We start from the raw sequence: 144179 nt of genomic DNA, 5'->3' as shown, positions 1-144179 counted from the left end.
GCTACTAAATTTCACTTTGTATTACTCTGTTAAGCTAGTTTTACTACTGATTTATTTTTCTTGTTGCTGCACATTGGCTCACATTAGTTGTAATGTTGCATTGCTTGGTAATTTAGATTTACTGTAGCTTGCTTTGCAATTTTCCATTTTTTTTGTCATTGCTGTTTGTGTTAATTGTTTTGTGCTGCTGCATTGCCTCGTCCCTTAGTTTAGAATCCAAGCTCAGTAGATTTAAGTTAGCTTAAGAGGTGGTAGCCTATAAGAGAATGAGTTGCGAAAATTTGAAGAAATGCACTGAGAGGCTATACGAGAAAAGTACAGAAAGCAGGTATAGATAGGACTTTTTGGAAATAATGAAGAACGAAGGAAGATCTCCGAGAAGTAAAGAAAGTTTTGTTTGCAAAATACTGCAGTAAAACAAACCCTGTCCTTTCCTTGTGTTATCCCACTATGTGTTTGTGTACCCTTGTGTATTTACGTTCTTCCTGTCATTAAATGTTTATCTGATAAGACTTATGTTGTAGAATTTTTCTAATACTCAGCTACATGAACTATGATGAGGAATACTGTTATCCTCAAATATAATTTGCATTAATAACATGTTATTTACTTTGTAAAGATGTTAGACATTATTAATTCTGTTCTGTTTTAATGCTCATGTGTGAAGTTGATGTTTCAATAATTATTCTGATCTTTTATGTATTTACTTATGTCATAATTCCTGTAACACTGATGTATATGTTTATTTCTATTCTTTTGTAAAGCCCCTATTACTACAAATGTTATCTGTATTATTATGTTTTTAATGATGTATTTTGTACCGTTGTTATTGTATTCTTATGTTATAAAACTGTAATTGATACCAGTTTATCACATTATTAACTTGTAAGTTCCATTTCACTGCACACGTTTCTGTTGGTCATAGTATATGGACAATATGTGAGAAGTAGGGACTGTTAGTGTTTGCACGTGTGTTAACAATTCAGCAAGGGACTGGTTAACAGCATTGCTGGTTCTAAGAACAATTCCAAAAACTTCGTGAGTGCGCAAGTGGTGGTTATGGACTTGCTATATTACCCACAAGACTCTTCAATGGTGATTGTGCACCTGCACAGTCACAACAGATGGCTGCTGGCCATCTCTACAAGGACTACAGTGGGTCTGCATCTTTGATGACCCACCAGTACCATTATTTCTACAAGGAATGCAGCGGGTCTGCACCTCTGGTGGCCCACCAATACTGTAATCTCTACCAGGACTACAGTGGGTCTACTCTGTGATTACCTACCTACCAATGTTCTTCAAAACTTCGAATGACTCTGCTGTGGGTTTGCTCTGTTGTGGCCCATTACCTGTCTGCATGTCGAGAGTCAGCACTGTCTTTCCGTTGGAAGGACAACACTGCTTCCTCAAGACTGCATGGAAATCCACTACTTCCGTGTGCATTTTCTTTTACTGCTCAGACTTTGAGAAAAACACTGCAATTCTACTGTGATGAATGATCAGGACTGTCTTTATGGACTGTGAGAAAATTTTAGCATTTGACCAACATTGTATCGATAAGTGTGTGCATTTGATTTCTTTGTTATTGTAATTATGAAAAATTTTTTCAGATCTGTATTGGCCACTGCCCAAAACAATTTGTAAAATTTTTTGTGGGGAGCATGGGAGCTATGTAAGTAGGCTGTATATATTTTATTATTGGTAACGCCACGTAGCGCCCTGTATGAAAATCACTGGCTGTGCTGTGTGCAGTCTGTGGCTAGTTTGCATTGTTGTCTGCCATTGTAGTGTTGGGCAGCTGGATGTTAACAGTGCGTAGCGTTGCGCAGTTGGAGGTGATCCGCCAGCAGTGGTGGATGTGGGGAGAGAGATGGCGGAGTTTTGAAATTTGTAAGACTGGATGTCATGAACTGCTATGTATATTATGATTTTTCAACACTATTAAGGTAAATACATTGTTTGTTCTCTATTAAAATCTTTCATTTGCTAACTATGCCTATCAGCGCTCGCTGTATTGCAGTAGTTCGAGTAACGAAGATTTTTGTGAGGTAAGTGATTTGTGAAAGGTATAGGTTAATGTTAGGCAGGGCCATTCTTTTGTAGGGGTTATTGAAAGTCAGATTGCGTTGCTCTAAAAATATTGTGTGTCAGTTTAAACACAGTCATGTATAATGCTTCTAAGGGGACGTTTCAAGGTCTGGTGACCTGGTTGGCCGGTAAAGGGCCATCTCGGCTAATTCATTGTTTTCCGAAGGTGGCTGTCAGAGGACACTTCACAGCAATTCTGAAATGGGATGACACTCCATCGTTCTGGAAGTACATTCTTTGTCTGACTTTCAGAGACACATTCTCCAGCAATTCTGGCAATGCACGTTCCGCGAAGGTGCGATATCTCCATCTGATGAGGCAGAATGGAAGAATGTATTGTCCAGTGAACTTACCTCCACTGTTATTACAAGGCCTTGCCACGTTGGTAACACTGGTTCCCTTCCTGTCACCGAAGTTAAGCAACGCTGGGCTCAGTTGATACTCGGATCGGTAACCGTTCGGCGAAAACCGAGGTGCTGTCGGTTTTAAAGGACACACAAGTCCCCAAAGTGGCGTCCAATTGGAAGGCTTGCACCAGGTCGCGGTGCTACACATTTTTTAAAAAATGCACAATGCAGCGGTCATCTGGTGCCGTAGTTGACAGTGGTCGACCACTTCCCCTCCTTCGGGCAGCAGTGTCTGTGGTTCGGAACGCTTCCCGTGCACGTGAAACAACGCTGTGAGCGGTACCGAACTCCTGGCCTAAAGTCACCACACATCGTTCTTCTTCCTGTTTCGCAACGATTTCTCCATACGTAAAGTCATCCAGATGTTGTCTGCGGCCTCTACAGTAATGAAGAACACCATCAAAGTGCACCATCATGTGCTCGCTGACTGACGCACACTGTCTTTTCCCGTTTATTCAACTGCCTCGTGTCGTGTGGCCAGTCTCATTTGGCGCCTTAATCTCGCTGACCCCCACGGCATGTGACATCTAGCTTTCTGTCCACAACTAGGACATCTCTAGCAACATGGTCTCGCACTTTCATTTATTTTCACTGAGTAATTAATATGTTACGATACTTTATGTACCTCGTCCTTAAGATTTGCAGTGCAGTGTGTTAACACAATCCATAGGTGCTGCAGGGAGAAACTACACATCACACAGCAAAATATTTATATTTGAACAAATAATTATGCCTTTAATATTTGGTAAATGCTAAAAATGAAAGGTGTTTAGCAAACACAAATATAAAAACTAATTTACAAGAGACGACAAATGTTTATTCTTATCTGTGAGATAAACATCTCTGAAATACACTACTTAACAAAAACAATGATGCATCCCAAAGAAAGGAGGAAACTAAATGAGAATGTACGGGTTGAGAGTTTATGTAACGTCGTTTCAGTAATTACAAAAACGAGTCAAGTTTACAAAAAACTTGCCTTTGTGAGGCCACTTATTAGTATCACGTAGTACCACCCTGTCCGGCCTGGAAGCATGCATTGGTTCGGTGGGAAATGCTGTCAGAAAGCAGCGTACTGCAGCTGTACCTTAAAAACTGGCACAGAAAAAAAAACTGAAAAAATAAATCAGTTCACTTTCTAGAAGCCACTTTGATCACAGACAACAATGTGTGGCTTATGCATTATCTAACAAAAAAAGAAGAGATAAAAGTTAAATTCTTTGAAAGGAAAATTTCGGGAAGTTATTTAGAAACATCCAAGATAAAACCACAGCAGTATGGAGAAAAATAACAAACACAGAGGACTCTGATTTACACAAAAAACGGTCAACATATCCAAAATTAAAGCTGGCGCTCTTCCTTAGATTGGACCATACACAAAATAATGAGAATGTATCGAAAAGTTAGTGCCAGTACCATGTAAGTACTGAGGGAAACGTCAACAACAATTGTTTATTGAACAAGTAAACACAATAAGTACACAACTCCTATTAGTTTCTGATCTCACTGACTCAATTATTAACACATGTAGTGAAGGCTGAGAACCAGTTATGGTCGTCCAAATCGTTGTAGGTCATACAGAGGTAAGTTTTTCTTAAAAACTGACTAAGATGAACGTGATGTGATGGTTCTTCAGGAAAGGACGCTTTGCTTTTCTTTCTCATGTTGCAATTAGTGTACCGAATTTGAAGAAATTTTTCGTCTGAAATGATAAAAAAGGGTAATATTTTTTCGTCTTCACAACAACACTATCGTCGCTGACCTGAAACGTATGTACTCGCCAATCTTCTGACCAAGTTACGGGAATATTTCTGACTGACAGACTGTACAGTGATTCGGTGAGAGCACGTAATTTCATTCCTCTTAAGTATTAAGTCAAATATTTATAAACTTTCTGTTTTTCACACACACATTACCGTCCTTCGTAGTTCAATAGTTTAAGATTTGTTTACCTAATTTATATTTCTTTAAAAATTAATCATGTGACTTGTGATCGATAAATTTCAACAGAACGTTTTATTTGTCTTGTTACTTCTTAACAGCTCAAGCAAAGTGTCATAAAGCCTAAGTGTTAGCTGTAGCGTAGAAAAATTTACTTTCATTGGTTGGCCCTGGTTTCCACATTATTTGTAAAGAACCAAAAGATGGAGGTGTTCGACTTGCTGTAGAAATGTTATTTATGTGGTTCAGTGCAGCTGTTTTTATACTCTGTGTTGTGGTTGGCAGGAGAGCCAACACTAGAGGAAGCCGAAAGGCACGCGTTTTAGCTCACGCAGGCTGGCGTGAGGTCTGGAACAGGACAAGGAAATTAGAATTTAGAAAAAACGGACGTAGCTGGTGGAATACTTAACTTTAATCCATTAATGGTCAACGTCGCTCTTGACGGTACATGATTCAGTTCAAAAAATGGTTCAAATGGCTCTGAGCACTATGGGACTCAACATCTTAGGTCATAAGTCCCCTAGAACTTAGAACTACTTAAACCTAACTAACCTAAGGACATCACACACACCCATGCCCGTGGCAGGATTCGAACCTGCGACCGTAGCAGTCCCGCGGTTCCGGACTGCAGCGCCAGAACCGCACGGCCACCGCGGCCGGCATGATTCAGTATCAATAGTAACTGGTAATGGCACCTTGCTAGGTCGTAGCAAATGACGTAGCTGAAGGCTCTGAGCACTATGGGACTCAACTGCTGAGGTCATTAGTCCCCTAGAACTTACAACTACTGAAACCTAACTAACCTAAGGACATCACAAACATCCATGCCCGAGGCAGGATTCGAACCTGCGACCGTAGCGGTCTTGCGGTTCCAGACTGCAGCGCCTTTAACCGCACGGCCACTTCGGCCGGCGCTAGCTGAAGGCTATGCTAACTATCGTCTCGGCAAATGAGAGCGTATTTTGTCAGTGAACCATCGCTAGCAAAGTCGGTTGCACAACTGGGGCGAGTGCTAGGAAGTCTCTCTAGACCTGCCGTGTGGCGGCGCTCGGTCTGCAATCACTGATAGTGGCGACACGCGGGTCCGACGTATACTACCGGACCGCGGCCGATTTAAAGTCTACCACCTAGCAAGTGTGGTGTCTGGTGGTGACACCACACTCTGCCTGGAAAAAAAAAAAAAAACATGGCACACCCGGAAAGCGAGCCGTATGCGAAATGAAATTCCACGGGTTCACACGATGGACAGTGAGGTGAGAAAAGTCATGGGATTCCTCCTAATATCGGGTCGGGCCTCCTTTTGCCCAGAGTAGTGCAACGGCTCGAAGCAGCATGGACTCAACAAGTCGTTAGAGGTCCCCTGCAGAGATATCGAGCCATGCTGCCTCTATAGCCGGCCATAATTGCGAAAGTGTTGCCTGTGCAGGATTTTGTGCACGAACTAACCTCACGACTATGTCCCATAAACGCTCGATGGGATTCATGTCGGGCTAAGTGTGTGGCCAAATCATTCGCTCAAACTGTCCAAAATGTTCTTCAAAACAATTGCGACCAAATGTGACCCTGTGACATGGTGCAGTGTCATCCACAAGAATTCCATCGGTGTTTCGGGGCCATGAAGTTCATTAAGGGTTGCAAACAGTCTCCAGGTATCCAAAGGTAACAATATCCAGTGAATGAACGGCTCATTTGGACCAGAGGACTTACTTCATTCCATGTGAACACAGCCCTCAACATGCACCACCAGTTCGCACAGTGTCTTGAGGACAACTTGAGTCCATGGCTTCGACGGGTCTGCGCCACAGTTGAACCCTACTATCAGCTCTCACCAACTGAAATCGGGATTTATCTGACCAGGCCTTGATTTTCCAGTCGTCTAGCGTCCAACGATATGGTGACGAACCCAGGAGAGGCGGTGCAGGCGCTGTCGTGCTGTCAGCAAAGGAACTCGCATCGGTCGACTGTTGCCATAACCAATTAACGGCAAATATCGCCGCACTGTCCTAATAGATACGTTCGTCGTACGTCCCACATTGACTTCTGCGGTTGTTTCACACAGTGTTGCTTGTTTGTTAGCACTGACAACGTTACGCAAGCGCCGCTGCTCTCGGTCGTTAGATGAAGGCTGTCGGCCACTGCGTTGCCCGTGGTGAGAGGCAATGCCTGACATTTGGTATTCTCGGCACACTCTTGACACTGTGGAATACTTAGTTTCCTAATAATTTCCGGAACGAATTTCTCTCTTGTCTAGCTCCAACTATCATTCCGCATGAAAGTCTGTTAATTACCGTCTTGCGTCCAGAGTCACTTCGGAAACATTTTCACATGAATCACTGGAGTACAAATGACAGCTTCGCCAACGCACTGCCCTTTTATATATCATGTACGTGATGCTACCGCCATTTGTGTATGTGCATATCGCTAGTCAATGACTTTTGTCACCTCATTATACGACGTTATTTCAGTGACTCCAAAATCCAGACAAATTTACAAAGAACTTATCAGCACGACGTTACACTCCTCTGGCCTGTATGTATGCACTGATTCGGTTAGAAATGGTGTCACAAATCAGTGGTGTCATCTCCTGAGGCAAGATGGCCCACAACTGTTATAACTGGTCCTAGACATTCCGGATGCTGGCACTGCTGTGGAGTTGACGTCCGAGGTGGTGCCAAACATGTTCCATTGGGCACAGATATGGGGACCTTCAGGGTCCTTCACGTTTTTGTCAGGCAGCGTAGATGGCTTCAGTGATGGCGATTATAGTGCCAACGGAATAGCTGAATTAAGGAAGAATCTCTCGTCACGAGACAGAAAAACAACTGAGCAAGAGGGAAAAATTAGGGCACTTAAGCTGGAGGTGGGCAGTGCTGTTATAGAACTGAAATGGTTAAGGTGGATAAGGTTATGAGAAACGGGATGTGGTAGCAGGAAACAGGGGCCGCAGGAGAAGCACAGCATGGGGTACTTTTGGCACTGGCAGAAAGAAGTACCTATGTTTCGCAACCTCAGTTACATAAGGAAGAGTCTACGCTAGATGTAGATGTAGCCAAAGCGCTACAGGCTTTCGATGCAAATCCATAAACTTTCAAAGAGTGTAGGAAAGTGGAGGAAAGTCCTGCTGTGAGGTAGTAGTCACGGAATAGTGCGGGCCAGTTGCTGCAGGAAAAACTAAGAAACAAGTACCCGATCAGAAACTTAGACTGGCCAGTGCGTTTCTGAGTCATGTAATAGACAATATGGGTATTTTGTGCAAGGAATAATGCAAGGGATCTTTCAACGATAATGGACGGAGTCGGAAACATTATTGAGATGCATCAGGACTATTTCATTGAAAGTGACTGGTAAAGATAGTTTCAACATCGAACCTTATACACACATCAAAAAAAGTTTTGCTCACCCCGGTTCCCTAAACTCCTGAAGATAGACGTTCACTGTGGATATCGTATCACAGACAGTCCCTTTGACTGTTCAGAGATGTCACTAAACCCGCCCAAATATGTAGTCAACCATGCATGAGCAGCGCCTATTAGACGGAGGAGGTCCGACAGCCGATCAGTTGCAGTCATTCCACCAGGAAGGAGGTACACGACTCGTGTTGTCTGTAGTTCAACCATGCGTAGACGGTCAATACCGCGTTTCGATCGCGTCCGCATTGTTACTTTGTGCCAGGAAGGGCTCTTAACAAGGGAAGTTTCCAGGCGTCCCGGAGTGAACCAAAGCGATGTTGTTCGGACATGGAGGAGATACAGACAGACAGGAACCGTCGATGACACGCCTCGCTCAGGTCACCCAAGGGCTACTACTGCAGTGGATGACCGCTACTCTGCTCGGAGGAACCCTGACAGCAACACAACCAGGTTGAATAATGCTTTTCGTGCAGCCACAGGACGTCGTGTTACGACTCAAATAGCGCGCAATAGGCTGCATGGTGCGCAACTTCACTCCCGACGTCCATGGCGAAGTCCATCTTTGCAACCACGACACCATACAGCGCGGTACAGTTGGGCCCAACAACATGCCGAGGTGAGGCCGACGTACGCCGCTGGTAGTCATAGAAGTTGCCGTAACGACTGTACGATACGTTAATGCCATCCTCCGACCGATAGTGCAACCATATCGGCAGCAAATTGGCGAGGCATTTGTTTTCATGGACGACAATTCGTGCGCCCGTCGTGCACATCTTGTGAATGACTTCCTTCACGATAACGTCATCGCTCTACTAGGGTGGGCAGCATGTTCTCCAGACATGAACCTATCGAACATGCCTGGGATAGAGTGAAAAGGGCTGTTTATGGAGGAGGTGACCCACCATACACTCTGAGAGATCTACGCCGAATGGCCGTTGAGGGGTGGGACAATTTGGACAGTGCCTTGATGAACATGTGGATCGTATGCCACGACGAATACAGGCATGCATCAATGCAAGAGGACGTGCTACTTCGTATTAGAGGTACCGGTATGTACAGCAATCTGAACCACCACCTCTGCTGTATAATGGTACACCATGCAATGTGTGGTTTTCATTAGCAATAAAGAGGCCGGAAATGCTGTTTATGTTGATTTCTATTCCAATTTTCTGTACAGGTGTGTGTACATCTCGATTTTGTAAGCCGTTCTGATAGACCGCTGTTGAACAGCTCTGTAAGTCAGGTCGACTGCTTCTGTTAGTTAAGAGTTGCACATAGATTTGCTTTGTGTTGATGTTTTTGCCAGGCAAGGTTCACGACACAGGGCATATATCACAATAAGAAAGAGAAATGGTATTAGGCTAAGTTGATAGCGGAACCTCTAACACAATGCAGCCCTGCTGTTGACAACATTGTTATGAGTGCTTCGACTCTAAAAAGTTGAAGTATTGTTCCTAAATATAATGGTCGCTCAGATGTCGTTTAGGTACTACACTAAATGAAAAATGAATTGACTAATTCAAAAAGCATTTGTGAAATGCCGACTGGAAAGGCGTCCACAATACAGTTAGTGTAATTGAAAAATTTATTTTATAACATAGTCATAAAGTACTTTGAAAGCTGTTGTCATAATAAATTAACATCTGTAGGCAGGTTACCTAAATCCTGGGTTACGAATGGAATTAAAATAGGCCGGCCGCGGTGGCCGAGCAGTTCTAGGCGCTTGAGTCCGGAACCGCGCGACTGCTACGGTCGCAGGTTCGAATCCTGCCTAGGGCATGGATGTGTGTGATGTCCTTAGGTTAGTTAGGTTTAAGTAGTTCTAAGTTCTAGGGGACTGATGACCTCAAATGCTAACTCCCATAGTGCTCAGAGCCATTTGAATTAAAATATCATACAGAAGTAAGAGATGCCTCTAGTGAATATGAAGGGACACAAATGACAGGAATTAATCCATTATGAGCTGAAGTGTAAAATTTTAAGCAAAGTCATCAGAATACAAAAATGTATATATTGTCAATAAAAAATAACTTTCCCCCAACAACATGAAAAGAACTATTTGGAACATAATAAAAAAGACAGGAAAAATGAATCACTGTAATTGCAGACACGTTTAATATCGTTTTTCATCAGTACCATGCAATAGAGGTCTGAACATTTCCTTAGTAGATCCTACAGTTTCTAAGAAAATCTTTACAAAACAAATTTGGCGGAATTCAATTACATCCTACATCTACAAAAGAAGTATTCAACGTTATCAATATTTTTAGAAAATAAATGTGGAACCGGTTAGCATTAAATCAGGCGTGAGTACAGAGAAATACAGGGTGAACATTAACAAAATCGACAAACTGCCGGTATGGATTCCTGACAATAAATGGAGGAAAAAAGGTTCTAAGAACAACATGTGTCCAGAAATGGACGGTATGCTTGCAACGACAAAAAATCGTCCCGGAATACGGTACGGAGCTGCATCGCATCCGCGTCACAACAGATGTTCAAAGTGGCCTCCCTGGAATGCAATGCACGCGTTCACACTTCGCATCATCGACTGCCGCACTCTTTCACACGTTCCGGTCTCTTTCCGAATATCATCGCAGACGTCGTAAACATGCTATTGAAGGGTCTGCGCATCAGGAAGTCGTTCAGCACACACAACGTCTTCAGGTGCGCTCAGAGGTAAAAAATTTAGCGTGTTTAAGACTGGTGGTCTAGCAGGCCATGCTACAGAGCCTCCGTGTCCCATCCAACGTCCGAGGAAGATGTTGTTGAGGTATCGGCGAAGTGCTATGGCGAAGTGGGGTGATGCTCCGTCATACAGATACCACATAACCTGTCGTATTGCCAAATGCACATTATCAAGCAGCTCAGGCAGAGTATTCCGCAGGAAGTCCACGTACGCTCTTACCTTGAGACTTTGGAGTATAACAACCGGTCCAAGTATTGGTCGCCAAGAAACCCTGTCCACACACCGATGCTGGACCGATGCTGATGAGCCGCCCCAACCATTCCCCATGGATTGTCTGTAGCCCACAGATGACGAACATGCAGATTGATGATGCCAGTTCTGGTAAACGTTGCTTCGTCAGTAAAGAGGACTGATGACAGAAATCCCATAATTGTGATGGTCTGATGCGACAACCATCGACAAATCCCTTCCCGTAGAGGGAAATCCGCTGCTGATAATCCTTGCACTCAATGCAGGTGATAGGGATAGTAGCGGTTGTCATACAGGATACACATAATCGCACTTTGCCTTAGGCAATGTTGGCGGGATACTTGCCTGGAGCTTGTACTAAGGTTCATCTCAATATCCTGTAGAATCCGGTCCTTCATATCTGGCGCACACACAATCCGCCGTCTCATTGCACGTTCGTCTGTCTGACCCATGATAACACAAATGCCCAAAAAGGGCTTGAAATGTTGTGTGATGTGGTTGGTGTCTATGAGGGTACTTGTCCGTCTGCTTCTCGACCATCTGTTTGGCCGTGCACAAACACCATCTCGGCTTCTTCCAGACATGAATACCGGAATATCACACAGACTGCAACACACAAGGAACACACGGTACGTGGTCAGAGGAAATTTTATTCATCAACGCCATCTACTGGGGCAACAATGTATTTCCGGACACGTGTTTATAGGATCTTTTTTCATCCATTTTCAGTCAAGAATCAGTCCCCGTATTTTGTCAGTTTTATTAATGTTCAGTCTGTATAATTATGGAGCAAGTTGTAAGAAACTACCATAAAATTTTCATTTCCGTTGGGAGTAAAGAGACCTAGAATTGCAGAAATCGTATAATTGTGACGGTCTGATGCGACAACCACCGACAAAATCCTTCCCATATAGGGAAATTCGCTGCTGATAATCCTTTCATTCATTGCAGGTTATATGAGATGATGAAGCTGTGAGTTCCAAACGTACTCTGCCTACAACACGAGTTCACTGCAGACGCACTGTACGTGAGGTTGGTAGACAACAGGCCATGTACCAGAGTCATGTAAGGAACATGCGGCACCGCAGAGTTTGTGTTGGAAAGTGGTTTAATGTGGCTATGACTTAAGTTGCATTAAGGCTAAGACTAGTCCAGGTTTTTAATTTACCTACTGAGATCAATTAGAAAAATTTAACGTAATCATTTACCCAGTATGACAATGTGTTATAAATACGAAGAGCAAAACGACAAATTTTAGAATTTTTTGGTTTATAACGGCTCCAAAATAATCAAAACAGATCTGAAACAACATACGATATACGTCGTTAGGGCACTGAAACTTTATAACAGGCAGCCGATGATCTGCACTAACTGCGGTTCGAAGGGAGACCTAAGGCCTGCGTAAACGTTGTTTAGCTCGCAGTAAAACATATTCGTGAAGTGTTCGTAACAGATCCGACAAGCCTGCAGACAACACACTGACATGTGCAGAGATAGTAACTACAGGACCCTCAAAAGTGACGGAGAAAGATAAACGCATGACAGCCACACAATTAATTCTTAATCAAGTAGGAGCAAAGCGGGACGAGAAATATCTGTGCCGTCGGAAGTACCCGACAGAGGGCCACAACTCAGTTCAAACTGACTACAATAAGAGTCCCACTCAGACATCACGCAGTTTAACGTCATCCACGTGGAAGAGATTACACACAAAGGCCATACTGAAAAAACATCAGAAACGACTGATGATTTTCACTGTTTTGTCTCCTTAAGCGTTCAGTCAGCTGAACCATCAGAAACAAGCAATTTGAGCGTACATTTCGGGACAGAGAAAAATGAATTAGAACACCTTGAAGGGCCAAAGGTACTGGGACACCTGCCTAATATCGAGTAGGGTCCCCGCGACTACGCAGAAGTGCCGTAACACGACGTGGCATGAACTTGACTAATGTCTGAAGCAGTGCTGGAGGGAACTGACACCATGAATCCTTCAGGGCTGTCCATAAATCCGCTAGACAACGTGGGGGTGGACATATCTTCTGAACAGAACGTTGCAAGGCGTCCCAGATATGCTCAATAATGTTCATCTATGGGAAATTTGGTGGTCAAAGGAAGTGTTTAAACTCAGAAGAGTGTTTCTGAAGCCACTCTGTAGCAATTCTGGATGTGTAGGGTGTCGCATCGTCTTGCTGGAATTGAGCAAGTCTGTCGGAATGCACAACGGACACGACAGGATGCAGGTGATCAAATTGGGTGCTTACGCACGTGTCAGCTCTCTGGATCGTATCTGGACGTATCAGGGGCCCATATCACTCCAACTGCACTCGCCCGATACCATTACAGAGCCTCCACCAGCTTGAACAGTCTCTTGCAGACATGCAGGGTTCATGGATTCGTGAGATTGCCTCGCTACCCTTACACGTCCATCTGCTCGATACAATTTCAAACTAGACTAACTCGACCAGGCAACATGTTTCCAGTCATCAACAGTCCAATGCCTGTGTTCACTAGTCCAGGCGAGGTGTAAAGCTTTGTGTTGTGCAGTCATCGCACACTGACACTTGTTGATGGCCCAGCACTCAAATCTGCAGCAGTCTGCGGAAGGATTGCACTTCTGTCACTTTGAACGATTCTCTTCAGTCGTCATTGGCCCCGTTCTTGCAGGATCTTATTCCAGCCGCAGCGATGTAGGAGATTTGATGTTTTACCGGATTCCTGATATTGACGGTACACTCGTGAAATGGTTGTATGGGAAAATCCCCACACATTGCTACCTCGGACATGCTATGTCCCGTCGCTCGTGCGCCAACTATAACACCGCATTCAGACTCACTTAAATCTTGAAAACCTGCCATTGTAGTAACAATAACCGATCCAGCAACAGCACCAGACACTTGTGTTATGTAGGCGTTGCTGACCGTAGCGCCATATTCTACCTGTTTACATATCCCTGGATACGCGTGCCTATGCCAGAAGAAAGAATTTTTGGGGGAAGAGATTTTCAGTTTATTAGCATTTTCGTCTCCATTTAGATTTATAGATGGGGACTTCTACTGCGTGCTTACGCACGTGTCAGCTCTCTGGATCGTATCTGGACGTATCAGGGGCCCATATCACTCCAACTGCACTCGCCCGATACCATTACAGAGCCTCCACCAGCTTGAACAGTCTCTTGCAGACATGCAGGGTTCATGGATTCGTGAGTCTGTGAAAAATTGAACTTAGTCATGGACTGGATATGACAGACCCTAACACCGTAAGTAATACTCAATGGGAGTGAACACACTAGACAGATTTTATGGACGGTAACGTTTTCTACCGAACATTACCGAAACGAAATCTGGCCCTTAAGCTTTTTCTGTCATACTGCACATCGAATTTGGACATAATGAGCAGCACGGAACACTGTTAAAGGACGTGGGGTATGGCAGGCGAATGCCTTGCTCTTGCACGACTCCGCGTTAAAATGCGAAATAAGCGAGACAAGTAGGGCTTATCTGATGAATAACATAGTTACAGAAATAATTTAGAGTGGTGGCTGGTAAATGTCTAACCACTTATGAAAAGAACCACAATACTGTATGCCAAAATAAGGCAATGGACAACAAGTAAATCACAAAATATTTTTTCAGACCCACGCAAAAGACAAACAGATTTGTCACAAAACATATGTAACGTATATGCAACCAATACGTAACGTAGCTACAGCCAATATACCTACGTTCGTCAGTGAAAATTGACTCGATAAGCACCCTGAGCAATCAGTAAACGGAATCTAATCTGCTTAACACGGTGTGCGTGTTGTATGAGTGTCAGTTTCGTTGTCATTTAAGCCCTCAACAGACCGTTACATGAAAAACTTAAAACTAACATTTGGACAAGCTATCTGACTACGTATTTGAATATGAAGAACTACAGGAACAAATGAGCCTGTAACAATGAATACCTTACCTAAGCTATCTGTCTGCGTTTTTGAACAAGAATTTACAAGTGATATAGAATCTGGCTTGTTCAACGGAATTTGCTGGATTAGAGTACATGACTTGTTGTGGTGTATCAGTGTCTCTGTTTTGGCCCTTAGTTTTGCACTCACCTCTTTAGATGACCGCCTTTTTCCATGTGGTTTACAGCAATGCGCAGCAGCATGCAGCAGCAACGGCTAAAGCTTATTGTTAATAAGAATGAATTTAATAAAAAGGAGTTTGTTTGGGTCCTGTTAACTACTAAATAACTTGTAAGTACGGATTTCATAAATTAAGTCTATTTAAAACTTCAGAAATCCTAATGACCAATAATGGACAACGACAATTACCTAAGTATCAATAATGGCAGTGTGCCAGATTAACAAATTATTTCAATTTCAAAGTTACATTATCATTTAATAACCGCAGCATATTATTTAGATGTGGAGAATAATTATTAATATTTGGAGGATAAGGAGGCTTCCTTCACTGACAAGCCCAGGTTCCCGGGTTCGATTCCCGGCGGGGTCAGGGATTTTCTCTGCTTCGTGATGACTGGGTGTTGTGTGATGCCCTTAGGTTAGGTAGGTTTAAGTAGTTCTACGTTCTAGGGGACTGATGACCATAGTTAAGTCCCATAGTGCTCAGAGCCAAATTCACTGACAAGCAAAACATGGGATTATTGCAAACTCGGATTAACAATCACGAACCTAACCCTGCAATTGCTTTTGCGCTGTGCTTGCGAATTTTACCTTGAATTCCATCTTCAAGCGTAGTTAAGCCATCTAAATCTCTCCTGGCTGTATAGATGAAATCAGGTCTTGAATATGATAAGATCTGCCATAACCGACGTGAGGGTAGCGTGACACGTCTTCTGTCTCCGAGCTCTCGACTGACACTACTACTTCCACTCCCGCAGACAGACCTCGTCTCACAACAATGCTTAGAATCGCCCTCCCATGTTTCGCACTCAGATTGTTACTATCGATATCTGAGTGCTTACACAATGCAAAGAATAGCGTTAAGTAGGCTAGATTGTTTTCAATGTAATAGAGAGTTCTGACACACTCCTCACACAAACTTAAAACAAAACACGGAAAAGCGAAAATAACTGAAGTAATACGACAAAATCTGAGAGGGAAGAAAGGTGGAGAGCGAAGTCTGTGACTTATAAAATGAAAAAACTCTTTTATTCCATGTGATAGGAAGAGAAAAGTCAGATAATCTTAAAATCATAACCCTCATAACAGGCGATAAAGGACTTCGACAGGACCCACAAACCACAGCTAAAAAAATTGTTCAAATGGTTCTGAGCACTATGCGACTTAACTTCTGAGGTTATCAGTCGCCTAGAACTTAGAACTAATTAAACCTAACTAACCTAAGGACATCACACACATCCATGCCCGAGGCAGGATTCGAACCTGCGACCGTAGCGGTCACGCGGTTCCAGACTAAAGCGTCTAAACCGCACGGCCACATCGGCCGGCACCACAGCTAAGAAATACGTCACAAAATAGTAGGCAAATTTGTACCCCACGCCTCAGATTAACCTGCAACAAGAAGATGAATTTATTATGGATCCTTTCGTTGTTGTTGTTGTTGATGTTGTTGAAGTCTTCTTCCGAAGACTGGTTTGATGCAGCTCTCCATGCTACTCTATCCTGCACAAGCCGCCTCATTTCGGAATAACTATTGCAACTTACATCCTTCTGAATCTGCTTACTGCATTCATCTCTTGGTTTCCCTCTATGATTTTTACCATCCACGCTTCCCTATAATACTAAATTGTTGATCCCTTGGTGCCTCAGAACGTATCCTATCAACCGGTCCCTTCATTTAGTCAAGTTGCCCGGAAAGATGTTTACTTCCCAATTCCATTGAGTATCTCCTTATTAGTTGCGCGATATACCCATCTAATCGTCAGTATTCTTCTGTAGCAGCACGTTCCAAACCTTCCATTCTCTTCTTCTCTAAACTATTTATAGTTCATGTTCCACTTCTATACATGGCTACACTCCATACAAACACCCCCAGAAAAGAATACCTAACACTTAAATCTATATTTGATGTTAAAATATTTCTTTTTTTCAGAAACGCTTTTCTTGCCATTGCCAACATTTTATATCCTCTCATACTTCGGCCATCATCAGTATTTTTCAGCCCAAATAGCAAAATCCATCTAGTACTTTAAGCGTCTCGTTTCCTAATCAAATTCTCTCAGTATTACCTGATTTAATTTGACTACATTCCGTTGTCTTTATTTTGCTTTTGTTGATGTTCATCGTATATCGTCCTTTCAGAATGTCTATTCCGTTCAACTGCTCATCCAAGACCTTTGCCGTCTCTGACAGAATTACAATGTCATCGGCGAACCTCAAAGTTTTTATTTCTTCTCCATGGATTTTAATACCCACTCCGAATTTTTCTTTTGTTTCCTTTACTGCTTAATACACAGATTGAATAACACCGGGGAGAGGCTACAACCCTGTTTTTATTTTGTCCATCTGATTCCTAACTCTTACTCCAATTTTTTCTTTTTTTTTCCTTTATGCTTTCTCAATGTACATGATGAACAACATCTGGGATAGACTACAATCCTGTTGCACACTCTTCTCAATCGCTGCTTCCCTTTCGTGCCCCTGGACTCTTATGAACACCGTCTGATTTCTGTACAAGAAGTAAATAGCTTTCCCCTATTACCTCCAGAATTTCAAAGAGATTTCGCGAGAGAATATTGTCAAAAGCTTTCTCTAAGTCTAGAAATGCCATAAACGTAGGTTTGCATTTCCTTAACCAACTTCTAAGATTAGTAGTGTGGTCACTACTGCCTCGCGTGTTCATACAATTCTCCGGAACCCAAACTGATCTCTCCCGAGGTCAGCTTCTAGTAGTTCTTCTATTCTTCTGTAAAAAATTTGTGTTAGTACTTTGCAACCATGATTTATTAAACTGGTGGTAGGCAATATTCACACCTGTCAGCACCTGCTTTCTTTGGAACTGGAATTATCACATTTATCCCGATATCTGAGTGTATTTCACGTGTTTAATGTATCTTCCACATCAGATGGTGTGGTGTTGTTACGCTGGCTCTTGCAAGACTTTCAGTAGTTCTGATGGGATGCAATCTACTCCAGGGGCTTTGTTTCGACTTAGATATTTTAGTACTCTGTCAAATTCTTATCGCACTATCAAATCTCCCATTTCATCTTCATCTACGTCCTCTACCATTTCTATAACATTGCCTTCATGTTCATCTCCCTTGTGTAAACATTCTGTATACTCCTTCCATCTTTCAGCTTTCCCTTCTTTGCCTAGTACTGGTTCTCCATCTCGGCTCTTCATATTCACACAGCTGTCTCTCTTTGCTCCAAATGCCTCTTTCATTTACCTGTAGGCGGTATCTGTCTTACCACTAGCGATATATGCTTCTAAATCCATACATTTGTCCTCTAGCCATTGCACATCAGCCATTTTGCACTTCTTATGAATCTCATTTTTTAGGCGTTTATATTTTCGTTCACCTGCTTCATTTGCTGCATTTTTGTATCTTCTCCTTTCATCAACTTGTATAGAAACAGACGGAGGGCGTAATGTGGCGCTGGTAGAGCATATACAAAGCCGGAAGTTTTTGACATATAAAAAAAATCCAAACATAATAAATCGTCAGCGGTAGCCGGCCTTCCTTCAGAGTCGTCAGGGATAGGCGACCGTCCCTTAGAATTTTAGTAGATTACCTGTTCAGTACCGCGTCAGTCAGGCTAACATCTGCTCAAAACATGGACTGTGGCCCTACACGGGCCGGTGGGTTCAGTATTATGTTACGCTGAACATTCACCTGAGCTGTCATGAGATCTGTAGTAATCGAAGGAGCCACGACTGCTACGGACCACGTGAACGTTATTGCGGACCACCTGATTTCTTCCCGACGGCGATGGCATCTTCCAGCGGCGTAGCTATTCATGTCACAAGTCTAGAACCGTGCTACAGTCGCTTCATGGGCAGGATAGGAAACTTAGTTGAGGTCACAGCCATAAAATTCGCCTACAAACCATCGGCTCCTTTGGAACTGCGTGACCTTTGGGTACACATCTGGTGCCACGTACCTTCGCAAACCAACCAAGGACTCGTTCAATACATGATTTGTAGAAGCGCTACTGTATTGTGTATTTTCGGCTCATCAGTGTGTGTGGACAGCTACGTGTTCTGGAGTAGTAACGTTCGGAATCAGAAAGCAAATATACCGTCTTGGAGCTTTTAAGTATTCTTATAATACAAAAATCCCATGTGTGATTCTTATACGAGGGTTGGAACTTTAATAGTGACGACTATTTATTTACAGCTCGTACAAAATAGATATGTGTTTCAAACATTTACTGACCTTCAGAGTAGTCACCAGCATTGTGTATAAGCCGTTGACAGCCATGTAGAAGTCGTAGGATACTCTTAGCAGTGCCAGTTGTGTTGACACTTCGAGCGGCGCGGTCTGTTTCGCGACGAATTTGTGGCAGTTAAAATAATAATAATAATAATAATAATGATGTGTGTGAAATCTTATGGGACTTAACTGCTAAGGTCATCAGTCCCTAAGCTTACACACTACTTAACCTAAATTATCCTAAGGAAAAACACACACACCCATGCCCGAGGGAGGACTCGAACTTCCGCCGGGACCAGCCACACAGTCCATGACTGCAGCGCCTTAGACCGAGCGGCTTATCCCGCGCAGCTGTGGCAGTTCTGAAGCTAATGCCGTGAAGTGTTTCCTTCAGTTTAGGAATCGAGTTGAGCTCACGGGGGCTTAAGTCAGGGGAGTGCTGTAGGTGACCCTCATTTTGCAGGACAATGCTCAAGCAGATACAGTGCAGGCTGTTACTGATTTGTTTGAGTGATGGGGCTGCTAAGTGCTATACCACCTACTGCACTCCCCTGACTTATGCCCTCGTAAGTTCAACTCGATTTCTAAACTGAAGGTTACATTTCACGGCATTCGCTTCAGAACTGCTACAAATTCGTCGGGCAATAGACCTCGTCGCTCGAACTGTCAAGGCCGGAGTGGATGAGCGGTTCTAGGCGCTACAGTCTGGAACCGCGCGACCGCTACGGTCGCAGGTTCGAATCCTGCCTCGGGCATGGATGTGTGTGATGTCCTTAGGTAAGTTAGGTTTAAGTAGTTCTAAGTTCTAGAGGACTGATGACCTCAGCAGTTAAGTCCCATAGTGCTCAGAGCCTCGAACTGTCAACACAACTGCCACTGTTAAGAGTATCCTACATCTTCTGCTTTCCAGTCGGGAAGGTGTGCCATTCCCCGGCAGGAATGCACCCGGCGGATTAGTGTCGAAGTCCGGTGTGCCAGCCAGTCTGTGGATGGTTTTTAAGACGGTTTTCCACCTGCCTCGGATAATACGGGCTCGTTCCCCTTATCGTGCCTCAGTTACACTTTGTCGCCGATTGCTGCGCAAACACTGTCTCCTCATACGCGTACACGGTAATTACTCTACCGCGCAAACATTTGGTGTTACACTCGTCTGGTATGACACGTTCCTGGGGGGGGGGGGGGGGGGGGGCGTCCACTGGGGCCGAACTGCACATTTGGGGCGGCGGTGGTGTGTGACTGGACTGCTGTAGCCTGTTGTGGGGTTGTGAACCACTGAGGGCTACAGCGGGGACGAAGCCTCTCCGTCATTTGTACGCCCGCAGTTCAATACAATACAATACAAATCCTACGACTTTCACATCGCACGGAACGGGTTATTCACAATGCTGGTGACTACTTTGAAGGTTAATAAAACTTTCAAACACGTATCTATTTTGTACGAGCTGTAAATAAATACTTGTCACCCTTGTACTTTGGAGGTTACACACACACTTAGTTTGCTGAATTTTCAACCCTTTCATAAATTAGAAACAATTTAAGCAATAACACTACAACATATGAGTAGTCTATTAAGGAGCGCCTAATTTGACTACACCACTGTACTACGTTAAAAAGAATAGGGATTTTATTTATAAAATCAATCTTGATTCAGATACAATTGTTTGCCGCTAGTCACCTTGAAACGTCGCCTTAGAAAAATTATACATGACTGTGCTTAAACTGACACACAATATTTTTTAGCGCAATGCAATCTGACTCAATAATCCCTACAAAAGAATGGCCCTGACTAACATTAACCTATACCTTTCACAAATCACTTACCTCGCAAAAATCTTCGTTACTCAAGCTACTGCAATACAGCGAGCGCCACTACTGCCAGCTAAATAAAAGATTCAAACTACTGAAGGCACTAACTACTGACAGGAATAGTTAGCAAATGAAAGATTTTGATAGAGAACAAACAATGTATTTACCTTAATATTGTTCAAAAGTCATATTATATGTATCAGTTCATGACATCCAGTCTTACAAATTTACTGTCTCTGTCCAAAACTCCGCCATCTCACTCCCCACATCCACCACTGTTGGCGGCTCACCTCCAACTGCGCAACGCTACGCGCTGTTAACAGCCAACTGCCCAGCACTACAATAGCCAACAACAATGCAAACCAGCCACAGACTGCACACAGCACAGCCAGTGATTTTCATACAGAGCGCTACGTGGCGTTACCAATATAAAAACCTAAACAGCCTACTTACATAGCCCCCATGCTCCCCACAAAAAATTTTACTAATTGTTTTGGGCAGTGGCCAATATAGATTTGAAAAAATTTTTCATAATTACAATAACAAAGAAATCAAATGCACACACATATCGATACAATGTTGGTCAAAAGCTAAAATTTTCTCACAGTCCATAAAGACAGTCCTGATCGTTCATCACAGTAAAATTGCAGTGTTTTTCTCAAAGTCTGAGCAGTAAAAGAAAATGCACATGGAAGTAGTGGATTTCCATGCAGTCTTGAAGAAGTAGTGTTGTCCTTCCAACGGAAAGACATTGCTGACTCTTGACATGCAGACAGGTAATAGGCCACAACAGAGCAAACCCACAGCAGAGTCAGTCGAAGTTTTGAAGAATATTGATAGGTAGGTCATCACAGAGCAGACACACTGTAGTCCTGGTAGAGATTACGGTATTGGTGGGCCACCAGAGGTGCAGACCCAGTGCAATCCTTGTAGAAATAATGGTATTGGTGGGCCATCAAAGATGCAAACCCACTGTAGTCCTTGTAGAGACGGCCAGCAGCCATCTCTTGCGACTGTGAAGGTGCACAATCACCATCGAAGAGTCTTGCAGAGAATATAGCACGTCCATGAACCACCACTTGTGTGCTCACAAAAATTTTTTTTTGAAATGTCCTTAGAACCAGCAATGCTGTTATCCAGTCCCTTTCTGAATTATTAACACACGTGCAAACACTAGCAGTCCCAACTTCTCACATATTGTGCATTACTATGACCAACAGAAACGTGTGCAGTGAAATGTAACTTAATTTGAAGAACTGGTGTCTATACAATTATAAATTTACAACATAAGAATACAATTACAAAGGTACAAGATATGTCATTAAAGAATATAACAATACAGATAACATTTGTAGTAATAGGGGCTTTACAAAAGTGTTACAGGAATTATGACATAAGTAAATACATAAAAGATTAGAATAACTTTTGAAACATCAACTTCACACATGAGCATTAAAACAAAGCAGAATAAATATTGTCTAAACATCTTTAAAAAGTAAATAACATATTATCAGAAAAATTCTACAACGTAAACCTTATTAGCTAAACACATAAAGACAGGAAGAACACAAATACCCAAGGGTACACAAACACATAGTGGGATAACACAAGGAAAGGACAGGGTTTGTTTCACTGCAGTATTTTGCAAACAAAACTTTCTTTACTTCTCGGAGATCTCCCTTCATTCTTCATTATTTCTAAAAAGTCCTATCTATACCTGCTTTCTGTACTTTTCTCGTATAACTTCTCAATGCATTTCTTCCAATTCATCGCAACTCATTCTCTTATATAGTCTACCCTCTCTTAAGCTAACTTAAATCTACTGAGCTCAGATATATATACTAAGGGACGAGGCAATGCAGCAGTACATAACAAATTAACACAAACAGCAGTGACAAAAAAATGGAAACTGGCAAAGCAAGCAGGAGTATATATAAATTAGCAAAGCAATTGCAATATTACAACTAATATAAGGCAATGTGCAGCAAACAAGAAAAATAAATCTGTAGTAAAACTGACTTAACAGAGTAATACAAAGTCAAATTCAGTAACACTATGCCTAGCACACAGCACCTAAACATGACAAAGCTCAAGCAGAAAAAATAGTTCACTAAAGACAACAATGCATATAAGGGAAATGTCTATTCACATCTTAATGTCTATGTCATTAAAGTGGTGCACCACAACTTATTCTACAAAAGAAATTACCAAGTACTTGAAAAGAAAATTATTTATGCAATTCCTGTGAAGGGAAATGTCTTTTTGTGCCCCTTCGTTTTTTTGAAGTAGATCATAAAGTTATTATTTACTGGATCTGTAGGCATAAAATATTTATATTAGTAAATCTATAAAATTTTATTTTAACCAATGCTGCAGTGGAGCTAGATACTAGATATTAAACAAAATGAGCAATCTCTCAACTACAAAGACAATAGATGTAAAAATGTTTCTCATCATTTCATTAAGCATTTTAGTAAATATCATAAATTAAGAGCTCCACAGTGTAATCATAAGTTTTCAAGTTTGAGCGTGTCGTATTTGTGATGCTTTCTACAAAGAAATGTCAATAGCAAGGATAATGGCCTCCTTTTTTCTCCACCTGTGCCTCTGAAAGGCACACACTAATGGCTTTTTTTCCAGGTGACTGTCCCACAGCTGGGTACTTATGGTGCATTACGTCAAAGTGACCTACCTTCCTTACCGAAATATTTACATCAGTTTCCACTACAGTGACAGATTGATGCAAATAAGATTTCACAGGTGGAAATATTTGAGTAACAAATCTGTAGAAACAAAATCTTATAAATATAAGTGTCCAAAAGTTTTTGCCGACATTGTGATACATTCACGCTTTTACACACATTTCATAGCTCTTAAAGTACGATTCTTGGTTTCCAACATCCTTTTTCTCAAATCAGAGTGCCTAACCACTACTCATATTTCCTTACATTATTACCTATATACATATTCGTCGACACTTCAATATTTCGTCAAAATAAATACATAGCATACTCAAACTCCTCATATAGCATCAGTTTATTGATCATAAACATACCTCAACAGCATAATACACATAGTCATCGTAATAATAACATCATTAAACCTCAGCCAAATCTCAAAAACGTCGTAGTTTTCTGCAATAATTTCAAAACCTAAAGAAAATTCTCTGCTCATTTCAATAGTGTCATCTACCTCAAACGTACTTTGAAACTCATGATCCCATACCAAATACATCATTCAAAGCTCTCATAGTATCACAATGGTTCCGAAAAAATATGAACAGTTCACAAAGTACAGACAAAATACAATTTCATAAGTGTGAAGTTATCCAACGGTATAATTACGTAAACATCTGTCACTGATGTAGTAAAATAAATGTTTGTTTCTCTCTGTTAAATGATCAGATAGTTGTGTAATTTATGTGTTAGAGAAATATGGTACCGATGTGTAAAGTTGTATAAGCAAATACCATGCTAGGGCTCCTTGTGCTTGCCACACACATGGTACACAAAGTAAGCGTGTACCCCCTGAGGATTAATGCAATTATACGCTCAGGTGTTTCAGATTACAGAAATGGAATGAAATGTATCACAGAAAACTTTCTTTGTAATTCAAAAATCTTTAAAAATAAATGTTTTATGTACAAAATTAATCACTCAAATACGTGTACTGCGGCGCTAAATTGTGCGTCTTGTTGTAACATAATCTCTGTCATTACTTGAGGGTAAAAAATGTGCCAAGCGTCGTAATTATCGTCGTCCGTAAGCAAAGTTCTGTAGAAGTCAATGTACTTACCCCATAATAAACGAAGTGAATAGCTATGCGTATAGATATCGTAGTTATTACGCTTATTGCCGTGATGAAGTAAGTACTGTACTGTAACGTATTGTTGTGCTACAGAAAAGGCTGTCTCATTGTAGCTATACCACAAAAGTTACTACTAAAACATGTTTTCCTTTCCAGAAGAATTCAGGAAAACTGTGCATATATAAAACAGATACAGCGCAAAAGCAATAATATACATTGTGTCACTCATTAGTAGCGTCGTGATATAGTCGTGTAGCTGTCAAATAAACTAACCACTGTGTCATCTGGTATCTCTCAGAAAGCACTTTAAATTCAAAATGTATTTTCAAGTAAACCAAAATGTTGCAGTAATATTTCATTAGCAGTACTGGTATATGTTCGAAGTATGTAAGCCTTATAGTCGTTACAAAATCGTGCAACTAACAAGCAAGAATGTACACACACAATAACACTGTGTCGTCTGTTCACTATAACAATGCATTCGTAATTTATGTTTAAATATTTTCCCTAGGTTCTAGACTGGATAGTTTATTTTAAAACACAGTTGCATGTTAACAGTTTCTAAGTGTGACAAAGCATACTAGTAACGTGAAGTGAAAAGTTTTATGGCAAAGACAAAGTTAAAAATCAGATAATCTTTCAATAAACGGTTTTACATGTGAAATGTGGTGCAATCCTCATCTCTTCCTAGTATGCAGAGTTTCAATTTCAACGCAATTATCATGTGGTGTATGGTACATCGGTAAAGAATGCTCAAATACGTCTACGTTATTTTTCTCTGAGCCAGCCGGCGCACGTGGCTGCCTGCGGTGCGAGTCATTGTCTGCTATCTCTTTGTTGGCGTGCGTCGTTATTGGGATTAGGAGACCTAACTTCTACAAATTCACCTTGCCGAGAGGGCCCAGCCCTGCTTGAATACCGCCAGTTCTGATGAAATTCAGGTCTGTCGTTATGATTATATCGTCTGCCGTCATGTGGGTAGTTCCTGTAGTTTCTTTCTTGTCGGTTAAGTGGTGGAGAATTTCTCCCTGAATTATCACTGCATGGTGGACCGTTCCGTCAAGTTATTCTGTCTCCCGTGATAATAATTATTTTGGTTCGCATATTGTCTGTTTCTCTGATTGTCTCTGTGATAGTCATTACTGTGGAGAGGTGATCTTTCCCTGTAATTATTACTACTCTGCCAACGGTTGTCATACGAGTGGTGTCTGTTTTGGTCACGATTTACGTTGTGAGAATAGCCTTGTCGTGTCCATTTATTATTTCTGTCATCGCGGAATTGTGACAGATGTAATCTGTAATTGTTGTGCTCCTGTTTTCGCGTTCCACGATTATCTGTGTCAATTTCCAATTCTTGTAACAGTCCCTGAAAAGCTTCAATGTCGTCTTTGCAGCGTCCTGCCAAAATAATATGTCGTAAATGTTCAGGTAATTTGATTAAGCAAATGCGGATGAGTTCTGAGGGGTTGTATGGGTTTGACAGGTACTGATTCTTGTGCAACATTTCTTCAAAATATTTCACAAGACGAAAATTCAGATTTTTCGAAATGTTTCATCATTATGATGCTATGTTTTAGTCGATCTTGTGTAGCTTGAGACCAATATGCTGAGAGGAAGGCATGATAAAATTCTCCTTCACTGTGGCAATCGTGAATGACCGATCGCATTCTTACAGCTGGTTCATTCTCTAAATAGCCACACACAAATTCTAATCTGTGCTCTAATGACCAGTTGGGAGGAAAGCAATGAGAGAATTGATGAAGCCACGCTTGTGGATGAATGTCGTTGCCAGATTTCTTAAATGTTTTGAATTTACGTGTAGTAATAAACAGCTTATAGTCAAAATCATCATGTCGACGAGTCGCATGTCGGTCATTGTTACGTCGTTTCGGCGGTTCCATCTCAAAATTCGGTGTACCTTGCCAATTTCTTTCATAATTTCCGAAGTGCCCTGTGTTATTATTTAGTGGCTGTTCCGTATTTCTATGTCCCTCTTCCCGTATTGGAGCGCGAGTGTCCTCTGAAATATGTAATTCTTGTATTACCTGTGTCAACCGATATTGTAATTCCCGGATTTCTCTTTGGTGTTGCGTATTAATTTGATTCTGATTTTGTTTGAATTTCTTAATTTGTTCATACTCTTCTGTGTCAGTGAAGGCTACAGGTCTTGTGTCACCCAGATCATCATCCACCTTTGTAGATAAGTTAGTGAACTGATCTGAAAGTTCGGCTACTTTATCCGATAGTGTGTTTTTCTGAACCAAGTTTCAGAGTGTCCATTTGTGTTGAAATCGTATCTACTGTGTCCTTTTTCCTGAGTTTTTGCAAGTTGCGTAACCGAATCGGTAGATGCAACTAAGTCAATCTTAACTTGCAAGGTCTCATGATTTTCATGAACAATAGTTTGCAGTTATTTTATGGCTGCTTCGTGATTCTGTAATGTATTTTCATGCCGCGAAAAAATAGGATGGATATGCTCACAAATTTGTGTTTTTACGTCATTAACGACTTTTTGACATTTCGATCCGATTTTATGTAACTCAGTAGTTAAATCTTCACGTGTTTGTTCAAGTGTGGCGTCTAACTTTTGAAGATTTTGTTCCATTGCGTCTAACTGTTACTGTGTTTGTCTCTGATTTTGTTTCATTTGTTGCATTAATTACAATAATAATGTATTAGTGTCTGGAATCTGTTCCTCTATGCTTTTCGACAGTGCATTTGCACCGGCAACATTCACATCTTGACTTATTTGAGAAAACGGTGAAGACGCAAAACCTGAATCTACAGTATTTACAAGATTGTGTGCTGTCATTTCGAATTCCTGAGGCGAATTGTTGCCGACCGATCGATCGATAATGCTTCCCTGTTCACTAATTATTTCACTGTCTACACCATTTTTTGCAGCCCGCTCCATTTCCCTATGCACAATTACCAAATTACTAGTTTGAACATTCGTTAATTCATTACACGGTGGCGCTAACACACTGTTTTCGTCTTCCACTGTCATTTCTCAGTTTACTTTGGAGCCTAGTATTACGTTTTCCACAAGCCATAATTGTCACAATATTTCACACAACAACACAGAAAAGCACAATTTGAAGAGCAAAATAAGAAAACACATTAACATAGCACTGAAAATAATATCTAGTTAATTGCAAGCGCAGCAGCGAAATACTTGGTGCAAATCTACATGCATGCCACAACTGCTTTACTGTACAATGAAAAACTACAACTACAAAGGAAATTCTCTCTATAATTACGCGCTAGCAATAAACAATAGTTACACTAATTAAACAAACTACAAGAAAAAAAATCAGAAGATTCCAGTGAGGTATCCTCGGCTACGGGTCGACATATGAAACGTTCCCTTAGAAAAATTATACATGACTGTGCTTAAACTGACACACAATATTTTTTAGTGCAACGCAATCTGACTTTCAATAATTCCTACAAAAGAATGGCCCTGACTAACATTAAGCTATACCTTTCATAAATCACTTACCTCACAAAAATCTTCGTTACTCAAGCTACTGCAATACAGCGAGCGCCACTATTGCCAGCTAAATAAAAGACTCAAAACTACTGAAGGCACTAACTACTGATAGGCATAGTTAGCAAATGAAAGATTTTGATAGAGAACAAACAATGTATTTACTTTAATAGTGTTCAAAAGTCATTATATATGTATCAGTTCATGACATCCAGTCTTACAAATTTACTGTCTCTGTCCAAAACTCCGCCATCTCATTCCCCCCCACATCCTCCAACTGCGCAACGCTACGCGCTGTTAACAGCCAACTGCCCAAGACAACAATAGCCAACAACAATGCAAACCAGCCACAGACTGCACACAGCACAGCCAGTGATTTTCATACAGAGCGTTACGTGGTGTTACCAATATAAAAACCTAAACAGCCTACTTACAACCTTCAAAATAGTCCCCTTCAGCTCATACACACTTGTCCGAAGGCTGTTCCCAATGCTGGAAGCATCGCTCGGAAGCCTTGTTTGGTATGGTGCGCAGCTGCTCCGCCGAATTCTGCATAATGTCCTCTCTGTTCTGAAACCTGATCCCTTCAGAGTTTTTTACAGTTTAGGAACAAGCTAGAAGTCAGTCTGTGCTAGGTCTGGGGAATATGGGGGCTGAAAAATCACAGGCATGTTGCGTTTGACCAAAAAACTCCGAAGTAACTGAGGACCATGAACGGGTGCGTTATGGTGGTGAAGGTGGCAACTACCCCTTGCGGACACGTCCGGCCATTTGCGTCTCACTGCTTCATGAAGGCGACGCATAACCTCGTGATGGAACTCCTTAGTAATATTAGTAACTTCTGATGTGTGCTCATCATGGAGTATGCCATTGGAATAAAAAAAATACGGTCAGCATGACTACCACATTTCTGCGAACCAGCCTCGCTTTTTTTTATCTCGGGGATGACTAGAACTGTGTTTCTGGGCCGTATGCATTAACACGTTTGGTATTGTTTGTACCACGAGGTAGCAAAATAATAGCCAAGTGGGCGAAATTAACTATTACCTAAATCAGGAAACCAAGTGATTATTTCAAAGCAAAACCGTGGAAGTGGGAAAAAGACTTCCTTCAAGAAATGTACAGCAGCTAAGGACTCATATATCCGAATGAATATTGATAATGACAAGTGATAGCGAGAAGCAAAATATGTTTGTCTGATACGTCGGGTCAGATAGCGCTTGTTATTCGGGAGTATAAAATGACAGTTTCGCCTTGTTATGGGGATAAGATATTTAATACGTAATGCATAGTAAACAACCGTCTTCCTTGGACTTTACCCACATGTTGACCTCACCCAGATCTTAAATATAGAACATTTAGAGCTGAGAACTCACTCAAAATACTAGCAGAAGACGCAGATTTTCATGATTTTTAGTTCATACGAGTAGCGAAGAGCAAAGCATTTCTTTCATGCATTAATTAGCCGTGACTCAGTTTGAATGAAGAAGAGTTTCTTATTTTCAGTTTCCTGTATAAATGTGAATTTATGTTGGAGGAGCCGATCGCATATGCAAGTGAAGGCGAAATAAATGACACAGATGTAAGGAGAAGAGCAGGCCTAAGGAAATATAAGAAACGTGACCATGGCCTAGCAGCTGCTGGGTGATGCGTACGGTTCGCTGGTGGATTTCCACTCCCTTTCATGTTTTATCACTTTAACATTTGTTATTTATCGAAGAACGTGGCCCTTACTCATTAATGGAATATTGCAATTTGCTGCAACATTGTATTTGCATAAATACAATGATGTCCTAAATAAAAGCAAAAAACTGTTATTTCCCCGTCCTGTGTCTAATTCACGATATGATTATTCAAACAAATGTCCGTACAAATGAGTAGTGAAGAGCCAAGCGTTTGTTTCATGCATTAATTTGCCATGATGGCATTTCTATCAACGGAAAACCACGCCAGCAGTGACGTCACGTCACCTATCAAGCGGAGTAGTGTTTGCGGAGTAATCCCACATCCACAATCGTCATGTAAATTATCACAGACGTGCAGTATGGCACAGAGAAGAGACCTACAGGCTCTCTGCTGTGGAGGACCAAAGGAAGAATGGAAGGAGGAGAGTGACAAACTGATGTGGCCCGATGGCTTAATGTGAAACGTCCTATTGTTTCTCGGATGAGGCGACAGTTTATGGAGACCGATACTGTACCCGGAGACCAGGACAGAGCCGACCACGTGTGACGTCAGAATGAGTGGACCGTTATTTGGCCGTGAGGGCACGACGGTACTGCCTTACTACCGCACTGCAACTGCCATGTGAGCTAGCAGCATCCCCTGGAAGTGTTGTATCGAGGCAGACGGTGTACAGGACGCTTCAGCAAAGCGGTCTTTATTGTTGGAGACCTGCTGTCTGTTTACGTCTGGCGTGTCTTCACAGAAGGAAATGTCTAGAGTGGAGCCGTCAATATGCCACCTGGACGGTCGAACGGTGGGCCAATGTTCTTTTCACAGATGAGTCCCGATTTGGTCTGGAGAGTGATTCTCGACGGATTCGCATGTGAAGGGCACGTGGAACACGATTTCGGGACCCAAACAGTGTGGAAACAGACCGATATCGAGGAGGATCTCTAATGGTGATTATGTTGACCGCTCGAACATCTCTTCATGAAATTGTACGGCTGAATCAGCAGTCAGGTACCGTGAGGAAATCTTGGGATCTCATACGTGGTTGTTGCGAGGTGTTGTGTTCCCAGGATTCGTATGGATGGACGATAATGCGCGACCTCACAGAACACGGGTGACTCACATTTTTTTGCAAACGGAAGATATTGCACGCATGGCGTGGCCTGCTCGCTGTTCCGATTTGAATCCGGTAGAGCATATCTGGGATGTACTAGGGAGACGGACTGCATCACGTCAGCATCCACCAAACACTATCCAAAGCCTGCCGCTGTGACCGAGCGGTTCTAGACACTTCAGTCCGGAACCGCGAGACTGCTTCGGTCGCAGGTTCGAATGCTGCCTCGGGCATGGATTTGTGTGATGTCCTTAAGTTAGTTATGTTTAATTAGTTCTAAGTTCTAGGGGACTGATGTCCTCAGATGTTAAGTCCCATAGTGGTCAGAGCCATTTGAACCACTATCCAAGACTTGTAAGCAGCTCTGCAGGAAGAATGGGCGTTATTACCTCAACATGAGTTTGATGGTATTATTCACAGAATTTCCCGTCGTTTTCAGGCCTGTATTAGTGCCAGAGATCGTCACAACCAGCACTGAGCATATTAACCAGTTGCCAGAATGTGTGTCCGAATCTAATAAGTTGGAAAACATTCTTGTATACCGTTATGCATGTTGCAGTTGATTACGTTTTGTGTTCCTTACATAGTTTCTACTTTACTATCATCTATTCATACCCTTTTGTGGCAAAATTAACGTAACCTTGCAAAATTTACCGCTGCTGAGGCAGAAAATGGTTCAAATGCCTCTCAGTACTATGGGTCTTAACTTCTGAGGTCATCAGTCCCCTGGAACTTAGAACTACTTAAACCTAACTAACCTAAGGACATCACACACATCCATGCCCGAGGCAGGATTCGAACCTGCGACCGTAGCGGTCGCAGGTTGCTGAGGCAGTCACTTCAGCTTCGTCTGTATTGTCGGGTGTTCCCAGCAAACGTGGTTTCAATGTGATGCGTCAGTCCTTGTTCACTACTCTCGTAGCTGGTGCTTGATTCCGGATTCTACGTGACGTAGTTTGATGGAGACGCCTGGTGTCGGAGTCATCGACATTGCCATGGCTCCAACAAGGCTACGCAGAAGCCGTCGCCATTATGGGTAGAAACACGAGTACCAAAAGCACATTCCTCAAACGGTCCGCATGGGCATGGTACCATTGGATGCAAAAACATCAGTAAGTCTGACGCATATCGTGCATCCAGCAGCGGATTAGTGCCTCGACCACGTGACTGCTAAGGATCTGGATCAAACTTCGGACGGTGTCAAACAGCAGCGGGTTCGCATAGCCAAAGATCAACGGGATGACGGAGACAAGCGGCAGGAGCAGAAGACCAAGTCGTAAATGCAGTGCGCTCAGGCGCTGTGTCACGCCGTGAACCTGAATATGGCGGAAGCTGACAAGTTTCATACCTAATGAAGCGTGTGGCACAGGACGTGTGTAATGCCCTTCTTTTGAAAAATGTTACCACAACAGAGGACTTCATGAAGTGGTGTCAAGACATCGTGGCAGTAAACATGAAAAGAGTGAGCAGAAAGACGTTCGATGGACTTCCGATGATGATGATGATGATGTTTGGTTTGTGTAGCGCACAACTGCGCGGTCATCAGCACCCGTCCAGATTCCAAATTTGTACACAGTCCAATCTAGCCACTTTCACGAATGACGATGGAATGATGAGGACAACGCAAACATCCAGTCCCGGGGTGGACTTCCGAATGTCGCATCGTTGGCAGTTATGTTCAAAATTGTTCAAATGTGTGTGAAATCTTATGGGTCTTAACTGCTAAGGTCATCAGTCCCTAAGCTTACACACTACTTAACCTAAATTATCCTAAGGACAAACACACACACAACCATGCCCGAGGGAGGACTCGAACCTCCGCCGGGACCAGCCGCACAGTTCATGACTCCAGCGCCTCAGACCGCTCGGCTAATCCCGCGCGACTGGCAGCTATGGAAGACCATCAAAACCTCGCATCGTTACTAGCGCGAACAGGGAAGGACTTCGAGTGTTTGTTATATATGTCATCGTCGAACCCAGACGGCTGGAAGTAGCGGCGTTGAATGTAGAATCCACGCAGGACAAGATAGCATTGTTAATTGATGCAGATTCTACTAGGCAGACCAGCATTGAGTAATGTCGTCAGACAACATTCAAGGTTTTAGGCGACACGGCTACTATCAGTTTGTTCATCAGTTTTACTGCTGCACAGAAAAACGCACATTCGGAGAACAGAAGACAGCACGCCGGAGTGTTTCTGTTATGGATACCCTCCACATGTCGTACGGTAGGTTCATCCCAAGGAAAGAACAAGAATGATCTATGACTGTTACGCCGTGAGACACCAGACAACTGGGCAGTTCTACACGCGCCAGGAAAAGCGCACCGTGTCTTCTGCATGACACTTTTTTTTTTACTAATCTTGTCATTTGTACCATTAACTGCATATGGATTATGTAACAGTTCAATTATATCCGCTTGTTTATTGCCACCTAAAATATTAATCCCAAATAAAAAATTTGGGTAAATTAACTTTGAACATTTTCTGAGTAATGAGGGAAGTGCTCCGAGAGGGAAACAATACCTTTATTAATCATCTTTTGAAAATCTGTCGCAAGCAAACAGTTTCCGAGGTGCCAGGCAGCATCAAATCCCTAGGGATGTAGTTCACACAAGACCAAGGAGATGCAGTGGAGGGGCGGGACTACGGTAATGGAGGAAGAGACAGGGTGACCTCAACCGGCTGTCATTTACAGGAGAATGAAGACTGAAACTCAACTTATAGAGTCAGTCGTCCATTTACATCCATTATCGACTACCGTGGTAGTCATGATTTCTCCTCACGCTGAATACGGACTCAGATAACAGGAAAGAGTGTCAGGGGCTGGTTAACTGAGTCAGTTAAAAAACTGACATGGGATGTAAACTTTTAGGCCCATGTTTGTGGAGTCCACTTGGATTGATGATTCTAATAGGCGCATCCAAGTTGGTGCAGGCTGAGAGTGAATTTAAATCTAACCACTTAGGATAAATCAAAGACCATCGATAAGCTGGTACGTTATGCACACTTATGTATGTTGAATGTCAAACACACTTGCTTGGTATCTTGTATCTGTTATAGTCTAGATCATGCACATCTATGTAGAAATAGTTTTGTATTTTATTTTTTGCACGTCTAGTGTGCAAATGTTCCAATCCGTGTGCGCTAGATAATGGTACAAATGTAGTACCCGGTGTGTGTGTAACAAAATAAAAACATTTAATTTAACTAAATAGCCTTTAAGATGGTTCAAATGGCTCTAAGCACTATAGGACTTAGCTTCTAAGATCATCAGTCCCCTAGAACTTAGAACTACTTAAACCTAACTAACCTAAGGACATCACACACACCCATGCCTGAGGCGGGATTCGAACCTGCGACTGTAGCAGCAGCGCGGTTCCGGACTGAAGCGCCTAGAACCGCTCGGCCACAACAACCGGCCAGCCTTTAAGAGAATGAGGTTTTTCTTGTTGCATTTAAAATGTCAGAAGGAGCTCATTTCCTAATGTTGTTCTCTGTTAACCTGTGAAACCTCACAGCCAATAGCAGTGGACACTTTTCTCGCAGTTTCACTGGAACTTAATTGTTTGCTTAAGTTTAGGTAAATCTTTGGTGAACAATACTAGGTGTCACAAAAAGATTCATACGACTTCGCAAGACTATATCTTGTACATCAGTGAAAATCGGAACTTTGGTTACATTTTTTTCACGTTATGCATGCAACTAAAAAGTACAATTTTAAAAAAATCCGATTTTTCAAGGATATATTTTTTGCACGCAAGCACATACAACTTTGAGGCACATTTTACATTTACCTTCAGGAGAAAAGTTTTCATTTAATTAGCACCTACGTTCAATGGATCCTCCACCGAACGAACAAGAGCAACAAGACGTTAGTCAGACGCGGTCCCTGTTTCTGCGGCAATGTCTGGAGTTACTGAATTCACTGCCATTACTTGGCAGAGTCACGATTCACCCAAAGTTTTTGCATTGAGTGCTACATAGATCGCGTTTCTTTTTAAACCTTCACAAAGCTACGAATGTATATAACGGCAAATAACAACGACATATATATGTGTCAGCTTGTATAAAGTAGACACAGCTTAAAGCCAAAACATCTGCACTTGATAATGGCCTAAGGCCGAAATTACAATTTCTTTCTTTCTTTCGCTTACGCCATAGTCCTGCAGCGATCGCAGGGTTGGCGTGGTTACAACGGATTTGGCAGTGTGAGTGTTAGGGATGGCCGGATGCCCTTGCTGCCGCCACCCCGTACCCCCCAGGATGCAGTCAGTGTGCCACAACTGCCTGTGTCTAGTGTAAATCGTGAAATAGTGCGGACGTGATTCAAATGTCTGTGACGCGCGTAACTGAGGCGGAACGTGGGGACCAGCCCGGTATTCACCTAGCGTGATGTGGAAAACCGCCTAAAAACCACATCCAGGCTGGCCGGCACACCGGCCCTCGTCGTTAATCCGCCGGGCGGATTCGATCCGGGGCCGGCGCCCCTGCCCGAGTCCAGGAAGCAGCGCATTAGCACTCTCGGCTACCGTGGCGGGCAAAGACCGAAATTACAATAGTGGAAATAATAAGTTTAACAGTCACTGGCGTAAACATGATGTCTTTCAAGAACCTTCACAAAGTGTAAGGACTATCAAATAGCGAGAGATCAGCCGATCGCGTAGGCCTATGGTACGATGTGAGAAATGTACGTCGCTTGAGGACCGGTTGACATTGAGGCAGCTCATTGTTATGGAATGCTCTTTACCTACCGTTCGAAACATTCTCACAATTGTGGAAAAATTCAGATGAGCGAGCGAGCTAGCTGCGCCAGGGAGAGATTCCTAGAGGCTTGAACCAACAATTCAACGCTGGTGCCAACGTAAGCTTTAGCTTTCTATGCGTATGTTAAAATTCACTTCATGATTCCATCATCCAGGAGATATATGGTATTGTGAAGTAGACTGAATATTTTTGAAAGAAACTGTGTATATCATTTATAAAATCATATTTTCGATCTTTCCGTCGTTGTAATTCTGATTGTGCCTGCCCCGTTCACCAAATACTCATGAATGAACCTGGTTAAAGAATGTGATTGTTGCTCGCCTGTAAGTAGGACGGAGTACGATTATTTCGAGTCGGCATCGAACGGAACCTCCTCAATGTGGTCGCACCTCTTGAGAAACTGGTGAGAAGTAGAGATGGGCAAACTGAAACACGTAACTGTCTCGAAACAAATGAAACAGTACAATGTAATGTTTCGATACGCTGTTTCGAAACAGTGAAACAGTTTGTGTTTTGTAATCTAATAAACCTACACATTTTATCATCTTGAATGTCTACTGTATAAGTATGTCCTTATAAACAAAAATGAGGTGCAAGAGCGATAATCGTATCGCAGAAAGTATGAAACTATAACTTAGGCGTCTTGGCAGTTTCGTATTTCCTGCAGGAAATGCGTTGCTTTCGTGACGTGTGACTCTCATACTTTTCATAGCTGAAGACAGAAGAACCACCACGAACGGAACTGGAGGTGGGAGCAAACTGCAGAAACAACCGATATGCTACTGGGATTCCCACATTCCGTTTGTATGGGTAATATACCCATCCTGCTAATTTCCATGCACACAAATGGAATCATTGTGGATAATAGGCACAGTGACTATAGACTCACAAATAACGCCAAATAATTCGAATAAATAACAAAATATAACACAAAAAATTTTGTCTTTCAAGGTGTTTCGAACCGTTACTATAAATTCACCATGCTTCCCAGCCCTTCCCGTTCACCATTACACTATCAGTGATATGTCAAACAGATTGCTTGCAGTTATACCTACTTCAAATTTATGTATATGTCTAATAACTGTCACTCTACGCCTTTTTTATTCAAAATGTTGTAGGCTTACTTGCGTTGCTTAATATGATTACTGTACATGAACAGAGAAGCGTGTGTTATAAAAAAAAGGGTAATTTAACTGAATGATTTTCACATATTTATTATTTTGAATGTGAATAGTATGCGTTGTTTTATTGTTTGGTTAGTGTTTATAAAGCAGATGTTACGCCATTTCGAAATAGGACAGTCAGCTAGGGACGAAGCTTTATTTTCGGATATCTTAAGCTTCATGTTATTGCTTGTCAAAAAGATTTCGACGCTCTTGAAAGTGTTTCATGAAGTGGTATGTTGTGTTTCAGTACCTGTGCCGAGCCCGAATCTCGTCCGACACAGAGCGGAATGAAACATCACTGTTTCGATACAATTAGTCCGTTCCAAGCACAGGTGGACTGAAACAGCCTCATTTTGAAACAACGATACAGTTTCTGTGGCTGGCTCGAGACAGAATCTGGTCCGGTTATCCGAGACAGGGGCGGAATGAAACACCACTGTTTCGAAACAGTGAACAACAGCCGTTCCGAAACACTGAAACAGTTCCACGTATCGATACACTGTATCGAAACATAGAAACAGTGGCCAAGCCTACTGAGGAGGTTAGTTGTACAGGTACAACTTCTCCGAGAGAGAATGTCACGCTTGTAATCGAGTCGGGGCCAATGTTCCGCTTCGCTCATCGCGGCAGCTGTCTGGCGGGGAAGAACTATACACAGAAAAAAAAAAAAGAGGATCGGGAGATAATACGCAAATCGGAACAAAATAACGAGCTAGCTGTGAAGTGTGGCGTGGGATAAGCCAGCCATCGCCGGCTATTATCCGATACGCGGTTGCAACGTAACGTAGCGGACTGAAGCGAGGCCGGCAAGGTCACGGGTGCTTTTTGGCCGACACGAAGCCTGACGCCACAGGCAACTCCCCCCCCCCCCCCCGGTTCCCTCCCCCCCACCCGGCCTCCCTTCCCGCCCGCAGCACAGAAGCCGCGCCACATAAAAGCGACGCCGACGCCGGCGACTCGTCACCTCACACAGCAGCCGTGCGCCTTCGTCACAGCCCTGACGTGGTACGTACCGCAGTGCCTCATTCTCGCTACTGACCTATCTCCTATACGAGTAGTGTGTCTGTAAACTCAAGAGCGAGCAGCGCTTTTGGTGGGGGAAGAACGATGCCACCGGCCTACAGGGACATCCAAAATCTGTTGCCCGTTGTCGGTCTAGCGGTGTAGATCGGCGTGCAGTGACATACGTCGTTTCTGTTCGTGGGATCTTAGTTGCCAGTGTCTGTGAGTTAACTTTGTATACCTACTGATGTACTTCGATACAGAATTTGAAACACGAACAGCTGCTAGCATGAGTTTCTTAGAAGTAGATACCTTAGGGGTTGCGAAGCAACTCAAATCTCTTGATACGGGCAAGTCTTCAGGTCCAGATTGTATACCGATTAGGTTCCTTTCAGATTACGCTGATACAATAGCTCCCTACTTAGCAATCATATACAACCGCTCGCTCACCGATAGATCTGTACCTACAGATTTGAAAATTGCGCAGGTCACACCAGTGTTTAAGAAGGGTAGTAAGAGTAATCCATCGAACTACAGACCTATATCATTGACGTCGGTTTGCAGTAGGGTTTTGGAGCATATACTGTATTCAAACATTATGAATCACCTAGAAGGGAACGATCTATTGATACGTAATCAGCATGGTTTCAGAAAACATCGTTCCTGTGCAATGCAGCTAGCTCTTTATTCGCACGAAGTAATGGCCGCTATAGACAGGGTCTCTCAAGTTGATTCCGTATTTCTAGATTTCCGGAAAGCTTTTGACACCGTTCCTCACAAGCGACTTCTAATCAAGCTGCGGGCCTATGGGGTATCGTCTCAGTTGTGCGACTGGATTCATGATTTCCTGTCAGGAAGGTCGCAGTTCGTAGTAATAGACGGCAAATCATCGAGTAAAACTGAAGTGATGTCAGGTGTTCCCCAGGGAAGCGTCCTGGGACCTCTGCTGTTCCTGATCTATATAAATGACCTGGGTGACAATCTGAGCAGTTCTCTTAGGTTGTTCGCAGATGATGCTGTAATTTACCGTCTAGTAAGGTCATCCGAAGACCAGTATCAGTTGCAAAGCGATTTAGAAAAGATTGCTGTATGGAGTGGGTGGTGGTGGTGGTGGTGGTGGTGGTTGAATGTCTGCTCTGTCTTGCTGTATGGTGCGGCAGGTGGCAGTTGACGCTAAATAACGAAAAGTGTGAGGTGATCCACATGAGTTCCAAAAGAAATCCGTTGGAATTCGATTACTCGATAAATAGTACAATTCTCAAGGCTGTCAATTCAACTAAGTACCTGGATGTTAAAATTACGAACAACTTCAGTTGGAAAGACCACATAGATAATATTGTGGGGAAGGCGAGCCAAAGGTTGCGTTTCATTGGCAGGACACTTAGAAGATGCAACAAGTCCACTAAAGAGACAGCTTACACTACACTCGTTCGTCCTCTGTTAGAATATTGCTGCGCGGTGTGGGATCCTTTCCAGGTGGAATTGACGGAGGACATCGAAAGGGTGCAAAAAAGGGCAGCTCGTTTTGTATTATCACGTAATAGGGGAGAGAGTGTGCCAGATATGATACGCGATTTGGGATGGAAGTCATTAAAGCAAAGACGTTTTTCGTCGCGGCGAGATCTATTTGCGAAATTTCAGTCACCAACTTTCTCTTCCGAATGCGAAAATATTTTGTTGAGCCCAACCTGCATGGGTAGGAATGATCATCAAAATAAAATAAGAGAAATCAGAGCTCGAACAGAAAGGTTTAGGTGTTCGTTTTTCCCGCGCACTGTTCGGGAGTGGAATGGTAGAGAGATAGTATGATTGTGGTTCGATGAACCCTCTGCCAAGCACTTAAATGTGAATTGCAGAGTAGTCACGTAGATGTAGATATCCGGAATTGATGGATAATCGTCTAGCATTGCAAGAAAATATGCAGAATACTAGGAAGAAGGGGTATTTGCGGAGTAACGATCGTTCGATTGTCTCTAATGTTAGTACAGTTTGTATTAAAGAGGCGGTCCAAAAAGAACTGTTGCCTAATATTACCAGTCCCAATTAAAGGGCTGAAATCCATGCAAACGTCAGCCTCACCCAATAGGGCACGTAAGTAAGGAACGGAAAAATAAGCCGCATGGTTTACTGGAAACGCCACCAAGGAAAACTAATAATTTTGGGAGGAAACCCATCATTATAGACAGTTTCAAAATCACGTAAGACCTTTGATGCTTGTGGAACACTAAATCTGTATCTCGGTCACTATTCACCTGATCCTAAGACATATTGCTTAAAACATGTGCACAATAGCTATTCTAAACACTGCTGAAATTTCCTTCGTAACATGTACACCAATTCTGGACTTCTAAGCAAAAAGCTTGACATTCGAGGTGCTTTCACATATTCATTTTTATTTTTTGGTAAGAACTTTATTTGTTAATCTACAGTAATGTTATCCCCTTCAAAATATTCCCCAATACATGCTATACACTTATGCCAGTGCTTTTTCCAATTCCCGAAACACTTCAGGAGCTGTTTCTTCCGGACAGTTTATACGTCTCTTAACTGTGCATTTTTAATCTCATCCATGCTTGTAAAACAGCTGTCTTTTAAGGCCTGCTTTGAAATGTTTATACCACTTGTCTGCCCTTGGTTTACTCATAACAGGCTCACAAAAGCAATATTTACCATTTCTAAAAATTTAATACACTTTATTTCATTCTTATAACAAAATTTAATACAGAATCTGTAATTTATTTTTATACAAAACAAATAATCGTTGATGCTACAAAAACACATGTAACCTTTCTGACAGCTGAGTAAATACCTAATATGCATAACATTGTACACATAATTTTGAGGCATGTTTACAAAGACAGTGACGAAAAAGTAGTGCAAATCGGACTAATACAACACACAAAATTATAAATATCTGCTTACTTTTTAAACACTCTTCGTGTTGCAAGAATCGTTAAGTTTCAATGCAGTCCTTCAAAGAAAACGTCTACCTCTTGGTAGAAACACAAAGTAAGAACAAGCCTTAAATTGTACAGATTGATTACATTATATGGGGTTCGTTTCACGAGTAGCAATAGAGGAACATACATTCACATGAACAGACATTCGGTTCTATGTTTGTAGTATAATCCTGACTTCCGTTCTTATGTTAATAATATTTACTCTATAATGTTGTGTTTCGGAAGAAGCTATGGTTTTTTTTTTATTCCTTATGATCATAATGCATATGTCTAAAAATGAAAGCAGCCGAGACGTATCTGCACACAGCGTCGCCACAGATTTAAAGCGCGCGCCGCGGCAGGGCCGTTACTACGTTGTGAAACAGCCTGTGGAAGCGCCCTGTGGCGTAGCTGCGTTGGCAGAGTGGGGACTCGCTCGCTCACTCTTCAGTTAACCGACAGACTATAGCAGCTTGTCATCATCACGTGGGATACAAAAGAATCAGGGTAGCGAAGCCCAGGTTGATACAGCGTTCTTTTTCTTCTGGTGAGCCCCCTACACAATTCTGCACCGTCACCCATTACACAAAACGCCTGCTTATGCATTGAATACTACCTAGCAGTCAGGTTTCAGTACCGTCAAACGGGGTGATTTCGGACGGTTTCGTCGTTATTTTGATTGTATCCTTTGTATATATTGTTGGATTAAATTGATTGTTACGGAAGTGGTAGGGTATATGTGTAACGAATAAAATATCCCAGAACCAGAAAGTGTATGTGAAGGTATATTTATCTGAGGCAATTAAATAAAGTGTCCGAAGTCACCCCATGGTTTGGACTGATTTCGGACACATGTGTTTTTTAAATCTCTGTCCGAAGTTACAGTATATAGAGGGCGAATTAGGACAGTTACTGCCATTTTTTAAAATTCTGCTTGCTTTTTATTTGATTTTGGTGACTTTTACACATTTTATGGGAGCCGTTTGTTACGAATAAGTGATACGGAATGATATAAAGAATTTTATATATTACAGATAAGTTTTTATTTTGCTAGAATTTAAATAAACAGTCTCTTTGTTGACTTTTGCACGAGCTCGTTTAATATTTTCGCTTAAACGAACGGAAAGATCTTCTGACTGTCGTTTGAGGAATAAATGCACCCATTCTTCTCCTGGCAAGATATTACGAAGTTTCTTCTCTTGTCGGCTAGATTTATCAAGGTAACCTTTAACTAAATATCTAATAACCAATTTAGTGAAGGGCAATCCCCAATGTGCAGCCCTCAAGATGCTTTGCTTCAAAATTTCTTCTTCTTCTTTATTTAGCACTGGCTGTCCTCCCATTTTTTTCGAATGTGCTTCCTGCACTTTATTTTGCAGGGTTGACTTATGTATGCCATACAAATCACATGCTTTTTCTGTACGATAATTTACCACTCTGAACGTCACGAACAGCTTTGTCTAAAAGTTCCAGGTCATAATTACACCGTACTGTAGCACCTCTCCTGCCCTTATACATTCATGGCATTGTCCGAAATCACCCCACACAGTACACAGTTTTACAAAAACCGTCGTTATTTTATAACCTTGCAGGAGAAACACGACAAAATTGTTCAGAAATTGTCTCAATGCTGTTAGCTACTGAGCGCGTCGACAATGACGGTTACAATAACTTCCCGCTCGGCGCAACAATAGAAAGTTCCCACTTTACGATAATGCACGGATTTTTAACAGCGAGACCTTTCGTCAATTATTCACCTAGGGAAACAATTGACGCAATATATAAGTTGTGGAAAGCGATAAATGCAATCTTGCGCTTAAAATAACTGGCGCACGGTCGTTAAAATAAGTAACTCTTTGTTTCTATGCAGTAGCAAAGAGCAAATAAGCCATACTGTCCGAATTCGCGCTGGTGTCCAAAATCACTCCGTTTGACGGTACGAAATTAGAAGTAAAAACATCAGACAGTCAAGATCGCTAGAGTACAGCATTTATTTTGATAACCGATTTCAGCAAACTATGTTGCCGTCTTCGGATCTCAGGCAACACACTTCAATGAACCTCGACTGTGTGCACATTATTCCGTTCCAAATCACAAAAAGACATTTCAAGAACATGAAAACAGTAGTAAACTCAGGTGACGAAATTGTGGTGTCACCGTCAGACACTACACTTGCTAGGTGGTAGCCTTTAAATCGGCCGCGGTCCGTTAGTATACGTCGGACCCGCGTGTCGCCACTGTCAGTGATTGCAGACCGAGTGCCGCCACACGGCAGGTCTAGAGAGACTTACTAGCACTCGCCCCAGTTGTACAGCCGACTTTGCTAGCGATGCTACACTGACAAATACGCTCTCATTTGCCGAGACGTAGCCTTCAGCTACGTCATTTGCTACGACCTAGCAAGGCGCCGTATTCAATTGATATTTATATTGTGAAGCATGTATCATCAAGAGCGATGTTCTACAATTATGGATTAAAGTTAAGTATTACAGCAACTGCGTCCGTTTTTCTAAGTTCTCATTTCTCTGACCTGTTCCAGACCTCACGCCAGTCTGCGTGTAATTAAACGCGTGCATTTCGGCCTCCTCTAGCAATACGGTGTTGGCTCTTCTGCCAACACAGCAGAAAGTCATGGGATACTTGGTAATATCGTGTCGGACCTCCTTTTGCCCTGTGTAGAGTAGCAACTCGATGTGGCATGGACTCGATAAATCGTTGGAAGGTTCATGCGGAAATATTGAGCCTTGCTGTCTCTATAGCTGCCCATAATTGCGTGTTGCCGGTACAGGATTTTGTGCGTGAAATGGTCTCTCGATTATGCCCCATAAATGTTCTTCACGATTCATGTGGGGCGATCTGGGTGGTCAAATCATTCGCTCGAATTGTCCAAAATTCCCTTCAAATCAATCGGAAACAAGTGTGGCTCGGTGAGGTGGTTCATTGTCGTCCATACAAATTCCATCGCTGAATGGCTGCAAACGGTCTCCAAGTAGCTGAATAGAATCATCTCTAGTGAATGATCGGTGCAGCAGGACCAGAAAACCCAGTCAATTCCATATAAACAAAGCTCACACCATTATGGAGCCACTTCCAGCTTGCACAGCGCCTCGTCGACAACTTGTGTCCATGAGATCTGCGCCACACTCGAAACCTACCACCAGTTCCTACCAACTGAAACCCGGACTCTTCTGAGAAGGCCATGATTTTCCAGTCGTCTAGGGTCCAAGCGATGTGGTCACGAGCCCAGGAAAGACGCTGCATTTCTGCAATTCACACAGTGTTGCTATCTGTTAGTACTGACAGCTCTAAGCAAACGCCGCTGCTCTCGGTCATTAAGTGAAGCCCGCCGGCCTCTGCGTTGTTCGTGGTGACAGGTAATGCCTGAAATTAGGTGTTCTCGGCACACTCTTGACCCTGTGGGTCTCGGAATACTGAATTCCCCAACGATTTCCGAAGTACAATGTCCCATGCGTCTGCCTCTAAAAACCGTTCCGCGTTCAAAGCCTGTTAATTCCTGCCGTACGGCGATAATCACGTGGCAGACTTTTTCGCATGAATCACCTGAGTACAATTGACAGCTCCGCAAATGTACTGCCCTTTTACAGCTTGTGTACGCGATACTACCGCCATCTGTATATGTGCGTATCGCTATTCCATGAATTTTTCCACCTCAGTGTATATCGGCACGTCAAGCATAAAACAATCGTTACATAAAATGCCGTGCATATTGTACTGACTGTACATGCTCTTGTTCTTAGAACAGCTGAATGAAGACTAGCGTAACAGCCAAAAACTGGTTTGTGAAATTAATGACAAATACTGTAGAATATCACACCAGTGTTGTGTGTGTTTTCATTCTTAATAATGTGTTTAGAAATCTTTGGGGCGATGTTCCCACACTATACATAAAACAGCAGAAATAATGTGCATAAAAACATGTCAGCAAAATTGTTAGTGTACACTGCTGAGCACCCACAACGCGACGTCCTGAAGGAAGCGTCCAAATCAGGTGAAATTTGCAGCATGCGGTTTCGGCGACGAGAGAGATACATGATTAGCATTTCAGCACAGGTACACATCATTGGCTCCAGTAGCGCCACCTACAGGCGCTATATAAAGGGGGAGCACAGGGCAGTGTGGACATACTAGAATCGGCTATTTTCCTACGTTAAAAATGTGGTTCGGATTGTTGTTACTCTGGTTGATCATTACATTCAAGCAGTATTTACGGTCAATTTTCTCACAAAATATGTTATTTTTATGTAATTAAAGCTTAAAAATCACTAAATATCAAGATTTGGTCACGTGATCGAAAGCGCTCTGTTACTGGCTGTAACTGTTAACGCTACAGACTAGAAGTAAGACGAAGCTTACGTGTGATATAGTAATGTTAGCCCAAGTTTCGAAGCTTTTACGTACTTTTTCTGCAAACAGCTATTTAGTAATGGAAAAACGCAATTACAACTTTCAAGTAACAATCGAAAGGAATTTTGTGGACGCTGATAGTGGGAGCCCTGTGAAAGCTGGTAAGTTTATGCTCCGCCCATTTAGAGCGGCGAAATGTGCAACGACGGACATTATTTTCCGTGCTCCCTGCAGCAGCATTAAACTCGCTCAAAACTAAGGAATTGTAGAACTTTTGCAAATGGGTCCGTATATTATAGCTAGATTGTCGACTATGAGTCATGAGCTACAACACAAAGCACAACAAAATTATTCTTGGCAAACCTTAGTGCTGATTTCCCTTATAGACACTTAGCACAGGTGTGAGTTACAGTGGCCATTCCGTGGTGCAACGCATAGCTTAGTAGACTACCAGTCATGGGGCCATATATTTTTAAAAGCTTCACGAAATACGAAAATAGCGTTACTAAGAACTCAATTGTAGCAGTTGTTTCTTTGGTGGTATATATTATAATAGGTTCTTATTAATCTTGGTTTGAGAAATGGATGAAAGAGGATAAATGCATTTGCTTTGTGAACAAACAATTCACTTTTTTGGAAAGCAATGCTAGTAGTGAAGATAACACCGTACGCCCACAGTACAACGAGGTATGTGACAGTGAATTTTTGTATGTAGAGAGATATAAGACAATACAGCGTGCAGGTAACGCAAACGTAAGGTGTAAGCTGACGTTAGTGTCTGAAGCAGACTTACTTCATCTTTATGTAAGATGATGAAACTTCAAAAGTTTAAACAATAAAGACCTTGGATAGACAGTACGAAGATAAAAAAATCATTATTTGTTATAAAGTAAAACGTATGTGGCCACATTAACTAGAAAATATCTTTTTGAATGTGACGTGTTTGTATAGCGACTGCCAATGCAAGCTCATTTAAACAACAAGGAAGACGCAATAATATTCTATTTCTGATCGCTGTGGAGAAGTTTTGTAATTGTGATTTGCTTTTGACATGAGAGGATTGTCGAGTCGTTTTACAAATAAATTAACATATTCTTTCGGGTTTGATTCGAACCAGTGATTTATAGACACCATCTTATAAAATTCGACGGGTTACCGCCCTAACAACTGACCTACCAAATAATTTATGTTAAGCTAGATAAAAAGACAATTATCGCTAAGAGTTTAATTTTATTGAGTGACACCATCCTTCCTTGTAACAGTGGGAAAGCATATCTCGGAGGTGAATTATCATTAAACTCACAGTGCAAAACATTTTTAATTAAGTTAGTGAACTTTTGCGTCCACGTGGTGACAATTTGCCGGTACAGCGCAACCACATTTTACGCAACTTCTCATTCTCAGCAGTATTCAAAAACAACCTTTCAGGAGTTTTTATAGATGTATTTGTACTGTATGGTACTACATACCATTTGTAACCCCGTTTCCGCAAAGTAAATTCATAACAAGACATCACTGTGAATTTACGACAGTAGGAGCAGCGAGTTAGTCAGTGGCGTCACAGGCATCACATGACACGAGTGGAGCGATTTAGCGGACTTTCAAATTATTTGAACTTAATTTCCGTTTTTATAAAAGAATTCCGAAATTCAAGAGGAAAAAAAGCATTTTAGGAGCATAAAATGACAAAATAAAGCCGTCCGGAGTGGCCGTGCGGTTCTAGGCGCTACTGTCGGGACCCGAGCGACCGCTACGGTCGCAGGTTCGAATCCTGCCTCGGGCATGGATGTGTGTGATGTCCTTAGGTTAGTTAGGTTTAAGTAGTTCTAAATTCTAGGGGACTGATGACCTCAGATATTAAGTCCCATAGTGCTCAGAGCCACTTGAACCATTTTTTTCCGCATCACATAGGGCTGTATTTTCAGCCATGTGATCTTTGTACAATGTGTTATCTCCCAAATCAGTTCGAATGGCTCTAAGGAATATGAGACTTAACATCTGAGGTCATCAGTCCCCTAGAACTTAGAACTACTTAAACCTACTAACCTAAGGACATCACACACATCCATGCCCGAGGCAGGATTCAAACCTGCGACCGTAGCAGCAGCGCGGTTCCGGACTGAAGCGCCTAGAACCGCTCATCCACTCCGGCCTTGACAGTTGGCTTGAAATTCAGGTTTTTGCGTGGACATCAACCTCAAGGATTTGTTCTTTTCTGTGAAAAGATAACTGTTCATAGCAATGTTAATAAATCGTGTTGAATTCTGTATTGATTTCAAGTCAGTTTACGTTTTTTTTTTTATCTCATCAGTTCATTAAATGATAAACGATACAGTGGAATTCAATACAATTGAATAATAAACCTTAACTACTGCGTTATAGGCTTTTAATTTGAAAACTGCTCTCAGCTGAGATTTTTGCTTGTCATCACAAAATATCCATTGGTGGAGCCCGCCCCAGAGGCTCAGCCAAAAGGTCGACAGAGCATAGATAAGGCCATGTAAATGTGCTGCTACCGGAAGGCACGGACTAAGAATCTTTCAGAGACAAAGGAAAGTGTGGACAAGTTTTATCAGTCTTTATCTGTGAGTGTGATCAGATGTTGCGGAACACCTGTTGTCGAACAACGTTATCTCAGCATATGTACTGCTATAAACATCAGTGTCACCGATAATCTGTATAGTATTCTGAAATGTTTCCTAGAAATGGGTACATTTTCCGCCTGCTCTGTCATCAAATGACCAGTGGAAATGGAAAACGTTCTAACTGCCATCTCTCACATTTGTTAGGAGAATCAAAAAATAATGTGTCTCCAATACAAGCTGACTGTACCCAAAAAATTGAGAATGTATTCTTATAACACAGAGTTATACTTCCCCCTTCACACTGCAAAAAAGAGACAAATTAGAAAATAAATAGTTTATTAATAGCACTGTGAAGTTCCACACCTGGAAACTGACTGGTTCTAATTGTGACTAAGAACATTTTTGTTCGAAATGCTATTAATGAAGAGCCACTACGTTTAATTTGTGATAAACTAAGTGTAGTCTTTAATTAGTAGAACTGTAGTCAACAAAAACCGTACTTCATTTCTTTTAATTTTTGCAAGTGAACACCGAAATGTATTTCAAGGAAAAAAATCTCTCAATATTGACTTCTGTTTGTTCCATAACTCCATTCTTGGGATCAGACTTTGTACAGTTCACAGTAAAACTGCCTGTGCTGGTGAGGAGGAAGAAATTCCAACACAGCAAGTAGTCTTTTTGTTTAGCAACTGATAAAACATGGCTGATCTTTCAGATAAAGTACAGCATGTCACGTATCTGCCTTTTGAATACAACAGCATTTTTCCATTCTTCGGTTGCACACTAAGAATTTTTAGTAACTATATGGGATGGATGAGTATGAGACACTTTAATCGTACCGAATTTAGAGATCTTAACGCTTGACTTCACAACAGTTTTCATCAGCTTCTTTAAAATCAAAAAGTCAGATCCTTACATTGGAATCACATGGAATGAGTTCATAGCTCTAGTTGACTCACCAATCTTTTGTAAATTTTGCGAAACAAAGGCTTGTTTACCTTTCTTCTTTTCTCTGTAATTGAAAAATCTCTATCACAGCTCAAAAAGATGTGCCCGCTTACCAAAAACCTGTGTGTTATATCTTCAAACCACTTTAGGCCAAATGGAGGCGATCTTGACGCATGTCACTTGGAAATCGGGAGGGACGTAGACCATGCACCAATCTAGTAACGAACCTTTGAAACATTTTCTTCGGGATTTTACACTCAGAACAAGTCTAGTGACATGCAGCAGAGTACCAAGAACACTATAAAACTGAAAACGCGTTTTGTGAAAAACGAATTTTGTGAAATTCCCATTTCCACCCTTCAAGAGTATTGATTCACGATCCCAATTTCGGCTGTTGTGCCATTTCCAAGTGACACCTCTAACTTCGACAATTTGCTTAAAGACTGGTTCATCTTTAACAATACACTTTGTTCTAAAAATTTGTAAAAGCCGAATTATATTTAAAGGAAGTTGTACGACTCACTTCTTGGCCAGGAAATAACCCCAGTGCGTAATGTGCATCTACGCATCTGCATAGTTACTCTGTAGTTCCGTCTTAAGCGCTTGGCGAGAGTTCACAGAGCCTCCTTCAGACTATTTTTCTACCGCTGCGCTCTTGAATACCTCGTGGGAAAAGGAACACACAAAAGTTTCCGTGAGCGCTCTGATTCCTCTGATTTTATTACGATGATCGTACCACTCTACGTAGATGGTGACCAACGAAATATTTTCGCATTCAAGTGAGAAAGGTGGTGGTTGAAATTACGTCAAACCATATCGCCGCAAAGAAAAGTGACTTTGTTTTAATGGCAGCGACACCTCAACTCGCGTATCATATAAGTTATACTCTGTCTCTTATTTCGCGATAATGCAAAACTAATTGCCCTCCTTTGAGCATTTTCGAATTACTCCACCACACAATGTCGTAAAAATGCCATAACACTCAGAAGAAGTCAGATTAGCAACATTTTAATGGATTTGTTGCATCTTCTGAGTATTTTGCGAATAAAACGCAGTCTTTGGTTCGGCTTCCGCACTACATTTGAAATCCCTAGGTATTTAGCTGAATCGACGACATTCAAATGTGTGTGATTTATGGAGTAATCGAAATGTAACGGATTCCCTTTAGTATCCATGTGGAGGACCTCACATATTTGATTGCTTAGCGTCAACTGCCACTTTTCGCACAGTACAGGTGCCGTGTCTACATCATTTTGCAACTCGTTTTGATCTCCTGATGACTTTAGTAGACCTTAAATGACAGCATCATCTGTAAACAATGCAAGAGGTCTGCCCAGATTGTCTCCTAAATAATATGTGTAGATTAGGAACACCAGAGGGTCTGTAATACTTGCTGGGAGAACACCAGGTATCATTTCTGTTTTACTCGGGGACTTTCCGTCAGTTACTATGGACTGAGACTTTTCTGACAGGAAATCACTAATGCAGTTACCCGGCTGCGACGATAATCCATGTCACGTAAGTTGGTTACAAACCCCATGTCAGCAACAGTGTCAAATGCTTTCTGGAAACCTAGAAATATGAAATCAATTTGAGATCGCATATCGGTAGCGCTCATCACTTTCCGTGAATGAAGCCCAGTTTACACGACGACATTGGGTTGCGACACTCGTTGCGTGGAATGAGTTGCACGCAAATGGTTTCATATTTGACTGTAGCCACGGCGAAACCAGTATACACTTCAGTTTCGTCGTTTTGTAGGTTTCTGAGTAGTGACGGAAATAAAAGTTTTGGCAGCTGCACGTCGCACGAGTTGTGATGGAGTTAAAGCTTGTTGCGTGGAATCGCTGCATAAGAAAAAGATAAGAAACGTACGAGGGTTGCCCAGTAAATAATGCCCCATATTTTTTTTCTCCAGAAGTATTTATTCCACAACAATCAAATTTACATATGTGAAAGACTGATGTTTTGTCTACTTGCTTTATTTTTCCACATAATCTCCTTCAAGTTCGACGGCCTTTTTCCAGCGAGACACAAGAGCGTGTATTCCCTGCCGGTAAAAATCTTTACTCTGCCTACGGAGCCAGGTTGTCACTTCGTGAATCACTTCTTCGTCATCGGCAAAACGTCTTCCACGAATGAAATTCTTCATTGGCCCAAACAAGTGAAAGTCTGAAGGAGCCAAATCGGGGCTGTAGGGTGGATGGGGTAACACTATCCAACACAGTTTCGCGATGTGTTCACAAGTCCTCAAACTTGTGTGAGGACGAGCGTTATCATGCTGAATCAAAACATCCTGTGGGTTAACATGACGCCCAAGGCGCCGGAAGCGCTGCTTAAGTTTGTCTAATGTTTTGACATAAGCCTCTGAATTAATGGTACTGCCTTTTGGCATCACATCAATGAGAATTACGCCCTCGCAATCCCAAAACACAGTCATCATGACTTTTCCGGCTGAAGGACCTGTTTTGAATTTTTTCTTCTGTGGAGAATAAGCATGACGCCATTCCATCGATTGTCTTTTTGTTTCGGGCTCAAAATGATGCACCCAAGTTTCATCACCTGTCACAATCCGTGACAAAAAGGCCTCCCCGTCAACGTGAAAGCGTCGCAACAAATCGAAAGAAATGTCTTTTCTTTGGGATTTGTGATCGACAGTAAGACACCGAGGAACCCATCTTGCACACACTTTTGAGTATCCAAGCTGATTGATAATCACATCCACACTTCCTTTGCTTACTGACAACTCCAGTGCCAATTGTCGAGTCGTAATGCGTCGATCCCGTCGAATGAGAACATCAGCCCGCTGCAACATGTCAGGCGTGACAGCCGTGGGAGGCCTTCCCGACCGCGGCAAATCTCGGAGCTCCGCAGCACCGCCCTCTGATGCTTTCACCCTCTGTGCCCAGCGACCAACAGTACTCCTATCGACTGCAGATGTTCCGTAGACGTTGCACAAGCGTTTATGGATATTGCCCATGGTTTCTTCCTCTGCTACGAGAAATTCAATCACTGCACGTTGTTTCTGACGGATGTCACTTGCAGACGCCATTTTAGAACATTCCTACACCACCGCTCTCTGTCGGAGGAAATTGAAACTTTGCGTACACACGCGGGAAACTTCAAATAACTCGCACCTAAAGTTTCACATTTCTAATATTTTTTATTTCGGAGAAAAAAATATGGGGCATTATTTACTGGGCAACCCTCGTATTTCGATTCGTGACTGGGTGAAGAAAAGACGTCAGCATCCTTGCTGAAATAATTTGTAAAGGAAGACCCGAGAAGTTCTTTTAATTATCTTAGAATGTCACCAGGACTGTTCACGTTTCTTCTAAATTGAGTTCATTATGCGATAAGGAATAAAGATATTGTAATGCATGAAGCACTGTCACCAGAACTGAATTTACATATCACATTGCGTGCATTACAATCGAGAACACTTGGCATGCTATATGATGCGGTTTTAGTTTGTGATGACGCTTTTTCATTAACACCAATAATTATTTACATTAACAGTAATAATTATTAACATTAACAGCAGCAATTATTCGAAGCAGTCTCTTGAAGATAGATATGTGAACGGGGAGCACTGCTGCGACGTTTTAAATAGATGAATATTGAATAACGAATGCAGCTTCTTGATTTGTGTAGCCTTCCCTCCTGTCAACAAAATTCCTTAAAAAAAAAATTCGGCCAACTCGAACTATGGGATTTTAGTCTTGTAGACGAGAGCATTTCCACCGCTAGAATTACATTTGCTTGTATTTTTCTTAATTCAGTTGTATATGTGCTCCTAATTCGATAAATTTTGCACTGCAGCTCAAATATTATCAAACTATCTGTGTTCTGATCGCACGTGAACGTCTCAGAAGCAGCAATATATTGCTTATTTTTGTAATCAGCATGCAAAGCATAGATATCCAGAAAGTGAACATTATTCTCCGTTTCTCACTGCATATTTCAGTTTGTCTACACTCTACGAACACACATAACCTCAAAACTCATGAACTAGTGTCGCCGAAGTTGGAGAACGCCGAAGATGTTTAGTTTCACCGACGAGTTGCGCAAACGCGCGACGCGCATGCGCAGTTGCCTGCAACTTAGTGTCGTGTAAACTAGGCTTTAAGGACCAGTTCTATTTCACAAGGACGATATTCTCTGAATCCGTGCTGCGTATATGTTAATAAGTACCTCACAGTGTTTGAACGCAGCATATGTTCCAAAATCCTATTTCGAAAGTATACCAGTGATATGGTTCTATAATTCAGCGGAAAACTCCCATTTCCTTTTTTGTGTATTGATGTGACGTGCGCAGCTTTCCAGTCTTTAAGTCCAGAACTTTCGTCGTGCGAGCGGTTGTATGTGGTTGCTAAATAAGGAACTACACTCCTGGAAATGGGAAACAGAACACATTGACACCGGTGTGTCAGACCCACCATACTTGCTCCGGACACTGCGAGAGGGCTGTACAAGCAATGATCACACGCACGGCACAGCGGACACACCAGGAACCGCGGTGTTGGCCGTCGAATGGCGCTAGCTGCGCAGCATTTGTGCACCGCCGCCGTCAGTGTCAGCCAGTTTGCCGTGGCATACGGAGCTGCATCGCAGTCTTTAACACTGGTAGCATGCCGCGACAGCGTGGACGTGAACCGTATGTGCAGTTGACGGACTTTGAGCGAGGGCGTATAGTGGGCATGCGGGAGGCCGGGTGGACGTACCGCCGAATTGCTCAACACGTGGGGCGTGAGGTCTCCACAGTACATCGATGTTGTCGCCAGTGGTCGGCGGAAGGTGCACGTGCCCGTCGACCTGGGACCGGACCGCAGCGACGCACGGATGCACGCCAAGACCGTAGGATCCTACGCAGTGCCGTAGGGGACCGCACCGCCACTTCCCAGCAAATTAGGGACACTGTTGCTCCTGGGGTATCGGCGAGGACCATTCGCAACCGTCTCCATGAAGCTGGGCTACAGTCCCGCACACCGTTAGGCCGTCTTCCGCTCACGCCCCAACATCGTGCAGCCCGCCTCCAGTGGTGTCGCGACAGGCGTGAATGGAGGGACGAATGGAGACGTGTCGTCTTCAGCGATGAGAGTCGCTTCTGCCTTGGTGCCAATGATGGTCGTATGCGTGTTTGGCGCCGTGCAGGTGAGCGCCACAATCAGGACTGCATACGACCGAGGCACACAGGGCCAACACCCGGCATCATGGTGTGGGGAGCGATCTCCTACACTGGCCGTACACCACTGGTGATCGTCGAGGGGACACTGAATAGTGCACGGTACATCCAAACCGTCATCGAACCCATCGTTCTACCATTCCTAGACCGGCAAGGGAACTTGCTGTTCCAACAGGACAATGCACGTCCGCATGTATCCCGTGCCACCCAACGTGCTCTAGAAGGTGTAAGTCAACTACCCTGGCCAGCAAGATCTCCGGATCTGTCCCCCATTGAGCATGTTTGGGACTGGATGAAGCGTCGTCTCACGCGGTCTGCACGTCCAGCACGAACGCTGGTCCAACTGAGGCGCCAGGTGGAAATGGCATGGCAAGCCGTTCCACAGGACTACATCCAGCATCTCTACGATCGTCTCCATGGGAGAATAGCAGCCTGCATTGCTGCGAAAGGTGGATATACACTGTACTAGTGCCGACATTGTGCATGCTCTGTTGCCTGTGTCTATGTGCCTGTGGTTCTGTCAGTGTGATCATGTGATGTATCTGACCCCAGGAATGTGTCAATAAAGTTTCCCCTTCCTGGGACAATGAATTCACGGTGTTCTTATTTCAATTTCCAGGAGTGTATTATATCAGTATTCTCCAGAGAAGGACCTAATTGGTATTCAATCTGGATCGAAAGGCTTGCCTGTATTAAGTGACTGAAGATGCTTCCTTACACCGAGGGCCCTTTTAGTAGATTTCTTGCATTTTTCTGGCAATAAAACGCAAGTGCACTGAACTGAGTAGCTGTTCATGAAGCGAATTCTGGAATAATTACTGCATCTTCCTCGGTGAAAGAATTCCGAAAAGGTGTGTTTAGTAACTGCTTTAGTGGCACTGCCATCGGTAACATTACTACTGCTATCGCGTAGTGGAGGTACTGACTTTGACTTGCCGCTGGTGTATTTTACAGACGACTAGATTTCGAGAGTTTCGTTGTGGTAAACATTAAAGTCATTTCACACTGAAGTCCGCGCTGAATATCGAGCCTCTGTAAAACAAAGCTAATGGTGGAGAGTTTGCTATTTTAAAAAAACTGGCATGTTTTTTTTTCGGCGCTTCTGCAACAGTGTCCCAAATTGTTCTGCATATCGTGGAGGATCAGTTCCGTTTCTTATTAATTTATTTGGCACTTTTTAAGAGGTCGTTGTCCATTTGTCAACAGTGTTTATACATTACATATGCACTATAATGACGAATTCTTCGTCGTGCATATAGCTGAGTTTCTAAAATTTTTTGAGGGCAGAATGAACTCTTACAGTTGTTGTTGTTGTGGTCTTCAGTCCTGAGACTGGTTTGATGCAGCTCTCCATGCTACTCTATCCTGTGCAAGCTTCTTCATCTCCCAGTACCTACTGCAACCTACATCCTTTTGAATTTGCTTAGTGTATTCATCTCTTGGTCTCCCTCTACGATTTTTACCCTCCACAGTGCCCTCCAATACTAAATTGGTGATCCCTTGATGCCTCAACACATGTCCTACCAACGGATCCCTTCTTCTAGTCAAGTTGTGCCACAAACTTCTCTTCTCCCCAATCCTATTCAATACTTCCTCATTAGTTATGTGATCTACCCATCTAATCTTCAGCATTCTTCTGTAGCACCACACTTCAAAAGCTTCTATTCTCTTCTTGTCCAAACTATTTATCGTCCATGTTTCACTTCCATACATGGCTACACTCCATACAAATACTTTTAGAAACGACTTCCTGACACTTAAATCTATACTCGATGTTAACAAATTTCTCTTCTTCAGAAACGATTTCCTTGCCATTGCCAGTCTACTTTTTATATCCTCTCTACTTCGACCATCATCAGTTATTTTACTCCCTAAATAGCAAAACCCCTTTACTACTTTAAGTGTCTCATTTCCCAAACTAATCCCCTCAGCATCACCCGATTTAATTTGACTACATTCCATTATCCTCGTTTTGCTTTTGTTAATGTTCATCTTATATCCTCCTTTCAAGACACTGTCCATTCCGTTCAACTGCTCTTCCAAGTCCTTTGCTGTCTCTGACAGAATTACAATGTCATCGGCGAACCTCAAAGTTTTTACTTCTTCTCCATGAATTTTAATACCTACTCCGAATTTTTCTTTTGTTTCCTTTACTGCTTGCTCAATATACAGATTGAATAACATTGGGGAGAGGCTACAACCCTGTCTCACTCCTTTCCCAACCACTGCTTCCCTTTCATGCCCCTCGACTCTTATAACTGCCACCTGGTTTCTGTACAAATTGTAAATAGCCTTTCGCTCCCTGTATTTTACCCTTGCCACCTTCAGAATTTGAAAGAGAGTATTCCAATTAACGTTGTCAAAAGCTTTCTCTAAGTCTACAAATGCTAGAAACGTAGGTTTGCCTTTTCTTAATCTTTCTTCTAAGATAAGTCGTAAGGTTAGTATTGCCACGTGTTCCAACATTTCTACGGAATCCAAACTGATCTTCCCCGAGGTCCGCTTCTACTAGTTTTTCCATTAGTCTGTAAAGAATTCGCGTCAGTATTTTGCAGCTGTGACTTATTAAACTGATAGTTCGGTAATTTTCACATCTGTCAACACCTGCTTTCTTTGGGATTGGAATTATTATATTCTTCTTGATGTCTGTGGGTATTTCGCTTGTCTCATACATCTTGCTCACCAGATGGTAGAGTTTTGTCATGACTGGTTCTCCCAAGGCCATCAGTAGTTCTAATGAAATGTTGTCTACTTCCGGGGCCTTGTTTCGACTCAGGTCTTTCAGTGCTCTGTCAAACTCTTCACGCAGTATCTTATCTCCCATTTCATCTTCATCTACATCCTCTTCCATTTCCATAATATTGTCCTCAAGTACATCGCCCTTGTATAAACCCTCTATATACTCCTTCCACCTTTCTGCCATCCCTTCTTTGCTTAGAACTGGGTTGCCATCTGAGCTCTTGATATTCATATAAGTGGTTCTCTTCTCTCCAAATGTCTCTTTAATTTTCCTGTAGGCAGTATCTATCTTACCCCTAGTGAGACCAGCCTCTACATCCTTACATTTGTCCTCTAGCTATCCCTGCTTAGCCATTTTGCACTTCCTGTCGATCTCATTTTTGAGACGTTTGTATTCCTTTTTGCGTGCTTCATTTACTGCATTTTTATATTTTCTCCTTTCATCAATTAAATTCAATATTTCTTCTGTTACCCAAGGATTTCTATTACCCCTCGTCTTTTTACCTACTTGATCCTCTGCTGCCTTCACTACTTCATCACTCAGAGCTACCCATTCTTCTTCTACTGTATTTCTTTCCCCCATTCATGTCAATTGTTCCCTTATGCTCTCCCTGAAACTCTGTACAACCTCTGGTTCTTTCAGTTTATCCAGGTCCCATCTCCTTAAATTCCCACCTTTTTGCAGTTTCTTCAGTTTCAATCTGCAGTTCATAACCAATATATTGTGGTCAGAATCCACATCTGCCCCTGGAAATGTCTTACAATTTAAAACCTGGTTCCTAAATCTCTGTCTTACCATTATATAATCTATCTGATACCTTTTAGTATCTCCAGGATTCTTCCAGGTATACAACCTTCTTTTATGATTCTTGAACCAAGTGTTAGCTATGATTAAGTTATGCTCTGTGCAAAATTCTACAAGGCGGCTTCCTCTTTCATTTCTTCCCCCCAATCCATATTCACCTACTATGTTTCCTTCTCTCCCTTTTCCTACTGACGAATTCCAGTCACCCATGACTATTAAACTTTCGTCTCCCTTCACTACCTGAATAATTTCTTTTAACTCATCATACATTTCATCAATTTCTTCGTCATCTGCAGAGCTAGTTGGCATATAAACTTGTACTACTGTAGTAGGCATGGGCTTTGTGTCTATCTTGGCCACAATAATGCGTTCACTATGCTGTTTGTAGTAGCTAACCCGCACTCCTATTTTTTTATTCATTATTAAACCTACTCCTGCATTACCCCTATTTGATTTTGTATTTATAACCCTGTAATCACCTGTGTTCCTCCTGCCACCGAACTTCACTAATTCCCACTATATCTAACTTTAACCTATCCATTTCCCTTTTTAAATTTTCTAACCTACCTGCCCGAGTAAGGGATCTGACATTCCACGCTCCGATCCGTAAAACGCCAGTTTTCTTTCTCCTGATAACGACGTCCTCTTGAGTAGTCCCCGCCCGGAGATCCGAATGGGGGACTATTTTACCTCCGGAATATTTTACCCAAGAGGACACCATCATCATTTAATCAAACAGTAAAGCTGCATGTCCTCGGGAAAAATTACGGCTGCAGTTTCCCCTTGCTTTCAGCCGTCCGCAGTACCAGCACAGCAAGGCCGTTTTGGTTAATGTTACAAGGCCAGATCAGTCAATCATCCAGACTGTTGCCCCTGCAACTACTGAAAAGGCTGCTGCCCCTCTTCAGGAACCACACGTTTGTCTGGCCTCCCAACAGATACCCCTTCGTTGTGGTTGCACCTACGGTACGGCCATCTGTATCGCTGAGGCACGCAAGCCTCCCCACCAACGTAAGGTCCATGGTTCATTGGGGGGGGGGGGGGGTGTTGTATGATAGGCTGCTTAATTCAGACTTCTGCACTTATTGCAGATCGCTAGTATGCTGTTTTTTCTTTTTCTTTCCTTTTGTAAAACCCTGTGCTCATGCTAAAAAAAAAAATTAGGGAATAAAGGAACATACCTGCCGCGATACTCAAAACTCATCTTACTGTTCCGATTACAGAAATGGTCACCTCATGTATTGCTGTTCAAATCTATTCCCATGACTTGCAAAGCAATATCTTTGATATTTTGTCGAAAACTAAAGTGGTGAGACTATGGCTGTCTGAAAGTACAGGTTAATTCTTACAATAAAGTCAAAATAGTAGCCAGTCATTGTTAATGATGTTTATGAAGCACAAGTAGTGCCGTCCCAGCCTTCGAAACGACAGGTCTGTTACATCGCTGTTAGTATTTAAAATTAATACTTGTTTACTATGCTGCGAAATATGAACTTCAAAAGGCGTGAACAATGGTATAAAAAAGACACATGGTTTTCCGTGAACGTAACACGAAATTACCTCCTCCCTTACCTTGTAAAATAATTATTTACGTTGTTTTAATTCATTGTTAAGGCCAATTATGGTAAATTAGCCATTTTTCTTACATCGTCTCTTGTTGTAAAATACGACAACCTCAGAGAACTTTCGCCACAGCGGAAATCATCATCACTTGTATAACATGAGGTAATTTAAATGTGAATAGCCGTCTGCTGAAAAACATGCCGCTTCGAGTCCGATAACGGCGCTATTTATTCTTAATAAATAGTGTTATTGACAGTGGTTGGTTGCTGTGTTTACTTTGTGACAATTAATTAAGGAATTTAAGCACTCCCGGTGCCTTAAGGAATCGAATACCCATAAATAAAACAGCACTGAACAACTAATTACTTTACAAATGAGTTAACGTGTTAACTATTTACATGTAAAACCTTAATGGTTGAAGATGCAAAACCCTTTCCGCTGCTTTTATTAGTTTTGGATTATTCGCTCACAGACTAACGAAAAAGTCAAAAGCAAAACCAAAAATTTTTGGCGCATCTCTGTGTTTATAAAGGCGTATGCCCTCTGTGTGGATTCCTAAGGGACCAAACTGCTGAGGTCATCGATCGCTAGACTTACACACTACTTAGATTAGTTTAAACTAACTAAAGCTAAGAACAACACAGACACCCATGCCCGAGGTAGGACTCAAACCTCCGGCGGGAGGGGCCGTGCAATCCGTGACATGGCGCATCAAACCACTCGGCCACTCCGCGAGGCTAGTATGCCATGAATTTCGTTGTACAATCGTGTAATTTGGCAGCTATATTCAGTGTTAAATGTAAATACTGTCTGTAAAATGGGTTGCGAATAGAATAAATAGTAAAGAAGTAATTTAAAACGTAATGACTCGTGCTGGAAGTTCTGCTACATGAATAGCGAAGATGCAGTAAGCAATAAACTTTCCTTTCATTATTTTGTGGAGGGTTTCACCGAGAAAAACTTACGAAAAGACTTGAAGTTATGTTGTCGTCCCCGCTAAGTGATCCCATTCTCAAATGTCAAATGAATGTAGTCTGGGTAATTTTCGGGCGTGAGTTATGCTGCTCCAGAGACGTACATTTTCCAACTTTAACACTTGACTTGCTGTGTTAAACAAATTTTTAAAGTCGTTCAACGTTTACGTGCAATATTGAAAATCAAATTTTTGTTGCAACCTGAAACTGAAACCAGGTGACCGTTTCAGCAGTTTGGTAATACAAATTAGTACATGTATTTTTTATGTTAGTTCCTCGTCCTTGATGACCTCGACTACGTAACTGGTGAAGATGACGCGCACAATACATTTTTTCCTGCAGATTGGTAAACGGCCGAGCACTGGTAGCAGAGATGAGGAGCTTGTACTGCAGCTTGCTGGCGCTGATGACGCTGACGTCTTGTGCCCGGGCGGTCGTCTTCACGAGGTGTGAGCTGTACCACGAGCTGCTGCAGAGGGACTTCCCCGAGGACCAGCTGCCGGACTGTGAGTCTCGTCCCGGCTGCAGTCTAACATGTGGGACATGAATCTGTAACAATTCCGGCACCGTCGTTCAGTTGTTACTTGACACGATCAGTCATTGCAGGAGGCGATTATACAGTAATTTTGTATTGTAGTCTTCTTTTGAAAACCAGTTTATTTGATGAGTTCGCTACGTAAACACAATCACTGCATTACTAGTTTCGGCAGTGTGTATTTCTACACTCTAATCTATAAGAGAAGAAAATATATCGAGGTTACAGACTTACAATAAAAAAAGAATGTAGTGAAACGTACCATTAGAAAAATTAATGAATTACTGTGCTGATAAGCTACGCTCGTCGTCACTGTCATTTCTCAGTTTACTTTGGAGCCTAGTATTACGTTTTTCACACGCCGTAATTATCACAATATTTCACACGGTACCACAGAAAAGCACAATCTGAAGAGTGAAATAAGAAAACACATTAACATAGCATTGAAAATAATATCTAATTAATTGCAAGCACAGCTGCGAAATACTTGGTGCAAATCTACGTGCATGTCACATCTGTTTTACTGTACAACAATGAAAAACCTCAACTACAAAGAAGATTCTCTCTACAGTTACGCGCTAGCAATAAACAATAGCTACACTAATTACAAAAACTACAAGAAAAAATCAGAAGATACCAGTGAGGTATCCTCGGCTAAGGGTCGTCATATGAAACCTTCCCTTAAAAGAATTAATGAATTACTGTACTGATAAACCTCTTACGTTATTTGATTTTCAAACAGCTGAGCAAAACTGAACGTACTCAGATATTTCTCTCTTTACTTATTCTGATCATCACTAAACTGACACACAATATTGTTTTTAGCGCGATGCACTCTGAATTTCAATAACCCCTACAAAAGAATGGCTCTGACTAACAATAACCTATACCTTTTCATGAATCACTAACCTCACAAAAATCTTCGTTACTCAAACTACTGCAATACAGTGTTGCGCAGTTGGAGGTGAGCCGCCAGCAGTGGTGGATGTGGGGAGAGAGATGGCAGAATTTTAAGAGCGGACGATCTGGACGTGTGTCCGTCACAAAGAGGAGATTTGTAAGACTGGATATAATGAACTGATATATATATATATATATAATGACTTTTGAACATTATTAAGGTAAATACATTGTTTGTTCTATATCAAAATCTTTCATTTGCTGACTATGCCTATCAATAGTTAGTGCTTTCAATAGTTAGAATCTTTTATTCAGCTGGCAGTATTGACGCACGCTGTATTGTAGTAGTTTGAGTAACGAAAATTTCTGTGAGGTAAGTGATTCATGAAAGGTATTGTTAGTCATGGCCATTCTTTTGTAGGGATTATTGAAAGTCAGATTGCGTTGCGCTAGAAAACATATTGTGTGTCAGTTTAGTGATGGTCAGAATAAGTAAAGAGAGAAATGTCTTGAGTACGTTCAGTTTTGCTCAGCTGTTTGAAAATCAAATAACGTAAGAGGTTTATCAGCACAGTAATTCATTAATTTTTGTAAGGGGAGGTTTCAGTAGTAGGGTATACATAGCAGCTCGGTGACAAAGTTACGTATCAATAAAACCGGTCAGTGGAATTACATCATACAATACTTACACCACTCTGCTTGTAATAACAAATACTTTGTACGTTAATTGTATTTTATACTACCGTCCTACATTGTGTGGGGGCTTGTTTTACAATTCCCTATTACATTATTGTTAACTGACGTCCTTCACTTGCAGCGAAACCGACCATTAAGGTCAAATCCTGTTTCATAATTCTGTAAATGTCGACTGTGTAGCTTTCCCCTAAAACTAATTCTATTACATATATTGCATGCCATGAACTGCTTATGTATGTAATATAGTATAACATCGTTACGTCACAAATTTTCCAGCTTTTACTTGATGGTGTAGGTAGTCATCTATGGCAGTTTACAGCATACGCTTTCTTTTATCTACAATTTGTGGAAATTTGGCTTTGTGATTGCTTGGTGTGTACTACGTTGATGTTACGTTTCTTCTGGTAATTGCAATGTTTAACAAATGTGTGACCCTATTACATTATTTGCAACTGACGTGAGGCAGTGCAGGCTGCCATCTGGTGGTGCCTCTCAGCACTAGCTTCCATTACGCTCCAAATCCAATCGTCAGTAACCCCGTCGCAGCCAGCATGGCTCTATACCACGAAGAGGCAAGATGTGGCATGTATCTGTCTTGCATTGCCTTGTGTATTCAAAGTAGTACATACTTTATCTTGGGATACCTGGCACGTCATTGAACTCGCAATACCTATGTTTTGAATTAGAAATTTTTACTTATTTGAAATATTCACTATTACATGTTGACTTTCGATTATATACGTCCATATGAGCAGAGTTTTAGGTGAATTGTTATACTCCTTAGTTCTCTTGTGACAGAGTCGTGTAAGCAAGGTTTGATGTACTCGTAAATACGTGTCCGGTTTTATAGGTAGGTAATTTTTGTCATCGGGCTGTTGTGTATGCCCTACTACATTTTTCTTTTATTTTTTGACTATAAGGCTGTAACCTCGACATATTTTCTCCTTAAAGATCACATTACCGAAATTAGTAAACAAGCATTAGTGTTTACATAGCGAATTGGGGCACATAAATTGGTTTTCAAAAGAAGACTTGAATACGGTATTCTTCAGTTTGCTAATGTTGATTCATACTTTCGGGCTTAATGACCAACCTGGCACTGAGAGACTATTCTGTGGATACGCATAATGGCGTAACTATTAATCCAGTAATTGTGTTTACATAGCGATATTTTCACGTAAATTGGTTTTCAAAAGAAGACTGCAATACGGTATTGTTCAAATTGGTGATGTTGATTCACGCTTATTGGGCTTGACGACCATCCTGGCACTGAGAGACTGTATTGTGGATACGCAGATGTGGGGGAATAACCGCACATAATAGCACATTCATCTCCGGTGTTTTTTTGTCTCTCCGTTTCAGTGCTTCCTGTCTTCTGTGACAAAAGCCACGTGCCGCGTGCAATAGATTCTGTAACATATGCAGTCCGTTGTTGGTGGTAAGGTAACAGCTTCCATAAAAGTATGCTGATGCAATAGCTTAATACTGAAATACACAACCGCTCGGTCGACGAAAGATCCGTCCCCAAAGACTGGGAAACTGCACAGGTCACACCATATTCAAGAAAGGTAGTAGTAGTTATCTACAAAACTACAAGCCCATATCATTAACGTCGATATGCAGTAGGATTTTGGGACATATATTGTGTTCGAACATTATGAATTACCTCTAATAAACGGTCTATTGAGACAGAGTCAACAAGGGTTTAGAAAACATCTTTCTTGTAAAACACAATAACCTCTTTACATACACGAAGTGTTGGGTGCTATTGACAATGCATTACAAATTGATTCCGTATTTCTAGATTTCCAAAAGGCTTTTGACACACTACCCCACAAGCGGCTTCTAGTGAAACTGCGGTCTTATGTAATATCGTCTTAGCTATGTGCCTAGATTCGTGATTTCCTATCAGAGAGGTCATAGTTCGTAGTAATTGGCGGAAAGTCATCGAGTAAAACAGAAGTGATTTCTGGGGTTTCCCAAGGTAGTGTTATAGTCCTTCTACTGTTCCTTTATAAACGATTTAGCGGATAATCTGAGCAGCCGTCTTAGGTTGTTTGCAAATATTGCTGTCATTTATCGTCTAGTAAAGTAATCTGAAGATCAAAACAAATTGCAAAACGATTTAGAAAAGATATCTGAACGGTGCGAGAATTGGCAATTGACCCTTAATAATGAAAAGTGTGAGGTCATTCTCATAAGTGCTAAAAGGAATCAGTTAAACTTCGATCACACAATAAATCAGTAAAATCTAAAGGCCGCAAATTCTTCTAAATACGAAGGAATTAATATTACAAACAACTTAAATTGGAAAGAACACATAGAAAGTGTTGTGGGGAAGGCTAACCAAAGACTTCGTTTTACTGGCAGAACACTTAGAAAAAGTAACAGATCTACTAAAGAGACTGTCTACACTACTCTTGTCCGTCCTCTTGTGGAATACTGGGATCCTTACCAGATAGGTAAAAGGAGTACACCGAAAAAGTTCCAAGAACAACTGCACATTTTGTATTATCACGAAATAGTGGAGACAGTATCACGGACATGGTACAGGATTTGGGATGGACACCATTAATACAAAGGCGTTTTTCGTTGCGGCGGAATCTTCTTACAAAATTTAAATCACCAAATTCCTCCTCCGAATGCGAAAATATTTTGTTGACGCCTACCTACATTCCATTCCATTCCTACATTCCATTAGAACTACTGATGGCCTTGGGAGAGCCAGTCATGACAAAACTCTACCATCTGGTGAGCAAGATGTATGAGACAGGCGATATACCCACAGACTTCAAGAAGAATATAATAATTCCAATACCAAAGAAAGCAGGTGTTGACAGATGTGAAAATTACCGAACTATCAGTTTAATAAGTCACGGCTGCAAAATACTAACGCGAATTCTTTACAGACGAATGGAAAAACTGGTAGAAGCTAACCTCGGGGAAGATCAGTTTGGATTCCGTAGAAATGTTGGAACACGTGAGGCAATACTAACCTTACGACTTATCTTAGAAGAAAGATTAAGGAAAGGCAAACCTACGTTTCTAGCATTTGTAGACTTATAGAAAGCTTTTGACAACGTTAACTGGAATACTCTCTTTCAAATTCTGAAGGTGGCAGGGGTAAAATACAGGGAGCGAAAGGCTATTTACAATTTGTACAGAAACCAGGTGGCAGTTATAAGAGTCGAGGGGCATGAAAGGGAAGCAGTGGTTGGCAAAGGGGTGAGACAGGGTTGTAGCCTCTCCCCGATGTTATTCAATCTGTATATTGAGCAAGCAGTAAAGGAAACAAAAGAAAAATTCGGAGTAGGTATTAAAATTCATGGAGAAGAAGTAAAAACTTTGAGGTTCGCCGATGACATTGTAATTCTGTCAGAGACAGCAAAGGACTTGGGAGAGCAGTTGAACGGAATGGACAGTGTCTTGAAAGGAGGATATAAGATGAACATCAACAAAAGCAAAACGAGGATAATGGAATGTAGTCAAATTAAATCGGGTGATGCTGAGGGGATTAGATTAGGAAATGAGACACTTAAAGTAGTAAAGGAGTTTTGCTATTTAGGGAGTAAAATAACTGATGATGGTCGAAGTAGAGAGGATATAAAATGTAGACTGGCAATGGCAAGGAAATCGTTTCTGAAGAAGAGAAATTTGTTAACATCGAGTATAGATTTAAGTGTCAGGAAGTCGTTTCTGAAAGTATTTGTATGGAGTGTAGCCATGTATGGAAGTGAAACATGGACGATAAATAGTTTGGACAAGAAGAGAATAGAAGCTTTTGAAATGTGGTGCTACAGAAGAATGCTGAAGATAAGGTGGGTAGATCACGTAACTAATGAGGAGGTATTGAATAGGATTGGGGAGAAGAGAAGTTTGTGGCACAACTTGACCAGAAGAAGGGATCGGTTGGTAGGACATGTTTTGAGGCATCAAGGGATCACAAATTTAGCATTGGAGGGCAGCGTGGAGGGTAAAAATCGTAGAGGGAGACCAAGAGATCAATACACTAAGCAGATTCAGAAGGATGTAGGTTGCAGTAGGTACTGGGAGATGAAGAAGCTTGCACAGGATAGAGTAGCATGGAGAGCTGCATCTAACCAGTCTCAGGACTGAAGACCACAACAACAACATACCTACATAGGCGGAAACAATCATCATAATAAAATAAGCGAAATCAGATCTCTCAGGAATATACACTACCGGCCATTAAAATTGTTACACCACGGAGATGACGTGCTACAGACGCGAAATTTAACCGACAGGAAGAAGATGCTGTGATATGCAAATGATTAGCTTTTCTGAGCATTCACACAAGGTTGGCGGCAGTGGCGACACCTACAACGTGCTGACATGACGAAAGTTTCAAACCGATTTCTCATACACAAACAGCAGTTTACCGGCGTTGCCTGGTGAAACGTTGTTGTGATGCCTCGTGTAAGGAGGAGAAATGCGTACCATCACACACATACAAAAGCGTTCGGTAGGCAAAAATGCTTGACTATCTCTGGGTTAAAGGAGATAATTATCAAGCAAAGGCTGTAGTGTAGTACAGAAATGCCTCTGAGGAACAATGACGCCCTTCACTAATTCAACTTTACAAAGCCTTGATTCTAACCCCGTTTGCGCATCGCGCATTAACTGAGCCCTTTCAAAAAGTGTTCAATTTCGTATTGCGTGCGGTTGGTGTATTGTCGAACACCAACGCCGCCATTTACAAAATTCTAAACCTAGCTTTCAAAAACTCGTCTACGATAGAGGACTGCAGCACCATTCCCCCTTTCAATTATCGAACATACGGAAGCATGGCTGACATAGTGTTTAGTGTATCTGGGATTCTAAAACAGTTAAGATCCTTAGACGCCAGAAAGGCATCTGGCCCAGGCGGTATCCTCGTAAGATTTTATGTTGTCTATGCTACAAATATAGCACCATTCTTATCCGTCATCTATCAGAGATCATTGGAACGGCGGAAATCTCCACGGGACTGGAAGAAGGCCCAGGCCATAGCAATCTATAGAAAGGGTAGAAAATCGGATGCACATAATTACCGGCCAATTTCACTGACACCGATTTGTTGTAGAATCATGGAACATATTTTGTGTTCAGACATAATGACCTTTCTAGACTCCGAGAAGCTCATCTGCAGAAACCAGCAGGGTTTTAGGAAACAGCGATGATGCGAGACATAACTGGCCCTCTCTGTGCATGATATACAACAAGCTCTAGATACCGGATCCCAGGTTGATGCCATATTTCTCGAATTTCGAAAAGTGTTCGACTCAGTTCCGCACTGTCGCTTGCTACAAAAAGTGCGCGCTTACGGTCTATCCAATGACATATGCGATTGGATAGAAAGTTTTCTAACAGACAGAGAGCAGTGTGTCGTCCTGAACGGGGTAACTTCAACAGAAACAAGAGTAACTTCAGGTGTGCCCCAGGGCAGCGTAATAGGTCCTCTGCTTTTTACGATTTACATAAACGATCTGGTTGATGGTATTGACAGCGGCCTTAGACTGTTCGCCGATGATGCTGTAGTCTACAGGAAAGTAGTATCACACGAAAGTTGTGAACAAATGAATGAGGATTTGCAAAAAATAAATACGTAGCGTAATGACTGGCAGTTATCTCTCAATATTAGTAAGTGTAACCTACTGCGTATAACACGGTGAAAATCTCCATTAATGTATGAGTACAAAATAAATGATCAGTCTTTGGAAGCGGTAACATCAGTCAAGTATCTGGGTGTGACTAATGGAATGATCAGATTACACAAGTAACGGGTAAGGCGAACTCTAGATTACGGTTTATTGGTAGAATCCTGAAGCGATGCAGTACTTCAACAAAGGAAATAGCCTACAATACGTTAGTTCGTCCAGTCTTAGAGTATTGTTCGTCTGTGTGGGACCCTTGCCAGTTGGGTCTCATTCAAGAGATTGAGAAGGCCCGAAGAAGAGCGGCAAGACTCCTGACTGGTACATTTAATCATCGCGAGAGCGTTACAAATCTCATAGAAAGTTTGAAGTGGGACACACTTGCAGATAGACGACGCGCTAAACAGAAGGGGCTGCTCACTAAATTCCGAAATGCCGTCTTCACTGAGGATGTAGAGCATATATTATTACCACCAACTTTCAAATCGCGTAATGATCATCATTCAAAGATAAGGGAAATTAGAGCTCGTACTGAGGCGTTCAGCCAGTCGTTTTGCGCGATCAGCGAGTGTAACAGGTGGGGGAGGGGGAATATGACTTTGGCGCGAATTGTGCCCTCCGCCACACACCGCTTGATGGCTGGCGGATTATATATGTAGATGTAGACGTAGATCTACAATAAAACATCTGTTCGCCGATTGCAAGTACTCGCTTGACCAGCTGGCTGCAACTCTTCAGCCAGTTTTCTACTTTCATCGGTTTTCCCCTCAGTTTTCCCCCCGCATAGCTTACGAGAGCACTTCAATGTTAACCACTCGCCGCTGTAATTCACAGCTGGAACGTAACAAGTTTGTTTCCTGGGAAGTACCTAAACGGCCCCCGCCGTATCGCTGACTCAGCGTGACAACTAGTAATTTATTCTAATGTACCGGTTCAAAAGTACGCTCTCTAAGCACCCGCGAACTGTCAAAGTGTAGTTAAAGGTACAAAAGCTGACACAGTTTTTGCCATTAAGAATGTGAACAAAATATGGTAAATCAATCTTCGTGTGCTAGTCACGACCGTCATGTTAACTTCTCTGGTGTGTAATAGATGGTGTTACAATGAAATTCCCACAGTCCTGGATTAAGATAAAGGAATCGCTTTTGTCTAATGTGTTTAGAGGTGCGCTGTTGGCAAATAGGGCCTGAAATGAGGCGTGCCATTGCAACAAAAAGCGTCGGTTTTCCTTTACCCCCAACACCTCGGCACTATTGGGCAGATCTGTTAACCTGAAACGTCATAGCTCCAGACAAGATTGCGAAGACAGATTACACTTCTTTCTAAACAGATGAATGTTTTCACTTTTACGATATTCTCGCGAATCAAACCTGGGAAGTCAGTCCGCCGTAGGAACGTTGGGAACAACACGGTGTCGAGTACAGACTCCTGATTAAAACTAGCCCACGAGACCTAGTAACAAGGATCCCATAGTAAATGCGCCAAGGAAATCAGACTCCTTTGGCAAAGGTGGGGCCTGAGGATGGCAGTAATGTGCCGCCGAAACTTGTCGTATGATAGAACAAAGACATTCTCAAGATACAGCTGTGGTGGTACTTATTCTTATATAACTTACATTTACATATATACTGCACGAGGCACCGTACAGTACATGGCGCGGGTAGATCGTACAAATATTATCGATTTTCTTTCGTATGCCATTCACGTATTGATAGAGGGAAAAATGAACACGTACATGCATCTGCATGTGACGCAGTATCTTATCCTATTATTATAATACTTACGCAAAATACTAGATGTTGGCAGCGAAACGGTCGTATTGTGTTCTTCGAATAATGATGCTCTACATTTACTTAATAGGGTCTTAGGAGAACTACACCACTTCTTTCCGAGGGTTCCCAATTAAGTTTCCCGACTGCTTCTACGAAAGCTTGGCATGATGTTAAATGTAGTATATTTGTTTACACTTTCCTACGGGCTATAGCGGCCTTTAGAGTGTGGCCCTATACGGATGTGAAACTTGAACAGTTGGAAGAGAAAAGGGAAGACGGCTAGAGGCCCTGGAGATGTGGTGCTATAGAAGGATGATGAAGATAAGCTGGAGAGACAAAATAAAAAATGAAGAGGTGCTTAGAAGAGTACAGGAAACCAGATCTCTGTGTAGTAACATCCAAACAAGAAGAGACAAACTTGTAGGGGACATCCTACGACACGACAACATCACTGGAACAATAGCAGGAGGAGCTACTGAGCGAAGGAATCGGCGGGGGCGACCAAGGATATCATACATGCAAACAGATTATGAATGACGTTGGATGTAACACACACGTGGAAATGAAGAGGAAGGCAGACAGAAGAGAAGAATAGCCCTCTACTGCAAACCAACCTCCGGGTTGAACACTAAAAGAAAAGAAATAGCGGCATATTAAGATCCTAGTTGCTCCTCTCTGAGTGTGTTCTATGTATGTCGTCACGGCTACTTGATAAGGACTCCAAACACTGCAACAGTACTCTAGAAATGGTTGCAGTAGCGTCTTATCTACTATTTCCCACACACTCAAGTCATCGTTTGAGGCGCTGCTCTCTAAAATAAAGCCAGTATCTTACCTCGTGTATTTTTATAGACTTAGGAACATGTTCTGACGTAATTTTTGCAAGATTTGATACTCGATGTTATGGGTTCGTAAAATTAGTGACAACGACGGGCGGTGCTTAAGATTTTTTCGTTTGAAAGCAGCGTACATAAATGTGTTCCAATAACGGCGTCAGTGAATTGAGTAGTTAAAAATCTGGGAGTCATTAAGTGAACATGGTGTTGTGCACACTCACATTAAAGCAACCTGACGAATACAACTTCATTTGAATGAGATATTTGCGGTACTGGATGCTACTTGCACAGATGTAAAATGTACTCCATCCAACGGCACAGAGCTGTCCAAGCTAGCCTTTCGAATCACTACTGCAGAGTTACAATGATTCATTATTACGGAAAAGTATTTTCCCCAAAGTGGAATCGATGAGTGGGCCTTACAGCTATAATTTGGGGCTTAGCCCAAGGCGCTGGAAAGGCATACTTCTTTGCGACTGGGTACAATGGTACAGAGATGTTCACGATCCATACGACGCAATAATATACCACAATATAAAACTTTCAAGGAATCCACTTGCAAGCCGTCGCTTGCTTTAATCATAAATGGATGCTTGAGTGATGGTAAATGTTATCATCTTTACATAAAGGAAAGTATTATCTTCTGAAATACCTTCAAGTCGTGAGGTGCACCCTTAATTTTTATTTGTGAAATTGGTGAATTTACTCAAGGCACTTCTGTTGCCTATGCCTGCAGTTAGTTTCAGAACTCAAATTAATAACCATATTGATTAATTTAATAAGATTGAACTTTAAATTGATGGTGTACCGATTTACCACCACAGCAAAATAAAAACAGTGGGTAGTTTAGGGAGTATGAATGAGAACAGTGGTGTATTTAAGTTTACAAAATAATGACAAGTTTTATTAACCCTTTTTTAAACTACAACGAGATTTTAAATCTTACATAAAATGATAAACACAAATCAGAAAAGCGATGGTGTTTAATTGGAAAAGCATAGACTGGGGTGGAAGCTATACCAATTGCCCCCTAAATTAATCCCTTTTCCGACGCCATCTGACTTCGTTTACATGAATCCACTGTGAGTCCTACTCTATTCAAATGTAATCAACTACGAACCAAGTATACCACAAACTATAGTTCACTGAGAATAGGGGGCTGTGGACATCATTTAATAATCCTACGCCAGTGCAACAATATTTCATCTTTTCACCTTGATTCAGGCGCCAGCATAAAACGGCGGGCTATGGCGAGGACCCGCGCACTGCACCAGCTGTAATGTTCTGACGCGTCCACGAAAATTTGCAAACTATGTGGTCTGGTGTTCTAATTATCGGAACGCGGGAAACCTCCCTACCAGAGCCCTGAAATTCCGGCAGATTTCAGTGCGAGGGGCACCCAATCGCTGGTATGCTCAAACCAATTTGACTCACAGGCAGAACAGTGCAATCTGGAATTGTCAAATGTCAGGCGGCCGACTCAGGATGAATAAGTTCACCCCCGTGACACACGATATGTCCGAGATGATATGCAATTCCACTGTCGGAACAGTGGAAACTGCCACTGGCTCTCAGTTCGCATGAGGTACAGATCAGATGTGTCACCCACTAGGGAAAGACTTGAAGTTCTCCACCAGGGGAGAACCAGAAGGCTAAGGAAGCAAAGAATCACAACCACTTTCCACCAAGCCAAGCTGAATTACCAAAAACGAAACTGTGGCCACAATGCACAAACTGATCAAACCACCATGTACTCATTGTACCTCCCCTTGTGAGTGTGTGGGTTTTATTTTGTCAATCTGCGCAATGAATTGATCCAACATGTACGCTTTGGCTCCTGCAAGAAACAATTTCCACCTCACACTACTACAGATGTCAGACAGATGCTCCTGATGTACCAACAAGAACTGCCTGAAAAACATTCAGCAACAAATACCTTCTGGAGTCGTCCGCTGTAAGGAAAAGACACAAAAATATTCTATATTCATATGTAATTAGTGGAATACTTGGGTACTGGCGTATTGCTAGTTAGTGTAAGAAAAACATTAAACGAACGAAAAATATTATTTATTGCAAAAAATTCTGAGAAATCAAGTGAAACTTTTTCTTATAAATTAATAAATTTCCGGGTTCTTTTTGGAACAGTAGATTGCCTCTTATGGATAGGAATGCTATTATTTTACAAAGTATGGAAAAGTTCTTTTCTCCCTTTTCTTTAAGAATGTTATTTACTCTGCAGAATGGCTGAGAGCCACACCTACACAACTTCAATAACTTTTCTAGGTACGGTCAAGGCTGTCGCGTGAGAAATTTAATGGAGTCTACTGTTAGGGAGGAAAGATGGGGCTTGCATACGCTGTAGCACACAATACCGTGAGCTGCGACGACTGCTGCCTGCGTCGCTCGCTGCTGACCAATAACACAACTATCTCTGTCTATCTGGATTGACCTTCGCCAATCAAACTTTTCCTACACCTTGATGAAGTCAAGGACTCCTGTCTGCCCCTAGTCTAACTATTGGTATGGTACACCGGTCAGATAACCAGTCCACTGTGATGCCACTCAATACTCGCTCGCAGGCGTTTAACTAGTACTCTGTCTGTGTTCACGCTGCACAATAAGTGTGGCGACCAACACAATGAGCAACGCCTAATCACGAGCGACTCAATATAGATTATCACTCCAATTCGCTAGCGACAGAGGTGCTCTCCTAGTGAAGTACTGAGGAGAGACTTTGTTCCTCGCTCTTTGCGTACACATACGAGTGCACTCGCTTTCGTTACGTATTCCCGCTCCAAGAGCGACAACGGAATGGCCCCTTTTTCTGGAAAAATTGCAAGGTATATCATTCTCTGTCTTCCCTCACTCCTCCGGCTCTTTGTGTCAGAAATATTCCGCCAATCAGCGTTGCTCTTTTAAACAGGAGAGTAACGTTTCGTTTAAGTCGACCAATGCGGAAATATGTAGCATCTCCTTTAAGTGTATACTGTCCACCTTTGAGAACTCCGTAACTACGCAGTCAGTCTATCAAAAAATGCGTCTTCTGGGCGCTCCCACACAATGTAGTGGAATTTTCTTTTAAGTCGAACTCGAGGGTCGTTATCCCTTCGCTCTGGAAAAAGCTGTCCTCTCTCTGGGCGGTCGCTCTGGCCGAAGTAGGTGTGTGTTGACTCACCCCGCTGAAGGGATGGGCCTCCCAGCGGGCTGGTTGCCTCTTTAGAACGAAAATTCCTGTGGCCGTCATGTTGTGTACGCCAGTCTCGACTTTTTCAACCTCTGTGTGCACTTGCGATTTACTTATTAGATTTGCATATCGCTTACATGAATTCATACAAAATTGACTCTACCTTATCGAGTTTGGGTTCGAATGAAGTGTCTTGATGTGCAGAATACGATTGTAAGGATGGAATAAGTAAGAAATGAAGGTCAGGAGACCACACCACCTTACACCCTCTTGACTGTTCTGTTGACCTGATACTCAGTCCATACACAGTGCTGGGGTCCCCACTCCTGGGGAGCAAGCCTCCATTTTGCTTATCCTGCGAGGAGCCAATCAGTGACTCCAAAACTCTGTTGTCTGAAAAAAGGGGATTTTAGACTAGGGAGGCGTCGTACTCATGGCATGTTTGGCCAAAAAAAGAAATCCACCAAGACAGGAGAGATCTCATCTTTCGAGGCCAAGCATTTCCAATTCCTGAAAGAAGGCTGTCGAGTTTCCCAGACAGTCATGCCTGTCAAATACATATGTTTTCGCAGCTCGCTAAATGAACCTGGCGACTTCCTGGCGTCAGGGGAGTTACAGTCTTGCCTCGACTAAAAGCGTGCACCAACCTCTATGTCTGTATTGTTCCAGCTTCTAATAATGCATGGAGTCTTATGACCTTCCCACCACTTGCACAACGGCATTTTTCAGGAGTCTTTCTAAAATGGCTTCCTCACCCACTTTCCGCCAACTGGCCACCTTTGCCACCCAGCCCAGGTAAAATGTTTTGTGAATCGGCGCCCTCTTGTCCAACCTAAGCGGAAGGAGGGGAATGAAACGGCCAGAAGCTCGTCTGCAGGTACGACCCACTGAGTGCTGCTTCCCAGTATTTACGGCCAGCAATCCATCTCTCTCTACCTGTTCCCCATCACCTCGACCGCGGTCCCTCGGGTACAAGTTTTATACAGGCTACATACGCAGTTATAAAAACATTCTGTCCATAATTTCCTTATGTGAAAAACTCATAAACCGCACATACCAAATTTAGTACTGGGGAACACTGTGATCATGAGCTAAAACATGAACGTTAATCTGACTGACAAAGCTGTTAAAGTGAAAGAGTGGCGTGCCACCTCTCACACTTTCAATCAGAAATCGTTGACAATTGAATACCCATGAAGTATTTAGAGCCACGGAGCTCAATTTCAGATGAATTTACATTAGTTTTACCTACTTGTCGATTAAAAATTTATTTTCGTTCTGTCACGTTTTAGATTTTTCATCAATTGTATTATTTTTCGCGTCTGCGCTAAAGATGATTTACTATGGTGGATAGTTTTCACTTTTATGTAACCTGATACGCCTTTTGCAGACATATTGATATTTATTGGTTAATGTAGATTTTAGAATTTCGATTTCACACTTCTTAAACTGACGGACAGTAGTTGGTGACATGACACAGGATTTATTTTGTCCAGAATGATAGGTGAACTACAGTAACGGACCCTGCCAACCCATTATGAAGAAACAGATTTTCTGCTACAGTTATGTATTTCAGCCAGACGTCATGCAGGTGGTATCATTACTGGTTTTGACTCATTACCAAATCATGACAGCATTGTCTTAATAGGTTACGTAGAAGCTCGTAAGCTATAGAAGCACAGACTGGCGTTTGCAATGAGTCAAAACCATTAACGATACAACTTGTCTCCATAGGCTGAAACATACATCACGAAAAAAAAAAAATTGCAAGACATTCATTGTGTTCACCTAAGACGATGTGCCCAGTTTGTGTAAACTGATTTATAATGGGATTTTTCAGTATTTTACGACCTAAACAGTTTAAACTTTGTGAACAAAAGGTTACTAACCACTGTTCAAGTCTACATCTACATCTACATGATTACTCTGCAATTCACATTTATGTGCTTGGCAGAGGGTTCGTCGAACCACAATCATACTATCTCTCTACCATTCCACTCCCGAACAGCGCGCGGGAAAACTAACACCTAAACCTTTCTCTTCGAGCTCTGATTTCTCTTATTTTATTTTGATAATCATTCCTACCTATGTAGGGTGGGCTCAACAAAATATTTTCGCATTTGGAAGAGAAAATTGGTGACTGAAATTTCGTAAATACACTCCTGGAAATTGAAATAAGAACACCGTGAATTCATTGTCCCAGGAAGGGGAAACTTTATTGACACATTCCTGGGGTCAGATACATCACATGATCACACTGACAGAACCACAGGCACATGGACACAGGCAACAGAGCATGCACAATGTCGGCACTAGTACAGTGTATATCCACCTTTCGCAGCAATGCAGGCTGCTATTCTCCCATGGAGACGGTCGTAGAGATGCTGGATGTAGTCCTGTGGAACGGCTTGCCATGCCATTTCCACCTGGCGCCTCAGTTGGACCAGCGTTCGTGCTGGACGTGCAGACCGCGTGAGACGACGCTTCATCCAGTCCCAAACATGCTCAATGGGGGACAGATCCGGAGATCTTGCTGGCCAGGGTAGGTGACTTACACCTTCTAGAGCACGTTGGGTGGCACGGGATACATGCGGACGTGCATTGTCCTGTTGGAACAGCAAGTTCCCTTGCCGGTCTAGGAATGGTAGAACGATGGGTTCGATGACGGTTTGGATGTACCGTGCACTATTCAGTGTCCCCTCGACGATCACCAGTGGTGTACGGCCAGTGTAGGAGATCGCTCCCCACACCATGATGCCGGGTGTTGGCCCTGTGTGCCTCGGTCGTATGCAGTCCTGATTGTGGCGCTCACCTGCACGGCGCCAAACACGCATACGACCATCATTGGCACCAAGGCAGAAGCGACTCTCATCGCTGAAGACGACACGTCTCCATTCGTCCCTCCATTCACGCCTGTCGCGACACCACTGGAGGCGGGCTGCACGATGTTGGGGCGTGAGCGGAAGACGGCCTAACGGTGTGCGGGACCGTAGCCCAGCTTCATGGAGACGGTTGGGAATGGTCCTCGCCGATACCCCAGGAGCAACAGTGTCCCTAATTTGCTGGGAAGTGGCGGTGCGGTCCCCTACGGCACTGCGTAGGATCCTACGGTCTTGGCGTGCATCCGTGCGTCGCTGCGGTCCGGTCCCAGGTCGACGGGCACGTGCACCTTCCGCCGACCACTGGCGACAACATCGATGTACTGTGGAGACCTCACGCCCCACGTGTTGAGCAATTCGGCGGTACGTCCACCCGGCCTCCCGCATGCCCACTATACGCCCTCGCTCAAAGTCCGTCAACTGCACATACGGTTCACGTCCACGCTGTCGCGGCATGCTACCAGTGTTAAAGACTGCGATGGAGCTCCGTATGCCACGGCAAACTGGCTGACACTGACGGCGGCGGTGCACAAATGCTGCGCAGCTAGCGCCATTCGACGGCCAACACCGCGGTTCCTGGTGTGTCCGCTGTGCTGTGCGTGTGATCATTGCTTGTACAGCTCTCTCGCAGTGTCCGGAGCAAGTATGATGGGTCTGACACACCGGTGTCAATGTGTTCTTTTTTCCATTTCCAGGAGTGTAGATCTCGCCGCGACGAAAAACGTCTTTGCTTTAATGACTTCCATCCCAACTCGCGTATCATATCTGGCACACTCTCTCCCCTATTACGTGATAATACAAAACGAGCTGCCCTTTTTTGCACCCTTTCGATGTCCTCCGTCAATCCCACCTGGAAAGGATCCCACACCGCGCAGCAATATTGTAACAGAGGACGAACGAGTGTAGTGTAAGCTGTCTCTTTAGTGGACTTGTTGCATCTTCTAAGTGTCCTGCCAATGAAACGCAACCTTTGGCTCGCCTTCCCCACAATATTATCTATGTGGTCTTTCCAATTGAAGTTGTTCGTAATTTTAACATCCAGGTACTTAGTTGAATTGACAGACTTGAGGATTGTACTATTTATCGAGTAATCGAATTCCAACGGATTTCTTTTGGAACTCATGTGGACACTTTTCGTTATTTAGCGTCAACTGCCACCTGCCACACCATACAGCAATCTTTTCTAAATCGCTTTGCAACTGATACTGGTCTTCGGATGACCTTACTAGACGGTAAATTACAGCATCATCAGCGAACAACCTAAGAGAACTGCTCAGATTGTCACCCAGGTCTTTTGTATAGATCAGGAACAGCAGAGGTCCATGTCAACATTCAGCCTAAAGGCTCCTGCCAGTATGGAGAAAAGGTACAAATCTTAAGTTACAACCAGAGTACAGGTGATAGGTGGACGCCATGTTTCTCTGTGTGACGAAAGCGTTTGTTTGCAGGGGTGTGCCTGGTGGAGAACGAGAGTGCCCGCAACACGTCAGCGCTGAGTCCCATCAACACCAATGGCAGCCAGGACTTCGGACTTTTCCAGGTAAGTGGGCAGAATATAGTCGCTTCTGGGCTTCGGGCATATGGAACACAACAGCAGAATTACTGACTCCAAATGGACGCACCTGCAGCATTCTAGAATACAACATTAAACTCAAAAAAGATAACTGCTTGACCCATTCTGGAAAAAAATCGTAAAATTAAAAAAAATGATGAGCAAAAATCTGCCCCCCACCACCTCTCCCCCCCCCCCCCCCCAATAAACAAATCTGGTTCTGACATGAGCGCAACAAATCAGCATTGATATGAATCGGTAATGAGTGTTTAGATGCAGCTATGCCTGTAAATTATAATACATTTATAAGAAAGTAGGTTTCCACACATATATGTCATTATTGAAGAATAGTTCTATGTGTTTATTAGTACAGACAGATGGATGAAACTGATTTTTTTTTTTTCAGTAAACAGTTATCTTCGTTTGATGCAGTATGAAGTACGGTCAACGTAACAGCCTACAGATCGCTAAGTTCCATAGCCTCCCAAAAACGCAACTGAGGCACTGGGAACCACAATGGCCAAAAGCACGGAAACAAAGTTTTGAGGAAAAGTTTGCAGAAATCAAATTTGTAGGCAAACCACCAGTCTCATGGGTTTGGCTTTTTCTTTAACATGTCTCAATATCGTTATTCCTTATAAAAATAATGTTCCCACTTTGTTATGAAATTTTAATTAATATCGAATTAAATCGAATTACATCGGGTGATTCTGCGGGAATTAGATTAGTAAATGAGACGCTTAAGATAGTAAATGAGTTTTGCTATTGGGTGAGCAAAATAACTGATGATGGTGGAAGTAGAGAGGATATAAAATGTAGACTGGGAATGGCAAGGAAAGCGTTTCTGAAGAAGAGAAATTTGCTAACATCGAGTATAGATTTAAGTGTCAGGAAGTCGTTTCTGTAAGTATTTGTAAGGAGTGTAGCCATGTATGGAAGTGAAACGTGGACGATAAATAGTTTAGACAAGAAGAGAGCAGAAGCTTTCGAAATGTGGTGCTACAGAAGAATGCTGAAGATTAGATGAGTAGATCACATAACTAATGAGGAGGTATTGAATAGAATTGGGGAGAAGAGGAGTTTGTGGCACAACTTGACTAGAAGAAGGGATCAGTTGGTAGGGCATATTCTGAGGCATCAAGGGATCACCAATTTAGTATTGGAGGGCAGCGTGGAGTGTAAACATCGTAGAGGGAGACCAAGAGATGAATACACTAAACAAATTCAGAAGGATGTAGATTGCAGTAGGTATTGGGAGATGAAGAATCTTGCACAGGATGGAGTAACATGGAGAGCTGCATCAAACTAGTCTCTGGACTGAAGACCACAACAACAACAATTAATATTTAGGATTATTATTATTAATGTTAATTTGCAAATTTTTTATATATATAGCCAGTGGAGACAGTATCTTTTTGAATGTTGTGTAGGTTGTAGTTAATGTAAAATTAGAATTGGACCATAAAGAAAAGATAATAAATGCACCAGAAAAAACAGTTATCACTTATCCCAACACTTCATGGTCCTCGTTATTATTTTCATCAAGCAAGTTCTCTGACCTGAGGTTGAGATAAAACTGTCTTCACTTTGGGCATGAAAACTAGTAGTTCTGTTAGCTCTATGTGTTTCAATTTTGATCTAACAGATTTGTTATGTCTTTGTTTCTCAAGGTTGATATTTGCCTTCCAGCTGTTTATTTGGGTACTAGATTTGGCAAGACGTGTACAGACTATGGGGAAATGAGAAATTGTGGTCTCCGTCGACGTGATTTGAAGAAAATGTTGGCCTCCCGCTTCTCCAATGAAGTGTAGGTTGCTTTGCATAACAGTTCATGGCAATCTGTTGGAAACTTCATTGTCAGATATCTGAAATGTACATTATCATGAGCATCTACTTTTGGTTTGATAGTGAGGGCTTGCAATACCCTTAAATGTTCTGAAATCCTCATCGCCAATTTTACATACTAGAATGCTGAGACCATAGAATGTTACGTGTCAAGTGCTTCCGCCTCTTTTACGAACAAATGGATGTCAGTATAGTCACTAAGTGTCCCTGCCGCAATGAAACTTTGTGCTTTGGGTCCATAAGGAAATGAATATGAGAAAAGTCAGTGAGGCAGATTTTCGCAAATTTTATAATACACAGTGTAGGGGTACAGCAGAGATAAAGCTCATTCACCATAAGATCAGCAGATGTTATGAACATGCATACCTGTTTGAATCTCAAAATCGACGAGAGTGTTCTTAGGTCCTTATGGATCTCAGTGCCTCAGTTACAATATTCAAGGGCAAAGTGAGGACACATCCCACATACAACGTACCACAGACGTAACAATACATTTTACGAAGAAGAAACAATTCCATGTTCCCGGTGGATAGTGGCATTTTAATATTTGTACATGAAATACGCTTACATATTTTGGTAGACTATTTCCGATGTTTATGAATCAAAATTGCAGCAACTAACTTACTAACCACGTTATGGCCCCGGATCCATTTTTAAGACCATCTTGAATCTATTGAATATACAAAGAAACACACTTGTTTATTTGGAACGATTCCACAAGTGATTTGATATTTATCTGAGTAAAAAGAAAAAAGAGACAGATTTGGTTAGTTTTGCAAATCGTGAGTGGCTGGCGCTATTTAGCGTGACTATTAAATAACTAATGAAATAGCTGTAGGGATTATGAAAATGCCGAACTACGAGTAGGATTCGCGCATTGAGGGTTTCATAGCAACTTGATTGTGTTTGTAGATAACTCATACACCCCGTGAATGAAGGATTTTTGCGTATCATCGATATCGACGCTGGAAAGATGTTGGTCTGGGGAATTTCAAGACCATATCAAAATCTCTGCAGTAGTACCTGAGACTAGCCCAGACATACAAAGAGAAGCGCACAGGGGAATCCAGTTTATATATAGAGAGAGACAGGAGATTTAATAAAATATTTTTATTTACTTACTAAAACTGGCTACAACTTATATCTTATGTTTCCAAGCCATAACATTTTTCTATCATGCTTTTGACGGATGATTAACGCAATGTAAGTTCTAATCTCAAAAAGATATTTTTATGCGATATAATTAAAGATTAAGAATTTCCGGTGTTTTCCCCTTAATTTTACTGTGAATCCTTTCTTCCCGCCAAATTTCATGATTCTAGGTCAATGGTTTGATGAGTGAGTTGGTGAGTATCAAAATATGTGATAAACGGACATATATTTTAATTGCATTGACATAGCAGCTTAAATTTTTACACCGTCAAGGGACCATAGATCTTGGTATGTGCCATAAATTTTAACTGATAATTTTACTGTTCCTGAGAAAAAGGAGTCTTAACAGAAGGACAACCAGACAAATAAAAAATGACAGAAAATATGGTTTTGTGTGATATACCTAGAAATTAACAATTTTCTGATTTTTTCATTTACTGGTACTATAAAACTTACCTTCTTGCCAGATGTCTGATTTTAGGTCAAAGGGAAGTACCCGATAGTTTCTTATGAGTGAATTTGCGAGTATCAAAATATTTGACATAAATAGCCGTATCTTCTGATTGCATGGACTTAGAAGCTTAAATATTTTACGCAGCTAAGACGCCATAGAACTTAATACGTGACAGAAATTTCTACACAATTTGTCTAGCGTTCCTGAGAAAAAGGGCTCTAAACTGTCAGAAAGACAGGCAGACAGAGAGACGGACAACGAAGCGAACCTATGAGGGATCCGTGTTTTCCAGCTGAGGTTCGGAACCCTAAAAAGTCACTGTTTATGGACATCAGAGGGAACAGTGTCCGAAGAAAAGACGTAGACCATAGTTTGTTAGTCCGTTCAAATTGTGTAGCCAGGGATTCGTCCTATAATGTTATATTATTAGGAGAGCATCTACACTAATGGCCATTAAAATTGATACACCAAGAAGAAATGCAGATGATAAACGGGTATTCATTGGAAAAATATGTTATACTAGAACTCACATGTGATTACATTTTCACGCAATTTGGTTGCATAGATTCTGAGAAACCAGTACCCAGAACAACCACCTCTGGCTGTAATAACGGCCTTGATACGCCTGGGCATTAAGTCAAACAGAGCTTGGATGGCATGCCCATGCAGCTTCAACACGATACCACACTCCAGCAAGAGTAGTGACTGGCGTATTGTGACGAGCCAGTTGCTCGGCCACCATTGACCAGACGTTTTCAATTGGTGAGAGATCTGGAGAATTTGTTGGCCAGGGCAGCAGTCGAACAGTTTCTGTATCCAGAAAGGCCCGTACAGGACCTGCAACATGCGGTAGTGTATTATCCTGCTGAAATGTAGGGTTTCGCAAGGATCGAATGAAGGGTAGAGCCACGGGTCGTAACACATCTTAAATGTAACGTGCACTGTTCAAAGTGCCGTCAATGCGAACAAGAGGTGACGGAGACGTGGAACCAATGGCACCCCATACCATCACGCCGGGTGATACGCCAGTATGGCGATGACGAATACACGCTTCCAATGTGCGTTCACCGCGATGTCACCAAACACGGATGCGACCATCACGAAGCTGTAAACAGAGCCTGGATTCATCCGAAAAAATGACGTTTTGCCATTCGTGCACCCAGGTTCGTCGTTGAGTACACCACGTAGACGCTCCTGTCTGTGATGCAGCGTCAAGGGCAACCGCAGCCTTGGTCTCCGAGCTGATAATCCATGCTGCTGCAAACGTCGTCGAACTGTTCTTGCAGATGGTTGTTGTCTTGCAAACGTCCCCATCTGTTCACTCAGGTATCGAGACGTGGCTGCAAGATCCGTTACAGCCATGCGGATAAGATGCCTGTCATCTCGACTGCTAGAGTGATACGAGGTCGTTGGGATCCAGCACGGCGTTCCGTATTACCCTCCTGAGCCCACCGATTCCATATTCTGCTAACAGTCATTGGATCTCGACCAACGCGAGCAGCAATGTCGCGATACGATAAACCTCAATCGCGATAGGCTATAATCCGACCTTTATTAAAGTCGGAAACGTGATGGTACGCATTTCTCCTCCTTACACGAGGCATCACAACAACGTTTCACCAGGCAACGCCGGTCAACCGCTGTTTGTGTATGAGAAATCGGTTGGAAACTTTCCTCATGTGAGCAGGTTGTAGGTGTCGCGACCGGCGCCAAACTTGTGTATATGCTCTGAAAAGCTAATCAATTGCATATCACAGCATCTTCTTCCTGTCGGCTAAATTTCGCGTCTGTAGCACGTCATCTTCGTGGTGTAGCAATTTTAATGTCCAGTAGTGTATGATCAGCTCTGTCACCACACACACACACACACACACACACACACACACACACACATACATACGGTTAAGACAGCGGTTTAGACGGGACGATGGCTGTATAGGACTCTGGCCATTGAAAGCAGAGCCCTCTCAATTTGGTCCGCAGCTCGTGGTCGTGCGGTAGCGTTCTCGCTTCCCGCGCCCGCGTTCCCGGGTTCGATTCCCGGCGGGGTCAGGGATTTTCTCTGCCTCGTGATGACTGGGTGTTGTGTGATGTCCTTAGGTTAGTTAGGTTTAAGTAGTTCTAAGTTCTAGGGGACTGATGACCATAGATGTTAAGCCCCATAGTGCTCAGAGCCATATTTGAACCTCTCAATTTGCCTGGCCCACAGTTTCACCACATCATGACTATTAGATAGGTACACTTTTTATGGGGAATGTAAGGAGAAATCACTAAATATAAAATTTTCAGGTTTCGTTTCAACCTGTTTTTGGAAAGGTTTTACTTATCGGTGTTAATGTTGTTAGCAAAGTCGTGCTCTCTTCCTTCATTCATGCAACGATAACTGGGTATGCAGTCGCTGGAAGGTAGAAGACTTACAAGCTCTGCGTAGGATAATGAAGGAATGACAACCTACAAGAGGTAAAAGAAGGGGCCGTGCTAGCAGGAGTGTATTGTCAGGTCAGTACAGGAGACAAAAAAAAGTTCAAATGTGTGTGAAATCTTATGGGACTTAACTGCTAAGGTCATCAGTCCCTAAGCTTACACACTACTTAACCTAAATTATCCTAAGGACAAACACACACACCCATGCCCGAGGGAGGACTCGAACCTCCGCCGGGACCAGCCGCACAGTCCATGACTGCAGCGCCCAAGACCGCTCGGCTAATCCCGCGCGGCTACAGGAGACAGGCGACATCTGTGTGAGGTGCGCCAAAGTCACTGTATGCACACAGACTTCAGCTGTGGAACGGCCGCTTGTGTAGTCCACCATGGTAATGACGTTAATGGTGGAGGTAGGAGGAAAAGTACTATGACGAATAGCACGGTACGATCCCAACTGCTTGTCAAGGAACGCAGATCTCCAGAAAAATTCCAGCACACACTACTTTCTTCAGAAATGTCGTAGATCAACATATTAATCGGGCGCGCAACAAGCATATGCATAATTACTAGAATCATATTATCAATACAATATACTGAATTCCATGGTAACTGGAAATGTCTTTAGCTTATCAGCCACAAATTGACATCACGTACAGCAGCAGAAATAGAATTACTGCACCTATTGACTTAGCCAAGTACAAATGCTAAAACGTGATTGTAATAACAATCCTCTACAAGGTTGGGGGTAGTCAATAATGCACTCAGCATCTGCAATGACTGCAATTTATTACTCCCTGGTGGATGGCGATGATACATTTATTTCTCGTATGTGTTCTTTGTTTCTTAACTATGTCAAACGTTCTTTACAGGAGTACTATTCATTATTCTGAAATGTGGAACTTTCGTTTTGTTCACAGATCAACAACCGCTATTGGTGCGACAGTTGGAATGGTACTGAAGGATCCTGTCACGTCTCTTGCAAAGGTAAACACTTACATCTACATCTACATCTACATCTATACTCCGCGAGCCACCTTACGGTGTGTGGCGGAGGGTACTTATTGTACCACTATCTGATCCCCCCTTCCCTGTTCCATTCACGAATTGTGCGTGGGAAGAACGACTGCTTGTAAGTCTCCGTATTTGCTCTAATTTCTCGGATCTTTTCGTTGTGATCATTACGCGAGATATATGTGGGCGGTAGTAATATGTTGCCCATCTCTTCCCGGAATGTGCTCTCTCGTAATTTCGATAATAAACCTCTCCGTATTGCGTAACGCCTTTCTTGAAGTGTCCGCCACTGGAGCTTGTTCAGCATCTCCGTAACGCTCTCGCGCTGACTAAATGTGCCCATGACGAATCGCGCTGCTTTTCGCTGGATCATGTCTATCTCTTCTATTAATCCAACCTGGTAAGGGTCCCATACTGATGAGCAATACTCAAGAATCGGACGAACAAGCGTTTTGTAAGCTACTTCCTTCGTCGATGAGTCACATTTTCTTAGAATTCTTCCTATGAATCTCAACCTGGCGCCTGCTTTTACCACTATTTGTTTTATGTGATCATTCCACTTCAGATCGCTCCGGATAGTAACTCCTAAGTATTTTACGGTCGTTACCGCTTCCAATGATTTACCACCTATGGCATAATCGTACTGGAATGGATTTCTGCCCCTATGTATGCGCATTATATTACATTTATCTACGTTTAGGGAAAGCTGCCAGCTGTCGCACCATGCATTAATCCTCTGCAGGTCCTCCTGGAGTACGTACGAGTCTTCTGATGTTGCTACTTTCTTGTAGACAACCGTGTCATCTGCAAATAGCCTCACGGAGCTACCGATGTTGTCAACTAAGTCATTTATGTAAATTGTAAACAATAAAGGTCCTATCACGCTTCCCTGCGGTACTCCCGAAATTACCTCTACATCTGCAGATTTTGAACCGTTAAGAATGACATGTTGTGTTCTTTCTTCTAGGAAATCCTGAATCCAATCACAAACCTGGTCCGATATTCCGTAAGCTCGTATTTTTTTCACTAAACGTAAGTGCGGAACCGTATCAAATGCCTTCCTGAAGTCCAGGAATACGGCATCAATCTGCTCGCCAGTGTCTACGGCACTGTGAATTTCTTGGACAAATAGGGCGAGCTGAGTTTCACATGATCTCTGTTTGCGGAATCCATGTTGGTTATGATGAAGGAGATTTGTATTATCTAAGAACGTCATAATACGAGAACACAAAACATGTTCCATTATTCTACAACAGATTGACGTAAGCGAAATAGGCCTATAATTATTCGCATCTGATTTATGACCCCTCTTGAAAATGGGAACGACCTGCGCTTTCTTCCAGTCGCTAGGTACTTTACGTTCTTCCAGCGATCTACGATAAATTGCTGATAGAAAGGGGGCAAGTTCTTTAGCATAATCACTGTAGAATCTTAAGGGTATCTCGTCTGGTCCGGATGCTTTTCCGCTACTAAGTGATAGCAGTTGTTTTTCAATTCCGATATCGTTTATTTCAATATTTTCCATTTTGGCGTCCGTGCGACGGCTGAAGTCAGGGACCGTGTTACGATTTTCCGCAGTGAAACAGTTTCGGAACACTGAATTCAGTATTTCTGCCTTTCTTCGGTCGTCCTCTGTTTCGGTGCCATCGTGGTCAACGAGTGACTGAATAGGGGATTTAGATCCGCTTACCGATTTTACATATGACCAAAACTTTTTAGGGTTCTTGTTTAGATTGTTTGCCAATGTTTTATGTTCGAATTCGTTGAATGCTTCTCTCATTGCTCTCTTTACGCTCTTTTTCGCTTCGTTCAGCTTTTCCTTATCAGCTATGATTCGACTACTCTTAAACCTATGATGAAGCTTTCTTTGTTTCCGTAGTACCTTTCGTACATGATTGTTATACCACGGTGGATCTTTCCCCTCGCTTTGGACCTTAGTCGGTACGAACTTATCTAAGGCGTACTGGACGATGTTTCTGAATTTTTTCCATTTTTGTTCCACATCCTCTTCCTCAGAAATGAACGTTTGATGGTGGTCACTCAGATATTCTGCGATTTGTGCCCTATCACTCTTGTTAAGCAAATATATTTTCCTTCCTTTCTTGGCATTTCTTATTACACTTGTAGTCATTGATGCAACCACTGACTTATGATCACTGATACCCTCTTCTACATTCACGGAGTCGAAAAGTTCCGGTCTATTTGTTGCTATGAGGTCTAAAACGTTAGCTTCTGTATTCTGCATCTTCTGCGAATCTCGAAGATTTGCCGTATGATAACGTTCTGCCACCCTAGCTATCAGTGGATGGATTAAAACACCTCTTCACTTTTTTTTAGTATTGCGCATTTGCAAATGATTACGTACTCTTTCCCATCACAATGGACATATTTTGGATAGTTCAAGCGCTTATCAAATCATATAATGTTAAAAGGTGGAGAGTTGGCCACAATTACACAGGATATGTAGTCTTTCTTGAAAAGTAGTGATGCAGGATACCTCTTAGAGGTAAGAGATATGCAGACCAAAGCTAATATTCAGTTTTACTCAATGCCTTTCGATACTTGTGGCCAGTTGTCTGTGTGGTGTCACCGCCAGACACCACACTTGCTAGGTGGTAACTTAAATCGGCCGCGGTCCTGTAGTACATGTTGGACCCGCGTGTCGCCACTGTGTAATCGCAAACCTAGCGCCACCACATGGCAGGTCACAAGACACGGACTAGATCTCGCCCCAGTTGTACGGACGACATTGCTTGCGACTAGACCTACCAAGTTTTCCTCTCATTTGCCGAGAGACAGATTGAATAGCCTTCAGCTTAGTCCATAGCTACTACCTAGCAAGGCGCCATTTGTATCAGTGCTAATAGCGTACTAATATTCAAGAGAGATGTATTCCAACAAGAGAATAAAGATAAGTATTAAACGCATCTACGTACTTTTCCTCTTATTCATTAATAAGTCTCATGTTCCAGAACTTCAAGCCCGTCTGCGTTAGTTTAGCGTGCACCTAGCTACCTCATTGTGTCTATGCTGTATGAAATAGACACAACAGTCTGCACACAGAGGATGGCACTATGCCGGCTGGACAACAGTCGTTAGGTTGGAGCAGCCTTCATGTTATGCGCTACTGGTCTACAGGTTCGTACGAGGGAAGCTGCCGACATGTTTATGGGATGACTTGTGCCTGCCCCAGTGTCGAGAACAGACAGTATCACTGCCGACGCAAGAACAACTCAACTTTCTGACCCACACTTCTCCCATTTTCTAGGCGCTACAGTCTGGAGCCGCGCGACCGCTACGGTCGTAGGTTCGAATCCTGCCTCGGGCATGGATGCGTGTGATGTCCTTAGGTTAGTTAGGTTTCAGTAGTTCTAAGTTCTAGGGGACTGATGACCTCAGCAGTCAAGTCCCATAGTGCTCAGAGCCATTTGAACCATTTTTTCTCCCATTTTCCTCTGCTGACTATACAGGCCACGTTGTTGTGGTTCTCAGTCCTAAGACTGGCTTAATTCAGCCTTCCACGGTAACCTAAACTGCGCAAGGATTTTCATCACTGAATAACTACTACAACCTACATCCATTTGAACCTGCTTACTATTTCCAAGTTTAGGTCTTTGTCTCCATTCCTCCCTCTCTCCAACCCCCAACAGAAGAAACTTCCTTCTATTACCAATTCGACGTATCCTTGATGCCTTTGGATGTGTCCTGTCAACTATCCTTTCTTTTGGTCAAACTGAGCCATAAATTTCTTTTCCCACAATTAGATTCAGTACCGCCCCTATTAATGACTCGCTCTGTTCATCTAATTTAAGCAGTCTTCTGTAACACTGTATTTCGAAGGATTCTATACTCATTTTTCTTTACTTTACATCGTCCATTCCTCACTTTCGGACAAGGCTGCACTCAAGACAAACACCTTCAGAAAAAAGAGTTCGTAAGACTTCAGTTTATATTAGATATTAACAAATTCCTCTTTTGCAGAAGTGCCTTTCTTCCTACCGCCAGTCTGCATTTTATAGGCTCTCTACGTTTTCGATCGTCAGTTCTTTTACTGCCAAAATATCAGAATGTTTATCTGTTCCTTTTTGTGTCTGAGTTTCTAATCTAATTACCACAGCATCGCGAGAATTCATTCTGCTACATTCCACAGGCCTTTTTTTTTTATTTTGGCTATTCATCACGTAACCTCTTTAAAACACACTGTCCATTCCGTTCAACCATTTTCTATTTCTTGTCTCTGAACAGTAATTCCTTTCCCAAATTTATCCTTGGTTTCCTTTACTGGTTGCTCAATGTACACATTGAGTAACATCGGGATAGGCTACAAACGAGTCTCATTCCCTTCCCAACAACTGCTTCTCTTTAATGCCATTCGACTTTTATATGATGCGCGTTCAGTAAGTAATGCAACAATTTTTTTTCTGAAAGCAGGTTAGTTAGTTTTATTCAGGATTCCAATGCAGTATATTATTCTGCGCTCTTTTGACTACAAAACCCTATTTGTCAGCATAATATCCGTTCAATGCGACGGCATTACGCCACATTACTTGGGGGGCCCATATAACCCCCATGGTGCCATTCTACTGGTCGACGGCGCAGCCAACTTCTTGCTGGATCAATAACCTCCCCATCGTCCATGTACTGTGTCCCACGATGTGTATGTGGACCAAACAGATGAAATTCGGAAAGCCCGCATCTCGTGGTTGTGCGGTAGCGTTCTCGCTTCCCACGCCCGTGTTCCCGGGTTCGATTCCCAGCGGGGTCAGGGATTTTCTCTGCCTCGTGATGGCTGGGTGTTGTGTGATGTCCTTAGGTTAGTTAGGTTTAAGTAGTTCTACGTTCTAGGGGACTGATGACCATAGATGTTAAGTCCCATAGTGATCAGAGCCATTTGAACCGTTTGAAATTCGGAAGGTGCGAGATCCGGGCTGTAGAGTGGATGAGGAAGAACAGTCCAATGAAGTTCTGCAAGTTTCTCCCGAGTGCGCAGACTTGGGAGATGCCTTGCGTTGCCATGGAGAAGGAGGGGTTGGTTTGCATTATTGTGCCGACTAACACGCTGAACTCCTTTCTTCAATTTGCTGAGCGTAACGCAATACACGTCTGAGTTGATCGTTGCACCATATGGGAGGACATAAAACAGTATAACCTCTTCAAAATCTGGTTGAGGGTGCGGCTTTGAACTTCTTCTTCAGAGGATATTGCCGTTTTGTTTCCGGTTCGAAGTGATGAACCCTTGTTTCATTACCTGTGCCGACGTTCGACAAAAAATTGTCACAGTTAGTCTCGTAATACGCAAACAATTCCGCACAGAGGGTCCTTCGTTTCTCTTTATGGGCTTCTCTAAGACGACGACGAATTCAGTGAGCACACACCTTTGTTAGGCCAACTGGTGGACTAGGGTGTGAGCACGACCAACAAGGACGTCCAGTTGTGCACCGAGGTGTCTGATTAAATCCATTAAATAATAAAGATATAACAAGTTTCAAGACCTTAATGTAAATAACAATCAGTACGTGAATATCTGCAATGCTCTGGTTTTCCACCAAAAGAAACGCAATGACACGTCTCTGCCAGGAACTCACCTTCGTTGCAGACGCCATTTCGAAGGCTACGTAAGGCGCCGCCACATATTGGAACTTCATGAAACAACAACAAATTACGCTTTTCTTCAACCGTAATTGGCCGACCAAAAACAAAAAAAAGTTTTGAATTACTTATTGAACGTCCATCGTAAATGGTGTCTGGTTTCTGTAAAAGACGAAGATAACCTTTCGCTCTCTATATTTTATTCTTGATATAGTCAGAATACCAGAGTGTATTCCAGCTAACACTGTTTAGATTAGAGATTAGATTAGATTAGTACTTGTTCCATAGATCATGAATACGACACTTCGAAATGATGTGGAACGTGTCAGGTTAATAAAAGGTGTCCACACAAGATATTACATTAGACAAAATATTACATGACACTCAATATTTTTAATTTTTTTTGTGGGTTTGGTAAATTACCCACTTACTATATCCAAAAATTCATCTAATGAGTAGAAGGAGTTGCAATTAAGAAATTCTTTTAATTTCCCTTTAAATGCTATATCGTTATCTGTCAGACTTGATGCTATTAGGTAAGTGACCAAAGACTTTTGTGGGAGCATAATTTACTCTCTTCTGAGCCAAAGTCAGATTTAACCTTGAGTAGTGAAGATCTTCCTTTCTCCTAGTGTTGTTGCCATGTACACTGCTATTACTATTGAATTCGTTCGGATTGTTAATAACAAATTTCATAAGTGAATATATATATTGTGAGGCTACAGTGAAGATCTCTAGTTCTTTAAATAAGTGTCTGCAGAATGATCTTGGATGAGCTCCAGAATTATTGCGATTACTTGCTTTTGTGCAATGAACACTCTTTTACTCAATGATCAGTTACCCCAGAATATGATGCCATACGAAAGCAGAGAATGAAAATTGGCGTGGTAAGCTAATTTACTGAGATGTATATCGCCAAAATTTGCAACGACTCTAATAGCATAAGTAGCTGAACTCAAACGTTTCAGCAGATCCTCAGTGTGTTTTTCTCCTGTTCAACCCCTGATCAATGCATACACCTAGAAATTTTGAATATTCTACCTTAGCTACCGATTTCTGATCGAAGTCTATATTTATTAATGGGGTCACTCCATTTACTGGGTGGAACTGTATATACTGTGTTTTGTCAAAGAGCCCATTTGCAGAGAACCACTTGGTGATTTTCTGAAAAACATCGTTTACAATTTCACCAGTTAATTCTTGTCTGTAGGGTGTGATAGCTATACTTGTATCATTGGCAAAAAGTACCAGCTTTGCATCTTCGTGAATATAGAATGGCAAGTCATTAATATATATTAAGAACAGCAGAGGACCCAAGACCGAACCTAGCGGCACCCCATTCTTGATTGTTCCCCAGTTTTAGAAATCACCTGTTTTTTTGCATATTATGTGAACTGTTTATTTCAACTTTCTGCACTCTTCCAGTTAGGTATGATTTAAATCTACAAACGCCACAAACGTAGGTTTGCCTTTCTTTAAGCCGACTTCCAAAGTGAGTCACAGGGTCAGTACTGCCTCCCATGTTGCTACACTGCTTGATGTCTCCTTTAACAACCAATCTCGCTGTGCCCGCAGACCTGCTGGACGACGACATCGACGACGACTGCGAGTGCGCGCACCTCATCTACTCGCGGCAGGGCTTCAACGCGTGGCACGGATGGACCAAGCGCTGCAAGGACAAGCCGCTGCCAGACCTCTCACACTGCTGAGGCTCGCTGGTCGCTGGCCGCGGCAATCACCCAGCCAGCCAGTGGGGGAAATTACTACAAACCGGTCCCGTGCGGGACTGCGAGAAAAAAGTTAAAAAAAAAAAAAGTACGCGCACTTTCATCGCGGCAGTCAGCGGCACGGCATCGAGCGATGAATGTGCAGACACTTTAGACCCTGCCGTATTGTACTTTATGTACCTGTACGTTACCTCATCCACTGAAGAGTTCCTGATTACTGATCCACATATAAACTTTTAGGACACACGGGCACTTGTGCGTCTTCCTGTCAAACCAGCGTTTCTGCTACGACCTTAAAGATACAGTGAAGACGCTAAAAATGTATACAGTCTATCAGAGAAGTTTCAGTATACCTTCTGTAGAGCAACTAGACTTAGAAATCCTATAAAGAAGATTACTGCAACAACACATTTATCATATAAATTCCCATGGTTCAGGTACATCGTGCTGTGTCAGTATTATTAGAAATCATATATAAAAACTCAACGGCTGCTTAAGATGACTAATTCGGCGTATAAGAAACAGAACACACAGTAGATGTCAAAATTGCTGTGAATTATATAAACGATCAAAAGTATCGGCCTGGGGATGAGCAGTGATTCAAAGAACGTGCACTTAATACGCAATACATTAATGCAACTGGTATATCGTACTACTGTATAAATGCACGTCTTACCTTATTTCCATCATCTTCCTCTTCGTTACTGGAGTTATGCCGCAGCTGAAGATTGTAAAAAAAGAAAACCGTAGCTACCCTTCATACTCGTAGATATCCTAATCGAATCTCACATGTTGGGATTTGAAAAATGTAAGTTACACGAAAATGATATGCTAGATATATTAACACAACAAAATCCTGTCTGAGAGGAAGTAGCATAGTGCTCAAGATGAATGATGTATGTATTGGAGTTAAGAGGTAGTTTATTTTTTATACGTATAGCAACTTACAATACCATGACATTCCGGAGCTATGAATGTTACGTTTTATGGACGCAGCTGTTTCGCATGTGTCATATTCATGGATTTATTTATTGTATAACCATATTTCAATAATTTTGTTCAATAAACGCTATATTGTAAAAATTGTTGTAACTAATTTCTAAAAACTCTTAAACGTCTTTTGTGGATCGTTGTAAAACCATTACGACGTTTTGTTTCAGATAATTTTAAAACTGGGCCAACCGCAGCAAAATAGTTGTACATGATTGCTTGACAATTCATACGGTGAACAGTTTTTTAAACACAGATTTTAAAAATTTGAAAATGAAACTGAATGAAATGTCCAATGGTCCGCTATAGCTGTATTTCTCCAAGTCGCTTGTAAACTCCCACGAACAAGTACAGCTATAGCGGAGCACTGGACATTTCATTCAGTTTCATTTCAATAGTTTTAACACGTGTATTTAAAAACTGTCCACTGTACGAATCACGTTTTGTTACATTTGTTCAAATGGCCAGTAGAGAGACGTGCACCTTTTGCTAAAGCATGGATGTATAGTTCATTTTATACATGGAGTTTTAATGAGTCTTAACACACCGAAAAGCATTTTCTAATTTTTTGCTACTCACTATGAGTCGCGTGAATATGAATTTCATTTTCAGTTCTTCAGATGGGTCCTTAGATTGGCAAATGAACTTCGTATAAAATTTATTTACTACCATAGATTTGTAGTTGACTGATGTCATGCTCCCTTTTGACGACACATGTAACTTAATGCAATTGCAGCTTAAGTGTACATCACTATTTTCACGGTGCAAACAGAAATTAATAAATCTACTCTTTTCTTAGACATTAAGATAAATATTCATGGCAAACGTAATTTCGCGATCTTCCGCAAAGAAACCACCAGTGACTTTTTACCCCTTACGATCTGACGGGGCTTCTGAGGCGTACTTTAAAAAAAAGAAGAAGAAAAAAAGGATATTCTCTTTCGTTAGGAGTGAGGCAGGTCTCCTTGTTGTTGTTGTGGTCTTCAGTCCTGAGACTGGTTTGATGCAGCTCTCCATGCTACTCTATCCTGTGCAAGCTTCTTCATCTCCCAGTACCTACTGCAACCTACATCCTTCTGAATCTGCTTAGTGTATTCATCTCTTGGTCTCCCTCTACGATTTTTACCCTCCACGCTGCCCTCAATGCTAAATTTGTGATCCCTTGATGCCTCAGAACATGTCCTATCAACCGATCCCTTCTTCTAGTCAAGTTGTGCCACAAACTTCTCTTCTCCCCAATCCTATTCAATACCTCCTCATTAGTTACGTGATCTACCCACCTTATCTTCAGCATTCTTCTGTAGCACCACATTTCGAAAGCTTCTATTCTCTTCTTGTCCAAACTATTTATCGTCCATGTTTCACTTCCATACATGGCTACACTCCATACAAATACTTTCAGAAACGACTTCCTGACACTTAAATCTATACTCGATGTTAACAAATTTCTCTTCTTCAGAAACGATTTCCTTGCCATTGCCAGTCTACATTTTATATCCTCTCTACTTCGACCATCATCAGTTATTTTACTCCCTAAATAGCAAAACTCCTTTACTACTTTAAGTGTCTCACTTCCTAATCTAATCCCCTCAGCGTCACCCGATTTAATTAGACTACATTCCATTATCCTCGTTTTGCTTTTGTTGATGTTCATCTTATATCCTCCTTTCAAGACACTGTCCATTCCGTTCAACTGCTCTTCCAAGTCCTTTGCTGTCTCTGACAGAATTACAATGTCATCGGCGAACCTCAAAGTTTTTACTTCTTCTCCATGAATTTTAATACCTACTCCGAATTTTTCTTTTGTTTCCTTTACTGCTTGCTCAATATAAAGATTGAATAACATCGGGGAGAGGCTACAACCCTGTCTCACTCCTTTCCCAACCACTGCTTCCCTTTCATGTTCCTCGACTCTTATAACTGCCATCTGGTTTCTGTACAAATTGTAAATAGCCTTTCGCTCCCTGTATTTTACCCCTGCCACCTTCAGAATTTTAAAGAGAGTATTCCAGTTAACGTTGTCAAAAGCTTTCTCTAAGTCTACAAATGCTAGAAACGTAGGTTTGCCTTACCTTAATCTTTCTTCTAAGATAAGTCGTAAGGTTGGTATTGCCTCACGTGTTCCAACATTTCTACGGAATCCAAACTGATCTTCCCCGAGGTCCGCTTCTACCAGTTTTTCCATTCGTCTGTAAAGAATTCGCGTTAGTATTTTGCAGCTGTGACTTATTAAACTGATAGTTCGGTAATTTTCACATCTGTCAACACCTGCTTTCTTTGGTATTGGAATTATTATATTCTTCTTGAAGTCTGTGGGTATTTCGCTTGTCTCATACATCTTGCTCACCAGATGGTAGAGTTTTGTCATGACTGGATCTCCCAAGGCGATCAGTAGTTCTAATGGAATGTTGTCTACTCCCGGGGCCTTGTTTCGACTCAGGTCTTTCAGTGCTCTGTCAAACTCTTCCCGCAGTATCGTATCTCCCATTTCATCTTCATCTACATCCTCTTCCATTTCCATAATATTGTCCTCAAGTATATCGCCCTTGTATAAACCCTCTATATACTCCTTCCACCTTTCTGCCTTCCGTTCTTTGCTTAGAACTAGGTTGCCATCTGAGCTCTTGATATTCATACAAGTGGTTCTCTTCTCTCCAAAGGTCTCTTTAATTTTCCTGTAGGCAGTATCTATCTTACCCCTAGTAAGACAAGCCTCTACATCCTTACATTTGTCCTCTAGCCATCCCTGCTTAGCCATTTTGCACTTTCTGTCGATCTCATTTTTGATATGTTTGTATTCCCTTTTGCCTGCTTCATTTACTGCATTTTTATATTTTCTCCTTTCATCAATTAAATTCAATATTTCTTCTGTTACCCAAGGATTTCTATTAGCCCTCGTCTTTTTACCTACTTGATCCTCTGCTGCCCTCACTACTTCATCCCTCAGAGCTACCCATTCTTCTTCTACTGTATTTCTTTCCCCCATTCCTGTCAATTGTTCCCTTATGCTCTCCCTGAAACTCTGTACAACCTCTGGTTCTTTCAGTTTATCCAGCTCCCATCTCCTTAAATTCCCACCTTTTTGCAGTTTCTTCAGTTTCAATCTGCAGTTCATAACCAATATATTGTGGTCAGAATCCACATATGCCCCTGGAATTGTCTTACAATTTAAAACCTGGTTCCTAAATCTCTGTCTTACCATTATATAATCTATCTGATACCTTTTAGTATCTCCAGGATTCTTCCAGGTATACAACCTTCTTTTATGATTCTTGAACCAAGTGTTAGCTATGATTAAGTTATGCTCTGTGCAAAATTCTACAAGGCGGCTTCCTCTTTCATTTCTTCCCCCCAATCCATATTCACCTACTATGTTTCCTTCTCTCCCTTTTACTACTGACGAATTCCAGTCGCCCATGACTATTAAATTTTCGTCTCCCTTCACTACCTGAATAATTTCTTTTATCTCGTCATACATTTCATCAATTTCTTCATCATCTGCAGAGCTAGTTGGCATATAAACTTGTACTACTGTAGTAGGCATGGGCTTTGTGTCTATCTTGGCCACAATAATGCGTTCACTATGCTGTTTGTAGTAGCTAACCCGCACTCCTATTTCTTTATTCATTGTTAAACCTACTCCTGCATTACCCCTATTTGATTTTGTATTTATAACCCTGTAATCACCTGACCAAAAGTCTTGTTCCTCCTGCCACCGAACTTCACTAATTCCAACTATATCTAACTTTAACCTATCCATTTCCCTTTTTAAATTTTCTAACCTACCTGCCCGATTAAGGGATCTGACATTCCACGCTCCGATCCGTAGAATGCCAGTTTTCTTTCTCCTGATAACGACGTCCTCTTGAGTAGTCCCCGCCCGGAGATCCGAATGGGGGACTATTTTACCTCCGGAATATTTTACCCAAGCGGACGCCATCATCATTTAATCATACAGTAAAGCTGCATGTCCTCGGGAAAAATTACGGCTGTAGTTTCCCCTTGCTTTCAGCCGTTCGCAGTAGCAGCACAGCAAGGCCGTTTTGGTTAATGTTACAAGGCAAGATCAGTCAATCATCCAGACTGTTGCCCCTGCAACTACTGAAAAGGCTGCTGCCCCTCTTCAGGAACCACATGTTTGTCTGGCCTCTCAACAGATACCCCTCCGTTGTGGTAGCACCTACGGTACGGCCATCTGTATCGCTGAGGCACGCAAGCCTCCCCACCAACGGCAAGGTCCATGGTTCATGGGGGAAGCAGGTCTCCTTACCCCCGTTTATTCTTAGGTTGGTACTTTCCTAAGATATCCTAGTCCGTCCTGTCTGTGACTCCAGAGCGGTTTGAATCTCAGCACTTGCAGTCCTTAACACGGGGGTGAAACTCATGTAGGGACTTCGGGTAACACGCTTCGCTGATATCCCACTCTAAGTACTGCACGTTTATCAATTCAACATCTCGGTTTCTAGCTGGGCGATTTAAAGTCGTCCATATTGGTTTTTGTTTCGTTCATGACTACGAACTAATGTGTGTATTTCGCTTGCCACTGCATCATGAATACGTTGCTTGTATTCTGCTTGATTTTCAACCATATACTTAGTGGAGTGAATGATGCCATTTTTTATTTCATATATAACTGAATCTGGTTTTGTCAGACACCGTTCTGTGACATTTATTCTTGGCTTCTTACCCATGTGTAAGCTGCTCGATTTAGAAGCATTAGAAGTATAGTACATTGTTCCTATTCTACTTATTTTAGTTCGGGTAAGTTTTTCATAAGCAGCTATTGACAGTATTGATATTCAACTATATTGCCTCTTGTCGTGGAAATAGTGTGTTTTTCTGCTTTACAAGTTGTTGCTTCTTGTAACTGAGTATGCTTTGTAGTATTAGTGACGGAGTACGTAGTTACAGTGCCAGATACGATTAAGCAGAAAAAATATTTTATATCGAAGTGCATATTTATACATAACATTGTGTGGTATAGCTTGAACGTACTTCCACCTCACTGAATGCTACTGTATTCACTAGTTGATACGATGATGAAACCATGACGACGTGTATTATTTGCTTTCAAATTTTCATTGGAGAGGGGAGATGGTAGTAGTAAATTGATTTTTGTCAAAATATATTGCTTTTAGTACCTGTTAATAACGTGTGAATACACTATTTTGGTAATTACTGTTGTAGCTTTAGCATTTCCAAGGCAGAAGCCCTCATTCACCAAGACTACAAGGCGTTCTCTTTTGCAGGAAGCAACACGATTCAAAGCAGAAACGCACTGGCCCTACTCTTTCCATGACAAGATGTAATTTAGTTAAATAACAAGGCCGTCAAAAGCTGTTTATTATGGGATTCTCCATTAAATACGAGAAAGAACGAAAAACGGATACTAACTAAAGTAAAAGAGAGAGGAGCGGTATACTTACAACGCATTTACATCGAGCAGATCACAGATGTATTCTTAGGCAGGAACAAATGTCCACAGAAAACTATGCGACAAAACAAGCTCCTTTTCAGTATGAAACAAAAACAAAATGAAATCATTTACTCCACCCAACATTATGGATGCTTGCATGAATAAAGCACAACACAGACAACATATTCACAATGCAACTGCAAGATTACAATACATACAAGAAAATGTAATCAAGAATGCAATGCAGTGGAACCAGCTGCCATGTCATGTCATATCAGATAACATTTTTCCTTTTTACCTGCGCTAAGGAGTACACGCTACTGTTTACAAGACCATTGATAATACTGAAATCGCTGCTGGGACCAAGGAGAAAAATAAAGTTCAGGTGAAAGGCATTGCTTCCCATGCTATCATTGATGGTCCTTGTGTTTTTGCAGGTGACATTTTGAATTTCTCCGTTATAAAGGATGATAAATTTAGTCATAGCACTGGATGGCTTATCATGGCTATTGAGGGTATTGGTGGCCTCAAAAGTATTAATAACCGTGACGTCATTACTTACAGAACCTTTAATGTTGGTGGAGTTTTTAATAAGGAAATCAGTAGATCATATTTCTACTCGTTTCTGTTTCCAGGCGCGCTTTATTGCTAGACCACGAGGCCAAGCCACAAAGTATAAATGAAAATTATCGCCATCTAAACGACATATTTCGAGTTAAAAGTACGGAATCTCGCACCATATTTTCAAGTATTCTAAGTTCACTGCCAGGCCTGTAGGGGTGCAGCTATCTTTTTGTTTTCACATCTTAACAATGGCCCTGCACTGTTAACCTTTTGGCGTACTGTGGTCCTTACACTATTCAGTTGTGTGTAATGGGATGTGGGTAATTTTGTGCTTGGTTTTGGGTATTTACTGTGAAAAATTAATTTTCAAATTTTTCCCAAATTCCGTAGTCTCTAGCTTCAAGATTTTGCATGACAGGCCATGGCAAGAAAATTGGAAGATAAGGAGATAATGCAGTTACTCTAGAAGTTTTCCAAATCTGATATTGATACATCGATTTAGGAAAGTGATGATTCTGAAACAAAATAATTTACTGAATAATTTAAACTCATAAATTTACAGGCAAAACAAACAAAAAATGTCAGCAGAGCATACTTTATCTCCAACAAAATATTTCCTCTTATTATCCAGAAGCTGAAGAAATTCAGTCTGAAAATGGCAGTGGATAACAAGAAATATCTCCCTATTATTTTCAGAACGAAAGAAGAAAGGAGGGTTTTTCACTTTCAAATGAAATTTGCACCAAAAATCCTGGAACTCAAGGCTATATTTTATTGCAAACCATGGAAAATGTAAAACTACTCTATTTACAATATAGAACCAAGAACACATTCAAAATGTCCCCATCGTAAGATGCCAATGAGAGAGAAAATTATGAGAATCAGTTCTCATGAAGTAATGTCTGTCGTGACTGGACCATTAGGACCTGACGGGATTCTGAAGTCCCCTTTTTTTTTTTTAAAAAAAAAGTGAAATAAAAGGCCAAAAATATATATCTCTAGTTTTCTTTCTACTAAAGCAGTTTCCAACCTTTCACTATGACATAAAGAAATTGAGAATTGACAACGCCAAATAACAAAAATCAGGTCATAAAGTGTAAGCTGGAAATTATAACGTTCCTGTGAATAGGAGAATAGGGAAACAAAATTATCTTTAATTAAAGTTGAATTTGTACTTAAGATATGGGAGGGCAAAAACGTGACAATTAGCAGTTCCATGACGTAAGTCCAAAGTAGGTAATTTGGCTTCAGTTAGACACAGAACTGCTAAAATGTAAAATGATTCCTCAACTGATCATCTTCATTGAAAGTTAGAATGAGAACTCTGTATAATTTTTATCCAGCTATTCCTGCCAGGGCTTAAAGTATATCGTTAGCGGTATGTCAATATTGATTACGCACTAGAAATTGAAACTGCCGCCCTGAATGAACATTGGTTTAGAAAGGATCTAATTGTTATCCACTGAATTAAAAGTAAATTTACTTTCATAACAAGATTTGTACTTTAAGAAGACTCGATTTGTGCCTGTTGGTATGTGATCGAATGTTCTAGTCAACTTAATGTTACCAAATCCTGACGAGCAACAGGGAGATTCTTGTTAACATTTGTCAGTAGGATACAGTGTCAAATCCCTTAAAACAAAACAAGCTATTATCTGAATTAATTATTGTTGAACTACAAAATTCGCTAGTGGAGGAAAGCAGTTGCTTACATGCCTGGTTCAAGATACCGAAGGGAAGAAAACGATAGTCGGTAGCAGGTCTTACCGTCCATTAGAGTTATTATAGAGTTCACTGATGCTAGATCAATCACATAATACACTATACATATTTTTCGATATGCAATCGTATTGTTGTCCTTCCTTAGATTTTCATAGAACTCATAGAATTCATGTTTCGGAAAAATGATAAACCTAGTTATTAACACTGTCCAATACAGTATTCATAAACCATGACTTTGTAAAGAAATTTCTAAATTTATCTGAAGGCGTTACACATCCCTCTGAATGGCAGCGGCACGATCTTAGTTTTTGGTGCTGCCATTCACCCGTATCAGGCTGTATTATTGTCATGGTACAAGCTGCCTCATAATCACAATGTGAAACACTAATTGAGTACACCCGTACACATACCATCACTTCTTAGTGTTTCTGTAACACTTGGTATACTTTTACAAGGGGCAGTAACTCTAATTTCCGGGAATTTTGTTCAAAACCGTATACAAATATCGGTATAGTCCCTTACAACTGAATTAAAACTCGTGTATTGTTGAGTGGTACTTAAGATAAGTAAATAAATTAGTGAAAGCAAAGTGAAGTAGAAATTAGAAAATAAATGAAAAACTTGGTTTAGTTTAGAGAGTTACATACCGGAAAACAGCGGGCAGAGCAGAAGGGACAATGACCGTGAAGTCAGCAAGTTCAGGAGAAGCCATCGCCCTTCCCACATAAGCGGACGCTGTCGATTCAGCCGTCAGGGCATCGCCCGACCGGCTCACGTGTTTCTCTGTTGTCACATGTGAGCAAAGGCCCTCGCCTACATTCCAATGACCGACGTTAAGAAGATTCTTCGAGAGGCTTTTCAACATGACAGAAGAGGCAATGACGGTGAAGTCGTTCACCTCCAGTGAACTGAAGTGAATAAATACGCGAGACGCAGTGGGCCCGACAAGGAGAGTAGCAGTAGTTTTCAGTCAGTTCCGGTGCTGAAGACCGTCATGCAGGAAGAGACTACATCGTCCACAGAAACACCAAGTCCGCCGCTGTGATGGAATTACAAGCCGCAGCCTCGCCGCCAGAAGACAGAAATAAAAGGTATATGAAGACTGATTTTTACGTACCCGGATGACTCGTGAGGACGGGAAGGAGACGGCCTCACATCAGCAGTCACCTGTGAGCTGGGATGAAGATCTGTCAGCCGAAGACTGGCAAGCGGGAGTCCGTTGTTCGAGTCCGGGACACTGGCCTTCCCCCCGCCGCGCCGCTCCGTTGGCCGACGCACAACACACGTGGCCGCTTAGAGAAGAGAAACACTGGGACACCACATCCAAGTTATCACCATCCGATGCACGACTTCGCTCTCAATAATTAAACGGGCCACCGCACGAGGTGCGTCTCCAGTCAACTGGGCGAGACGGCGACACGAGATACACACTGCCACGCGTAATTACACGCCACCGCTGCTGTAGCTGAAGGCTTCGCAAACGACAAAGCTGCCGCTCTCCGAGCCAGAACATCCAGTAAGCTACAGTAGTACAAAACTTCCAATAAAAGTTATCTTATATAAAAATACAGTTTCATTCTACCCCATATCCAAGCCAAGGAAGAACCCACCCTGCCCACATGTTGTTAAGAGAGAAAAAGTAATTTATTTAATATTTTTCATCCTGACAGAATGCTTTAGAATTAAATGCCCATTGCAGTAATGCTCATCCTGACAGTTGACTAGCATCAAAAGAGGAAACCCAGTTACATTTAGTGACAGAAGTGATACATTGGTGTCAGAGAAAAAACCCTTGGCTCAATATGAGGTGTGAATGACAGTCACTAAAGGTCCACAGTTAGTACTGTTTAATGCGTGAAAGGATAGAGGTTTGCATAGACAGTCATAATATTTTCTTTATTTAGAAGTGTATTTTCTCTCATAATTTTAAGAGTTTGTCGAATATATTTAAACATAATTTTAATTCAGTGTAGTAAGATTGTGTAACTAATTGTTTGTAAAATGATGACACGAAATCGTGAGCCAGCACCACAAGCGGTTTCTACTGAGGAAGCTATTCAGAGCTTAGTTAATTAAATAGTTGTTGTTGTTGTGGTCTTCAGTCCTGAGACTGGTTTGATGCAGCTCTCCATGCTACTCTATCCTGTGCAAGCTTCTTCATCTCCCAGTACCTACTGCAACCTACATCCTTCTGAATCTGCTTAGTGTATTCATCTCTTGGTCTCCCTCTACGATTTTTACCCTCCACGCTGCCCTCCAATGCTAAATTTGTGATCCCTTGATGCCTCAAAACATGTCCTAGCAACCGATCCCTTCTTCTAGTCAAGTTGTGCCACAAACTTCTCTTCTCCCCAATCCTATTCAATACTTCATCATTAGTTACGTGATCTACCCACCTTATCTTCAGCATTCTTCTTTAGCACCACATTTCGAAAGCTTCTATTCTCTTCTTGTCCAAACTAGTTATCATCCATGTTTCACTTCCATACATGGCTACACTCCATACAAATACTTTCAGAAACGACTTCCTGATACTTAAATCTATACTCGATGTTAACAAATTTCTCTTCTTCAGAAACGATTTCCTTGCCATTGCCAGTCTACATTTTATATCCTCTCTACTTCGACCATCATCAGTTATTTTACTCCCTAAATAGCAAAACTCCTTTACTACTTTAAGTGTCTCATTTCCTAATCTAATCCCCTCAGCATCACCCGATTTAAATTGACTACATTCCATTATCCTCGTTTTGCTTTTGTTGATGTTCATCTTATATCCTCCTTTCAAGACACTGTCCATTCCGTTCAACTGCTCTTCCAAGTCCTTTGCTGTCTCTGACAGAATCACAATGTCATCGGCGAACCTCAAAGTTTTTACTTCTTCTCCATGAATTTTAATACCTACTCCGAATTTTTCTTTTGTTTCCTTTACTGCTTGCTCAATATACAGATTGAATAACATCGGGGAGAGGCTACAACCCTGTCGCACTCCTTTCCCAACCACTGCTTCCCTTTCATGCCCCTCGACTCTTATCACTGCCATCTGGTTTCTGTACAAATTGTAAATAGCCTTTCGCTCCCTGTATTTTACCCCTGCCACCTTCAGAATTTGAAAGAGAGTATTCCAGTTAACATTGTCAAAAGCTTTCTCTAAGTCTACAAATGCTAGAAACGTAGGTTTGCCATTTCTTAATCTTTCTTCTAAGGTAAGTCGTAAGGTTAGTATTGCCTCACGTGTTCCAACGTTTCTACGGAATCCAAACTGATCTTCCCCGAGGTCGGCTTCTACCAGTTTTTCCATTCGTCTGTAAAGAATTCGCGTTAGTATTTTGCAGCTGTGACTTATTAAACTGATAGTTCGGTAATTTTCACACGTGTCAATACCTGCTTTCTTTGGGATTGGAATTATTATATTCTTCTTGAAGTCTGAGGGTATTTCGCCTGTCTCATACATCTTGCTCACCAGATGGTAGAGTTTTGTCATGACTGGCTCTTCCAAGGCCATCAGTAGTTCTAATGGAATGTTGTCTACTCCAGGGGCCTTGTTTCGACTCAGGTCTTTCAGTGCTCTGTCAAACTCTTCACGCAGTATCTTATCTCCCATTTCGTCTACATCTACATCCTCTTCCATTTCCATAATATTGTCCTCAAGTACATCGCCCTTGTATAAACCCTCTATATACTCCTTCCACCTTTCTGCCTTCCCTTCTTTGCTTAGAACTGGGTTGCCATCTGAGCTCTTGATATTCATACAAGTGGTTCTCTTCTCTCCAAAGGCCTCTTTAATTTTCCTGTAGGCAGTATCTATCTTACCCCTAGTGAGACAAGCCTCTACATCCTTACATTTGTCCTCTAGCCATCCCTGCTTAGCCATTTTGCACTTCCTGTCGATATCATTTTTGAGACGTTTGTATTCCTTTTTGCCTGCTTCATTTACTGCATTTTTATGTTTTCTCCCTTCATCAATTAAATTCAATATTTCTTCTGTTACCCAAGGATTTCTATTAGCCCTTGTCTTTTTACCTACTTGATCGTCTGCTGCCTTCACTACTTCATCCCTCAGAGCTACCCATTCTTCTTCTACTGTATTTCTTTCCCCCATTCCTGTCAATTGTTCCCTTATGCTCTCCCTGAAACTCTGTACAACCTCTGGTTCTTTCAGTTTATCCAGGTCCCATCTCCTTAAATTCCCACCTTTTTGCAGTTTCTTCAGTTTCAATCTGCAGTTCATAACCAATAGATTATGGTCAGAATCCACATCTGCCCCTGGAAATGTCTTACAATTTAAAACCTGGTTCCTAAATCTCTGTCTTACCATTATATAATCTATCTGATACCTTTTAGTATCTCCAGGATTCTTCCAGGTATACAACCTTCTTTTATGATTCTTGAACCAAGTGTTAGCTATGATTAAGTTATGTTCTGTGCAAAATTCTACAAGGCGGCTTCCTCTTTCATTTCTTCCCCCCAATCCATATTCACCTACTATGTTTCCTTCTCTCCCTTTTACTACTGACGAATTCCAGTCGCCCATGACTATGAAATTTTCGTCTCCCTTCACTACCTGAATAATTTCTTTTATCTCGTCATACATTTCATCAATTTCTTTATCATCTGCAGAGCTAGTTGGCATATAAACTTGTACTACTGTAGTAGGCATGGGCTTTGTGTCTATCTTGGCCACAATAATGCGTTCACTATGCTGTTTGTAGTAGCTAACCCACACTCCTAGTTTTTTATTCATTGTTAAACCTACTCCTGCATTACCCCTATTTGATTTTGTATTTATAACCCTGTAATCACCTGACCAAAAGTCTTGTTCCTCCTGCCACCGAACTTCTCTAATTCCCACTATATCTAACTTTAACCTATCCATTTCCCTTTTTAAATTTTCTAACCTACCTGCCCGATAAAGGGATCTGACATTCCACACTCCGATCCGTAGAACGCCAGTTTTCTTTCTTTTGACAACGACATCCTCTTGAGTAGTCCCCGCCCGGAGATCCGAATGGGGGACTATTTTACCTCCGGAATATTTTACCCAAGAGGACACCAACATCATTTAATCATACAGTAAAGCAGCATGTCCTCGGGAAAAATTACGGCTGTAGTTTCCCCTTGCTTTCAGCCGTTCGCAGTACCAGCACAGCAAGGCCGTTTTGGTTAATGTTACAAGGCAAGATCAGTCAATCATCCAGACTGTTGCCCCTACAACTACTGAAAAGGCTGCTGCCCCTCTTCAGGAACCACATGTTTGTCTGGCCTCTCAACAGATACCCCTCCGTTGTGGTTGCACCTACAGTACGGCCATCTGTATCGCTGAGGCACGCAAGCCTCCCCACCAATGGCAAGGTCCATGGTTCATGGGGGGAATTAAATAGTACAGCTTAAAAATGATAATAGTGCATTATTTAAACAGTTGTGTGAGGTTAGGCAAACCAGTTCAATCGCTCTGACCCTAGATTCCTCAGCAGCAGCCTTGGTAACTCCTTTTTCGGGTAAACCTGGCGAGGACATAACAGCCTTTTTTGATGATTTAGTAGGAGCTGCAAAGTTAGGATCATGGTCAGATGAACAGCTCTTACAAATGACAAAGTTAAGATTGATAGGAGAGGCTAAAGCACACGTATTATACCAGGAAGAATTTGAAATGCTCCAACATTTGAGGAATTGAAGAAAGGATTACTTAAACGTTTTCAGAAACAGAACAACTGTAGATTTTATAAGGAAAAATGAAACACTATCACTCAGAGGCAAAACGAGTCGTTAGAAAGCTTTGTAGATAGGATTAGAAAAGTTAATATTAACACCTATCAGTTGACAACGAGTGATGAAGCAAAAAATGTTATTTTACAAGAGGCAGGAGATAGAGCTCTGGATACATTTTTACGTGGGTTACCTCTTGAAACGTCCCGTCGTGTCAGGGCAGAGTTTCCTAAAAATTTAGCAGAAGCTGTATCTGTGGCGACGGCTTTCGAAGAAATAGACATTGCCACCAGATACAAGGAGAAGCGAAATTTGTTTTCAGCAGGAGTACGATGTTTTAGGTGTGATCGACAGGGACATATAGCAAAAAGCTGCAGACAACCTCAATGCACTAATTGTCAAAGAATAGGTCACACATTCAAGGAACGCAAGTCTAAGAAAGTTTTTGGAAATAGAAATCAGTTAAACTCAAACGGGAATGTCGGAGCCGCCGCCAGGCGTTCCCAATAAAATTTCATGCCATTAAGGCGAATGTGAAGGCGGAATGCTGGTTATCTGCTACCATACAGGATAAAGAGGCAAGGATACTGGTGGATACAGGTGCAAACGTATCAATAGTGAGTAATGGGTGCATTGGAGAAAAGAAATATGACCCTCCAAGGTATAGATTGACTGGGGTAGGAGGAGGCACAGTGAAATCATTAGGGTGTACATCATTGATTTTCTATATTCACGGTGTAGAATTTGAAGAAGATGTAGAAGTGGTAACAAAGGTAACTGACGGGTACGACGCGATCCTAGGGGTGGATTTCCTGAATAAACATCACGCTAAAATCGACCTCAGACAGCAAACTGTAGAACTTAGCGGAATAGTGTTTCAGCTAGGTGACACCGCTGCAAAGGGCCCGCTGCCGAAAAATTTCCCCAACCGGAAGGCGAAATCGACTACACTGCGTGCAACGTCCTTGAAGGTTGATTCACGGGATAAGATACCATTTGGCTCAAGAAAACTTTTCTGGATGACTGTTGACCCCGAGGTACCTACAGATACAATATGTCTAATAGAGCCATTAGAGGAAAATGAGGAATTAGATGTATCACATTGTTTTGTACGTAGAAGTGTGGTACGGGTTCAAGACGTTGAGGGAGAAAGGAAAGTACCAGTATATATTGACAATTTCGGAGTGGAGGACAAAGAGTTGCATAAGGGAATATTAGTAGCTACAGTCAGTTCTTTTGAAGAAGAAGATTTCATTTGGTCAGATATTGATGATGGTCAGAAACCAGACGCCTATAAATCCGCATTACGCCAGAAAAAGGAAAGGAAATGATAGAGACACGATAGAAGCAGTTTTAGTTGAGTTCCAAGATTTATTTAATGCAGAAGGTGCACTGCCAGCAACAGATATCACACAGCATAGGATCCCAACAGGAAATAGCCCCCCAGTTTATAGGAAGCCTTATAGAGTTCCGCATCACTTACAGCCAGTACTGGATGAATTTTTAGAACGCCATCTAAAAGATGGAATTATAGAATATTCTGAGTCACCTTATAATTCAAATATTGTAATTATTCCAAAGAAGTCTCCCGACAGTACGAAACGATATAGATTTTGTTGTGACTACAGACACTTTAACAAACCAACTATCTCAGATGTTTATCCTCTTCCAAATATTACAGATCTCATTGACAGCTTGGGTAACAGTAAATACTTTTCAACAATCGATTTACGTAGCGGATATTATCAATTGGAAGTTGCACCTGAAGATAGGCATAAAAAAGCATTTTCTACCCCTGGAGGCCACTGGCAATTTAAAAGAATGGCTTTCAGTTTGAAAAATCCACCAGCAACTTTTCAAAGACTACTCGATGGAGTAGTGCGAGGACTCAGAACTCAGCAATGTTGTGTATATCTAGGCGATATCATTGTACACTCCTGGAAATTGAAATAAGAACACCGTGAATTCATTGTCCCAGGAAGGGGAAACTTTATTGACACATTCCTGGGGTCAGATACATCACATGATCACACTGACAGAACCACAGGCACATAGACACAGGCAACAGAGCATGCACAATGTCGGCACTAGTACAGTGTATATCCACCTTTCGCAGCAATGCAGGCTGCTATTCTCCCATGGAGACGATCGTAGAGATGCTGGATGAAATCCTGTGGAACGGCTTGCCATGCCATTTCCACCTGGCGCCTCAGTTGGACCAGCGTTCGTGGTGGACGTGCAGACCGCGTGAGACGACGCTTCATCCAGTCCCAAACATGCTCAATGGGGGACAGATCCGGAGATCTTGCTGGCCAGGGTAGTTGACTTACACCTTCTAGAGCACGTTGGGTGGCACGGGATACATGCGGACGTGCATTGTCCTGTTGGAACAGCAAGTTCCCTTGCCGGTCTAGGAATGGTAGAACGATGGGTTCGATGACGGTTTGGATGTACTGTGCACTATTCAGTGTCCCCTCGACGATCACCAGTGGTGTACGGCCAGTGTAGGAGATCGCTCCCCACACCATGATGCCGGGTGTTGGCCCTGTGTGCCTCGGTCGTATGCAGTCCTGATTGTGGCGCTCACCTGCACGGCGCCAAACACGCATACGACCATCATTGGCACCAAGGCAGAAGCGACTCTCATCGCTGAAGACGACACGTCTCCATTCGTCCCTCCATTCACGCCTGTCGCGACACCACTGGAGGCGGGCTGCACGATGTTGGGGCGTGAGCGGAAGACGGCCTAACGGTGTGCGGGACCGTAGCCCAGCTTCATGGAGACGGTTGCGAATGGTCCTCGCCGATACCCCAGGAGCAACAGTGTCCCTAATTTGCTGGGAAGTGGCGGTGCGGTCCCCTACGGCACTGCGTAGGATCCTACGGTCTTGGCGTGCATCCATGCGTCGCTGCGGTCCGGTCCCAGGTCGACGGGCACGTGCACCTTCCGCCGACCACTGGCGACAACATCGATGTACTGTGGAGACCTCACGCCTCACGTGTTGAGCAATTCGGCGGTACGTCCACCCGGCCTCCCGCATGCCCACTATACGCCCTCGCTCAAAGTCCGTCAACTGCACATACGGTTCACGTCCACGCTGTCGCGGCATGCTACCAGTGTTAAAGACTGCGATGGAGCTCCGTATGCCACGGCAAACTGGCTGACACTGACGGCGGCGGTGCACAAATGCTGCGCAGCTAGCGCCATTCGACGGCCAACACCGCGGTTCCTGGTGTGTCCGCTGTGCCGTGCGTGTGATCATTGCTTGTACAGCCCTCTCGCAGTGTCCGGAGCAAGTATGGTGGGTCTGACACACCGGTGTCAATGTGTTCTTTTTTCCATTTCCAGGAGTGTATTCTCAAAAGACATTAATGAACATGCTGTGCGTCTGCGTAACGTTTTTCAGAGACTTAGAAAAGCTAAATTAACATTAAATATGGAAAAATGTAGTTGCGCATTGACAGAGGTTACATACCTAGGGCATGTCATTATTGAAAAAGGAATTAAAACAGATACTCGATTAATTTCGGCAGTTAAGGACTTCCCAACACCACAACGCGTTAAGGAAGTACAAAGTTTCATTGGTCTCGCATCGGATTACCGAAAATATGTTCAAAATTTTGCTGAAATTGCCCGACTCTTGACCCAATTATTGAAAAAGGGTGCAAAATTTCATTGGTCTGAAGATTGTGTGAATCAGCATTTCAAACCCTTAAAGATAAGTTAACACACAGTCCAGTATTAGCCTACCCAGATTATAATAAAGAATTTATGTTATCCTCTCACGGAAGTGGTCATTCAGTAGGAGTTGTTTTGAGTCAGAATATTAATGGCGCGGAACACCCCATAGCCTACGCTTCGAGACAACTAACAACGTCAGAAAGAAATTATTCCACAATGGAGAAAGAATTGTTAAGTGTTATTTATGGCATCAAATACTTTAAATGCTACTTGTATGGTAGGAAATTCAAGGTTATTACAGACCACGCAGCTTTAAAATGGTTGCTTGAGTTAAAGGATCCATCTAGTCGTCTTACCCGTTGGGCCCTATGTCATTCTGAAATGGATTTCAAAGTTATCCATAAACCAGGCAAAAAACACACGAATGCAGGTTGCCTAAGTAGGAAAACAGCACTTTCGGAAGCAACAGGCCGAGATACTGAGGACTGGAGAAAGGCACAAGATGAGGATACAGAATGCAAAAAATACGCAACCCAAAAACAAATTTGCTTTGAAGATGGTGTATTATGACGTAAAACAAAACTTGGACCGCGAATTGTTGTTCCCCAACACCTTAGACAAGAAATAATGGCAGAGGCCCACGATGATATCCTTGCAGGACACGGTGGACAGCGGGCAACCGAAAGACGCGTAGCAGAGCGATTTTGGTGGCAAACCAGAAAGCAGGATGTTGCGCAGTACATTCGTATTTGCATTGCGTGCACACAACGAGCTGAACTTTCTCGTTTAAAAATACCCTTACAGAGGCTCACCGAGGCTTCATGTCCATTTCAAATCTGTGGAATTGATCTCTACGGGCCATTTCATAAAACACCTGCTCGTAATAAGTATGTTCTTACAATTATAGATCACTTTTCACGCTATCTAGCTATGGTGAGTCTCCCAGATCAGCAAGCAAATACAGTTGCCCAAGCATTAGTTAACAACTGGATACTTAAATTTGGCGTACCTGAAGCTATTATCACAGATCAGGGATCTAATTTTATGTCTGAGCTAATGAAACAGCTATGCCACTTACTAAAAATGCATAAATTACGCACAACTCCGTTACACCCTCAGTGCAACGGACGCACAGAATGAGTTCATCGGACAATTGGCAACATGCTTAGTTATTATATTAACGAAAATCGTTCTAATTGGGATACGTATTTACCAATAATCGTGTCGGTATACAACGCCAAAACGCATGAAGCAACTGGCATGTCACCTTATGAAGTAGTCTATGGGAGAAAAATGCCGTCCCCTTTTGATGTAATCAGGCAGAAAAACGGAAAAGTCGGAGAAACAGTAAAAGATTTCTGTCGAATGATGAAGGATGTATAGAAAAAGGTTCAAAAATCTAATACAAAGGCTTTGGAACGACAGGAAAGATTAGGTAATGCCCAAAGCTAAATATCCAAATTACAAAATCGGTCAGTGGGTGATGCTGTCAACCCCATACATTGCGAAAGGAAAAGCGAGGAAATTTGTAACAAACTAGAGAGGTCCTTATCAAATTATTGAGATCATGTCACCAGTCAATGTTAAACTGCAACTGCCAACCCGAACTACTATTGTCCATGCAAGTCGTTTAAAACCTTTTAAGGGCGCTCCAGATGTAATTCCTTCAACAATAGTGGCTGCTTTTCCGAAGGGCGGAGAAAGTACCCGAAAAGGAAAAAGAGTGGCCACGCCAGCACAACATACAGACATGGCGCCATACAGTCTTAGATCAAGGGTGCGAATGTCCTAGTTGAATCATAGTAGACTGTGGATAGTATACAAATGTAAATAATTAATAAATGATAATGGTTTTATTTTTTAAGAAAAAAAGTTGTACGTAGAAACATGTAGATCTTGTAGTTAACAATTTATTCCTTCTTTTCTTTGTTTTTGTTTTTGTTTTTACTAGGTTGATAGGTCCATAACCATGTTGTTTGCGTTTTCAGGTAACGCCTCTAGCATAATGGACAATTACATTGTGACTGTACTGCTTATCATAATTGCATTATTGACTAATATGAACAACGGATTACAGATCAACCAGTTGATGAGTGGTGTAATTTTTGTAAAACGAGGTACTGTAATTCTGACCAATCACAAGTGGACTATTTCATTAGAGCATAATTTATGGGCCTTACGTAATGAACTTAAGAACCTTGAATTAGAATTTGATATGCTACATGAAAGGGCAAGTTCACCAGAGATATTTGAAGAAATATCCAGTGAATTTAAAACATTACACTACTCATACGAACAGTTGAGAGGACAGTTGCGTCAGTTACAAGATATACTTCCGCAGACCGTTAAACGAGCTAAACGTGGATGGGTGGATGCAGGAGGTAAACTACTAAAGACCATTTTCGGTACAGCGGATAACGAAGATATTAATCAGTTAAATAATTCATTACAGAATTAAATAAAGGCACTGTAGAATGGCACACAAAAAGATTAATCGGATTGGAGCAAACAGTTTTTACTAATACCAAGGTCATCAGGAACCTCACCCAAGAATTAAACGATTATCTTCTAGCTACTACTGTTACGCTGAATAAAGACTTAAAAGTCATACAAACAAGGCTCTATATCGTGGATAAGAAACTTGCATTAGGAAGATCGCTTAGGCTACTCACTGATCAAGTGATAGATGCACGGCTAGCAGCGGAGGAATTAAAGGAAGCCATCCACTATGCAGTACAGGGACATTCGTCACCCACGTCACTATCGCTGGTTACATTAATCTCATTATTAGTTAAAATTGAAAAATAATTGCCAGATTCATTAAAGTTAATATTTCCTGCGGATAGAAACATTTACCACAGTATTGCCACTTAGCTACAGTACTAGTGGCCACAGATAATGCAAGAATACGAGTTCGTATATCTTTCCCTGTTACAGATAAAATGACTGTTACAGAGTACACTCATTTCCGGTAAAATGGGGCAAAATAAATAAATTTGTACAGTTCCGAACACACCAAGTATTTTTAATCTCCCAAACAACCAATACGAGCACGGTAATGACAACTTCGGAATTAAACAGTTGCATATCCGCGCAATCGAATTACATACCAATACTTGTGAATCTCAACTATTTTTCGAACAATCTGACGCCACCAATTGCCCACGCGATATATTAACTGCCACATCATGTTTTTTCGAGCAAGTTGAAAATCACTGGTTATATGCAATCAGTAATCCAACTGACATTTTTGCACAATGTTACGAGAACGGTGTAGCTACAACATTACAACATTTTGAACTTCATGGAAGCAGGCTAATAATTAACGGCACGTTATGTTCCATCTCAGGAGCGAATTTTCATTTACCCGCAACAATCACTGGTACAACTAATGTTAATTCATCCTTCCCTCTAATTTACTGGCCAGAAAACGCCATGCAAGCATTTCCTACACAAAACCTGTCGTACCTCAATGACTCTCTTGACAGTTCCCTTCTGAAGTCATTAGATATGTTCATAAACTCACAGCAAGGCAAAATTGATGCCAATGTTATGATGCAACATGTCTTAAAATTAAAAAGTGAACACAAAACTAAAATTATAATGCTAGGAACGGGTATATCTGGAACCTTTGTGTTGGTGTTTCTGCTTTGTACAGTTTTATTTTATTTAAGACGAAAAAATAAGCCAAATAGTAGAATATCACTTCATCAAATCCATGTTAATAGGATACCACACTCTTAACTGGTGTACTTCAGTGGTTGCTTGTGAGCATTAGTGTATTAATTTTGTTTATTGTACTTCAGTCTTCACTAAACAGTCTCATGTTAAAATAAACAATACCTTAGAATAATATTCTTGCATTAATATAGGGTAGATTAAACAGGTGTTGCTATGTAATTTTCTAAGTGAAAAATCTATTGTTGTTTATTCATTGTCATCAAGATTTGTTACACTTATTATAACCATTTATGTGTGAACTATATGATTCATGAGCATACAGTGCTTTAGTAAAGTGATAAAGTATTTTCAACATACTTAATGTGAAGCGTGTGTAATTGTCAAGTCGAGAGTTTTCATTGCTTGTGTTAGTGCTTTTGCCGTGTGAAGAGTGGAGGAATGTTGAGTGGTAAATTCGAGGGCGAATTTCTCTGAAGGGTGGAGGAATATTGAGTGGTACTTAAAATAAGTAAATAAATTAGTGAAAGCAAAGTGAAGTAGAAATTTAGAAATAAATGAAAAACTTGGTTTAGTTTAGAGAGTTACATACTGGCAAACAGTGGGCAGAGCAGAAGGGACAATGACCGTGAAGTCAGCAAGTTCAGGAGAAGCCACCGCCCTTCCCACATAAGCGGACGCTGTCGATTGAGCCGTCAGGGCATCGCCCGACCGGCTCACGTGTTTCTCAGTTGTCACATGTGAGCAAAGGCCCTCGCCTACATTCCAAGAGCCAATGACCAACGTTAAGAAGATTCTTCGAGAGGCTTTTCAACGTGACAGAAGAGGCAATGACCATGAAGTCGTTCACCTCCAGTGAACTGAAGTGAATAAATACGCGAGACGCAGTGGGCCCGACAAGGAGAGTAGCAGTAGTTTTCAGTCAGTTTCGGTGCTGAAGACCGTCATGCAGGAAGAGACTACATCGTCCACAGAAACACCAAGTCCGCCGCTGTGATGGAATTACAAGTCGCAGCCTCGCCGCCAGAAGACAGAAATAAAAGGTATATGAAGACTGATTTTTACGTACCCGGATGACTCGTGAGGACGGGAAGGAGACGGCCTCACATCAGCAGTCACCTGTGAGCTGGGATGAAGATCTGTCAGCCGAAGACTGGCAAGCGGGAGTCCGTTGTTCGAGTCCGGGACACTGGCCTTCCCCCCGCCGCGCCGCTCCGATGGCAGACGCACAACACACGCGGCCGCTTAGAGAAGAGAAACACTGGGACACCACATCCAAGTTATCACCATCCGATGCACGACTTCGCTCTCAATAATTAAACGGGCCACCGCACGAGGCGCGTCTCCAGTCAACTGGGCGAGACGGCGACACGAGATACACACTGCCACGCGTAATCACACGCCGCCGCTGCTGCAGCAGAAGGCTTCGCAAACGACACAGCTGCCGCTCTCCGAGCCAGAACATCCAGTAAGATACAGTTGTACAAAACTTTCAATAAAAGTTATCTTATGTAAAAATACAGTTTCATTCTACCCCATATCCGAGCCAAGGAAGAACCCACCCTGCCCACATGTTGTTAAGAGAGAAAAAGTAATTTATTTAGTATTTTCGCCCTGACATAATGCTTTGGAATTAAATGCCCATTGCAGTAATGCTCATCCTGACAGTTGACTAGCATCAAAAGAGAAAACCCAGTTACATTTAGTGACAGAAGTGATACAGTATATACTATACTGAAAACATAACTGTATTTCAGTTTTGTGAGCTATTATCTTCATTATCCAAAATTATTTACAAAATATTCAGTGGTTTTATTGTGCGAGCTTGTTTCTATCTACAAGTCAGAAATTATGCATCGCCAATTCTTAGATTACCTAGGATAAGTTTGTGCGTTTATAAAAAGCACTACATACAGAAATCAGAGAATTTTGGCCTGGTTTTAGAGAGTAATTATGCTTATATTTTGTAAGAATATTTTACAGTTTAGGCTTTTACCAATTAAGATAGGTAGACTTACATACTTTTTATAGAGCAATGAAGTTTCTTCTAGATATGATAGTACTAATTCCAGTCGTTACACATTCATCAATGTACCTTGGTAAAGATAAAGTCATGTTATTTTATCTCACTGGTCTGTTTTGATCAGAACTGTCTGAAATTCGATGTTAAATAATTTATTTTAATGACACATTTACGCGAGACCACATTTACCACAGATGTTAAAAATTTCGCTCAATAAATAGATCAAATTTAAATCACAGTAAAATGTTCACAAAGATTACGCTAAAATCTGAGTGATTTTAACGATCCTCTAATAATTTCTGTTCAAATATATACAGTTATGAGTACATAATTAAGTTTAACAGTTTACATTTATCAGATAGGTTGCATTTGACGGAAGGCTTATCAGGCAAACAGATGGAGTTGGTGGATGGTCAGAGTTGGGTGTCGTGGGAACTGGCTTCAGAAGTGATGCGTGGTAATGGCTCAGCAATCTGCACATACCACGGGCTAGGACAGGTTTTTCATCCTGCTGATAGTTTGTCTGGTCATTAGCAGATTTTCCCAGATTTGTCACTCGCGATAAGCCGTACGTCGCATGTAAGATTAAACAAGGGCATTAATGTATGTACAGCACTTTCACAACATATTATTGTCTGAAATGGAGCATGTGCTATCACATTAAGTCATATAGACACAACACATGAAATCGTTAATTTTTGTAATACCCGGCGTAGTCTATACTAGTGTGAGGATGTTCGTTATCTATGTTTTATATGGCGTCATACACATAATTATGCGTTAAGAAAAGTTAATTACATGCTAACACGCATTCTCATCAAGGTATGTACATAGGCCAGGTTTATACGATATTTTGTGAGTCGGATCCCAATGGCTGACCATGAGATTCGAATTATTCTTGCTGGCGCTCTCCGAAAACAATAGGTCAACAATCACTTTAACTTTGCTGACCTTCGCCACAGTCCATCACACTATGCGTCAAAAGTGCACCAGATCTTAATCACCACCATAGTTAACACTCTCACTGATACCGGTATACCAGGACGAAAAATATCGTTCCAGCAATTCTCACATCGACACTAATAACTTTATCTCGTGTTTGACTAACATTTGTGTGTCTACTACTCATTTATTACTTTCTATTTGACGCGTTTACAGTGTCTCACTTCACTCATATACTTGTGACCAACCAGTAAGCAAAATCCTACTTATTAACAATATTTACATATTATTTCGCGCTACACATAGCGGTCAGTGCTTATTCATTTTTCTCCATTATATTTGCTTCCAGAGGACATTATTGATCATCAAACTCATCAGTTATATCGGTACATTTTACACCAGTTTTACACGTGATTTATGCAGTATTAATCACGAGATGTGCTGGCGGAAGGCAACAACTTCATTTTGGTATTCGCCTGACAAGTTTTTATCCACAATGTTTACTCACAAACACAACTGTCAGCCATGAGCAAAGGCACTGCGGCATAATGTAATTCTTCTTATCACAACTGTCCTAAGCATGGACCATGGATGGCTAAATTCATGTGTCCAAAAGGCTCTCTCCCCTCTGTCAATTTCAATTAGGGAAATAACAGCAAAGCTCTGCAGACAGCAATATATATATATATATATATATATATATATATATATATATCCACAGGGTTATTATAATTAAACTTTCAAAAAGCTGGTCAAAATGACTTCAAATTGCAACGGAATATTATCGATGAAGGGGGAAACCGTATGGCAGAAGAAAAAAAATAGTGTGAAAATTGATCAATAGATGGCGCTGTAAGTGTCAAAATACCTAAATGAAAACACCTGTCATGCGCTTGACTCGTTGAAGTTGGTATAAAAATGCCAGGTACACTGCTTTTCCTCCTTTCGCGTCTGCGACATTCGCCATGACTGTCTCAATGCAGGATCGCGCTCTGCTTGTAAAGCTGTGTTACAACAATGATGACTGTGCACACGTCGCTCTGCAGAAGTTCCCGACACTGAAGGGTTTGAAAAAGTCGTTGGTCCGATGACTGCCGTGGGTCTGGAGAAAATGATTCGGAAATTCGAAAAGACGGGTTCTTTTGGCGTGCAACCTGGTAGAGGGAGGAAACGAATTTGTAAGTTGGCTGTTTGTTTTCTTATTGGCAACGTTACGTAGCGCTCTGTATGAAAATCACTGGCTGAGCTGTGTGCAGTCTGTGGCTAGTTTGCATTGTTGTCTGCCATTGTAGTGTTGGGCAGCTGGATGTGAAAACGCGTAGCGTTGCGCTGTTGGAGGTGAGCCACCAGCAGCAGTGGATGTGGGGAGAGAAATGGCGGAGATCTGAAATTTGTAATACTGGATGGCATGAATTGCTATATATATTATGATCATTAAGGTAAATACATTGTTTGTTCTCTATTAAAATCTTTCATTTGCTAACTATGCCTATCAGTAGTTAGTGCCTTCAGTAGTTTGAATCTTTTATTTAGCTGGCAGTAGTGGCGCTCGCTGTATTGCAGTAGTTCGAGTAACGAAGATTTTCGGTGAGGTAAGTGATTTGTGAAAGGTATAGGTTAATGTTAGTCAGGGCCATTCTTTTGTAGGGATTTTTGAAAGTCAGATTGCGTTGGGCTAAAAATATTGTGTGTCAGTTTAAGCACAGTCGTGTATAATTTTTCAAACGGGGACGTTTCATATGTCGACCCTTAACCGAGGATACCTCACTGGAATCTTCTGATTTTTTTCTTGTAGTTTGTGTAATTAGTGTAGCTATTGTTTATTGCTAGCGCGTGATTGTAGAGAGAATCTCCTTTGTAGTTGCAGTCTTTCATTGTTGTACCGTAAAACAGTTGTGGCATGCATGTAGATTTGTACCAAGTATTTCGCAACTGCGCTTGCAATTAACTACATATTATTTTCAGTGCTATGTTAATGTGTTCTCTTATTTTTGCTCTTCAAATTGTGCTTTTCTGTGTTATCGTGTGAAATATTGTGACAATAATGGCGTGTGAAAAACGTAACACTAGGCTCCAAAGTAAACTGAGAAAGTGAAGACGAGCGTAGCTTATCAGCACTACTGTGTAATGAATTAACAGACATTCGAAGTAGTGGTTCAAATGGCTCTGAGCACTATGGGACTTAACATCTATGGTCATCAGTCCCCTAGAACTTAGAACTACTTAAACCTAACTAACCTAAGGACATCACACAACACCCAGCCATCACGAGGCAGAGAAAATCCCTGACCCCGCCGGGAATCGAACCCGGGAACCCGGGCGTGGGAAGCGAGAACGCTACCGCACGACCACGAGATGCGGGCCATTCGAAGTAGTAATTTGGTAATTGTGCATAGGGAAATGGAGCGGACGTCAAATAATGGTGTAGACAGTGAAACAGGTAGTGAACAGGGAAGCATTATCGATCGATCGGTCGGCAACAGCTCGCCTCAGGAATCCGAAATGACAGGACACAGTTTCGCAAATACTGTAGATTCGGGTTTTGGGTCCTCACCGTTTTCTCAAATAAGTCAAGACACATTTTCTGCTTGTCAAAATGTGAATGTTGTCGGTGCAAATTCACTGCCGAAAAGCACTGAGGAACATGTTTCAGACACCAGTGCACTGTTATTACAGTTAATGCAACAAATGGGTCAAAGGCTTCAAAAGTTAGACACAATGGAACAACACCAGAGACAAACACAGCAACAGTTAGACACAATGGAACAAAATCTTCAAAAGTTAGATACAGTGGAACAAAATCATAAAAAGTTAGACACAGTGGAACAAAATCTCAAAAAGTTAGACACAATGGAACAAAATCTTCAAAAGTTAGACACCACGCTTGAACAAACACGTGAAGATTTAACTACTGAGTTACATAACATCGAATCGAAATGTCAAAAAGTCTGTAATGACGTAAAAACACAAATTTGTGAGCATTTCCAACCTATTTTTTCGCGTCATGAAAATGCATTACAGAATCATGAAGCAGCCATAAAAGAACTGCAAACTATTGTTCATGAAAATCACGACACCTTGCAAGCTAAAATTGACTCATAAGGGGAGGCCGCCAATTGTGAATTTCAGATTCGATTCATACTGCGCATAATAAAAGCTCATGGCCAGAGGTGTGATGTGGCAAAGCACCAAGATGCACTTCTCAGCCGTTGTCGAGAAAATCGACAGTTAAAAGAAACCGTTGCGGTGAAATACTCTCTACGATTAACAACATTCCGTAGTGTCGTGGCGCAGCGGTAAGCGCTCGGGTTTGTAATCCGAAGGTTGCCGAATCGAATCTCGCACCATGAAACTTTTTTTTTTTAGTATTTGTTTTTGTAATTCATATATATATATATATATATATATATATATATATATATATATATATATATATATCCCGGCAATCAGTTGCAACAAGTATGCATATAATAAGTTGTTGAAAGTCGTTTGTCGTGGAAAAACTGGCGACTTCGAACATCATTATGTTTTCCGCAAACAAAGTCCTATTTCACAAATGTTATTAATTGTCTTCATAATGTTAACCACGTATAGTTAATGGAAGACGTAGAAACGATATTCCGAAACGAATACGTATAACGTAAGTCAAACGTTCGATTTAGAATAGAGACCCCACGAACACAAATTCGCTGTGGCAGGTATGAAATATAAACTCCGTTACTCGCTCGTTACACTTGAAGGACAGATGTTGAATGGGCCGAAACGAGCCGCCGCATAACAGCGTAGTTGTCTGCTAACTTCGAAAGAAGGTAGATGCTGTCCCTAGCGCAACTTATAACATCGAACATCGTCGAAAATCAGTGCGGACGGGAGAGCTTTGGTACACCCTGTTAAAAAAACGGAAAAATGGAGGCGGTACAATTGGAGAGCGATCCGTCTTCATCAACATGCATAAGCAATTCATTAATAGTTTATATATATATATATATATATATATATATATATATATATTTGAAATACAAAAAACTAATAATAAAAAAATTTGCACGGCGCGAGATTCGATCCGGTGACCTTCGGATTACGAGCCCGAGCGCTTACCGCTGCGCCACGACGCTATAGAAACTATTAATCGTAGAGAGTACTTCACCGCAACGGTTTCTTTTAACTGTCGATTTTCTCGACAACGGCTGAGAAGTGCATCTTGGTGCTTTGCCACATTACACCTCTGGCCATGAGCTTTTATTATGCGCAGTATGAATCGAATCTGAATTTCACAATTGGTGGCCTCCCCTTGTCAGTTGCATCTACCGATTCGGTTACGCAACTTGCAAAAACTCAAGAAAACTTAAAGGACACAGTAGATACAATTTCAACGCAAATGGACACTCTGAAACTTGGTTCAGAAAAACACACTGAGGAAATAAGTACACTATCGGAGAAAGTAGCCGAACTTTCGGATCAGTTCACTAACTTATCTGCAAAGGTGGATGATGATCTGAATGACACAAGACCTGTAGCCATCACTGACACAGAAGAGTATGAACAAATTAAGAAATTCAAAGAAAATCAGAATCAAATTAATACGCAATACAAAAGAGAAATCCGGAAGTACAAGATCAGTTGGCACAAGTAATACAAAAATTTCATACTTCAGAGGACACTCGCGCTCCAACACGGGAAGAGGAACTTAGAAATACGGAAAAGCCACAAAATAATAACACAGGGCATTTCGGAAATTATGAAAGAAATTGGCAAGGTGCACCGAATTTTGAGATGGAACCGCCGACACGACGTAACAATGACAGATATGCTACTCGCCGACTCGATGATTTTGAAATGGTTCAAATGGCTCTGAGCACTATGGGACTCAACTGCTGTGGTCATAAGTCCCCTAGAACTTAGAACTACTTAAACCTAACTAACCTAAGGACAGCACACAACACCCAGCCATCACGAGGCAGAGAAAATCCCTGACCCCGCCGGGAATCGAACCCGGGAACCCGGGCGTGGGAAGCGAGAACGCTACCGCACGACCACGAGATGCGGGCTACGATGATTTTGACTATAAGCTGTTCATTACTACACGTAAATTCAAAACGTTTAAGAATTCTGCCAACGACATTCATCCACAAGCGTGGCTCCATCAATTCTCTCATTGTTTTCCTTCCAACTGGTCATTGGAGCACAGGTTAGAATTTATGTGTGGCTACTTGGAGAATGAACCAGCTGTAAGAATGTGATCGGTCATTCACGATTGTCGCAGTGAAGGAGATTTTTATCATGCCTTCCTCTCAGCATATTGGTCTCAAGCTACACAAGACCGAGGAAAACATAGCATCATAATGATGAAACATTTCGAACAATCTGAATTTTCCAGTCTTGTAAAATATTTTGAAGACATGTTGCACAAGAATCAGTACTTGTCAAACCCATACAGCCACTCAGAACTCATCCGCATTTGCTTAATCAAACTGCCTGAACATTTACGACATATTATTTTAGCAGGACGTTGCAAAGACGACATTGAAGCTTTTCAGGGACTGTTACAAGAACTGGAAATTGACACTGACAATCGCGGAACGCGAAAACAGGAGTACAACAATTACAGATCACATCCGTCACAATTCCGCGATGACAGAAATAATACACGACAAGGCTATTCTTTCAACGTAAATCGTGACCATAACAGACAACACCCGTATGAAAACCGTTGGCGGAGTAGTAATAATTACAGAGAAAGATCACCTCTCTGCGGTAATGACTATCACAGAGACAATCAGAGAAACAGACAATATGGGAACCAAAATAATTATTATCAAGGGAGACAGAATAACTTCAGATGCAACGGTCCAGCGCGCAGTTACGATTCAGGGAGAAATTCTCCACCACGTGACCGACAAGAAAGAAACCATGGAATCTACCGACATGACGACAGACGATATGATCGTAACGACAGACCTGAATTGCATCAGAACTGGCGGGATTCGAACAGAGCAGGGCCCTCTCGACAAGGTGAATTTGTAGAAGTTAGGTCTCCAAATCCCAATAACGACGCGCGCCAACAAAGACACAATAGGCAATGACTCATACCGCTGGCAGCCACAAAACGTATTTATGAAACTGACGACGCAGCTGCCGTAGCTAGTAATTACGTAAAAATGGAAGACATTAGGGACATCTTACTCCAGGAACACGACGTAAAACATAACAACATTGCATATCCTGTATTTCACATTACGGTAAATGACGTAAAATTTACGGCAGTACTTGACTCTGGCAGTCCCATTACAGTGATTAGTGAAACAGCCTTTAGCAAATGCAACAAATCGAAAGATTGCCCCACACTTCCGTTACGTAAGATTAAATTACAAGGTGTAATCTTTGGAAAAAGTGTAGATGTACGCCAACAAACCAATTTAGAATTCTTTTGCCAAAGCCACAGCTTCTCTATGAACTTTCTTATTGTTCCATTATTGTCGACGGAAATTATATTGGGAGTAGACTTTTTGAATGAATACAAAGCAATCTTAAACTTTCACGATGCTGAAATAAGTTTAGAGAAGGAAGGTAAGTCAATAGCTTTGAAATTTGAAGATTGGCTCTCAAACAATGACGAGGAAATTAATCGGCTTTACCTTCTGTTAGACAACAGTTCGGAATTTTCTACGGAACTAGACACTACCAATCACTCTGCAAGTATTGACAGGGATGATATCGACGGCATATTTGAAACTAATGAGTTAATTCAGAATAAAATTCAAACAATTGAGAATTGTAATGACACTGATAGGCAGGACCTTTTTGAGATTTTACAAGTTATTCCACAGTTTTTACTCACAAAACAGGAACAATCAAGGGATTTCAATACCAATTTCGTGTTCGTGAGCATACTAAATTTTGTGTTAGACCATATGTAATTCCAGTACATTATAGGGACCGTGTTAGAACAGAAATACAATCTATGCTTGACGAGGGCATTATTGAGCCTGTAGTAAGCTCATACAACAATCCATTACATGTTGTTGAGAAGAAAAATGGATCGATCAGGCTTGTCTTAGATTCGAGACAAATCAATACTATCATTATTTCTGAAACAGACAGGCCGCAAACGTTGCAAGAACTTCTTCAAAATTTAAATGGTGTAAAAGTGTTGTCTTCTATTGATCTCAGATCCAGCTTTTATCAGATCGAACTTCATCCAGAGTGTAGAAAATACACAGCTTTCCTTTGTTTCGGCGTTTGTTATCAGTTTCGGAAACTTCCTTTTGGTTTGAACATTTCTTCGGCAGCATTCATTAGCGGACTAAATTCCATATTACCTGAGTTCTTAAAACGTCACATCATCTTATATGTGGACGATATTCTAATAGCAGAAGCTTCATGGGAACAACATAATCGCATCCTCAACAGTCTGTTACGTATTTTTGCAGAATCTGGAATTACAGTTAACTTGGAAAAGTCTGAATTCGGTAGGTCAAAGGTGAGGTTTTTGGGACATATTATTTCTTCTGAAGGCATTCAGCCGGATCCTGATAAGTTAGAAGCAATCAGAGCCATTCCAGTTCCATCCACAAAAAAACAAGTCCGCAGTTTTCTAGGTCTCGTAAATTTTTACCGTCGTTTTTGGAATATGCAAATTCTTGTTTCACCAAAACTTTGTTCTCTCACTGGAAAAAATACTATTTGGAACTGGGACGAACAAGCACAGTTGGAATTCAATTCTTTGAAAGAATCGCTACTTAACGCGCCAATACTAGCTCATCCAGATCTGTCACAAGATTTCTGCCTTAGCACGGATTCTTCTAAAGTCGGTCTTGGTGCCCATTTATTTCAAGAAGCCATAGAAAATGACACTACCATTCAGAATACCATTGCTTTTGCTAGCCGAGTGCTAACAAAATCTGAAAAAAAATATTCCGTTACTGAATTAGAAGCTTTAGCTATCGTTTGGGCATTTAACAAATTCCGTTTCTTTCTTTCTGGTAAGCACGTAAAAGTATACAGTGATCATCGTGCATTAAAATTTCTTATGTCTTCAAAATTAAATCATGACAGGTTAAAACGTTGGGCATTGTTTCTGCAAGAATCCCACTTCACAATAGTCTACATTCCCGGCAAGGAGAATATTGTTGCGGACGCACTGTCACGCGCACCGGCTGGGCTTGAGAAAAGTAACACAGGAGGCAACCTCGAGAAAAATTTCAGTATTCTTTACATTCAGAAAGTCGCCTTTGAAAACTTCATCACCACATCTTTAAAGGACATTGATCATGAACAAGATAAAGATCCGATTTGGAAAGACATCAAGAGCAAATGGCATGAAAAGACACACACACAGATTCGGCATTATTATCTGGTTAGAAACAACATACTGTTCAAACGCTGCACTGTTGATGACAAGCTATGGGTACTTTGCATTCGTGACGATTTTGTTAATAAGCTCATTTGGTACATTCATTTCAGCTATGCACATTTTGGCCCACGAAAATGTTATCATATTCTTCGAACGACTTGTTATTTTAACAATATGGAAAAGAGAATTCGAAGAGTCTTGTCTATTTGTAAACTTTGTCAAAAGGCGAAACCATCTACTATCTCCCATCGTGCTCCGCTGTTTCCTATCATTCCTTCTAAATTAAAAGAATTTGCTGCTGTTGATCTCTTGGGACCGCTTGTCAGAACATCTAATGGATTTTCGTACGTTCTAGTCGCTGTTGAACTTACTTAAAAATTTGTTTCTTTCACACCGTTACGTAAAGCCACTGGACGGTCTGTATCCAAAGCCTTTGTTAAAAATTTCTTGCGTGAAGTTGGACACGTTAGTAAAGTCATTTCAGATAACGGACCGCAATTCAGATCTGCTGTTTGGTCACATATGCTTCGGAATCATAAAATCAAACCTGTTTTTATTTCATTGTACTCACCACATTGTAACTCTGCGTACTAGGAAGAGTAAAGGTTTACACCACATTTCACATGTAAAACCGTTTATTGAAAGATAATCTGCTTTTTAACTTTGTCTTTGCCATATAACTTTTCACTTTACATTGCTAGTAGGCTTTGTCAGACTTAGAATCTGTTAATATGCAACAATGTTTGAAGTTAAATATCCAGTCAAGAACCAAGAGAATTTATTTCAACAGAAATTATGAATGCATTGTTATAGTGATCAGACGACACAATGTTGTTATTTGCACATTCTTGCTTGTTAGTTGCACGATTACGTAACGACTATAAGGCTCACATACTTAGAACATTTACCAGTACTGCTAATGAGATTTTAATGCAACATTTTGGTTTACTTGAAAATACATTCTGGATTTTAAGGACTTTCTGTGAAATACCAGATGACACAGTGGTTAGTTTATGTGACAGTTACACGATTTTATCACGACGCTACTAATGAGTGACAATTTACAATGTTGCTTTTGCGGTGTATCTGTTTTATATCTGCACAGTTTTTCTGAATTATTCTGGACAGTAAAACATGTTTTAGTACTAACTTTTGTGGTATAGCTACAATGAGACAGCCTTTTCCGTAGCACAATACGTTACAGCACAGTACTTTCTTCATCACGGCAATAAGCGTAATAACTAAGATATCTATACGCAACGCATTTCACTTTGGTTTATCATGAGGTAAGTACATTGACTTCTGCAGAAGTTAGCTTTCGGAGGACGATAACTACGACACTTCCACAGAGATTATGTTGCAACAAGACGCACATTTAGCGCTACAGGACACATATTTGAGTGATTAATTTTGCACTTAAATCATTTATTTTTAAAGATATTTGAAGTACAATGATACAAAGGTTTTCCGTGATACATTTCATTCCACTGCTGTAATCTGTAACACCTGAGGGTATAATTACATTAACCCTCAGAAGGGTACACGCCTACTTTGTGTACCATGTGTTTGGCAAGCACAGGGAGCCCTAGCTAATATGGTATTTGCTTATACAACTTTACTCATCGGTACCATATTTCTCTAACACATAATTACACAGCTATCTGATCATTTAACTGAGAGAGACAAACTTTTTTACTACGGCAGTGACAGATGTTTACGTAATTACACCGTTGGATAACTTCACATTACGAAATTGTATTTTTTCTGTACTTTGTGAACTGTTCATACTTTTTTGGAACCATTGTGATACTATGAGAGCTTTGAATGATGTATTTGGTAAGGAAGCATGATTTTAAAGTACGTTTGAGGTAGATGACACTACTGAAATGAGCAGAGAATTTTTTTTTAGGTTTTTAAATTATTGGAGGAAGCTACGACGATTTTGAGAGTTGACTGAGGTTTTATGATGTTATTATTACGATGACTATGTGTATTATGCTGCTGCGGTATGTTTATGATCAATAAGCTGATGCTCTATGAGTTATTTGAGTATGCTACGTATCTGTTATGATGAAATATTGAAGAAGTGTCGACGAATAAGGTAAGGAATAATGAGTAGTGGTTAGGGACTCTTGTTTGTGAAAAAGATTGTTGGAAACCAAGAATCGTATTTTAAGAGTTATGAAATGTGTGTACATGTGTGAATGTATCACAATGCCACTGAAAATTTTTTGGACACTGTTATATTCATAGGATTTTGTTTCTACACATTTGCAACGCAAATTCTCGATCTGTGAAATTTTTTATATCAGACTGCCACTGTAGTGGAAACTGTTGTCGTAAATATTTAGGTAAGAAAGTTAAGTGACCTTCACGTAATGCGTCGTGGGCACCCAGATGGGCGACAGTCGCCTGGAAAGAAGTCATTAGTGAGTGCCTTTCAGAGGCACAGGTAGAAAAAAAAGGGAGGCCATTATCCTCGCTATTGACATTCCTTTGTAGAAAGCATCGCAAATACGACACGCTCAAACTTGAAAACACATGATTATACTGTGGAGCTTTTAATTTATGATATTTACTAAAATGCCTGATGAGAAACATTTCACGGCTATTGTCTTGCTAGTTGAGAGAAATGCCATATGGCTTGCTTTATGTATTTATTTACTCAATTTGTTTAATATCTAGTTTCTAGCTGCATTGCAGCATTGGTTAAAATAAAATTTATAGATGTACTAATATAAATATTTTCTGTCTACAGATCGAGTAAATAATATTTTTTTTCAAAAAAATGAGGGAGCACAAAAAGACATTTCCCTTCACAGGACTTGTGTACATAATTTTCTTTTCAACTACTTGGTAATATTTCTCGTAGAATAAGTTGTGGTGCACCACTTTAATTACATAGTCATTAAGATGTGAATAGACATTTCCCTTATCTGCATTGTTGTCTTAAGTGTAATATTTTTTCTGCTTGAGCTTTGCTGTGTTTAGGTATAAGTTATAGCATTTGCTGCTGCTGTTTGCCATGCATAGTGCTACTGAATGTCACTTTGTATTACTCTGTTAACCCAGTTTTACAACTGATTTATTTATCTTGTTGCTACACATTGGCTCATATTAGTTGTAATTTTGAATTTTATCTGTTAATTTAGATTTACTGCTGCTTGCTTTGCAATTTGCATTTTTTATCATTGCTGTTTGTGTTAACTGCTTTGCACTGCTGCATTACCTCGTCCCTTAGTTTAGCATCTGAGCTCAGTAGATTTAAATTAGCTTAAAATGGGGTAGGCTATATAAGAGAACGAGTTGTGATGAATGGAAAGAAATGCATTGAGAAGCTATAAGAAAATGGTTGGCCAAAAAAGTATTTTGAAAGAGGATATGAACCAAAAAAGTAGGGTTTAGGGACAACAGGTTTAGGTAGGATTGTCTTGGAAATAAATGATGAGGTAAGATAACGGAAAATAAATAATGAGGTAAGGAATGTGTGAACATATAAATACAGAAGGCATGCTTCGATAGAATTTTTTGGTGGAAACAAAGGTTGAAATAAGACGAAAGATCTATGGAATGAAGTTTTAGGTTGGACTGCAGTACCAAATGTTACACTGAAAACAAACCCTGTCCTGTATTTTTGTGTTATTACACTGTGTGAATTTGTCTTTTTCCTGTCTTTATGTGTTTAGCTAATAAGATTTATGTTGTAGAATTTTTCAAATACTATGTTATTTTCTTTGAAAAGATGTTTAGACATGATTTATTCTGTTCTGTTTTAATGCTCATGTGTGAAATTAATGTTTCGAAAACTATTCTCATTATTTTATATATTCACTTATGTCATAATTCCTGTAACACTGATGTATGTTATTTCGATTCTTTTGTAAAGCCTGTACTACAAATGTTATCTGTATTGTTATGTTCTTTAACGTTGTATTTTGTACCTTTGTAATTGTATTCTTATGTTATAAAATTGTAATTGACACCAGTTCATCATATTATTAACTTGTAAGTTCCATTTCACTGCACACGTTTCTGTTGGTCATAGTATATGGACAATATGTGAGAAGTAGGGACTGTTAGTGTTTGCACATGTGTTAATCATTCAGCAAGGGACTGGATAACAGCATTGCTGGTTTTAAGGACAATTCCAAAAACTTTGTGAGTGCACAAGTGGTGGTTATGGACTTGCTATATTATCTGCAAGACTATTGAATGGTGATTGTGAACCTGCACACTACTTCCGTGTGCATTTTCTTTTACTGCTCAGACTTTCAGAAAAACACTGTAATTTTACTGTGATGAATGATCAGGACTGTCTTTATGGACTGTGAGAAAAATTTTAGCTGTTGACCAACATTGTATCAATAAGTGTGTGCATGGCTGTTGGCCATCTCTACAAGGACTACAGTGGGTCTGCATCTTTGATGACCCAACAATATCATTATTTCTACAAGAACTGCAGTGGGTCTGCACCTCTGGTGGCCCACCGATACCACAATCTCTACCAGGACTACAGTGGGTCTGCACCTCTTGTGGCCCACCAATACCGTAATCTCTACCAAGACTACAGTGGGTCTACTCTGTGATGACCTGCCTACCAATATTCTTCAAAACTTCGAATGACTCTGCTGTGGGTTTGCTCTGTTGTGACCCATTACTTGTCTGCATGTTGAGAGTCAGCACTGTCTTTCCGTTGGAAGGACAACACTACTTCTTCAAGACTGCATGGAAATCCACTACTTCCGTGTGCATTTTCTTTTACTGCTCAGACTTTCAGAAAAACACTGCAATTTTACTGTGATGAATGATCAGGACTGTCTTTATGGACTGTGAGAAAAATTTTAGCTGTTGACCAACATTGTATCAATAAGTGTGTGCATGGCTGTTGGCCATCTCTACAAGGACTACAGTGGGTCTGCATCTTTGATGACCCAACAATATCATTATTTCTACAAGAACTGCAGTGGGTCTGCACCTCTGGTGGCCCACCGATACCACAATCTCTACCAGGACTACAGTGGGTCTGCACCTCTTGTGGCCCACCAATACCGTAATCTCTACCAAGACTACAGTGGGTCTACTCTGTGATGACCTGCCTACCAATATTCTTCAAAACTTCGAATGACTCTGCTGTGGGTTTGCTCTGTTGTGACCCATTACTTGTCTGCATGTTGAGAGTCAGCACTGTCTTTCCGTTGGAAGGACAACACTACTTCTTCAAGACTGCATGGAAATCCACTACTTCCGTGTGCATTTTCTTTTACTGCTCAGACTTTCAGAAAAACACTGCAATTTTACTGTGATGAATGATCAGGACTGTCTTTATGGACTGTGAGAAAAATTTTAGCTGTTGACCAACATTGTATCAATAAGTGTGTGCATTTGATATCTTTGTTATTGTAATTATGAAAAATTTTATCAAATCATTATTGGCCACTGCCCAAAACAATTTGTAAAATTTTTTGTGGGGAGCATGGGGGCTATGTAAGTTGGCTGTTTGTTTTCTTATTGGCAACGTTACGTAGCGCTCTGTATGAAAATCACTGGTTGTGCTGTGTGCAGTCTGTGGCTAGTTTGCATTGTTGTCTGCCATTGTAGTGTTGGGCAGCTGGATGTGAAAACGGGTAGCGTTGCGCAGTTGGAGGTGAGCCGCCAGCAGTGGTGGATGTGGGGAGAGAAATGGCGGAGAATTGAAATTTGTAAGACGGGATGGCATGAATTGCTATATATATTATGATTATTAAGGTAAATACATTGTTTGTTCTCTATTAAAATCTTTCATTTGCTAACTATGCCTATCAGTAGTTAGTGCCTTCAGTAGTTTGAATCTTTTATTTAGCTGGCAGTAGTGGCGCTCGCTGTATTGCAGTAGTTCGAGTAACGAAGATTTTCGGTGAGGTAAGTGATTTGTGAAAGGTATAGGTTAATGTTAGTCAGGGCCATTCTTTTGTAGGGATTTTTGAAAGTCAGATTGCGTTGCGCTAAAAATATTGTGTGTCAGTTTAAGCACAGTCGTGTATAATTGTTCAAAGGTTACGTTTCAAATTGACTCGACGTCAGTGGAAGCAGTGGCCACAGCAATGCAGGAGGAGACGAGTGGTGGTGTGCAAACATGTAGTGCACGGAGAATTGCCCGAACATTGGGCATACCCATGACCACAGTGCGTAAAATCCCACGAGACATATTTCTTTCCTATCCAATCAAAATTACCCATGTGCACGAATTGGTTACTGTTTACCTGCCAGCAAGAGAGATCTTCGCTTCAGAACGTCTTGCTCGCATGGAAGTGAACAATGATTGGCCGTGGAAGATTTTGTGGACTGACGGGGCCCACTTCCATTTGACAGGATATGTCAATACATAGAATCATCGAATATGGGCAACGACAAATCCACACGCAAATCAACCAGTACCACTTCATCCTGAAAAGGCCACCGTGTGGTGCGGTTCACTTCATCATTTATCATAGGACCACATTTTTTCGAAGATACAGGTACTTCCCGTCCTCTTACCTGTACTGTCACTGGTAAGCGCTATCAGTGTCTTTTGCGCAACCACGCCATTCCAGCTCTCCAACAGAGTAGATGTGTGGATGGGATAATTTTTATGCAAGATGACGCATCTCTGCACATTGCAAATACGGTTAAGCAGCTGCAGAAGGGCCATTTCGGAGATACTAGAATTATCGGCCGCCATTTCCCTACAGCTTGGCCTTCCCGATCACCTGACTTCTGGCTTTGGGGCTATCTGAAAGATGTTGTGTTCAGTGTTCCGGGTGAAAACTTAGCTGCACTGAAGGCACGCATTGCGCAACACATTCTGAATGTGACCCCGGAAACATTTCGATCAGTTGTGAAACATGCTGTTTCTCGATTTCAACTTGTTGCAGAAAACGGTGGACAGCATATTGAACATGTTTCGTGCCAGTCACACGAAAATTAATAATCCGATTTGAATTTGATTGATATTTTTATGCAGTTTTTAGCCTCAGGACAATTAAAAATTGGTATGATTCATGCTTTTTATGCGGTTTTTGGCCTCATGACAATTAAAAACCGATTTTTCCTATCCGATGTGATATGAACTTGCCGTGGTGGATGGGCTTACGTGACTAACAGTATCACACCTGTACACTCATGCACACTGAGTAATACAGTTTGTTTAACGTCAAACGTACACCCTAGGTAATGTTGTATGATTCATTTGTCATTTGTAGTCTACCACTATTAAATTGTGATGCTTACAGCGCCATCTATTGCTACATTTTGTAACTATACAGGGTGAGTCACCTAACATTACCGCTGGATATATTTCGTAAACCACATCAAATACTGACGAATCGATTCCACAGACCGAACGTGAGGAGAGGGGCTAGTGTAATTGGTTAATACAAACCATACAACAGTGCACGGAAGTATGTTTTTTAACACAAACCTACGTTTTTTTAAATGGAACCCCGTTAGTTTTGTTAGCACATTTGAACATATAAACAAATACGTAACCAGTGCCGTTTGTTGCATTGTAAAATGTTAATTACATCCGGAGATATTGTAACCTAAAGTTGACGCTTGAGTACCACTCCTCCGCTGTTCGATCGTGTGTATCGGAGAGCACCGAATTACGTAGGGATCCAAAGGGAACGGTGATGGACCTTAGGTACAGATGAGACTGGAACAGCGCATTACGTGCACATGCTAACACATTTTTATTGGTCTTTTTCTCTGACGCACATGTACATTACCATGAGGGGTGAGGTACACGTACACACGTGGGTCTATAGAATAAAACACCACGCTGTACTGAAAAATGTTTCAGAATATTACCATCTGGTTCCTGAATTAACTTGAGTTTTACTTACTCCATTTACTGTCAGCATCCTGCAACTCCGCCATATTTTGACGAACGTCAAGAAAATACTGGCTATTCCTTGTATTGCCATTAAGAGAACAGGAAATTCAGAAACTTTTTCCAAGGAATCAGAAAATTCAGGAAGGCTTTGAGGTAGACGGAAAAGGCCAACGGCCACTATGTTGTGTTTCCCATTGATATATATGATCTCATAGTCATACTCTTGAAGTAGTAAGGACCATTGAGCAACTTGTTGGTGTAACAACTTACAAGACTGATTGGCGACTCCATGGCGTGATGTGTGCACCACAACCAAATAGTGGATAGAACTGGAAGGAAAATCAGCATTGGCCGTATTTTGTTATTTTATTGTCAGCAAAATCGATTTTCGGTCACTTAGTGACCATCCTCAGTGCTGTAATATACAATTAAAATTGGTAGGCACTGGTATCAAGCTATAACCACAAGCTTAGAGCGATCTGTAACTTTTGCACCATTTCAGTGCAGTAATGTGTTCATTGTAAATAAGTATTATAGTAGTTGTATTACACGTTTATTACCTTATAAATAAATAAAAACAACTTTTTTATTTTAAATTCAGAGCATTAGTATTTGTAAAATGATTCTTTCATATAGTGTTCATTAAAAAATGACGATCATTCCACTTGAGACCTGTGGAATGGTACATAGGTTATTTGTTTGAGTTGTAAACATTTGTCATGTATTGTTGTTTTTCTTACATGTTCTACATCCTTTGAGGACATCCTCGCTACGGACCAATTGGAATGAAAGTAAATCTAATCTAATCTAATCTAAACAGACACTTGGTCGCGCGGAGTGGCCTTGTGGTCAGAGGCGCCATGTCACGGATTGCCCGGCCCCTCCCATCGGAGGTCCGAGTCCTCCTTCGGTCATGGGTGTGTGTGTTGTTCTTAGCGTAAGTTAGTTTAAGTAGTGTGCAAGTCTAGGAACCGATGACCTCAGCAGTTTGGTCCCATAGGAATTCACACACATTTGAACATTTGAATAGACACTTGCTGTCCTTACATAGCAAATTTAATTGTTGATGGTTTAAAAGAAGAACTTCTTCTTTCTGTTTAGCGGCCTTCAAAGAACTTGAAAAAGTAAATCATTCTATGACCACCAGATTTGTGAATGAGGGTATCAGAAAAATATTTCCAGAATCTTCTGCGTGTTAAAGGGTGTTTGTATTTCTTTCAGATGCTGCTCCCTATAAGATAAAACAGGAAAAGTCCTCCGCACATTTTATCCTAGTTTGATTCATGTGACGTGCTTTGCTCATGGAGTACACCGTCTTGCTGAAGAAGTACGTTGCCGGCCGGTGTGGCCGTGCGGTTCTACACGCTACAGTCTGGAACCGCGTGACCGCTACGGTCACAGGTTCGAATCCTGCCTCGGGCATGGATGTGTGTGAAGTCCTTAGGTTAGTCAGGTTTAAGTAGTTCTAGGGGACTGATGACCTCAGAAGTTAACTCCCATAGTGCTCAGAGCCATTTTAACCATTTTGATGAAGTACTTTCTACGTTTGTGAATGTAAATAAACTGATTTCACCCACAAAAAAAAATGTTCCTAAAGGCTCTGCTCGCATCAAGACCTAGAAAGAAAAACTACCAAATGTACCTTTACCTCCCGAAACAGTGGTAACTCGTTGGGATACGTGGGTCGAAGCTGTGTTTGTTATACAATGAACATTAGAGGACATTAAAGGGATAGTAAACGACTTCGATAGTGCAGAGGCTTTGGCAGTTTGCCATTGCAAGGAAGCTTTTAACGATTCCGGTGTTAAAAAAGACATTGCTGTGATTAGCACTTTCTTTTCTCATGTATCTGCAAATATTAAAAAGCTTGAAACTCAAGGTTTGGCGTGAATGAATCTATTCACTTAATGTATAAAATTATTCTAGTGAACCCCTCATTGCCGGAGGTATTCCCAAGAAAACTTAAAGAAAAGTTTGAAAACATTTTAAACAATAACCCAGGTTTTGAACCCTTGTGCCAAATTGATAATTTTATTAATGGGATGGGTGAACTTGGTAAAACTATACGTACCAACATAGCACCCAAATTCAAATATTGTCCAGTTACCTCAGTTCATGTAGAACGGTTCTTTTCCGCTTATGAAAGTGTTTTGAGTCATCGAAGACACAATATAACTACAGAACATTTGGAACAGTACTTGATCGTTTATGTTTACAATAGCAGAAAAGTGTAAAATAAATTGTAAATGATGCTTTGGTCCAATAGTATTAATTAAGAGTTAATGCTGTTCCAAAAAAAATTCATGATTGTATGTTGTTTTTTAAATGAAATGTTACGGAGTCTTAGAGCGTGCCCGTCTGCGTGCGATATATCTCGAACTTGGTCTTGCACATATCGATTGTTTCGCTGCGACTCACTCGCATAGCATCCGCTTGTTCCCGATAAAAACAGCAAGGAAAGGTTAATTCTTGAAACACGGTATGCGTCCCCATATTGCAAATTTTTAGAAAATAATCACAGCAAGGCCTCCTTCGTAACATCTACGAGAAAGTATTCGGAAAATGATATCAGCGTTCTAAATTTTCCGATTCTTCGTGTGGCCGGCACTCTTCCTCGTACTTGATTTGCACAAGTTCGACATTGAGATATAATGCACACAGTAACTACAATTTTTTAAATTATTTGATCTTGCACATGTCGACACTTTTCATGTATTTTTAAGCATTTTACATGTGTATTTTAAGGTTTTTATGATACATATAATCCGGTCTCTAACACTCACCATTCCGAACACGCCTGAATCCTCATAACAGCCATCAAGGAAGTCAATAACAGAAAGAAAGTGTTCCACTTCGGTTACAGGTACATTGATGAGCTTTCCACTGATATAAAAAAAATGGTTCAAATGGCTCTGAGCACTATGGGACTTAACTTCTGTGGTCATCAGTCCCCTAGAACTTAGAACTACTTAAACCTAAATAACCTAAGGAAATCACACACATCCATGCCCGAGGCAGGATTCGACCCTGCGACCGTAGCAGTCCCGCGGTTCCGGACTGCGCGCCTAGAACCACTAGACCACCAAGATAAATCAGTTTTTAGTATACTCAGTACATATCATTAAGAAATCCTTTCACTCCAATACTTTATTTTATTCACGTACTCCTCAAAATATTTATGTAAATTACAGTTCTTGCTACTGTACCTCTCAGGGTTGAAAATCTGTTAACACAAATGCTCCTGAATACCTTGCGACCGGTACTTAGCAAGGAAAGCTTGCTCAAACTGTTCATATGTTTGACAAGTTTCAATAGCTTCAGTTGCCAAGAGGGCCCAATCACTGTGAATAAGTCCTGCCGCGTATTGTATTTTCTGTTGCACCGACCACGAATTTGGTAAAATACCCCTATCCGATTGTGTGAACACTGCAGAATGTAAATTACGTTTTCCGGGAATGGAGATTTGCAATTGTCGATTTTTGAAAAGAGTTTCTCCCCGTAGCACAGAAGACAGTGTTGGCTCTGCACTCATATTAGACGCAGGGAAAGCAGGCGCCAGAGTTTCATCGTTTGCTGTTTCCCAAGGGAAACGCTCGCTTGGTATCACTTGTTTATTTAAATCCCACATTGAGTTTGGTAAACTGAGACTATCATATTTCTCTAACCCAGGACAAGTTCTTTTGTAAATTACAGGTACCTAGTAGGGTATTAACTCTTATCTCTCCATTCCGGTATCTCTTTATTTAAAGTATCCTTAACCTGACTGAGATCTGTCTTAAGTGACTTCTGTGTTTGTCTGTTTTGTGGGTACGTCATCAACATGACTTCGTATGGCTTGCTTTACCTCTGAAGCAACTACCTCGTTGAGTTGTGCCCTTCTGATTCAAGAATTTATTAAATTTTTGTTCTTGATTATCAGAAAGCCATTCTAACGCTTCGCTAAATTCCTGAATATTAGTTTTCATCGATTGCTGTTCGGTTTTTATAGCAATCAACTCTTCTGAAAGTTTCCTGTATCCGGAACTTCACGCTAAGCATACTGCAAATTACACATATCAGCTTCTACTGTACCTTGCCTGACCGTGAGCCTAACAAATTTTGACGTTAAAGTCGTCATTTGTGCTGATGTCGTCTTTTGTTCCTTCTTAATTTCCGTTTACTGACAATGAGACGCCATGCCTTTCTGCGCGGCTGTTAACGGAGCAAGTAAAGAAACTACATACGTGTTCGGCTAGCTCATCTTTTATGTTTCAGCTGAGAATCCAAACGTATAGAGATTTCGGTTTTAAAATGATCCAGCTGGTCTCTTATCTGATCCGACTGCTCTCTCATCATTCCCAAGAGAATCACCAAAGGAGAAGCATGTTCGGTCTTCGAAGTGCTGCTACTGCAACGTGATCGCTATATACAAGGGATTCACATTCATATAAGGTAAAGTTGATGTTTTCGTTTCTGCCTCCGGAGGATTCGCCAGTTGTTGTTTCAAGATTATATGCATTCGACACTTGAGACATCAATGCTATTAACTGCCTAGGCGCACTTACCATTTTCGTAAACACAACAGCAGTACACAAACATTTATCACTTCAGCTTACGTGTTTGGTATGTCAACGATTTCACAGAAGTTTACTGCACTATTAACGTGAAAATCAACAAATGAAATTCACCCTCTGGCTGGACACAGCGAGCTTATCTCTGATTACTTCCTGCACATTATGACTGGCATACAAAATTCTGGGAAGTTTTTGGGTATGCAAACGGAAGAGCAATGGCCGGCCACGCACATCTTATGAAAATATCGAGCGGATCCGAGATGCGTTCACAAGGGGCCCTCTGAAGTCCACAAGACGCACGGGACAGGAACTTCAGCTTCCTCAAACGACGGTGTGGCGTGTTCTGAAACAGAACCTGCATACGAAGCCTTAAGTAGCCTTCACACCGAAAACCAACTCCAACAAACAAAAACATACAACTGTTGTAAGTTTGGAACTTGCAACTGATGACAACTGTTGAAAAATGTTGACAACACTTTCAAACTCTTGTAAACACACGTTCGGCGCTTTTTTTTTGTTTGTTACAGAAAAGCAATGGATTTGGATTCTGACTGGGAAGATTTGCCATTTGTTAGAGTGGGAGATTGTGATTTTGCTCTTTCAGAGTACATAATGAAACCATAAGCAGGATAGCAACAGAAAGGCAGTTAGTAAAAAAAATGTTTAATTAGCGAATATCTCGCGCAAGAAGAAATGCGGAGATTTTTTTTGGAATATTGTAAGCCGTTTTTCGGTGTCCTAGAACAACTATGCACTTAAGTCCTGAAAAAGCAACATTAGTGACTTCTGCAACTGTGTCTTTGCCCAGTTTTCTTAGAAGAAGTAAAGAAAGTGCCACAGTCTATTCACCACCTGGCAGTTTTGATGTGGAGATCCAGAAACAGGCAAGGTTTCGAATGACAGTTGGAAGATGTCTCCACAAAATACATGTCCTCAGACAAAGGAAGGAAACGCAGGAAGAACCGCAAAGAATATAAGTGATGAATTTGCAATCTGCTTTGTATCGGATGTTGGCAGAGTGAAATGGCAAGAGAAATAGGTGTCAATAAATATCGAGTGAAAAGACAAATGTAATTAAAAACTTCCAAACAAAACCCTTATAGCTTTAGTTATTAAAAATGTAAGCCTTTAATTTGCAAACTACTTTCTATCAATGTTGATAAAATTATATGAGAAGAGAAATAAATAAATTTCCTGTGAAAATATAGTTGTAATTACAAAATTTCCGATAAAAAGTCTTGCAGCTTCAGTTACGCTAATGAATGACGTTTCACTTACGATTGTAAATATTTTTCTCCCTGGTTTGTTCTCGCCTTCCAAGTACTTCATATGCTCGTAAAGTATCCATTTCGGAACGTAGATCTTCAGTTGTCCCAGACCCACTTTTATTTTTGACCATTTTACAATGCTCATGACTGTACTGTCTTTTCGTATTCGTCCGTTTCCTTTCACAGTCCACAAGTGGTATACCAATTTTATCCGAAAATTCTTTCAACAAATCTTTCAAAATGGTTCAAATGGCTCTGAGCACTATGGGACTTAACTTCTGAGGTCATCAGTCCCCTAGAACTTAGAACTACTTAAACCTAACTAACCTAAGGACATCACACACATCCATGCCCGAGACAGGATTCGAAACTGCGACCGTAGCGGTCGCGCGGTTCCAGACTGTAGCGCCTAGAACCGCTCGGCCACTCTGGCCGGCAACAAATCTATCGTTTTATATCTGTCTATATAAGCAGATTCAGAAGGACCTACAGAGGTTTCCTCATTTCAGTTTCTAGCAAAAACAGAATTGTTGGATCTGTTGACGACTCGTGAGTTGCCAATGTCGAAAGAAACACAACAGACGAAGAAAAAAACAAAGCAGACGACACGGCAAATGCGCATGCGCAAGTGACACAACTCTGTCGTGTTTTTGATCACTGACCAGAAACTACAAACTCGAGGCAAAACTTCCCTCTACTAGCTGTTCAGACTCGCGACTTCAAACAACTGATGACAACAGTTGAAAACTAGGTCAAACTGTGAGCTGAAAACAGTTGTCAACCGAATTTGTTGGAGTTGATTTTCAGTGTGAAAGTCCCTTTACAAGTTGTAGTTACTGCAGCAGCTGCGTCCCAGCAACCATAAGAGAAGGTATGAATTTCGCATTCCAGTTCTCCAGGATATGGCAGAGGATACTTTTTCCGAAGGACTCATCTTTCCGGCGAATCGACATTTCATCTATCGGATAAAGTAGACAACCACAACGTTGGAATTTGGGAGTCACAAAATTATGGCGTGGTCGTAAAACATGGGAGAGACTCACCGAAACTGGATGTGTTTTGTGCCGTTTCTGTTGGAAAAGTTTAGAGACCTTTCTTATTTGTGGAGGAAATGGTGACAGGAACGTCACAGCCGGCCATGCAGCAAAACTGGCTGTTTCCACAACTTCACGAAGATTCTAGTCACTTATTTTTTATGCATGACGGCGCCCTGCCTCGTTATCTTAACAACGTTGGATTGGAAGAAGTGGCTAACAAGATCTTGTTCATTGCTTTTCGCCTGGCTGGCCACCAGACCTCACGTTTTGAGATTTTTTTCTGTGGGGGTGCATAAAAGACAAGAAATTTTGTCTCATCTTTGGCAGCTACTCTTCAAGAGCTGACAAATCTAATTGTTGGAGCTGTCAATGCAATAAGTGCAATAACCTGTTGATTCGCATGTCTTGAGTAACGCGTGTTGTTGATGTTGATTACATGGCGTGGTGTCCATACGAACATAAAACTTTGAAGTTTCCTCTATACACTGATACATGTCAGTGGGAGTCCTCAAAATATAATTTTTTGCATCTATTGATACAAACAAGGTGTTCTGTGTTAATAAATGGATCCCAGAGGTGTGTCCATTGTTTGATGCATGTGTAAACAATTGCGTCATTATTTTGAAACCATGACCTATTAGGCCGATAGTTCGGCAGTAGTCTCTTCTGTCAGCAACTGCCACCTTTGGCATTGGAATTATTATGTTATTCTTGACGTCTGAGGGTCTTTTTCCTACAGCATACCCCACACACCCGATGAAATAGTTTTATCGCGGTATTTTCTTCAGAGGATCTCAACATTTTTGAGGGAATTTCATCTACTCCAAATGCTTTGTTTCGACTTACGTGATTCAGCACTCCGTCAGTTCAGTTCAGTATCTCATCTGTTATTCAACGGCCGGCCGTTGTGGCCGAGCGGTTCTAGGCACTTCATTCCGGAACCGCACTGCTGCTACGGTCGCAGGTTCGAATCCTGCCTCGGGCATGGATGTGTGTGCTGTCCTTAGGTTAGTTAGGTTTAAGTAGTTCTAAGTCTAGGGGACTGATGACCTCAGATGTTAAGTCCCATAGTGCTCAGAGCCATTTGAACCATTTTTTTGCTATCCAACGACTTTGTTTATGTATCACTATAGCTGCTGTCAGTATTAAGCCTTGCAGCAATAATTCATAACCAAAGGGATTTATTTAGTTCCAGCAGGAATTTGCTTTCAGATAAACGAACAACAGAGTGTAAATAACGTATAAGTAATGTAGAAATAATAGTGTAAATAATTTATTTATTGTCAGTGTAGTGTTTGGAGGCATGGGGTGTCGATGCAGTTAACATACAGTTTAGCAGCTTTTACCCTGTCAGGGATTAAGTATGAGTTATAATGACGCACAAACAACAACTGTTGAATTGCGTCCAGCAAGTGAGCTTTTCAGTTTGCAGTACACATAAGACAAAAAATCGATGAATCTGAAAACTATTAATAATTACGATTTAGCCTTGATCCCTAATACCAGAAATGTAAATAAAATTTGGTTATTTATGCAGCTGCCTGTTCCATATCTTTCAAAAGCAAATGAGAGACGCACAGGAGACAGTTTAGCTGCCACTAGCTAGAGACATGACATTCCAGAATATGTTTGGCAACACTATGACCCTCGACTTACATCCTGAGGGGAAGAGAATTATCCTTCTACACTCCTGGAAATGGAAAAAAGAACACATTGACACCGGTGTGTCAGACCCACCATACTTGCTCCGGACACTGCGAGAGGGCTGTACAAGCAATGATCACACGCACGGCACAGCGGACACACCAGGAACCGCGGTGTTGGCCGTCGAATGGCGCTAGCTGCGCAGCATTTGTGCACCGCCGCCGTCAGTGTCAGCCAGTTTGCCGTGGCATACGGAGCTCCATCGCAGTCTTTAACACTGGTAGCATGCCGCGACAGCGTGGACGTGAACCGTATGTGCAGTTGACGGACTTTGAGCGAGGGCGTATAGTGGGCATGCGGGAGGCCGGGTGGACGTACCGCCGAATTGCTCAACACGTGGGGCGTGAGGTCTCCACAGTACATCGATGTTGTCGCCAGTGGTCGGCGGAAGGTGCACGTGCCCGTCGACCTGGGACCGGACCGCAGCGACGCACGGATGCACGCCAAGACCGTAGGATCCTACGCAGTGCCGTAGGGGACCGCACCGCCACTTCCCAGCAAATTAGGGACACTGTTGCTCCTGGGGTATCGGCGAGGACCATTCGCAACCGTCTCCATGAAGCTGGGCTACGGTCCCGCACACCGTTAGGCCGTCTTCCGCTCACGCCCCAACATCGTGCAGCCCGCCTCCAGTGGTGTCGCGACAGGCGTGAATGGAGGGACGAATGGAGACGTGTCGTCTTCAGCGATGAGAGTCGCTTCTGCCTTGGTGCCAATGATGGTCGTATGCGTGTTTGGCGCCGTGCAGGTGAGCGCCACAATCAGGACTGCATACGACCGAGGCACACAGGGCCAACACCCGGCATCATGGTGTGGGGAGCGATCTCCTACACTGGCCGTACACCACTGGTGATCGTCGAGGGGACACTGAATAGTACACGGTACATCCAAACCGTCATCGAACCCATCGTTCTACCATTCCTAGACCGGCAAGGGAACTTGCTGTTCCAACAGGACAATGCACGTCCGCATGTATCCCGTGCCACCCAACGTGCTCTAGAAGGTGTAAGTCAACTACCCTGGCCAGCAAGATCTCCGGATCTGTCCCCCATTGAGCATGTTTGGGACTGGATGAAGCGTCGTCTCACGCGGTCTGCACGTCCAGCACGAACGCTGGTCCAACTGAGGCGCCAGGTGGAAATGGCATGGCAAGCCGTTCCACAGGACTACATCCAGCATCTCTACGATCGTCTCCATGGGAGAATAGCAGCCTGCATTGCTGCGAAAGGTGGATATACACTGTACTAGTGCCGACATTGTGCATGCTCTGTTGCCTGTGTCTATGTGCCTGTGGTTCTGTCAGTGTGATCATGTGATGTATCTGACCCCAGGAATGTGTCAATAAAGTTTCCCCTTCCTGGGACAATGAATTCACGGTGTTCTTATTTCAATTTCCAGGAGTGTATATTTACCTCATATTTTCTTGACACCTTGATTAAATATTCTAAATAGTTCACTTAATAAATTACAAAAAAATTAAAAAAAATTACGTATTTGACTCCGGGAAGCTCGTTCCTAGTTGAAACTACAACATTCTCGTCTTTTACATTGCAAACTATCCCTCTCGTCCATCACTAGGGGGAAGAGAGAGCTCCAGGTGGCAGTTGTCCCCTAACTCAGAGGTAAAGTGTTCACCATTGAAAGTGAAGACTGCTGTAGCTGTCGGTTGCAGTTTCGCGGGAACCAAGATTTTTACTTTTTCTGTCAGAGTTACAGTCAGGCGGATCGAAATGCACGCGTGCCAAAAGGAACTTTGCATCGTAATTCAGAATAATACAGGCACTGCAATACCGTATTTACCCGCCGACACGGGCAAGCGACTTTCAAGTAAAATGTCTCACCTGTACGCGAATATATATAACAGATGTACGAGTACGGGTTCTAGGCGATTGGCCGACGACATATGGAGGTTTGGGTCTGGCCGTGGGTTGTGCATGGGTAGCTACAGGGTGTTTCAAAAATGACCGGTATATTTGAAACGGCAATAAAAACTAAACGAGCAGCGATAGAAATACACCGTTTGTTGCAATATGCTTGGGACAACAGTACATTTTCAGGCGGACAAACTTTCGAAATTACAGTAGTTACAATTTTCAACAACAGATGGCGCTGCAAGTGATGTGAAAGATATAGAAGACAACGCAGTCTGTGGGTGCGCCATTCTGTACGTCGTCTTTCTGCTGTAAGCGTGTGCTGTTCACAACGTGAAAGTGTGCTGTAGACAACATGGTTTATTCCTTAGAACAGAGGATTTTTCTGGTGTTGGAATTCCACCGCCTAGAACACAGTGTTGTTGCAACAAGACGAAGTTTTCAACGGAGGTTTAATGTAACCAAAGGACCGAAAAGCGATACAATAAAGGATCTGTTTGAAAAATTTCAACGGACTGGAAACGTGACGGATGAACGTGCTGGAAAGGTAGGGCGAC

The 144179-nt window shown here is 41.7% G+C and overlaps 1 protein-coding gene across 2 annotated transcripts; it reads left to right on the top strand.

Annotated features, from left to right (window-relative positions):
• Positions 1–37843: 37843 nt before the first annotated feature.
• On the top strand, positions 37844–92408 carry LOC126262429 (lysozyme-like). 2 transcript variants are annotated; one of them, XM_049959070.1, is made up of 5 exons: positions 37844–37954; positions 60397–60560; positions 77959–78050; positions 84855–84921; positions 92113–92408. In XM_049959070.1, exons 2-5 carry the CDS (start codon positions 60428–60430, stop codon positions 92244–92246), a joined length of 426 nt encoding a protein of 141 aa, XP_049815027.1. In that variant the 5' UTR covers positions 37844–37954; positions 60397–60427; the 3' UTR covers positions 92247–92408. The 2 variants fall into 2 exon arrangements, with proteins under 2 accessions (XP_049815027.1, XP_049815026.1); XM_049959069.1 differs by lacking the exon at positions 37844–37954 and adding an exon at positions 38059–38173.
• Positions 92409–144179: the final 51771 nt, after the last annotated feature.

This window comes from Schistocerca nitens, chromosome 6, assembly GCF_023898315.1.
Source record: "Schistocerca nitens isolate TAMUIC-IGC-003100 chromosome 6, iqSchNite1.1, whole genome shotgun sequence".
In the NCBI taxonomy this organism is placed as follows: domain Eukaryota; kingdom Metazoa; phylum Arthropoda; class Insecta; order Orthoptera; family Acrididae; genus Schistocerca; species Schistocerca nitens.
This window is presented reverse-complemented; position numbering and strand designations above follow the sequence as displayed.

Excerpts from the sequence above, each read along its gene's own strand:
- LOC126262429 (XM_049959070.1), top strand. The coding sequence starts at position 60,428 with ATGAGGAGCTTGTACTGCAGCTTGCTGGCGCTGATGACGCTGACGTCT. Across the intron at positions 78,051-84,854 it reads AGGACTTCGGACTTTTCCAG|ATCAACAACCGCTATTGGTG; the intron begins GTAAGTGGGCAG and ends TTTTGTTCACAG. Across the intron at positions 84,922-92,112 it reads CTGTCACGTCTCTTGCAAAG|ACCTGCTGGACGACGACATC; the intron begins GTAAACACTTAC and ends CTGTGCCCGCAG.